Here is a 118,205-nt window from a genome sequence, read left to right as displayed (position 1 = left end):
CCAGGCAGTTTTGACTACTGTGGCTGTATAGTAGGTTTTGAGATCCGGCAATGTGAGACCTCCTACTTTGTTTTTCTTCTTCAGTAGAGGGGCACTTTTTTATTTTGCAAACTTTCAGAAATAAAATTTGGATTTTTGTTGTTGTTGATTACAATAAAATACAGGCTCACTGGAAAAATAGATAAGCAAAAGAAAATAAAATGTATCCAAACCTTCCCCTATCTCTACCCCCGTGCCTCCCTTGTATTCAGAAAGCACAGCCGACACCTTGATGGCATTCAAATTCAGGTCCTTTCTTTGCACATGCAGGGTCTCTACAAGTCGAGATAGCCTCCATGGCAATGGGTTTGACTTTTGGTTTGGTAACCTGTAGACCCAGCGAGGAGATGCTTCGCGTTAGGGCTCGCACCACGTTGTTTCTCTGGCGGGGAAGGCGTTGCATCATGCTCTCATTGGGCTTCGGTTTCATCACACAGATCTGACCTATGACCTGTGTATGCCCTTGGCTCCCTAAGCTTCTCGAGAGTAATCTTATTCGTCCTTAGGGACTACATCGCCAGGCATACAATAGGTGCTCAAAACAAATGTTTCTAACCCCATTGCCACTCGCCTCAGCCGCCGCTGCCCCACAGCAAAAAGAAAGCTGAAAGTGACCCAGGAGAGGAAGCGCCTCGCTGTCTCCAAGGCAACCGAAATCAGCAGCTGGGAGTGCCCACGCATGCGCACACTTGCCCTTCCTTCCCGTAACCTCAAGAAAAATGCAACCGGTAAAAAGACTGCCAAAAGCTGAGGGCGCATGTGTGGTTACACCAATCACTTCGGCCGCCTCCGCTTTCTGTCAATCCGTCCTCCCAGCAATCTCTATAAACACGGTCCGGAAATAGTACCCATTTCTGGAAAGGATACATAGTTAACCAATTGTCGTTAGAGGGGCGGGATGACGGGGAAGGGCCTTGACTTGTATCGAGGCTATCTCATTGGTTATCTTTGAAAGTAGGTGGGGCCAAGGGTCGAGAGGAGGCCAGAGAAAGCAGGCGCGAAGAGACGCAAAGTTGCAGCCTCCGGGGGAGGCGTGGTCCCGCGGGCGGCCGGGAAGGCGGTGATGGGGCGGGGCCCGCGGCTGGGGCCGGGCGTCCGTGGGGCGGGGCGACCGTGGGCTGGGTGCTCAGCGGTCGGTGATCGGCGGCGGGAGATCGTGGGAGAAGGGAGCACGACACTCGCTGGCTGGGGAGATCGGCGCTCGGCCGGTAGGTGACGGGGCGGGATCCTGGGGCCCGGCTTGAGGCGCTGAGGGAGCGGCGGGGACTGGTCGCCCCTCAGTCCCTAGTCTGGCCATGGCCTGGCCCGTCGCCGCCCGGAGATGATGGAGGTCGGCCGACCGGCCCCGCGTAGTCCGGCACTCCCAGTCGGACCCACCCGCGCGTGGGCTCTTGGCACTCAAGGCCGACCGCCGGCGCGCCCTCACACGCGTTTGCCCGGCCCAAAGTCGCACACCGTGCTCGCCCCAGGCCTCCAGACCGCGCACTCGCACAGGCCCCACGCTGGCTCCAGTCGCGCGCAGGGGCGCCCTGCTTCCCCTTCTCCAACACCCCTCTGCCACAGCGCTTAGATGCCTCCGCTGCCAGGCCGCGCCTCCCTCTCGCTCTGCACCCTGGGTGTCCCCAGGATTGGGGCTTGCCTCGGCACGGGGCGCAAGGTGTCGTATGCAGAAGTGCGCCTGGCCCGTGCGCCTTCCCACCTGCCCTGGCCAGTGAAACTCTCCTGCTGGTCCCCAGGAAGTTCGCGGGTCACACCCCGAGGCGGGGAGAAGTAGCAGGGCCTGCCCTTGGCACCTAGCGCGGCAGTGCTGGCCACTGGAGCATCCTCCCTCCTTCCTTTGGCTCCAGACCTGCTTGAAATTCCTCTGTCCTCTCCACTCAGGACATTCTTATCTGCTGGCTCAGTTATAATATTCCCGTCTTGGAAGCCCATCATGATCCTGGCAAGTTGCAGCCACAGGGCACCAGGCAGAAAGAGGGCACTTGTACAGTGCAGAAATTTCCACCTGCCCAGTAGTCTCCATGCTCCATAACTTCAGAAAAGTGTTTCCTTCTGAGTTGAGTTGAACATGTTGCTCTCGGCTCTCAGAAAGGACAAAAAGTACAGAAATCAGCAGTGAGAATGGAAAAATTATTTTTAACTGGAGATAAAGAACACTAGTGACTTGATTAATGAAATTAGACAATGAGATGGGACCATGACACAGATTAGCAGTCTGAAGTTTATTCCAGGAAGATGGTTGAAAACCCCTTGACTAGAAACATGGTCTTTCTGAAACATTAGAGGGAGATTAGTATCTTAACATTCGTGATGTGTTTTTCACTTTACTAAGTATCTTCATACCTGTAACCTCTTTCTTCCTTCAGACAGCTTTGTGGTAAGATAGGTTCTGTTGTCCTGTTTTATAGGTGAGACACCTGAGAGAGGTGGTGGTGGGGATTACATTTATTGCCTGATTCCTTTGACATAGGACTGGGTTTCTGGAGTCTTCTCCTCACTCCTGTCCCTAGACCCACATTGTGGGACTTAGATAGAGGAAGGAGGGAGCAGTGTTTGGTGTGGTATTTGACATTAAACAATGAGATGGGTGTTTCAAAGGTGCTTGTCTTTCTTAGGATGTGTTTGGATTTACTCTTGGTGTTATCTAAGTGATGGTCAAAGTCAGTACCTTTGGTTCAGTGATACTAGACTTCTAAGTTTATCACACATCTTTAGGACATCCTCATTTATTTGGAAGGGTGTGGTGAACTTCTCAGAAAGTCTCAAAGTAAAAGTCATAATCTCTGATTTTAATTTTGGAAATAAGCACCCAAGTATATATATGTTTCAGCACTTTTGTGAAATCAGACAGCAGTAAGCTGCAAGCTTTGGGTCAACTGTTTTCAGTTGATAAGGAGGAGTTCTGAAGGGGTTTTTTGCCCCTGGTATTGTCTGTTAGAGTTTGTGAGAGTGACACCACAGAGACCCTGCCAGATGAGCCTTCATCTATTAAACAAAAATGTCTGGCTGGGCCGTTTCGCCTGAGCAGATGGAGATTTGGTTCCTCATTTTGATTCTCCTGTTGAACACTGACTCCTTTGTGATCTGCTTGGAGTGTTTGTGTATCATTTAATGCTGAGAAGTGGGCTTGCCCTGATTGGTTGTTCAACCCTCGGCAACTGTTACGATTTTTTAGGTGAGTGATACCAGTTCATCCCTGGCCAGAGTCTGGTGAGAGAGGTGTAGAAATGTACGGGAGGTAAAGTTTCATCCAGGGCTGTTTTCTTCCTTGTTGGCAGCCCCTTAAGAGTGTTCTATCAGTTTAGCCTGTGAAGTCACTTTGAATTTCCTATATTTTTCCTGTTTCAATGGACACCACATGGGCTTTCCTAACAGGCCTACCCACCTTGATGAAGAGCTGAAAGATTCACATTGGTTTGCTAGACAAATGTTCCTTCTGGGGGGAAATATTCAAAACTCTTAAAATCTAATTCATTACTAAATAAAAAGTATAAGCTTCACATGCAGTCAGGCAGCATATTTCTACCAGGCTTCCATCATCTCAGAGCTCTTTTCTTTTTTTTTTTTTTCCTGGCAAAAGGTTAAAATGCAACTAAAATTCTGCTTTCATGATTAATAAGTCACTACCGCAGTTGTGTCTGATGCTTCCTGTTTGCCCCATTTTAGTGTTTCAGTTAAACTGGAAACATAAGAGCCTGATAGGCACTTTTGATGGAACCAGTGTGAAATTGACGAGGAGGGAAAAAAATCTCTGTCAGTGGATTTTGGGAATTATAAGGAGAAGTTGCCCCACTGGCCTCTGAACACCAAGATCCTTAGGAAGGGGAGGGAGGAAGACTAAGCACCTTCAAGGGGTAGCGTAAGCATTTAAAATGATGCCCTAGTGAAGGCTTGGCAGGTTCTTGGCGCTGCTGACTGAAACGCCAAAAGTGGTAGATGAGAAATGGAAGGCCAGACATAGGACAAGTTGGGTGGGAGAGCATTTCAGTTGAATTGGAGAGACATTGAAGTCTGTGAGACTCGTCTTATCACCTGGGTGACAGTGCTGAGAAAAGTAATTTTTCTTTTGTGGCCTGTCCTTTCTTCTTTGTATTCAAATTTCAAGGGTCCCCTTCCTTCTGGCTGTTTGACATCTTTTGGTTAATTATTCTCTTGATATAAATCCCTTGAAATGATATAGCATCAAGACTAATAGTACTTTGCAACTAGTTTTTGTATTTTCTCACACTACTCATACGAAGAAAGGCAAAGGTTGGAAAAAGTGAAGCCTAAAAAAAATAAAGTGGACCAGATTAAACAGAAAATCAGTGTCTTGCACAGAGTTTGAACCTACTTTTCTTGATATCTGCTGCTATTGTTGTTTGGCACTGAGTCAACTCCAACTCCTGGTGACCTTACTATAATGAAGCGTTGCCTGATCTGTGCGAATGAAGCGTTGCCTGATCTGTGCGTCTTCATGGTCGTTGGCGTGTTTGGGTCCATTGTTGTGGCTGGTGTGTCAGTCTGCCTCTCAGAAGGGGTTATCTCGTTTTCTCCTGCCTTCTGCTTTACGTGATGACTTTTTCTAGTCTTGACATCTTGTTCCCTGCTTTTTCTACTACTTACCCATGAAAGGATAGGGCTTTTTTTTTTTTTGCCCCAAACATGTCAATGTTGAACTTAACTAAATCAAGGTAGCCTTTATTAGGGACTAGGGAAGAAAGATGAATAGCATATCTCACGGTATTTTCGATGTAAGCAGAATGGGCAGGTCTCCCTATCTCCATTGGACAGATGCAGAAACTAAGGCAGAGGGACCCAGTGCTTTGGCCTGAACAGTAGCGTAAGGCCATCGGGTCCCCATTTCGAATGTGCCTGTTTAGGCTGTCAGGGTAGACAGACGCAGGTCAAGTCCAGGTTCTGCCACTGTCTGGCTTTATGACCTCAGGCACCTCATTTCACTCTCTAAGCATTGGTGCCTTATCTGTAAATGGGGTCAGAAATACTTCATAGGATTATTTTGAATAGAAAATGAGAGAATATATGTAAAGTGCTGAGCTCGGTGTCTGGCACAGGATAAGCCTCAGAACACGATGGCTGTTATTGCTGGTGGTGGTATTGTTAGCAGTGATAATAGCAGTAGTGTACTTGCCAGTTATCACATTGCGTAGACCCCTGTTTTCTGCGAGATGATGTCAGGAAGACTTGGACAGCCTGGTAGGTCAATGAGTTATTTTTTGAGGAGAACATTTCTCCAGTCTAGAGGTCTTGGCATTGAGTGCTGTTTATCTTGACCACAGTTGGATACTGCCCTCGTTACACTTCAAATGAGCCTAAAAGGGCCCAGGCTCCGTCTGGTCAGAGTTGTGATCCTAAACTGTGGGCACCACCCAGGGCCTCTCAAAATCTGAGCCAGAGGTCAAGGTAGGCCTTTCTAAGGACTGCATTGTGCCCCCATGTGGTGAAGTAGGTCCCACTCTGTGTAGAATACAAGTCTGCAAGAACCTGTTCTTCCTTGGGAGATTAGGGAAGAAAGTTTAGTTCTTTGGGGAAGGTTCCCACCATCACATAGCACCTCCAACTCAGACCTTTTCTCTCTTATAAATACGTCTTTCTCAACTTCTCTCTAGTACGGTGTTTGAGGGCTCTGGATCTGTGCTCAGGGACTTGCAGATTTCTCTTTAAATTGTACAAGAAAGAAAAAGTTTCACATTAGGTTTTAGATTCTTTTTTCCTCTTCTTAATACAAAACCAAAATATAGGGTCCCACCAGGCTGACGTTCCCTTTAAATAACATTTTGTTTTCTCCTGGGGAAGCTGTCTTGATGGGTGAGGAGTCATTTCTAAAGTGAACCTAGTTTTTAGAAAAAATAGATCACCGGATGTCAAGCCTCCTGTGGAGCTCTCGGTTCAGATGAAAATGAAACCTGGCAGCTTCGGTGGTAGCTCGCCCTTGACTTCAGGCAGGAGGTGACAGGCAGAGTGTGTCTGGACTCTGGCTTAGTAACTAGTCGGTCCCCCAGACTGCATTTGATAAGTGGCCAGACTGCATTTGATAGGTGGCTTAGTCTTGACGGCAATAAGTTTGGTTTGGTTTAGTCATTTTCCAGGCAGCTTTGCTTAGGTGAGCAGAGCATTTTCCCTGGAAGGTGAGTCACCCATGCAGGGGTGTAGGTGACAGGCAGATTTAGTCCCTAGCACAGTTGCAGAGGAAGTTCTGAGCAGGCCATGTTGAAAAGCCCTCTGTCAAGGATCACTGTCACATTCTAGCCCAGGGGCTTGGGAAATAGGAATAAGGAGACCAATGGAAGTCCCCCAGGGCTTGCTCACTGACCAAGAGATGGCCCACCAGGTGGGGGTAATGTGGACAGGGCACAGAGCCCAGATCAGCAGTCACTGCACTCCTGAGTCCAACCACCTAGACCATGGAAAACAGCCCGCTTCCAGTGACAGTCAGCAAGGAAGCAGAAGGGGAGCTTTGGCCTCCGAGAGCTGGGAAATCCCTTGGCAGAGAGCAGGGAGATAGAAACTATACTTTGCTGTGAAAGATCTGTTGGGGAACCCTTTTCAACCTGCCTTCTCTTTGCCCACCTAAGTTGTAGCCTCCTAAGGCTAGATTAAATCTGAAGGCTAGATTAGACCCTGGATTTCAGGAAGCTCTGGAAGTCCAAGCCTGCTACCACCTCAGTTGTCCACACTTCTGGGCTTGAAATGGATTCAGAAGGAAGCAGCAGGGGGAACTCCTGGGCCATCTCTTCTCTTGATTCTGGTTGTTAAGGCCATCTGCTGACCCCCTGACCACTAAACTGCATCAGATGTCCTTTAAGGCAGGGATTTTGTTGAGAGATTGCTCTAGACCAGTGTAGTTTGGGTTGGGCTTGAAGGCTAATAGGCAGGGACACCTATAAGGAATGAATGCCTTGGATCACCCCAAGGTGGGCTTGACTTTATTGAAGCTTCAGGGGAAGAACTGTTATGACCTTGCAAGTGATCTTGTTTCCTGCAGCCACAAACTCCCTCCACCCTGGATACCCACCCACTGTGGACTAGCCATCAGTGGCTTTGGTCTGTCATGGCTAAAGGACTTTAGGCCTGAACTGCTTTGTCAAGAAAGAACTATTAGAACTACAGGTTGGAAATAATCATTAGCATTTGTGCACTGCCTAATTTTGCAAAAGAGAAAATGGTGAGCTTAGAGCTGAGTGAGTTGCCCTAGCCCACACAGCTGGTTAATGCAGAGCCTAAACTAAAACCCAGGCTTCTTTCACTGTGCTCTGCTGCCACTGAACAAAGGAACTACTCCTGGAGTAGAAATTTTTATTTCTTAATTAGCTCCTCCCTTTACTCCCGCACCCTGACCCCTTACTCTCAGCCTTTCTCCAAGCTCTGCCCAGTTTAGGAAGGGTGGAGTCCAAGCAGCAGCTGCTCTGGGTCTAAGAAAAAGTTAACAGAAAGCTTTTTGTTTGATGCTGTCTTGTATCATGAAGTTCATGTAAGCAAAAGGAGGCCAAGGTTGATAAGAAAATACAATTCTGGGCAGGGTTACCTGGAAGTCTCAAAGGTTGCTTGTACCTTTAGGGCACTTTCCTACCTCACCAAGGAGTATCTTATCCGAAGTGTGCGCTCAGTAAATATTAATGACTGATTGTGATGGTACCAACCCACTAGGCACCAAGAAGCTTCTGTATCTTCTGTGAAGAAGAGTCATGTGATGTTGTCCATGGCATGCAGGTGCCCAAAAGAGCTAGACTAGTCAGGCATCATCCCACCTGGATCAGTCCTGTATGTCTCAGTGAAGAGGACCTTCATTGTGGGCTAAGTGTGAAGTCATATCTGGATGGCAGCCCCCTGTAAGGGCAAAGAGCTATATTGTTCCTGAGGTTCTCCACCCACCTTCTAGCTGGCATTCACGTTTCCTTTTATTGGGTCAGAATTAGTCTTCTGGTTGATACTAGGGATGGCTGGCAGGCTTGGATGAAAACAGGGACCTAGCCAGCCTCAATTGTGGATTTTGTTATTACCAATGAAGATTAGAAGTGGAGTCCTTTGGCCCAGAGAGTTAAATGGATGAATTGGGCTCCTTGAACTCGTGCCCAGCAGTCTCCACTGGTAGATGCTATACTTTGAGAGGAAGGAATAGCTTTACCAAGATAATGTAAGAATGGATTCATGTACCACCTCCCATCTAGCACACAAATGCAACTCTGAGCCCAGGTGGATATGGTCCAGTTCGGAAGGATCATCTTCTCAAGAATTGGAAATTATTGGGTCTCTAGGTCAACATTATTGACACAGTAGCTGTTCTGGTTACCTAGTGCTGCTCTGACAAGAATATACTACAAATGGGATAGCCTTAACAAACAGGAGTTTATTCTCTTACAGTTTGGAGGCTTTAATTCCAAGTTCAAAGTGCCAGGCTCTAGGGGCTGGGTGAAAGCCCCTCAGCCTTGGGCTTCAGCTCTGCCTCCAGCTCCCGGCACACTGAAGCTAGAGGCTTTTCTTCACTCAGACAGCTGCTGGCTGCTGAGGTTGCCAAGCCCAGGGTTGACAAGTAAAAAGGCACAGTCCCGATGTTACCAAATCACACGGCAGGCCATTGATTCAGGTCTATTGTAAGTCCCCAGGTCGACAGAGCATGGCAGGCTGCTGAACATTGACACGGCTACATGCAGGGTTCAAGGTGCCATAAGCTCGAGACCATTCTCCAAAGCTTCTGCTTATATACAGGAAGCAGACCACATTCCCTAAGGCAGCTATTCAGCTGCTACCGGTAGATTCCACCATAGAGCTTATTTCCAGTCTCCTCATGGGGAATCATCCAGCTGCCCAGCCAGTCAACCAGGCCCAGCCAAGTTGACACACAAACTGAACTACCACAGTAGCCACAACAATTGACTCAGACATACCAGTGATCATGGTTGGCACAGGCAGTTTTGTTCTGTTATACATAAGGTCACCATGAGTCGGAGCCAACTTGATGACAGCTAACATCAGATCAGCCTTTAGGAAAGGGGATCACAGGAGTGGCTCACCAGCCAGCTTACATGAGACCTTCTTGCTGGGGTATAGTCAGTTAACCAGCCACCATGCTGTTACAGCTCCCTCTCTGGCTTGCCAGGTAATTGGACAGTCTAGACATTCATGTCCCAGGCCAGCCAGGCTCTCAGAGTCTGGGACACTCATTTATTCCTCAAGAGTGTGTCAGTCATTTTTTTTCCCCTCGGTGAACACTTACCGAGCATGCCAAATGTGCAGCCTCTGCTTGGTGCTAGAATACAAAATGCAGGTGATAGAGTTGCTGCCCTAGAGTAGTGCATAGTGGCAGGAGAAAGATGGGCATGGAAGCAGGTGAATAACAGGTCACCCCAGATGCTGAATTTTGAACCATATGTGTGGATGCTGAAGAGGAGCAAGGAGGGCACCACTGCCCAGTGGCCCTCCTTTTCCATCTTGATCTAGTCCTAATGTCACATTCCAAGCTGCTCAGGCCCTCAGAGGGGAGAATCTTCACCTCCCCATTCTGCAGGTATGTGGTTGGGAACAGCTTTGGCATTCCTCTCATCTTGGGACCTTGTACCACTCTTCAGTTTGAAATAGGAACTTTATACCAAAAACCAAAACCACTGCCATCAAGTCGATTCCAACTCATAGCAACCCCCACTGGGTTTCCAAGACAATAAATCTTCACAGCAGTAGATTGCTTCATCTTCCTCCCGCAGAGCAGCTGATAGGTTTGAACCACCAACCTTGTTAGCAGCCAAATGCCTTACCCACTATGTCACCAGAGCTCTTTAGAAGCTTTATAGCAACCTAGAAACTTCAGCACTCAGGAAAGGAGCTCCGTGACGGCAAGGATCTTGTCTGTCTTGGTCACCATTATACTCCCACTGGCTAGCACAGTGCCAGGAACATGGTAGCCCTGGATAAATATTTATTGTTGAGTGAAAGTACATGATTAGAATCCAAACTCCTCCTTCTCTGCCCTGTTGGCCTTAGACAGGCTGTTTTGTGAGTCACCCATTCTTCACCAGGGAATCAGCCTGATATCCTCTGAGAATACTACCCACCTCCACACCACACGTCCCAGGGCAGGGCAGGACTATGAACCCCTCATTGTAAAGGCGCATATCAAATGTACCCCCACTGCTCATGTCTCCAGATGCTCACTTGGATCAGTTTATCAAAGAACATACAAGACAACATCTGAAACAAGGCCATGGTCAAGGTTCCACTGTCGAAGGACAGAGCCAAACTGGCCATGTGGTTCTTCCATTTACCCTCATGTGTTGGAAGTCGTCTGTGGAAAGCCACGTTGTTTGGGTTTCTTGTTTATTCTGAAGTTCCTCAAACTAGTTCCTCAATTTCTGAACCAGTCACCAGTGACTACAATTAACTTGAAGCCTGCCTTACAGGGAGGCTAAGCCTATCTTTCGTCTTCTTCTCTTGCTACACGTAGACCCTGCTAGAAGCCAGTCCCACCTGTGAAAACCGAGATGGGAGGGTACTTGTATCTCAGGGGGATTGCATGTAGCTAGGAAATTGCTCTTTGCTCAGAATCCAATCTGAATGATTAACCAAGGAGAGTTATTTTTTCACAACCAAAATGTTGCTTGTAATGATGACCCCAAGGCTTGGCAACATCCAGGAGTGCATACTGATTTATCAGAGAAAGCAGGTTGTGTACAGCATGGCTGTAGTCTTGAGGGTAGTTGAAGGCACTGCGGTCTTTGGCAGTTGGTCACTACTGAATGGTATATACACTGTACCTCCCACATGGAGAATACTCAGTTAAGCCAAATATCCCACCCTGCAGGTTTCACAGTATAATGCTTGCAACTTTTTTAAAGTAACATACATTTTACAAATCCCTTGCTGCTGATTATAGAAAATGAAGTACACGTATGGTTGATTTTTTTCCCCCATGTCTCCCATATCAATTCCCTGTTGGTCTCTGTGGACCAGTGATGCCTCTTGTGGTATCTTTTCTCTTTGCTGTTGGCTTTCCTTGTGCAAAAACTTGAAAGTGAAATTGAAAATACATCCTAATACTTTTCTTTTAAAGCTTATAAAATGCCCCCCTATCAGAGTCTGGGGACAAAGTCCTGACCATATTTATGAGGGTAGTAGCTGATGCTCAAGGCTTGATTATGAAAGAGCCGTAAAATAGGCTCAAGAAGCCAGGCTTTAAAAAATGAATGGCAAATTGGAACTTTGTCATGGAATTGGTCCCTGGGCTGTGCCCAGCTTTAAAAAATGAATGGCAAATTGGAACTTTGTCATGGAATTGGTCCCTGGGCTGTGCCCAGCTGTGCTGGACACGGGAGGGCTAAGCAACACAGGTATCCCACAGTCTTTGCTCCCCATTGCCATGTTGAAATTTTTTCCAGAATATAGTCTGGCTGTGTTCATGCTTCCTAATTGAAGTGCTTCCTCCTCGGTCAGCTCCTGGGTTTCTAACAAACCTTTGGCTTCTGGCAGCTTCTGCGTTTGAGGTCCCAGTTTTTAAAGTTTGAAAGTGCAGGCAGTGCAGTGGTTAAGAGTATGCGTTCTGACAAAAGATCAGAATACAAATCCTGTTGCTGCTACTTACCTGCAGGGAGGCCTTGGGCAAGTTACTGAAGTTACTGAGTTTCTTCCTCCGCACAAAGGGATATCAGTGCCCTGCTCACAGGACTGTTGTGAGGATTACAGAAATAATGCTTGCACCACCTAATATACGTTGTTGTTGTTGTTAGGTGCTGTCGAGTCAGCTCCAACTCATAGCAACCCCACGTACAGCAAAACAAAACACTGCCCGGTCCTGTGCCAGCCTCACAATCCTTGCTGTACCTGAGCCCATCATGGGAGCCACTGTGTCAATCCATCTCGTTGAGGGCGTTCCCTTTACTCCCTTACTAATACATAGTAAACAATAAATGATAGCTGCCAGTGTTCTTATTACTGACATCCATCATGTAATTCTGTGTATTCACAAAGCAGCAGGTTGTTGAAAACACCCAAAGATGTCCACAGAATGACTAACCTCACTAAGCTCTGGCTGCCAAGGAGTTCTGGGTCCTGATCCGTTGAGCACCAGCGGTTCATTCTTTGGCCTTCAGAGCTGAGCCACTGCTGCAGAGGGACCCTGGGTGGGCTGTGAAGAATGCTCAGGGAAGAGCATCCTCCCTCTCAGGCCTGCTGACCACCCCTGACCTTCTGCATTCGGGTTCTCCCCCTCCTCCTTTCACAGTGTCTCTGTCCTAGACCTTTGGTTTGACGCTAGGACTCCTGGCTAGAAGCTGCAGGACATGGGTTTCAGCTCTGCACAGGCAAGGATTTGCAGACCACTTGTACCAATCACAGAAAGGACTGTTCATCTTGTAACAGTATCCATATCTGTTATGGTGCCATTGACATTTATGGAGTACCCACTGTGAGCGAGGCACACAGTAGAGGTTTAAACAATTCATCATCCTACAACATCCTGTTACGTGAGGTTGAGAATTCCCACTTTACAGATGAGACAGCAGAGTCTCACTCAGATTAAGTGACTTGCCCGTGATCACACACCAGAGAACTGAGAGACTGCGATTTGAACTCAGATCTTTTGATGCCAAGGCCATCCTGGTATGGAGCTAGACGGCTGTTCTGGAGCATTAAGTGATATGTTGGGATAAATGACCTCTAAGGGCCCTTCTGGGAGCTCTGGTGGCCTAGTGCCTAAGGCACTTTACTGCTAACCAGAAGGCTGGCAGTTCAAACCCACCAGACACTCCATGGAAGGAGGACTGGGCTATCTACTTCTGTAGATATACCACCTCAGAAACCCAAGGAGGGGTCACTATGAGTTGAATCGACTCAATGGCAGTGAGTTGGTTTGGTTTTGGTTTTCTGATCCTAAGATGAGTTTGTGATTCCTTTGTCATTTATTTATCCATCTGCCATTCTCCCCAGTTGGATTATAAGTACCATGATTAATATGTTTAGGGACCCTCTGTCCTTGAGTGATATATAGGATATTGCCTAATTCCCTGACATAAATAAAAAGAAGAAGAGAGAGAGCCCACCAAGAAAAGGGTCACTGAGACATTCCAATTCCGGGCATTTACCCTCTAGGAGTACTAGTACAACTACACAAAGATGTGAATAAGGGTGTTTTCCACAGTATTACTTGTAAGAGTGAAAAATTAGAAGCAATCTGAAAGTCCATTAATAGAGGACTCAAAAAAACGAACTCATTGCCATCGAGTTGATTCCAACTCATAGCGACCCCCATTGAGTTTCCAAGACAGTAAATCTTTATGGGAATGAATTGACCTGTCTTCCTTTTGTGGAGCAGCTGGTAGGTTTGAACCACCAACCTTCTGGTTAGCAGTCAAATGCCTCATACTGTGCCACCAGAGCTCCTTTCGTAGAGGAATAGGTGAGGAAATGATGGTACCATGGAAACTTACACAGCCGTTAAAAAGTATGTGATAGAGCTACAGACACTGAAATGGAGCAGTATCTGTAACACACTGTTAAGTGAAAGAATATTGTGTATGTATAACCTAACATTTATTTATTTATTTTATTGTGATTTGGGTGAAAGTTTACAGAGCAAATTCACTTTCCATGCAAGCAGTTCACATACACTTTGTCTCATGACATTGACTACAATTTACCCCAATGCAACAGCTCTCCTCCCACTTCCTCCCGATAGTTACCTCTTCCCTGTGTCCATCCCTCCGTGCACTCCTGCCCCTTGAGCTATCTCCCTGTGCATAAGCAGCCCTTTTTTCTCCCATGATTGTTCTCTCCAAGGAGTGTATCTACCTCAGGTACATGTTCAATTCATATGCTTGTCTTTTGTTTGGCTGGAAGCCACAGGTATGGGTTCAATTCCAGACCTGAAGGGCAGCTAGGGACCATAGTCTCAGCAGTTCCACCAGGCTCTATCAGACCAGTAAACCTGGTCCCCCTTTCTTTTTTTTTTCCAAATGCTTTTGAGTTTTGTTCCACATTGTTCTCCCTCTCTATCCAGGATCTTCTACATAGATCCTCCTCTGAGTGGTTGACAGCGGTAGCCGGGCACCATTTTGTTCTTCTGGTTTCATAGTCGTATAGCCTGCGGATCACATGGTGTACCAGTCGCTAGGACTAATTCTTTCCATGAATCTTTGGTTTTCTTCATTCTTCTTTGCTCTGGACAAGGAGAGACCCATTGTTGCATCTAGATGGCTGCTTGCAAGCTTTTAAGATCCCAGTTGCTACTCGCCAAAGTAGGATGTGGAACAATGTTTTGTGTATTATGTTATGCCAGTTGAGCTTGATGTCCCCTGCAACTATGGTCCCGAGCCCACAGGTTCAACTGCTCGGTCCCTCTGGGTAGCTGGCTATGACCAAGAAGTGACTACAACCTTGTCCCTTGTCAGCTCTACTACACCCCTGGAAATTCTTACAGAACATACAAATACACTTGTAGAAACATTGTCTGCCAACCCTATACATGGTCTTGGGTATACTCCCCGCTTCATAGACTTCCTAATAGTTCAGGCTGTCCACCCATATATCCACCCATATACCCATGTTTGCCTTCACTGACAATGCAGTACTGTATGTGTAAAAGGGTTCATCTTTGTTGTCTGTACCTCCCATGTACCTCTCTCTGTCTTCCTCTTCGTCAGTGCCACCATGTTGATCACTCACATTTAGTACATTGCCCTTCTCTTCACCCAAATCAATACTTACCTCTACCTATCTAACAGTGTTCCCTCCCCTCCCTTTCCCCCACCCACATAACCAACAAAGAAAGTTTCCTTCTGTATATAAACCTTTCCTTGACCATAACCTCACATTAGTTTTTTAAAGAGTCCCAAAATATATGTTTGTGTATGTATATAATAGAGTTAGAAGAATTTATACCAAACTTTTGTTTCTTATGTTGCAGGGAGGGGGAAATAGTGAAGATTTTCTTTTTTTTTTTTTCCCCCCCGCAATGGATAGGTTGTACTTTTTTGTACTTGAAAACAAATAAAGATTTACAAAAAAAAAAAAAAAAAAAATTGGGGTCAGAGATTATGTAGCCAAAAACCCTTGCCTTCCCAGGTTTCCAGGGTTGGGACCAGCCCTCAGCTCTCACCCCTTCACACCTTCACATAAGCAGGGCAGGAGGGGCCGGCTGTTGCTCTCAGGCTCCTCTCAGTCCTGCTCTTCATGGGCCCCCTCCGGCCTGCAAGTTTTCCTGACGTCCAGCACTAACACGGGCCTGTAACCACTGCATGTTTGCCATCAGATGCTTATAAATAAAGTGGGGAAGCAGTGGCCACAGAAGTTGAGGACGGCTGACAGAGCCACCTCGGAGCACCTTCCTGCTTCTCTGTGCATGAGTCACGACTGGTAAAGCTCACAGTCCCCAGGGGAGAACAAGAAAGAGTGAAATGAAAACCAAAACCTGGAGGAGTGAGTCCTGTTGCACGGCCTTCTGGGTTAGTGGCCCTGCTGCCAGGTCACTGACCAGCCGCAGAGCTTCTGGTGAGAAGCTTTTCTGTGTGGGACTTGGGGAATACAGCTCATCAAGGGCTCATTAAGCCTCATTCACAAATGTGGGCTGGATGCCTCCTAAATTCTCATCCCTTTGTTAGTGATGGAGTCTTCTCATTATCAAAGTCATACTCTACAGAGAACAGCTCTGGAGGGATGGCCAAGAAATTAGTCAGGGGATCCCCTGGGGGCGGGGAGTTACACTTTGTACCATACTATATATCCACCAGCCACTCCTCGGAAGGAAGGTTGGGCAATCCTACTTCCGTAGTGATACTGCCTCGGAAACCCAAGAAGGGGTCGCTATGAGTCGGGGCCGACTCGACGGCACATAACAACAACAACAACATATATCTTTTCTGTGTTTTTTACCATTTGGAAATATTATATATTAAACCTAAGAAAAGTAATATATGCTCACTGAAAAAAAAGTATGGAAAAATTAGAAAAGTACCAAGAATATTAAAACATCTATAAGCTAACTTACCTAAAGAGAACCATTGCTGTTTGTTTCTGTGCTGGGTGTCTATGTGTTTACAAATGTTGGTACAGTAAACCCTGTGAAAGCCAGGATGTGTTTAAGGCAGAAACCTGTCAGAGAAGAAAAACTCAAATATTTTCCACTAAAACAGTGATAGAAAAGTGGTAAGAGTGCCCCCATCAAAGGTGGAAAGCTTGTGAGATCTGGAAAAAACAAGGTAGCCATGTCACGTTCTGGCTCTCACAGGTTTCAGGGTAGATGGACACATGCCATAGAAACACATATTATAGATAGGGTTCTGTCGCTTTTCTTTTAGCATTGTATTCCATAAGCATTTCTCCATATTGTTAAAAATTATTTATAAGGATTTTAATAGATGTAGCATGATTTATTTAAATTATCCTATCCCTGTAATTAGACAGTCTTGTTCCACATTTTTACTATTATAAAAATACTCTGAACATCTCTGATTATACATCTTTTTCTGTATTACCATACTTATTGCAGTTTTAGGAGTTGTACACACAAAACATGGCTCTCTTTATGTAATGTTTTACCATTTCCAGAGTTCCTTCACAATACTGCATTTCATGAGTGCAAGACAAGTGAGTGTGGTCAAGTGCCAGGGTAATGGTGAAGAGTGAGGAGATCAAGTGCTAAAGGCAGTCAGAAAAGGAAGCCATGGGGCAGTGGGGGGGTTTCATGGACATGGAAGCCCGAGTTTCGCCAGTGAAGGACAGGCAAGTTGTGCGTGTGGCCACAAAAGGACATGGCACATTGGAGACCTGTAGGGTTGAGTGTGGGTTTGTAGAGAGATCAGACTGGCCAGAGCCAAAACCCTGTGTTTAGGGAAATGGTGGTCAGACAGATTATGGACCGCAAAATTGGTACTGGGCCCACAAGCAGTGGAGAGCCATCAGTTGTCTTTGAGCTTGAGGTTGTCACAAGGAAGTGATGTTTTAAGATTAGCTCAGCATCACTGTGGGATGGGAGGGGGCCAGGGAGAAGCTGGAGGTGGGTAAGACCTGTGCCTTATTTCTGCATGCCTAGGGCTGGCCAACATTAACTGGGGTGTACTGAGAATTGGAGGACAGTCCAAATTTTGTTTACCCTGCAGTTTGACCTATGGAATTGGTGGTGAGACTTGAGTTTTTGTGGGCACGTCAAAGTTTCTTCTTCATAATTGATCTGTAAGATTTTAATGATTAATGTACATTCACATTTCATAGCCTCCTTAATGGAAATGCTTATACAGAAATTGCTCTCCTGGGAAGCAGGCTTCAAGCTGGTGAGTTAGGCAGGTTTTGAGGTTTCTTCCAGCTGAGTTTTCACTCGGAGTGCCTGAGTTTGGACCTTAGCGATGCCCATACCACCTTCCTTACACAGCTGTTTCTAGGTCCTGATGATCACATGCCCCTCTGTCTCTCTGAGAGTATTAAGCAAGCCTTCTGGACGCCTGTAACTTGCAACATTGGCAGCCTAAGGCCAGGGAGTGTCTGTACCAATGGCCGAGTTTTCACATTATGCCCAGTGTCCACCATCTGACCCCATCCTGTCCATTTCTCTATCTCTAACTCTGCCCACAAGAGTTTGAGGGAATGTAGAATGATAATCCTAACCCTCTCACTCTTCTGAGCATTTAAATCCTAGGGGGGTGTCTGGTACGTAAACTTGCTCTCCAGCTTCATCTCCTCATCTTCTGTGACTTTCTGACCGAAGCTTTATCCACCAGCAACTGGAAGCAGTTCATAATTCCAACATAGACTCACCTCTGAACCTTAATTGTTGATGCTCCCTCTACCTAGAATACCATCTCCTTTCTCTTGGGCAATTCTTACCCTTTGAGACTCAGACCAGCATCATCTCTCTTTCAGGAAGCCTTTCCTGACACTCTTGGGCTACACTAAGTGGCTCCCCATGTCACCTCTCATGCTGGACTAAATGCCTCCCTGTGACTATGGACTTAGGTACCTCTCCGTGACAACCCCCAGGCTAGACCAGGTGTCTCTCTATGATACTCCCCAGACTGAACTAACTCCTAGGCTTGACTAAGTGGCTCCCTTTGTCACCTCCCACACTAGAGTAGGTGTTTCTCTATGATACTTCCCAGCCCCGCTGAACAGGTGCTTCTCTGAAACCCACCCCCTGGACTAAGTGCCTGTCCATGACAATTTCTCCTCCCCCTATTGGACTAGGTACCTCTCTGTGATGTCCCCTATGCTAGACTAGATGCCTCCCTATATCACCCCCAATGCTACACTAGATGTCTTTCTCTGACATTCCCCAGGCTGGTCTAGGTACCTGTCTCTGATACCCATTCCCCTACACACACACACACACACACAGCTGGACTAGGTGCCTCTGTGTGACACCCATTCCCCTCACACACACACACACACACAGCTGGACTGGCTTCCTCTCTCTGACACCTCTTCACACACACACACAGAGCTGGACTAGGTGGCTCTCTATGTGCTCCTATGATATCTGCATTTCTCTCTCTGCCGTTACATTACTCTACTGTATTTTGGTTGCCTGACTACTTATCTCCTGCAGTAGATTGTTAGCTCCTCAGGGGACTTTGTCTTCTTCCCCAGTGTATTCCCAGCGCTCAGCACCAGGGCCAACACCCAGCAGACCGAAAATACATTCATGGAATGCTGTGTTCTAAGATCCTCCAGTTCTCTGCAGTTTGATAGACACTCTAAAGCCAAGACCCAGCCCCTCCTCATAGCCTCCACTTAGCACCAGTCATGTTGTCGTTGTTTGGTGCCATCAAGTCAGCTCTGACTCATAGTAACCCGGTGTACAACAGAATGAAACGCTTCCCAGTCCTGCACCAGCCTCAGAATCCTTGCTATGCCTCAGCCCATCATTGCAGCCCTTGTATCAATCCATCTCATTGAGGTCCTTCCCCTTTTTTTGCTGATCCTCCACTTTACCAAGCATGATGTCCTTCTCCAGGGAATGGTCCTTTCTGACAGCATGACCAAAGGAGGTGAGAGGAAGTCTGGCCATTCTCCCTTCCAAGGAACATTCCACCTACACTTCTTCCAGGATGGATTTATTCGTTCTTTTGGCAGTCCATGGTTCTTTCAGCATTCTTCTCCAACACCACAACTCAAAAGCATCAACTCTTCTTCAGTCTTCCTTATTCATTGTCCAGCTTTCATATGCATATGAGTCTGTTGAAAAGACCTTGGCTTGAGTTAGGTGCACCTTAGTCTTCAAAGAGGTATCTTTGTTCTTCAGCACTTTAGAGAGGTTTTTTTTTTTTTTTTTTTTTAATTGTGATTTGGGTGAAGGTTTACAGAGCAAATTCACTTTCCATACAGCAGTTCACATATACTTTGTCACGTCATTGACCACAGTTTACCACAATGCAACAGCTCCCCTCCCACTTCCTCCCCATAGTTACCTCTTCCCAGTGTCCATCCCTCCATATACTCCTGCCCCCTGAGCTGTCTCCCTGTGCATAAGCAGCCCTTCTTTCTCCTATGATTGTTCTCTCCAAGGAGTGTATCTACTTGAGGTAAATGTTTAACTCATATGCCTGTATTTTGTTTGGCTGGAATCCACAGGTGTGGGTTCAATTCCAGACCTGAAGGGCAGCTAGGGGCCATAGTCCCAGTGGTTCCACCAGCCTCTATCGGACCAGCAAACCTGGTCCCCACTTAAAGAGGTATTTTGCAGCAGATTTGCCCAGTGCAATATGCCATCTGATTTCTTGATTGCTTCTTCCATTGGTGCTGATTGTGGAACCAAGTAATATGAAATATTTGACAACTTCAATCTTTTCTCCATTTATCGTGATGCTGTTTCTTGGTCCAGTTGTGAGGATTCTCGTTTTCTTTATGTTGAGGTATAATCCATACTGCAGACTATAGTTTTTAATCTTCATCGGTAAGTGCTTCAAGTCATCTTCACTTTCAGCAAGCAAGGTTGTGTTGTCTGCATATCGCAGGTTGTTAATGAGTCTTACTCCAATCCTGATGCCACATTCTTCTTCATACAGTCCAGTTTCTTGGATTGTTTGTTCAGCATACAGACTGAATATGTGTAGTGAAAGGATACAGCCCTGACACACTCCCTTCCTGATTTTAAACCATGCCACCAGTCATAACTAACTAACTAACTCACTGCTGTCAAGTCGGATCCGACTCATAGTAACCCCTCCTTGGGTTTCCAAGGTGATATTACTACGGAAGTAGATTGCCCTGTCTTCCTTCTGAGGAGTGGCTGGTGGGTTTGAACCACCAGCCTTCTGGTTAGCAGTCAAATGCCTTAGGCACTGTGCCACCAGAGCTCCCGCCACCAGTCATAGGAGGCTGTTATTGTGGGCATATAAGTGATTGTTGTATCTTTTTGTCTTAAGTATTTTGTCCAATATTTATATTACTTGGTTTTTGTTTGTTTGTTTTGGTGGCATAGTGCCTAAGGCATTAGACTGCTAACCAGAAGGCTGGTGGTTCAAACCCACCAGCAACTCTTCGGAAGGAAAGTTGGGCAATCTACTTCCGTAGTGATACTGCCTCAGAAACCCAAAGAGGGGTTATTATGAGTCGGATCCGACTCAGTGGCAGAGGGTTTGGTTTAGTATTAGCCCAGCAATCTCTTTCCATCACTTTATGCTCAACCTTTATGTATAATTTTATTTGTTCACTATAAGTCAGCATCTGGAAAAATCTTTTTAAATCCAGTCTACTTGTCTGTTGGCTTAATCCATTTGTGTGTTATGATTAATGATATATTTTTACGTATTTCTTCTACCTTTAGCTTATGTTTTCATTTTATATTTATTATCCTTTTTCTTTGCTTTTTAATTTTTTTCCTTCTTGCCTTCTGTTAGAGATACAAAGTTTGCTATTTTTCCTTCCTTATCCTTTGGCTTGGAAACAGTGAATTATATTTCTAGTTTTATAGTAGTTACCCTTAAATTTTAACATACGTAACTGTACTTTTTTTCTAAGGAAGTTTAAAAAACATCTTCATATGTAAATTCCCCAAGAAGCCAATGATCTTATCACACTTTACTCATTAAACACGCCACCCCACCTTCTTCCTTTTTATTGTTGTCTACAATTTAATGTTTTAAAATGGTTATAATTATTATTTTGCATTTCATTACTAATTAAGTTGATCAATATGTCATACCAATTCTGGTGCCTACCATTATTTCTTGCACCCTATTTTTTCCTCTCTGATTTACTTTTCTTCTTGCCAAAGCACATCCTTCAGTGGTTCTTTCAGTGAAGGTAGCATCATCCGGCCTGGACTCTAGTTTGTGTATTTCTATATTGTGTGTAGATTGGTTTGATTGTTTCTAGAAAATGAAATTACTTGTTAAAACTAATCAAATTAAAAATTTTAATACTCCAGGAGTATGTACTCATATAACTCAACTAGAAGTCTGACAAAGTTAAGCTGATTCAGCCCTTACTGATGAGACTCTCAGTTTTAGTTCTTAGACTAATTGTTACTAATAGTGGGCAGATCCTAGGAGTAAAATAGGGGTGATAATATCCACCTGGGTAACAATACTTCTCAGTTCCTGAATGTTCCAGGTATCTCTGCCAGCAAGCCTTTATTCTAGAAAGGATCTGAAGATCCTTGGGTCCTAGGTCAAAGGACCACAAGTATCTTGAGTTTAGTCCTAAATCCATGTTGGATGCCCTATTAAGCATCAAGTATAAAATGAGCCTTTTTTTTTTTTTCCCCCTACAGGTAACTTAACTCTCTGAGCCTTGGTTTCTTCATCTGTAATATGGGAAATTATCAACTTTGCAGGGTTACTGTGAAGTTCAGTGATAGAGATAAAGCATCTAGCTTGGTGCCCAGCCCACAGAAGGCATTTAATGAATGTAATGGTTATTAAGGGAGCCCCTAGCACTTAACAGACACTCATTGAACACTTGGCTGAATCAATGAAGAAGCCTATCATAAAAGGCTTCACTGAGGAGATAGATCTTGACTAGGTGAGATCTGGGCAGACGTTAATAAAGGAAGAAAGCATTCCCTATGAGAGGAACAGTGTGAGTAAAAAAAAAGGAATCGGGGCTGCCCATTGCAGCCCTGCTCTGGCAAGTGGAGGGAACAGTCTGGTTGGAACAGAAGCTGAGGGCAGGGGCTCAGGGAGGACAGGCAGGGCAGAAGGGGAGCCAGGCTGAGTGTGGAGAGGGACTTCTGTGTCTGCTTGGCCAGATGGTTGTTTTGCTGGGCCCACTCACTCTGCCTACTGCCTGCCTCTGGTTCCCCTTCCTGGGTATAGCCCCTTGTTCTAGATTGGCAGAGGCTGGCCTTTCCCAGTGTGGCCTGGTAGCTGGGCAAGCTGAAGGCTTAAAAGAGGAAGCATCAAGACGAGATTGGTTTTCAACCAACATCTTAGTAAGGAAGTTGAGTCATTACACTTCTGCAATTTTTCCCTCTGGGTATTCAGAGAAGGACAAGTTTCTACTTCCAAATGAAATAATCCTGAGAGGCATTTGCCCTGGTCTGCTCTGGCTCCTCAGTGAACATTCTCAGGAGGAGAAATAGTCACTGTGGCACTATAAGTCAGAGATTTGTATTTCCCTTTTATATGTGGGAGAGCCAAGGCTCAAGATGTTGAATGCCTTAGGTAAGGCTCAAGGCACCTTGACTATATGTGAAGCTGCAACAGAGAAGTCCCATTGTCTCTGATGGCATTTACTAGCCTGGTAAGGACAAGGGAATGAGCATTCATTTCGCATCTTCTATTGGCCAGGCAAACCAATTGGCATTTCAGGTATATTACCTCATTCATTCCTCAGAACAACTCTGAAGAACCAGAAAAAGAAACTCTGAGAAGTTAAGTTACCTACTTTGGTTTAGGCTGCAGGATCAGGAGGCAGCAGCCTAGTTCATCGCCCTCTCCACAACTTGTAACTGGAACTTTTTTTGACAGCCTACTTAACTTCTCTAAGCCTCAGCTTTCATGTCTGGAAATGAGATTAATAACAGTAGGTGTTTAATAAATAGTGACAGTTACCATTTCAAATTGCAGTCGTCTGGCCCTAAAATGATCCTGACAAATCTTTACGTTCTTGGAACTATAAGGAACCTCAAAAGATCTGCTAGGCCACTGGTTTTCAAATGGTTTTCCTCAGAGACAGGACTCCACAGAGGTCTTTGGTGGACAAAGGGAAGCTGGGCACGTGGGTTCTTCCCTCCCTCTCACACCCAGAGCAGCTGTTTCTAATGTGAGTTGCATACCAGTTGCATACTTCTAGGTCTTTTATATATTGGGGATTGAGGTATGATTTCATTTCACAAAAATGGTCCCACTGCTTTAAAAAGTAAAAGTCTGGTGATTTCATCACACTGTGTTTACTAAAGCAGGAAACTAAAATAGGATACATCTTAGAAAGGTTATCATCATTGAAGATCAAAATCTAGAACATAATGTTTCCCTTCCAGTTAATAAAAATTTCATTCAGCCTAAATCCCACCTCTGTCCCATAATCATAGGAATAGAAGTGTCGCTATCAGAGAAAACACTTGCTTTCACCTTAGAGCAGTGCTGTCCAATAGAACTTTCTACAATGATAAAAATGTTCTCTATCTTCATTGTCCAATGTGATAGCTAGTGTAACTGAGGAACTGATTTTGTATTTAATTTAAATAGCCAAATGTGGCTAGTGGCTACCGTATTGGACAGTACAGCCTCAGAGCGTAAAGCAGGATCACATGGTAGTCCTGGTGCTTCTGTGTCAGAATCATCTAGAAAACTTGTCAGAAGTGCACATCTGAGCCTAATGCCCAGTGGCTCTGATTCAGTGGTCTAGAGTGAGTGATTTTAAGAACTCATCTGGTTTTCTAACTTGTAGTCAGGTTGGAAACCAGTGAGTTACAGACCTCTTCCTTGGATTGGAAGGGTGGAGCCAGAATCAGGCATTTAGCTCTGGATTGGATCTTCTGGGCAGACTGGAGGAGCCTTGGGGAATACAGACCCCCTGAGAATGTGATGAAAGCTATGGACCACTTCCTAGGAAAAATACAAATTCCACTTTGTTTCTGGGGACTCTCAGATCAACCTGAAGCCATGCTTGAACCCAGATGAAGAATTCAACTTGGACAAAAGACCTATACTAGCTGGTGGGGAGCCAAGTTGAGTGTCTGGGCCCAGGAGCATTGCCCACGGCAGACACATCACACAGATATATTTGAGAGTTGATTCTGGTACCATCCCAGTCATTACTACCCCTGAAACTTCTCCACAAGGTCGTCGAGGATCCACGGAAGAGAGGACAGGCATTGTGCATGTATGAGGTCCTAAAATAATACTGATTGAATTCTACTTCTCGTTTCCTTTCCCCTTTTGTTTTCATGAGCTTGTGGGTGGGCTGAATGGGTTTGGCTGTTGCTGTGTCCAACAGCTCTGACGCAGAGGACAGCAGGGTCAAATGCATTTGAGGCCTGAGTGGAGTGGAGAGAGTGTCCAGGCTGAGTAATGGATCAGGATTTTGACTTGCCTTCAAAAGCAGAAACAGGGCTAGCTCCCTACCTCCCCTGTAAGCAGCAGAAGAGCTGAGGGATAGAAATGTGGGGCTGTGATCTGGGGCAACTAGCCAGGAGCTGAAGCCCAGGGCTGGGAAGCCGCCTGGCCAGTAGTCCCAGACATACTGCAGAATTTTTTTTTCCCCCCGTAGGCCAGAACCCATACAGAAGTGGGGGAGGAGGGGGCGAGTGAGCATGTGTGTGTAGGAGTGCTGCTGTCAGGCTAATGTTTCCTGAGAATAGTCTCTTGAACTTGGAGTCCGTTGGTGAGGGTCTGAGTCATGGTCATGTGGCATAGGAAACCAGCCACAAGAGAAGCTTTATAGCTTCCTGGGCTATGATTTCGTGCCCCTGGGAGGTGCAGGTCTGTTTCCCTGTGCCCCATCACAGGTTCAGCTGCCATCTGCTGGGTCAGCTTCTCACAGCCTCTTTGTTACTCTCTTGGCCTGCCAGGCTGTTGGATGAGTCATCCTGCCCACTGCTGTCAAGTCAATTCCAACTCATATCAACCCGATGGGACAGTAAAACTGCACCATACGGTTTCCAATTTAATGTAATCTTAATAGCAGCAGACTGCCACTTCTTTCTTCTATGGAGCCAGCTGGTGGGCTCAAACCACTGACCCTTCAGTTAGCAGCCGAGTGCTTAACCACTTTGCCACTAGGGTACTGCAAAAGAGGCTCAGAGCTCAGCTGCCTCAGCCTCAGCCTCGGCATCTTCTCTAGGGATGGAGGAGCCTAGCCTTGCTCTTGGAGGGAGGAAGAGGGTCCTTGGCCAGCTGCCTACCTAACCACCAAAATGAAAGGAACAGCTCCTGGGCATGAGGGGGTGTCCCACAGCCTCTCTGGAGGAGCTCCAGCTCAGGATGAGCAATCCAAGACACCCCCGGCAGCCACGTCAGACAGAGCCAGGCTCTCTGAGCCTGAGGGCTGCTAGGTCTGTGGACTGCTGGATACTCGCAGAACAAGCCAGGCACCACTCAGTCTCATTTTTCTCATCAGTCATGTGGGACTCTGTTCATTCCTGGTGTTCAGGGTCATCTTCTCTCTGACAGTCATGGAGAAACACTCTTTATCCTTTGATGTCACCATTCAGCCAATATCAGTTGTCTGATCTGTACCCTGCTCTGCTATATACTGGCCACTTTCTAACCAGAGAGAACCAAGAGTTCCCTTCTTAGTGTTTCCTGAAACCCAGGAGACTTCAGGAAAGGGCAGCATAACCTCAAGAGACTTGCTGTGCCACACATCGGCTAGGTGACCTTGGGCAAGTCTCCACTTAATTAGGCCTCAGTTTTTTCAAGTGAAAATGAACTAATGTCAAGATCCCTATAAAATCAAAACAACAATGAGATACCATCTTGCTCCAGCACTAGTATCAAAGTTCAACAAGACAGAAAATAACAAATGCTGGCTAGGTTGTGGAGAGATTGGGACTCTCATACACTGCTGGTGGGACTGTAAAATGGTACAACCATTGTGGAAAGTATGGCGATTCCTTCAAAAGTTGGAAATACAAATACCATTTGACCCAGCCATCCCATTACTAGGTATATACCCTAAAGAAGTGAGAGCCATAACAAGAACAGATATATGCACGCCGATGTTCATCTCAGCACTATTTACAATAGCCAAAACTTGGAAACAACCTAGATGTTCAACAACTGAGGAATGGATAACCAAACTTTGGTACATTCACGCAATGGAATACTATGCAACGCTAAAGAATAATGTAGAATCTGCAAAACACCGCATAACGTGGATGAACTTGGAGGACATTATGCTGAGTGAAATAAGTCAGTCACAAAAGGACAAATATTGTATTAGTCCGTTATTGTAAAAGTTAAGGAAAGGTTTATCTATTGGAGGACATTTTCTTTGTTGGTTACCAGGGGTGGGAGGGGAGGGGAGGGAATGCTGTTAGATAGATAGAGATAAATATTGATTTGGGTGAAGAGAAGGGCAATGTACCAAATGTGAGTGACCAATATGGCAGCATTGAGGATGAGAAAGACAGAGAGAGTTACGTGGGCAGTACAGACAACAAATATGAACCCTTTTGCATATACAGTACTGAGTTGTCAGTGAAAGCAAACATGGGTATAGGGACGGATAGATAGGTGAACAAGCTAAACAATTAGGTATGTCTAAATGGAGAGTGTATTCAAGATCATATATAGGGTTGGCAGACAATGGGCCTATAAGTTCATGTGAATGATCAGAATTCCCAGGTGTATAGTGGAGCTGACAAGGGGCAAGGTTATGGTCATTGCTTGGTCACAGCCAGCTACCCAGAGGGACCGAGTAGTTGATCCTGCGGGCTTGGGACCATAGTCGCAGGGGACATCAAGCTCAATTGGCATAACATACTATACAAAACATTGTTCCACCTACTACTTTGGCGAGTAGCGACTGGGACCTTAAAAGCTAGGAAGCTGCCATCTAGATGCAACAACAGGTCTCTCCTCGTCAAGAAGAAAGAAGAAAACCAAAATTAATGGAAACAATCAGTCCTAGCGACTGGTACACCATCCGATCTGCAACCTATACAACTATGAGACCAGAAGAACTAGATGGTGCCCAGCTACCACTGCCATCCACTTGGAAGGGATGTAGGATGCATAAAGAAGGAGAACAATGTGGAACAAAACTCAAAATCATTTGGAGGCAAAAAAAAAAAGAAGGTGGGGACCAGGTTTGCTGGTCCAATAGAGCCTGGTGTAACCACTGAGACTATGGCCCCTAGCTGCCCTTCAGGTCTGGAATTGAACCCACAACTGTGGTTTCCAGCCAAACAAAGTACAGGCATGTGAGTTAAACATTTACCTCAAGTAGACACACGCCCTGGAGAGAACAATCATGGGAGAAGGAAGGGCTGCTTATGCACAGGGAGATAGCTCAGGGTGCAGAAGAGTATGAAGGGATGGACACTGGGAGGAGGTAACTATGGGGAGGAAGTGGGAGGGGAGCTGTTGTATTGTAAATTTTGGTCAATGGCATGAGATAAAGTATATGTGAACTGCTGTATGAAAAGTGAATTTACTCTGTAAATCTTCACCCAAATCCTAATAAAAAAAAAAAAAAAAAAGATCCCTATAAACACATCTCTAATACTGTTAGGCTTGGAGGGTTTTTCATTTGTATTTTAAGATCTCGTTTCCCCTGGTAATAAGGCTGAGAAAGGTAGGATCAACTCTAGGCCCTAGATTGTTTCTTTTTGAAGGGGGCAGCAGGTTGGGGAGGTGTAGGGTGAGATGAAAGTATGGTTAAAAGAAAAATACCCTGCCTTGGAGGGCTTTCCCTAATTTAGAAGTCAGGTTACCCCTTAGACTTCAGAAGGTCCTTACATAACCATGAGGCTGCCTGGGCTGCTTCTCAGCATCTGGCCTTCAGGACGGAATCCAGGTGCCCACGCTGGAAGCTGGGAGCTGCTTGGAGTTCAGAAGGTTAGGAGGCCCTCGAAGGCAGATCTGTAAGGATCAAACCCTGTCCCCACCCTCACCCCCCCGGCTCATCCTTTGGTAGCCCTCGTGGTGGGAAAGATGAGTGAGGGAGATTCAATAGGAAGAAGGCTGTAGCCAAGTGTTTCCCAGCTTCCTACATTCTCATGGCCCAAGGGCCACAGATATTAGAGCTTTGGCTTCACGTGGTTGGCCTTTGTGTCCCAAGAGCAAACGGAAGGAGTGATCCAGGTTTAATGGAATTACAGCAGGGAAAACAACAAACCAAAACCAAACTCACTGCCGTTGAGTCGTTTCCTACTCATAGCGAGCCCTCCTTGGGTTTCCAGGGTGGTAGCTCTATGGAAGTAGATTGCTCAGTCTTCCGAGGAGTGGCTGGTGGGTTTGAACCACCAGCCTTCTGGTTAGCAGTGAAATGCCTTAGGCACTACACCACCAGAGCTTCCAGCAGCTATTAAAAACCTGACTGCATTTGGTTCCTTCCCAGGCTTTGTCTGAATCAATCACACCTCAGAGGGGCATTGCCCTTTGGGAGTCCATAGTCACAGTCATTAAAAAGGTTTCAGACCAGTGCTGTTCTCTTTCATGACAGTTCTGATCTTCATGCTATTCACATAGAGTGTCGCTTCCTTAGTAATGGACAGGGTTGGCCAAGATAGTACCCAGGTAAAGGTGAATTCTTGTGTCTTGTTTTCATGTGTTTAGAGATATATGTTGGTGTTGGGATTCTAATGCAAATCCCACTAGTGATGTTGCCCAAAAGAAAAATGATACCTCAGAGAAGTTTTCCATAAATAAGTTTGGACATTATAGAAAGAAGTGTGTCAGTGTCTGCTGGAGAGCCACAAAAGAAGCATCTCAGAAAAGAAGTCAAGTACTGAGCTGTGCTGTTTGCATGCTGATTCGCAGACTTTGTAAGACATACACATAAATACATGTATGTATATATTACACACACACACATACATTCACACACACATATATACATATATCTCCTGCTGGGGGAGAAAAACAAAACCTTGATTCTCTCCACTGGGGAAAAAGTCCTCTCAGAAGGCAAGGCCTGTGTGGGGTCAAGGAGGTGATGATGGTTTTGGAGCATAGGCTCCACCACCCCTTCCTGGGGCAGCTTTCATTTGGCATAAAACAAACAACAAAAAAAGATCCAGCCATTATAAAAGCAAAGATGAGCCAGTCTAGATGTTTGTTGTCACTGTCCTAGAGGAAGTAAGCTGGAGTCTTCCTTGCTGGACAGAGTAGAGGAGTTCCCTTATGCTGGGGAAGTGGAAGGGGCTGGGCTTACACAACATGGAGCATGGGTAGCTTCTGAGAGGTTGACTCCTTTACCACGTGGGATATTGGGAGATAAATACATGTGGCATAAAGAGGCAAAGGCCGTTCCTGCCCCCCAACTTTTCTCCAACCCAAGCCTGATCTGGGCCCCTCAGGGTCTGGGATTTTGGTGACCTGCTCTGTGTGATCTCTCTTAGGGTGAGCGTGAGCCTGGGAGATGGCCGTGATGGAAATGGTCTGTCCAGGCACTCCTGGCTCAGCAGTTGGGCAGCAGAAGGAGCTCGCCAAAGCCAAGGAGAAGGCACAGACGTTGGGGAAGAATCAAAGCTCCGTGTGCAAGCTTGAGGCCTCAGAGAAGAGCCCCGTGTTCTGTGGAAAGTGGGAGATCCTGAACGACGTGATTACCAAAGGCACAGCCAAGGAAGGCTCTGAGGGAGGGCTGGCTGCCATCTCCATCATTGCCCAGGCTGAATGTAAGAGCCACCGGGTCAGGGCTGTTCACCGAAAGGGCAGGTGGGTGGGCCTGCAGCTCAGCACAGTTCTTTGTGCAAGGGGGGGATTGGCACAGATGAGGCTGGACTTAGGGTCCCCTATGAAGAGAAAGGTCAGGGTGACTACTGTATAAGATTCTCATAAGGCACCATGAGGGGTTAAGCCAAGAATCGGTGTGAAGTGGGAGCTATGGAAGCCCTGGGGAATGGAGCACAAGAAGGGAGAAGTGGCAGACGGAGGCTTTGCCCATCAGGACCAGAACCAGGAAGAAGAGCTAGGAGGCAGGAATGCTTGGGCTTCCTGGGCACTCTTCCCCATCGTGGGCACTCTGTAGACTCCATGAGCAGGACATCCGCCTTCTGCTGTGATCATGGGCAACTGAGCGTCTCTGGAGAGGCCCCAGACAGGAAAGGTCAGGCCTCTTGGAAAGCCCCTCTGGGGCCTGCAGGCTTTTTACCACCTTCCATCTAGAGATGGCCCCACCCAAAGAGTGAAACCTGCTCTGGGCCTGTTGGGCCAGTCTAGAGCAGGATGAGGGCTGGCCTGGCCCCTCCTGCAACCACTTATACCCAAAACCAAACCCACTGCCATTGAGTCAATTTTGACTCATAGTGACCCCTATAAGGTTTCCAGGGCTGTAAATCTTTATGGAAGCAGACTGCCTCATCTTTCTCCCTTGGAGTGGCTGGTAGGTTCGAACTGCTGACCTTTGGGTTAGCAGTCATATACCTTAATTATGGTGCCACCAGAGGTCCACTCAAGATACCACAAAATGACTAGTAACGGTAGCTGCCCCCAGGAGACAGGGAAACTCTCAGGAGGCCTGGGTAGGACCATGTGTCTTCCTCTTTCTTCATCACACTACCCTCCAACCCATGCAGTTTCTTGATGGAGCCTGGCAAGACCAAGAATTTGTGAAGGCCTATCCCCACATACACACATCCTTCCCCTCATCTTTCATTTCCTTCTAGTTTGTTTTTTTTTTTTTTTTAGAAGAGATGAGAGATTAATAATCTGAAAAAGAATGAATGAGCTAATAATGGTATAAATATGTTGTTGTTAACTGCTGTAGAGTCGATTCTGACTCATGACAGCCTAATGTGTGCAGAGTAGAACTGCTCCATAGGGTTTCCAAGGCTGTGATCTTTCAGAAGCAGGCTGGCTCCTGAGGCTCTGAATAGCAAGGGGTTGGGGAGGTTAGTAGTCTAGTGCTTAACCACTTGTGTTACCCAGGGAGTCCAAAAAAATGCATAGATAGATAGATAAATACAATAGCTGTATGCCAGATACTGTGTTGAGTGTTTTATGTAGATTAACTTTCTTAAGTGTCACAACTGAAGTGAGGTGGGCCCCCTTATGGTCTCCATATTATAGGTACACGTTCTGCTGTTGACCTCTGGGCTGGGGGCTGAGGTGAGACAGTTCATGAGAGAAGGAGGTGACGGTAGGAAGGTGAGCCAGCAGGTAGAAGTCATCTGGACAGTAGGGGGAAGAATGGCCCAAGAAAGCTGTGAAATGTATCTCTTCCAACTGCTCAATTTCTGTTCTTTTCTCTTCTTCCCTCTCATTTATCCAACCCTTTCCCCCCTATTTAAAAGGTGAGAATAGCCAGGAATTCAGTCCCACCTTTTCAGAACGAATTTTCATCGCTGGGTCAAAACAGTACAGGTAAGCAGGCAAGCTTGACGGGGAAGACAGAGAATTGAGGGCAGCGTCCTCCCTCCCCAGCTGCTTGTCCAGGCTGCTCCCAAGTGACCCCTGGCTGCCTCCTCAGCACCTGTGGTTCAGCTCTTGAAACCAGCCCAGGCTTTCCTGGCTGAGCTGGTCTCTTAGCCAAATAAGCTTTTCAAAGGCTTCTCATAGCCTGTGGCTGCTGGGAGACTGCCTCTGGGTCACATCAACTTGACGTTTTATTTTTATTCTCCTCAGAGTCCTTGATGCACCCCTCGCTTCCCATCAGTAGGGAGGGTGCTGGGAACAGCAGTTGCTTTCCCAGTGGGCTGTGACCGTGAGTGAAGGCCCCAGAGGTGCCACTTTAACTGGCCCCTGTGAAAGAGGCCTGCTGGAGTCTTCTCCTGGGAGGCGTGCTCAAGTAGGGATGAGAGTGGTGGAAATGTAAAATTTGAGCAGCTCAGAAGCCCTGCAGAGAAGAAGCCAGAGGCAAAGCTCATCTGTTCCCAGGCTTCCCATTCCCCCAAAGACGAGTTTTGGCCACTTAAGAGCTGAACCTAGAACAAGTCCATCTTCTACCACCAGGTGGACTTTTTTTTTAATCATTGGAATTAGGAAACTGCTGTTGAGGAAAAGGTGGTGATGAGGGCTGCTTCCTTGAACCAAGAAATGTTCGGCCTTTGGTAGAATTCCTAAAGCTGCCTCAGATGCCTTTTGGCCCAGGGTAGGGGGTTTCTGATGGACCCACTTCTTTCAGTGGCCTGTAGACCCCTAGCTGCTCCCCAGGCCTGGGCTCAGTCCACTGCCTTGGAGCTTCCTGTCAGGGCCGGGAGCTGAGGCCATGGAGGGAGGCCTCCAGCACCACCCTCTCTGGAGAAGTGCTAAATGTATACGTCATCACGATAGCATCCACTGCTTATGGGGGCCAGGCACCGAGGTAGGCCTTGTAAATGAGCTGTTTCATTTAAACCTCATCTCCATCTTGCCTGGCAGAAAATGCTCTGCTCGTTTTATAAATGAAACAACTGAAGTCCATTGTGGGTTTAGGAACTTTTCCCTGTTCACAAGTAATAACAGAACTGGGGATCTAATCACAGGTCTCTATGGCTCTGATGCTGCTGTCTGAACTATCAAGTCTTCCTGCCTCCTCATATTTAAAGTTAGTATCTTTCCCTGTTTTGACAGCCAGTCTGATAGTCTTGATCAAATCCCCAACAATGTGGCCCATGCAACCGAGGGCAAAATGGCCCCTGTATGTTGGAAGGGAAAGCGTCGCAGCAAAGCCCGGAAGAAACGGAAGAAGAAGAACTGCAAGGCCCTAGCTCAGGCAGGAGTGGCCTTGCCCAAACCCCTCCCCAGGACCCCTGAGCAGGAGAGCTGCACAGTCCCGGTGCAGGTGAGATCCACCACCCAACCCCCAGACCCCAGGCTCAAGGGCCTCCAGAATGGCTCCTTTGAGGAGCAGCCTGTGCCCTTGGCCCTGGCCCTATTCCTAACACTGTGTTTTCCCCACAGGAAGATGAGTCTCCGCTAGGCTCCTCCTATGTTAGAAACACCCCTCAGTTCATCAAGCCTCTGAAGGAGCCAAGCCTTGGCCAGCTACGTTTTAAGAAACTCAGGGAAGGCCTACGGCCAGCACTTCCTCGATCAGAACTTCACAAGCTGATCAGCCCCCTGCAGTGCCTGAACCATGTGTGGAAACTCCACCACCCCCAGGATATGGGCCCCCTGCCCCAACATGCTCACCCTTTCCCCTACAGCAGACTGCCCCATCCCTTTCCATTCCACCCTTTCCAGCCCTGGAAACCTCACCCCCTAGAGTCCTTCCTGAGCAAACTAGCATGTGTAGATAGCCAGCATCCCCTGCCTGACCCACACCTGGGCAAACTGGCATATGCAGACAGTCAGAAGCCCCTGCCTGGCCCACACCTGGCACCCAGCTGCCCACCACGTGGCACCTGTGAGAAGTTTTCTGTGGAGGAATACCTGGTGCATGCTCTGCAGGGCAGTGTGAGCTCAGGCCAGGCCCACAGCCTGGCCAGCCTGGCCAAGACCTGGTCAGCAAGGAGCCCCAGGCTGCGAGGGCCCAGCCCTGAAACTGAGGAAAGTGAGGGCGTCCTACTTAATGAGGTAACTACTCCCCCAATCTGTCTCTCTCTCTCACTTTCACTCACTGTCTCTCTCCCTCTCCCTCTCTCTCTCTCTCTCCCTCTCCCTCCCTCTTTCTTTGTCTCTCTCTCTCTTACACACACACACACACACACACAATATCACCAACTCTGGGCCAGGGCAGCAGCTGGGAGTCAGGATGGGACCTATTATGGGAGAAGAGCCTTCACTCCAAAAACCTGCCAGACTCACTCCCAAGATCCCACCCTTTGGGAGCTGCTTTGCTCTCTTTATCAAACTCACTCATGTGCATGGTAACCCAGTCACGTAGGAGAAAATGGCCCTGATGAGAAGCACTAGTCTCCTACTCTGCCTCCAGGCTCACTTGTCTGTCAGTCAGTCTTTTTAGCTATTTCTACTTCTTGTTATTCTGGTCGGTTACTTCATTGTTGCTAAAGTGTGTGTGTGTGTTATATGAATAATACTGATGCTAAGGAACAGAGGCATAAGCATATATCCATCCACTTCCGATACGATCTAATGACTCCCTGATATAAAAGTTGAGGACTCTGCTCATCTTTACTGCTCGCCTCCTTCCACTTTTCCTCTTGTTCTCTTCCTGGCTCACTTTGTGACTTTAAATGATTTTACCGAGCTTGTATTTCTGGGTTTTATTCCATCCGCTTTTAACATTATCCCTGGATCCCTGCCCCTCTTCACCATTCTTCCCTTTCTTACTCCCAAGTTACACCTTCACACCATCAAAGCTGCTTACTATTCTGTTACTGTCCCACAACCTCTGATGTTGGGGAAAGCTCCCTGCCTTCACCCCGGCCCTGCAAGCCCACCTCTGGTTTTGCTTTTCAAAGCCTTGCCTCAGACCCACTGGTGTCTTTGGTTGTAGTGCCTTCCTTGCCGTAGCCCTTCGTCCTTCTGCTGCCCTGGCCACTGACATGGGCCTCTCTCTCCCGCCAACCCCAGAAACTCAAGCCGGTGGATTATGAGTACCGAGAGGGGGTCCACTGGGCCACACACCTGCCCCACCTGGGCAGAGGCTCCTTTGGAGAAGTGCACAGGATGGAGGACAAGCAGACTGGCTTCCAGTGTGCTGTGAAAAAGGTATGTGTCCCCTCCCCCCTGAAAAGAAAAGTACACCAGGGGCTGGCTGCTACGTCCCCTCAGCCTTTCTCAAGCACAGCAGCAGGACAGCGTGGGTCTGTCGGAGCTTGGGAGCTTGGCAGTCGCTAGCTGCCCTGGGTCAGCTGGAGCTGGGAGGGACGGTCTCAGTCACGTGTCCTGGCCTGAGAGCTGCACTTGGTATGTGTGTACGTGAGAGGGCGTCTGAGAGGTTGCCATCTGCAGCTCTGGGTGTCTGAGTACAGTCTGGGCCACTCTAAATGCCAGAGCCTCGGGCAAATCAAAACCTGGAAGATGGTTGGATTGTCACAGAATTCATGTTGAGCTTCATGGGAGGTCAGAAGGGCAGCATCTGCACCGGGAGAAAGGCAGGGAGGCAAGAGTACATCAGCAAGAAGGACACAGGGAAAGGGACACAGGGAGGAATGGGAGGAGAACTGTTACAGTGTGGAGAATGGAACCAGTGTCATAAAGCTAAATGAGTATAAACTATTGAATAGAAAACAAATCTTTGTAAAAATTGACTTAAATCACAATAAAAAGTTTAAAAAAGAAATTCATGTTGAGCTAACACCTCTAAACCACGGAGCAGGGCCAGTAGCTTCCACCTTCAGGTGTCTCCCGGGAGGAGGCCCCACACTCTGGGAGTCAGAGCAATCTGGTTTGAGTTGGGCTGTGAGCTGCTAGGCAGGCATGTGTGTTTCCTCGTCTGTGGAGACAGCAGTCCTGAGCAGCAGGGCTCATAAGAGGACTGGAAGAGAGAGTGTGAGATGTCACCTGCTCGTGCAGTACCCGGGACCTTAGTAAGCACTTCACTGATTTTAGCTACAAATTATTAGACACTGTGTGCCAGGACAATGCAAACATCAACTCCTCTGCTCCTCACCACAGTCCTGTGAGATGGCTGTTGGGAGGAAATTAGAGTTAGCATGAGATGAAGCAACTGGCCTAGTGGCCAAACCAGGATTCAAGCCCAGGTTTGTCTGACTCAAGAATCTGGGCTTTGAACCACTTTTCAGGAAGCATGGGGAGAGAGGCAGACTCATCGTCCAGAATTTTGATTAGTGGCAGGAGGAATGAATCCCCTCTTCCACCCCCACATCTCAGTGCTTAGAACTGGGGACTGGCGAGGTAGTGGGACTCATCTAAGACCACACTGGGGGCCTGGAGCTGAGGTCTCCTGCCTCTGTCAAATCAGACCAGCCAGACCTGGCTAGAATCAGCAGCAGAGGCAGCACATCCATAGAGCCCCAAGGATGTCAGCCTCGCACCCCCTCGACTGTCTTTTCTCCTTCCCCTGACACTCAACTCACCTTGACTGGAAACCACCTTTTCCCTAGCCTAGACTCAGCCTCAGAGCTATCACCCAGGACTTCAGAAGTCAGGAACAATTTCAGAGGCCATTTCCTTGACTCATTGGGCAGGGTGAAATAAACTAAAACATGGACCTTGTTTGAAGTTGCTATTCCTTCAGTAGACAGACCAGGCAGGTCCAGTCTGCTGAGCTCTGTGCAATGTGGACACCACCACCACCACTGCAGTGACTGCCTGTGGCTTTAAGTGGTGATGCTACAGACTGATGTGAATAAACGTGGCTTCCCTGGTGATAGGATGAGAAAGGGGATTACCCACAAGTATTGCCCTAAACTTTAGATATTCTGTGTCAAATAAGCAGGCTCTACCCCTCACCAGCCCCCACTGACAGAAACATGTGCTGAGTTCTTGCCATCATGGGTCATCATCTCCCACTTGGATGCCAAGGCCACGTGCCTGACCTCCTCAGCTGCAGTTCCCCTCCCTAGGCTACCGGAGAAGGCTCAGCTGTCCCCTCCTAAAGGCGATGGGAGGAGGCGTGAGAGTGTGAAGTGTCCTGGAGATGAACACCCAATGCTAGGGAGCTTAGTCACTGTGCCTCCCAGCTGTTCCCCTGCTGAGGCCGAGTCCCAGGCAACAAGGTAAACAACCCTAATATAGTCGAAGGGGACAAATACTACATTTCTCACCTCCCAAGGCAGTCGGAAAAGCTCCAACCACAACACACACACTTCCCAGCACCAGAGCTGCTGCTCTAGGGACCAGAGCTGGCCCCTCTCAGAACTTTCCCCCCTCCCTGTCCAAGGGCACTCGGTGGGGGTAGCTTATTGGCAACCCACACAGTCTCTCCTTTCTCTTGAGGCGGGTGTAGGGCAGACAGTGCTGTAGGATTTTCAGCTACAAGACCGGATGAGAAACAGTCCTCCGCCAAGGGGCTCGGAGGTGGTCAGGAACCAGAGGTGAGGCTGCTGAGGGTCAGAGCAAGCTGGAATCGTTAAAAGAACTTAACAGAATAGCTGTTGTCTCCCTTTTTACAGAGGAAATTAAAAGGTTAAGAATACTGAAGAAAACGAAGGGAGAGTTTTAAGGCGGCAGTTGAGCGGAAGGAAGCTGCTTTGAGCAGGGCAGCTGGAGTTGATGCTGACCACACTCCTGCTTGGGTGTGCTGACTCCTGCAGGGCTCAGGTGGAAAACGACACCCAGAAAGGCCTTCAGGAAGGCAGGGTGGCTGGTGGCTCTAGAGTCAGGCTTCCCTGGCCAAAACCCAGCCCTAATACTTCTACCCAATAACTTTGGACAAGTTACTTGTCCACATTTCAGCTTCTTCATCCATAAAGGAGCTCTGGTGGCACAGTGTCTAAGGCATATGACTGCTAAGCAGAAGGCTGGTGGTTCAAACCCACCAGCCACTCCTCAGAAGGAAGGTTGGACAATCTATTTCCATAGTGATACCACCTTGGAAACCCATGGAGGGGTCGCTATGAGTCGGATCCGACTCAGTGGCAGTGAGTTTTTTTTTTGTTTTGTTTTGTTTTTTCATCCATAAGATGGGGATAATGATGTACCACCTCCTTGGCTATTGTAAGATGTAAGTAACTAATGCTTATAAGGGAGCTCTAGTAGCATAGTGCCTAAGGCACATGACTGCTAGCCAGAAGGCTGGCGGTTCAAACCCACCAGCCACTACTCATAAGGAAGGTTGGGCAATCTACTTCCATAGTGATACTGCCTCGGAAACCCAAGGAGGGGTCACTATGAGTTGGGTCCGACTCGATGGCACATAACAACAACGCTTATAAAGTGCTTAGAACAGTTAGACTGCTCAGTGTTAAGTGGGCATTGACATGTTAGTTCTCATTAACATCCTCAACACAGCCCAGCCCCTCACAGGTGAGGACACTGAAACCCAGAGGGGAGGGAGGCCAGACAGGCAGCTGGACCTGGACTAAGGCCAGGCACTTTCTCTCCACGTGACGCCCTTTCAGCCTGCTCTCTCTGGGGCTGGCCCAGACTTCAAGAAGCACCTTGTATTTTGAAGTATTCCCTGGCACCACCTCACTTTTGTTCAAGGTGATTGGAGACATTTTTAACAGTACTAGTATGCAGTTTGGTTCTCTAGTGCCGCTCTAACAGAAAAATACCCCAGGTAGATGGTTTTAACAAACAGAGGTTTATTCTCTTACAGTTTAGGAGGATAAAGGTCCAAGTTCAAAGTGCCACCTCTAGGGGCTGGGTGAAGTCCCCTTGACTTTGGGCTTCAGCTCTGCCTCTTGCTCCTGGCCCACCTTTCTGGGTGTCATTTTCCATGGAGGCTTCTCTTAACTCAGGCAGCTGCTGTCTGTTAAGGCTGACAAATCCAAGGTCCACAAGTAAAATGGCACAGAGCAAAGATTATCAAGCAACACAGCAGGCCGTTAGCGCAAGTCTGGAAACAGTCCCAAGATCAGCAAACAGCATGGCAGGCTACTGAGATTAAGACTTGGCCAAATGCAGAGTCCAGATGTGCCAAAAAGCTCAGAGACCTTTCTCAAAGCTTCTTCTATGCTGGAAGCAGATGCCATCACTAAGGCAGCTACTCACCTGTTCACAGCAGATTCCACCATGGAGCTGATTACCAGTCTCATCATGGGGAATCACTACATCCAGCGGCCCAGCCACTCAAAACCAAGTCCAACCAGGTTGACCCATAGCCTTAACTACCACATACACTATGGTGGTGTAGTGGTTAAGGCGTTTGACTGCTAACCAAAATGTTGGTCGTTTGAGCCCACCAGACGTTCCACTAGAAAGATGAGGCAATCTGCTTCCATAAAGATTTACAGCCTTGGAAACCCAGTGGGGGTCGCTGTGAGTCAGAATTGACTCAGTAGCAGTGAGTTTAGTTTGGGTTTGGAGTACACTATGGAAGACTTACAGGTTTCTTTAAAGGTTAAAGCAGAGGCTTCCAAACTTGTTTGGTTCACAGCCCTCAATGTCTCAGCAATTTTCATGATGCTTTACCAAAACCAAACTCATTGCCCTCGAGTCCAATCCGACGCATAGTGACCCCTCCTTGGGTTTCTGAGGCAGTATCACTATGTAAGTAGATTACCCAATCTTACGAGGAGTGGCTGATGGGTAACATCACCTTTCTGGTTAACAGTCAAATGCCTGAGGCACTATGCCACCAGAAATAGCTAACAGCTCCATTTATCAAGTCGTTAGGTCAAATAATGTAATAAGTATTTGTCCTAACAACCTCTTAGCCATTTGAAAAATACACAGAGACTGTAAGAAAACACTACTATTCCACTCTTAACCATAATTACTTACCAATGGGTTGTAGACCTTGTTGGGTACTGCCCAGCCTTTCAAGCCTTGACATCAGATTGGACACCACCACCTCCATTTCTTGTTCCACAGTTTTCTCCTGAAGCACTTGCTTTTTATCAAAATAAAGTCTAAAAGCCCAGCTTCACAAATACATCATCTGAAGGATCTGAGTGTGATCTAATGGTGGCACCGTGAGCTCACAAATACGTCATCCAAAGGATCTGAGTGCGATCTAACGTTGACCCTGTGACACCATGACACCGTGAGCTCACTTGAGCTGGTTGTTCACACAGTGCCCACTGATGCTGAGCTTCATGTTTGCCTCAGACGTAAAACATCCTGGGAGCCCTAGTTCTCTGTGGTGCCCTGGGGGCTTCAGCTCACAGTTTGGGAACTGTGAAGTTAAAACACTTACATATTTATTGATACAAGTCCTATTGGTGAATTAATTCCAACTCAGATTCAGAGACCCTTTAAAGAGCTAGAAACACTGACAATGAAGAGTCGAAGTTCATGTGAGTTGATTAACCAAACCAAATATTCTTCAAGTAACTGGAGGAGAGACAGTTTCCACTGACAGAAGTCCCAAAGTGCCACATCAACAGAGCTCCTGTTTGGCAAACCAGCAGATGTACAAACAACTCTGACCAAGACCCAGATTTCTCCCAGACTGGTTTTGGTAACTTCAGCACCCCCTGTTGATGCTGCTTAAAGTTTATATAAGAATCAGCCCCAGCAGCCTGGAAAGAGGACCTGTCCCTATTAAGAAGTCTAAGTGCTTAACAAGCTGCTCTTACTCAAGCTCTAAGGAGCAGGTGAGGAAGGAGCGTTTCCTGAGTACCTGCTGTTTCCCAGGCATGGTGCTGGCTGTCATCTCTCCAAATCTTCACTCTACCCAGGAACAGATACCACCATCCCCCCACTGACATACAGAAACACAACTGAGCGGAAGTGTGCCTTTGGATATGGCCAAGCCAGGACCTCAGCCCAGGATTGTTCACATCCAAAGCCTGGTTTTTCCTACCATGCCAAGTGGCCACTCCCTCCAGAAAAGAGTGGATGGCCTTTTCAGGCATACATTCCACAGCCAGCACATCCCATGATGCCGCCTATGTGTCCAGATAATGGGGAAACAGCTGCAAATAGAGTAAACATCAACAGGACCCCGCCTGCATGAAGCTTTGAGTCCTCTGAAAAAGACAGTTATAAATGAGTGGAGAACTATGCTGAGAAAGGTGCTGAGGATTCTGCACAGGATGCCTGAGATGAGATCTTAGCAGCATCCGCTCTAGCTTCAGTTAAGTCAGACTTGGATGTTGATAAAAGGGTAAAAATGTCCTCTGTTTGGCTGACCAGAGGGTGGGCAGCCTGCCAGGAGCCTAGACAAATGACTGGTTTTTGTGTAAGCGTTTTCACACGTGGTCAGCACTCCAGAACTTTAAGAAAGTACAAGAAGTTGCTTCTGACACCAAGAGCACATGGTGCATAATTTAGTCTCTGAAGGTTCTGCAGGCCCACCAGGGCCCTACCTGGCCTCCAGATTGTCACTGGAAACAACAGCAATCTGTGTGTGGAGCCTAGATATGACCAGGCAGGAGTTCACCAGATTCTGTCCAGAAAGGATGCTAAAGAAACCAGCCCTGGTCTCCTTTATCATTGACTCAACCACCTCTGGGTCCTTACAGGTACGGATCGAAGTGTTTCGGGCAGAGGAGTTGGTGGCCTGCGCAGGATTGACCTCACCCAGAATTGTCCCTTTGTATGGTGCTGTGAAGGAAGGTCCTTGGGTCAGCGTCTTCATGGAACTGCTAGAAGGTAAGGCACCAAGTCCCACTCCTTTCTCCCTCAAAATTTAGAGCAAGGAGTTTCCCAAAAATCTTGTCCAGTGTGATCTTGACCCTTAATCCATTTTTAACCTCTTGACCCTGTGACTTCTGCAGGAAAGGCCTACCTTTCCACCACCTCCCCTTTGCCCTTGCCCTTGGTTTGCTTGGAGGCCTGGGAAAACCCCATGAAAAGACTGGCTATTGATCTCCTAGGTGGCTCACTAGGCCAGCTCATCAAGCAGAAGGGATGTCTGCCAGAGGACCGGGCCCTGTACTACCTAGGCCAGGCCTTGGAGGGACTGGAATACCTGCACACACGAAGGATTCTGCACGGAGATGTTAAAGGTAAGGCCCAGGCCCCCGTGGCCTTGGTGCCCAGTGAGCTCCTCCCTCCCCCATCCTGCCTGGTGACTTCTTCCCCATTCTAAGCCTATCTGACCATCTCCACTGGTGCAGTGTAGTAAATTACATAGTATGGCTTTTCTAGCCACAGTCTTTGTAAATTCTATGGTGGAATTTGCCATGAGCAACTAAGTAACTCCTGATTGTTAAAGTTATTCACCTGGGGTATTTCTGTTGCCAACAGCAGGAAGCAATTTTCTGGGAAGTTCTCTCTCTCTCAGGTGTGTGGAATTCCTGGTGTTGGGATTGGTTGGGTTTGCCACTCTGCTGGGCTTAAAGTGAGCCCTCCTAGAGGCAGAGAGGAGGAACATCTTTCACTGCTGGCTGAGAGAGCTGCATGGCTGAGGGTCCGACCTATGGCTGAGAGACTGACCCATTACTGAAAGATGCCAGGCTGAGAGACAGCAGCAGTGGAACCAAGAGGCATGAGACAGAGCGGCAGACTAACCTGGCCCACAGAGGCAGAGACCAGGCTGAAAGGCCAAGGGCCACAGAGGCATGTCTAAGGGCACTGCAGAGGAGAGACCGTCCTGACCGAGGAACTGAATCCTGAGCACATTCCTGAATCTGAGTTGTAGCCTGTTGCTTCCCTAATAAACCTCATAATCTGTGAGTGGTGTCTGTGAGTGCTGCTTGGCCACTGCAATGAATCCCACCGCTTCTGACACCAACTGCTAAAGGAGCAAGGAGGTGGCATCTTCTGACCTCCTCTAACTACACAAGAGGAGGACAGAATCAGCATCAGCAGCCCAATGCCTGCTCCTATGAAGTCAGACATGCTGCCACCCTCCAGCACTCACTAGCCTTGACACCAGCCGTTCCTCCTGCAGCACTCACTGCCTCTCTGCTGGGCTTGACAATTCATTGCAGTGGCCACGCAGAACTCACAAGCACCACTCACAGATTATGGAGTTTATTAGGGAAGCAACAGGCTACAACTCAAATTCAGGAATGCACTCAGGAGTAAGTTCCTCAGTAAGGGTAGTTTCCCCTCTGGAGTGCCCTTAGACATACCTCTGTGGCCCTTGGCCTTTGCCTCTGTGGGCCAGGTAAGTCTGTCGCTCTGTCTCATGCCTGTTGGTTCCACTGCTGCCGTCTCTCAGCCAGGCATCTCTCTCAGTAACAGGTCAGACTCTCAGCCAGCAGTGAGAGATAGATGTTCCTCCTCTCGCCTCTAGGAGGGCTCACTTTAAGCCCAGCAGGGTGGCAAAACTAACCAATCCCATCACCAAGTGGCAAGGCCTGAATCAGGCTGACAGGTGTAAGAGGGGGAAGGCTGTTCTCCAGGCCTTCAGTCAGGTGCTGTAGTTCCAAGTGGGTGGTGCTCTCAGAACTGAAGACTAAGCTCCTATACACTGGTGACTACTGGGAGAGGGTGAGGGCAGCAGAACTGGGTGGCAGTACCCCCAGGAGTAAACCCTGCTCCTGTCCCCTCACCTTCAGAGATCCAGCCTGCTGCTTGCTGCTAGCCTGAGTTGATACTCTCCTCCTGTCTCCCATAACTAATGAAACTGAGCAGAAGCAGCAGCTGCTCTGTAGGGTCAGCCAGAAAATGACCTCACTAGACGTCCAGGCCAAGCCGTGGCAGGGTGGTTTGGGACACGATGTGACTCACCTGTTCCTCTTCCTCCTCGGGGCGGCCTGGCAGCTGACAATCTGCTCCTGTCCAGTGATGGGAGCCGTGCAGCCCTCTGCGACTTTGGCCATGCTGTGTGCCTTCAACCTGATGGCCTGGGGAAGACATTGCTAACAGGTAAAGCCTCCAGACTGCCCCTCCTCACAATGCAAACAGCAGTAGCCCTTACAGAGCATGCTCCATGGGCTTTCTCCTGGCTTTCTGTAATGGGAATAACAGATGTGAGCACTTTACATCCACCACTGTCTACAGAAGTCCCACAGCAACCCTGGGTCATTATAAGGCTTTTGTTGTTATCCTTAAATAATGAATGTCAGGCACTCATTTCTGATGTTCCCATTACACAGATGAGGGAATGGAAAGGCCAGGGGGCCTTGCCCAAGGTCCCAGGTCTTCTTCCTCAGAACCCCCATGACTCCATCACTCTTGTCTGGTCTGTTTGGTGGAGCTGTGTTCCTGGCTGAGACCCCAGCTCTTTGTACCTCTGAGAGCACAGTTGACTAGAAGCATGGGGGGGCTGACCAAGGGGCCTGGGCTCTGTAGCTGGAGAAATACCTACTTTCAACTTACATTTTTCTGATAATTAGAATAATCTATGCCCAAACATTTAGCAAGTACAGAGTTAAGTGATATAAAAGAGGAGGGGTGAAAAAGAATCCTCACCATTTTTTTTTTTTTAAGTCTAATTTTTTTTTTTCTTTTGAGTTTTATCCCAGGCCTGAAGTGTATTCCAGGGCCATGGGGGTCCCAACAGACTCCATCCAACCAGTAATTCTGGTCATTATGTGTTTTTGAATGTTGTTCCATGTTTTTCCTCCCACTCTATCCAGGATCTCCAGGAATTCTCACCATTTTTCTTGCCCAGATAATCATGAATATCTCAGCTAATTCCTTCCAGGTTTTATTTATTTTTTCATTTCCCTTTTGTGTATAGTTAAGACCACTGGAACACAGTTGTATGCCCTCCTCTTTTCATTTATAGCATTCAAATGATTTCATTTTGACCAAAGGAAAAAGTGGGGTGTATGTAATTTTTTGTCATTAAAGGACTATGTGGGTAGTTCTGAAGCTGTATACTGACCATGGACACCTCACTTCCACATTCCAATAAATTCAAGTGGAGTTTTTTCCTTACTACAAAAAATAATAGCTTTTCAAAAAATAATAATAATAATAATAGCTTTTCACTGCAGAAAGTAGAGCTAACTGAAAATAAAAAATCCAAATCACCAGACAGAAATCACTGTTCATATCCAGCATTGATCTCTCCAGACTTTTATGCGTATAAGTATTCTACAATTGGTTTTCTCTCACTTCTTGTATCTCAGGGATATGCCATTAATTAGTCTCCTACCTGATTTCCATTGTCCAGCCCCCTCCTCGTTTTTCAGAGGCACTTGAAGGGTTTGGTCCATGCTGTAGATGTGCTTTGTCTGGTCCAGCAGAACCCCTGACTTAGCTCGCCCCAGTAAGTTTGGCTGGAGGCTTTGTCTCTCTAGCTGGAGTGCTTTCACGGGGACAGTCACCATCCCAGGAATTGACTGATGTAGCCCTTGCCCAGGCTCTTGCCTGAGTTGACAGTTGACTTTTCTGTCCCACCTTCACCTTCTCAGGGGACTACATCCCTGGCACAGAGACCCACATGGCTCCAGAGGTGGTGCTGGGCAAGCCCTGTGACACTAAGGTAGACATCTGGAGCAGCTGCTGCATGATGCTGCACATGCTCAATGGCTGCCACCCTTGGACTCAGTACTTCCTGGGGCCACTCTTTCTCAAGGTCAGTGACAGCGCCAGGGGTGGTCACGGGGCCTGGGCTGCAGGTGCAGGGTGGCCTCCCATTTTGGCTGCTCTTCAGGTGTGAGCAGGGAGAGGGGGAAAACCTCAGCATAAATGTGGGTCCTGACTGAAATGCTGGCCACCCAGATTGGAGGGCGTAAGGAGAGATCCCAGGTGAGGGTCTCACTGAGTTCATGGTGGGTCAGAAATCTCAGTCCACACCTTGGGCCACTGTCACCTGCCTCTTAACAGGCTGGGCCTAGAGGACATAGGGCTCATTCCTGCACCCTGGCCTGCCTGGCCTACCCCTTTTTCCCTTTTCTAGGAAAAGTCTCAGCCTTCGCTCCACCCTGGGCCTATCCATTCCTAGTAACAAGCCTGTCCAGCACAGCATGGGGCGAGAACCGAAAGACTGGGTGCTGGGAAACAAGGGTTGCAGGCCTCACCGTGGTGTCTTTTGATCCGCAGATTGCCAGTGAGCCCCCGCCTGTGAGGGAGATCCCACCTTCCTGCGCCCCTCTCACGACCCAGGCCATCCAAGAGGGGCTGAGGAAAGAGCCCCTCCACAGAGCGTCTGCAATGGAGCTCGGAGGCAAGGTCAGCCTGGCCCTGCAGCAAGGTAAAAGCCCATGCCGCTGCGGTCCCCCTCCCCCCACCCCAGGGCTGAGAGCCCTGGGCTAAGCCAGGAGGCAGGGAGTGTTGTGGGCAAACGCAAGACAGTCACGTGGGAGCCTGAGTTACCTGTCTAGAATGTAGGCATATACTAGCCTCAGAGATGTTAGGGAGATCGAGATGATGGGAGTAAAACCACTTAGTGCTGTGCCTTGTAAAAGGGAAGATGCAAAAGAGATGGGGGGAGAAAGGGTCACCACATGTAAAAAGGGCCTCAATCTCCTCAGTAACCAGAATGTAAAATAAAACCAGGTGTCCCTTTACAGCCTTCTGACTGGGAAAAAGCAGAAAGATGAGAGCCACGTGTTGGTGGGAAATGGGACCCTGAGCCCTGCCGAGGCATGTGGATGAGGCTGCAGCCTCTCTGGAGGGCGTCTGGCAACGCTCAAGCAGACATCTGCAGACCTCCACTCCTGGGTGCACTTCCCAGGGGACACGCCAGAGGGTCTGCACTGCCCCATCCGTGGGAGGAAAGTTGGGTATAGTCCCACCCTCACCGGGAGAGTGGAAAGGTAAAAGGAATGCGCCAGGGAGCGCCAGGCAGCAGTCAGAGCTACAGTTAGGTGTCCACAGAGCATGACCGGGTAAGCTGAGTGCTGCATGAAAAGAAACCCACAGTGAGGCAGAGAACACATTGATAAATAAAAACTATACCCATTCTGCAAGAACATGATCAAACAAAAAGTGACACATCAAATAGAATGTCACCTGGGGAACCGGCAGGGAAAGAGAGGCTGTGGAAATTCAGTGGAAAGAAATACAACAGGAAGGGGGCCTTGCACAGCCTCCTACCCCCAAACTGGATGTAGTTGTAATTATGTATTTATGAGGGTGGTCCCAGAGCAATGGTGCCTTCAGGAAGCGCTGACCTTGGTCGGGGGCACTCAGGGAGGGCACTTTACCAGGGAACCCTTGGTGGTGTTGCCTCAGAGCTGTTTTTCAATCTTCCTTTGCTATAACAAAACCCTTCTGTGAAGCCAGTTCTGTGGTTTTTCAATTCGTTCCCATTACCAGAAGGGAAATGTGATAAAAGACCAATACGGTCCCGTTCCCATTTTGTGAGGCCATCTTGCCTAAAAGGCCCTCTTCGGAGACCCTTGCTGTCTCCTGAGTGGTCTCCCCGATGAGGCTCAGCCAGAGTCCTCCCACGTGGCTCAGGTGTAGCCCTCTTCTGTTCAAGAAGGATACTCCTGATGTGACCCAAGCGGCGTCTGTATGCTGACAGGATTCCAACTCTCTGCCGTGCTGTTTTGCAGTGGGAGGTCTGACGAGTCCTTGGAGAGGAGAATATAAGGAACCAAGACATTTGCCACCAACCCAAACAAACTGTCACCAGACCCTACGCACCCAGCCAAGGGAACTCATTCCAGGGGCCCTGGGGCCCCAGCCAGCGAAGGACACAGTGGGCGGAGCTCCGGAGCTCCAGCCTCCTCTACCACCAGATCCCCCAGAGCGGAACAAGTCTCCAGGACTGAACTTGAGCAAGGAGGAGTCTGGGACATGGGAACCCTTGCCTCTGTCCTCCCTGGAACCAGCCCCTCCCAAAAGCCCCAGCTCACCAGAGCGCAGAGTGACCTTCCCTGAGCAGGAGCTGCAGCAGCTGGAAATAGGTATGAGCAGTCCTGGCTGCGGCCATGGCCCTGGGGCCCCTGGGGCCCTGAGCACTGGCCCTGGGCCTCCCACCAAGGCTGGTGCTTCTTCTTCTATATCCAGCGTGGTTTTCTTCCAAGAGGAACCCTGACCACAAAGCCAGGTCCTTCCCAGGCTTCATAGCTGTCTCCTACTTTCTCTGCAGAATTACTTCTCAACAGCCTATCCCAGCCATTCTCTCTGGAGGAGCAAGAGCAGATCCTGTCCTGCCTCAGTGTCGACAGCCTTTCCCTGTCGGATGACAGCGAGAAGGTGAGTTGGCTGTGGGACAGATGTCACTCCAGGGGCATGGCTCTCCTGGCTCTGGCACAGAGCAAGTGGTTTTGTGTCCAGCTGGTGAATGGACAGTGTGCAAGAAATGGGTAAAGGGAAGGTGAAGGGGCTTCTTTCTGGGAGAGGTCCTGCTGAGGGGGGTCATAGTTTCTCAGGGTAAGATAACCCATTTTCAACATTGAGGGATTAGGGAATGGGTTTTGGCTACTGGGGATAGCATGGAGGTAGACTGTGGTCCGCCTCGAAATACTCCTTATCTGCCTCCAGCCCAGGGGCCCCTCATGAGCTCAGTCCCTGCTTAGCCTTCACAGTGCCCTATAGAGCTGTGCTCCAGCCTAGGATGGGAGCGCCTGTCCTCAGGGAGTGCTCCTTTGGCCTAAATGAGACCATGGCCAAAGGTGGTTCCCTGGGCCCGGGGGCCTGAGTCTGTGTCCACCTTTGTTGTTTCAGAACCCATCAAAGGCCTCCCAGAGCTCGCGGGATACCCTGAGCTCCGGCGTGCACTCATGGGGCAGCCAGGCCGAGGCTCGCAGCTCCAGCTGGAACACGGTGCTGGCCCGGGGGCGGCCCACAGACACCCCGAGCCATTTCAACGGTATAGCCCCCACTCACCTGCCCAGCATCCCCCACAACAGCTCATCTGTCCCCCTTCCTCTGACATAGTAGGGAAGTGCAAGGAAGGCACCTGGCACCCAGGCCTTCAGGTGCCTGGCTAGTCAGTTGGGTTTAGAGCAAAGGCCATCATTCCCCGGGAGCCTTTGCTAGTGAGGCAGTGGAGAACTAGTGTCCCCTCACTGGTTGGCTGCTGCTGGAGTCCCAGAGTCCCCCCTAACTGAGGGAGGAGAGAAGTCTCTCCTGGCCTGAAGTCAAGAAGCTGATCAGCTAGCATCTTCTAAAGGGAAAAGAACAGGAGGACTGAGTATTTTCATCAAGAACTTAGCTACAAGTTTGTTGGTGCCATCGGTTACACACCCTGGAATCCTGCTCTGAGATTTGAGGTCAGAAAATGAGAAAAGCAATGTCTAATTTCTTGGTTTCAAGCTTGGCTGCACAGGTCATGTTATGACCTTGAGAGGAGGAGGCTCGGTTTGCTGGCTCGCCCCACAGCCAGTATGACTCATGACATGAAGCCCCCATGGCCTGGCCAGAGCTGCTGCAGAATCTAATTTCAGAATCTTTGTTTTCAGTTCCTTTTTACTGTGTCCAGTTTGGAATATGACTTCCCCATAAGAGCCAACCTCAACTCTTTGCCCCACGTAGGCCACATTCTAGGGATTGCCAGAAAACTGCCAGGAAGAACTAGCAGGTGTGTAATGTCAGGGCCACTATAGGCTTGCTGGCATTTCTGCAGCTTTGTCCCAGCCAGACCTGCTTCCCTCTACATAGGACAGAGTGACTTTTTAACAGAAGGTCCCGCCAACCCCTCCCAGGACCCTGTTCCTCAGGGAGGCAGCCTCCTGACTGTCACCTTGCCTTCTAGGTGTGAAAGTCCAGATACAGTCCCTCAATGGCGAACATCTGCACATCCGGGATTTCCACCGGGTCAAGGTGGGAGACATCGCAACCGGCATCAGCAGCCAGGTAAGAGGACAGGTACCTGCTTAGGGTTAAAGTCCTTGAAGTCAGTGTGCTTGGCCCAGCTCTCTGGGAGGAAAGTTTTTGAAAGTAGAAATGGCACTCTATGGAAGAGCTGGATGTGACCTCAAATGTGCCCCAGGGCTGGGGACTCAGAGCAAGACTGGCAGTGGGGCGAAGCAGATTATCTAAGGGCTCCAGAATGAAAGGCAGATAAGGCCCTCAGGGCTACCTGCTTGGCTGGAGGACGATGTGCTTTCCCAACATGGTGGGGACCATCAGCCTTACACTTCTGGGTGGCTTCTGAGCTCCACGCCAGCTTTCTCAGGCACACTGGTTTGTTCTGCCCCTAGATTCCAGCCTCAGCCTTCAGCTTGGTGACCAAGGATGGCCAGCCCGTGCGCTATGACATGGAGGTGCCAGACTCAGGCATTGACCTACAGTGCACCCTGGCCCCTGATGGCAGCTTCGCCTGGAGCTGGAGGGTCAAGCATGGCCAGCTGGAGAACAGGCCCTAGCCCTGCCTTCCACTGCTCTGCTCTGCCGAAACCACCTGCCTTCTCAGCAGCTAGATGCTGCCCATGAGACACAGGCTAAGCCTGCTCCCCTGGCTCATCAGTGGGACCAGGGTCTGGCAGCAGCAAAGTGGGACTAACAAACCCCACCCAGGATTTCCTGCCTGCGTCCCGCCAGACCCCACCAAGAGAACACTGCCCACGAGAGGAGGAGGAGAAGGAAAGCATGCAAGCTCTTCCAGCCAGGAATGAAGAGCGTCTTCTCTGCTCTCAGCCTAACAAGCAGGCCTGTTCCGTTTGGATCAGCGAGCCCTTGCTGGCAGTCGGGTGGGTGAGCCCCCTGGCTCCTTGGCCTTTGGGTCATGTCTAAGTCAGTGTCTGAGAGCCCACACTCCGGTCTGGTACAAAACAAGGCAGCAAGTGTGCCTGCCTTGGGTTAATGGAGGGCCCGTGCCCCCTCCTCTGGCCTTTGCTGGCCATCTAACTCCCTTTTAGATCTAGAACTGTTGGGATGAAGTCGGGGAGGAGGGAATCCCTGACATTGGGCAGTCTGCCTGGGAACTACCACCCTGCTTTTCAGGTTGTTACCACATAGATCCTGAGTTGAACTTGGCTTCAACCAAGAACCAAAGAAGGTGTTTAAGTGGAATGGTTCTCAGTCCCCAAGCATGCACCCTTTGCTGCTAGCTGGCACCTTCCCTGGAGCAGCAAGCCGTCCTGGCAGCCAGAACCCCCACTGCAGGCCAGCACTGCCTGAGTTCCCTCATCCGTAAAAGTAAAGGGTAGACACGAGACCCACTTGACCAGAGTGGTCCAAGGACGGGACGTGATAGATGCAGAGGAATGCAGCACACAGCCACCATGATTGCCGGCCCCCATCTTTGACACCAGCATGCTTCTTCCCCAAGGTCACATCCTGGACCTCACACCCACACTGACCCCACTCTGCCCCTGCCTGCAGCCACTGCCAGCTGCACTTTGTACTCTGATGACCTCAAAGCACTTTCATAGCTGTCCTCCAGGAGGGCAGGTCCACAGCTCTGCATGAGCACAAGTACTGACATCAGGAGACAGGGTGAAGGCACCCAAGTCTTGACCTGTCTACACTCACTTGACCCCTCAAACCTCCCCCTCCCCACTGTCCTAGCCCAGGGGGGCCTATCAGGACAGATGTAGCATTAAATCAACTGTGAATTTTTGGGGGTGAGGGACCCACCAGCCCCAGCCTCCTGGGATTGTGGGGGGTCCCCTGAAAAACCTCCTTGGGGAACAGCACCTTACCAGGTTTCAGGAAGATTGTTCCCACATTTTGCCAAGGTGATGTCTGTCCAGCCATTCATGTTGAGCCGTACTGTTACCCAGGAGAGCCCCCTGGCCCCCAACACGTGAAGACCAGCAGCCTTGGTGCCACAGAGTCGAGGTGGAGAGAACCATAATCAGTAAAGTTAATCAGGTTAAACTTTCACCCAAATCACAATAAAAATGTGAAAAGTAAACGAAGTTTGGGGTGACAAGTGTCTTCTAGGCCATGGGTGTTCCCACTCTTGCCTACTGCTTGTTAAACACCTGGTCCTAACCACTGCCTTCTCCCACCTTCTTAGAGAAGGGTTCTTTTCAAAGTGGCCTCTTGTTTTGGGCAAAGACTTTTCAGTCCTTGAGTGTGTGTTCCAACCCACTCTGGACTCTCCATTTAGACCAGTTGGGTAAGATGCCCCACCCAGTGGCAGCAGGGAAGTCCCTGACCATATGCTGGCAGCCCACGGGGGAGGAGGAGGGTGCCAAGGCCTGCACACGTATTGGGCAGCCTGGTGATACCAGAAAGAAGTAAGGGATGGGCACTGGGCTTTGACCTGGCTTGGAGAGGTGGGATGCAGACCACATACCCAGAACAGATCTGCTCCTGTCCCTGTCTGAGGCTGGACTCCCCTCCCGCCAGTTGCCTCCTGAGCCACAAGCAACCAGCGATGACTTTCAGGAGTGGGTGCCTTGGCCAACCGCTGGGCCTGTCCGAGGTTGAATGCCACAGGCTGCAACAGTGCCCATGCAGTCTGGCTCCATGCCCCTGAAGCTGCATACAGATGTGGGTGCACTCCGGCACACCTACACTGCCGGGGTTCTTGGAAAGGTCTTTGACCCATGGAGGGGGAGTGGCCTGTGCCCAGTGTGCCCTGGCCAGGTGAAGAGTGCCATCCCGGCTTTCAGCTGCTGTGCACCTCAGTCAGACCTGCTGCCAATGTGCCTAAGGTCTAGGGCGGGAAGAAGGAAAGGGCTCTGGTTGCTGGTGTGGGCAGGGCAGCCTACCTCCAAGAAGAGGCCCCACAGTGGCCACCCTCCTGCCCTGCCAGGAACCTGCTCCGTTTGCCTCGGCCACCACGCCTCCTTCTGCAGCCCCTACCCCGCGCCACTAGCGGCCCCGGGAATCCTAGATGCTGTCCCCTGCCCGCGGGGTCGCGTCCGGGACGTCACAGACGCGGAGACGTCACAGGCGCCAGCACCCCCAGCATAGCCCCCGCCTCCCAACCCCCGCCCCCAGGCAAAGAGCGCACTGGAGGCGGAGAGGCAGCATCTACCAGCCGGCTCCCCGCCTCCCCGACAAATCCACGATCAGCATGTGGTTGACAGGTGGGAGTGGGCGAGCGCGCGGGCCCGGCGGGGCGGACGCTGAGGGACAGCCGGCTCGGGCGCGCCGAGGGCTCGAGAAGGGGGCGGGGCAGGGAAAGTGAAGGTGAGGGCGGGGCGCGGAGGGGGAGACCAGGACTCCACCCCGGGCGGCTCCGCAGGCTCCCAAAGTGCCGTGCGCGGAAGAGGAAATGACCTAGCCAAGCCCCTGCCATCCGCGGGGTAAAAGGATAGCTGATGTCCGGACCTCCACACCCAGCCTTCGCCCCAGTGCCGTGCACAGATATGTGTGCGCACACGGGCGCACATGCACATCCCGGAGTAAAGGCAGGCACTCACAGTGCTGCTCTTGGGGGGGCCCTGGGCCCACGAAAGGGGCAGTGGTTTGTGCCCAGCAAACAGCTGCGAATTACCATATAACTACAGATCATCGAAAACATTACGTCGTTGTCCTAGATTGATGCTTGGTGCTTTTACCACAGGGAGGAGCAGTGTTCTTCAACAGATAATTCTTGACCTCTTTGGTGTCTTGCTTAGATCACCAATGAACAAGTGTTTGCCTCTCAAGCCTCATGGACTCCCCTTCCCATTTGGGGCTCAAATCCCCATTGAAATGAGGGTTTCGTCTTGGGACCATCACTCTCAGGAGTACATGGGCTAGCATTAAAAATATGCCAAAGACGTACAGTACTGCTTTGTCAGTGAAGGCAAACACGAGTATACGGGTGAAAAGATGGGTGGACAGGCTGAACTATTAGGTATGTCTATGCAGCACGGGGGAGCTCTGGTAGCGTAGTGCCTAAGGCACTTGACTGCTAACCAGAAGGTTGGCGGTTCAAACCCACCAGCCACTCCTCTGAAGGAAGATGGGGCAATCTACTTCCGTAGTGATACTGCCTCGGAAACCCAAGGAGGGGTCGCTATGAGTCGGTCCAACTCGACGACATTTAACAACAACATGCAGCAGGGAGTGTACCCAAGACCATGTATAGGGCTGGCAGACAATGGTTCTACAAGTGTATTTGTATGTTCTGTAAGAATTCCCAGGGGTATAGTAGAGCTGACAAGGGACAAGGTTGTAGTCACTTCTTGGTCACAGCCAGCTACCCAGAGGGAGCGAGTAGTTGAACCTGTGGGCTCAGGACCATAGTCACAGGGGACATCAAGCTCAACTGGCATAACATACTGCACCAAACATTGTTCCACCTCCTCCTTTGCCTAGTAGCAACTGGGATCTTAAAAGCTTGCAAGCAGCCATCTAGATGTAGCGATGGGTCTCTCCTCGTCCAGAGCAAAGAAGAAAGAAGAAAACCAAAGATTCATGGAAAGAATTAGTCCTCGCGACTGGTATACCATACAACTATGAGACGATAACTAGATGGTGCCCGGCTACCACTGTCAATCACTCAGAGGGGGATCTCTGTAGGAGATCCTGGATAGAGAGGGAGAACAATGTGGAACAAAACTCAAAATCATTTGGGAAAAATAAAAGGGGTGAGGAGACCAGGTTTGCTGGTCTGATAAAGACTGGTGGAACCACTGAGGCTATGGCCCCTCGTTGCCCTTCAGGTGGAATTGAACCCATACCTGTGGCTTCCAGCCAAAAATAGACAGGCATATGAATTGAACATGTACCTGACATAGATACACTCCTTGAAGAGAACAAGCATGGGAGAAAGAAGGGCTGCTTATGACAGGGAGACAGTTCAGGGGGCAGGAATGCATGGAGGGATGGACACAGGGAAGAGGTAACTAGCAGGGGAAGTGGGAGGGGAGCTGTTGCATTGGATTAAATTGTAGTCAATGTCATGAGACAAAGTGTATGTGAACTTCTGTATGGAAAGTGAATTTGCTCTGTAAACTTTCACCCAAATCACAATAAAAAAAGAAAAAGCAACAGCAAAGGAGAAACATCAGGGTTGGCAGGTTCAGAGAGATGACAAATTCATTTCTTTGCACAGACATTTGCTACGCACCCACCTTGGGCCAGGCTCTGTGCTAAGTATCAACCCACATACCCTGCACACCTCTAATTGAGGGTCAGCAAGGGGCCTTGTGCCCAGATAGTGGTCTGTGGGGTCAGGGCAAGGGCTTCTGGCAGTGAAGCCTTTAACCAAAGGCCATGGATTGGAGTCTGGAAGGTCTCCAGGAGGAGGTTAGCCCTGAGCAGCATCACCAATAAGTGACAAGGAGCATTCCAGAGAGAGGAGACAGCTCCTGTTCCAGCAAGGATGCATGGTATTAGACCAGGAATTTGAGATCCCTCGGTGTGCAATCAGTGACAGTGACTGGTGTTTGGGTCCGGAGGTCAGGAGACAGTAAGAGTAAGAAAAAGAGATTAAAGATTCTCCTGTGGTCATACTTGACAGATATGATGAGAATAATAAGGGAATATTAGGAACAATGTACACCAATAAATGTGACAATTTAGATGAAATAAATTCCTCAAAAGATACATACTCCAAAAGATTACTCAAGAAATAGTCTAAATAGTCCTGTATCTATTTTTAAAAGTTGAATTTGTAAGTACACTTCTTCCCACAAAGAAACTCCAGGCCCACAAGATGATAGAAAAACCATATGGTCATCTCAATAGATGCAGGAAAAAAATATAAATAAATAAACATTAGACAAAACCCAACATCCATTCCTAATGAAAAACTCTATGCAAACTAAGAATAGAAGGGAATTTCCTCAACCTGATAAAATGCATCTCTGGAAAACACTACATCTAACAGCATACTTAATGGTGAAAGGTTGAATTCTGTCTCTCTAAACACAAGAAAAAAATAAGAATATCCACTCTCACCACTTCTATTCAACATTGTACTGGAGATAGGAGAGGAAAATGTCAAGCTATCTTGATTCACACAATCATCTATGGAGAAAATCCTATGAAACCTACAAAAAAAAGCTAACTAGAACTAATGTTAGCATGATTGCAAGATATAAGGATCAATATAGTTCTGTGTACTAGCAACAAACAGCTAGAAATGGCAATTATTTCAACATCACTGGAATCCCTAACAGAATTTTTCCAATTCAAGTACAGCGGTCCCAAGCTGAGGAAACCTCAGATGCTTTCCTCCAATCCTCAGTTCATGTCACGATAACTTCTCCTCCTGCCTACACCCAGGTGCTGGTTATGGAAGGGCTGAGGCTGAGTGTTGATTAAATTACCTAGGGAAACTTTCTAAAGCAGGCAAAGGAAGGCTCTGAGTTCAGGAGCCTGAGGAATAGCAGCACTTATGGTAGATGAAGAAGAAGCCAAGGGTGGTCAAGGAAGTAGAAGGTGTGAAGAGATCACAGAGCTGGCCCTTAGGGGCCTTTGGGTGGTGGCGCAGCCCTAGCCCAGCCACCCAACAGATCCAAGACCCTCAAGGCCCTGATCTGGCATATTGGATACTGAAGCATGTTGTTGTCGTTAGATGCCATCGAGTCAGCTCTGACTCATAGCAACCCCTAAACAATAGAATGAAACGCTGCCCAGTCCCGTGCTATCTTCACAGCCATTACTATGTTTGAGCCCATCGTTGCAGCCACTGTGTCAGTCCATCTTGTTGAGGGCCTTCCTCTTTTTTGCTGACCCTCTACTTTAGCAAGTGTGATGTCCTTCTCCGGGTATGATGTCCCTCCTGCTAATACGTCCAAAGTACATGAGACAAAGTCTCACTGTCCTCACTCCTAAGGAGCAATCTGGCTATATGTCTTTCAAGACAGATGAGTTCATTCTTCTAGCAGTCCATGGTACATTTAATATTCTTTGCCAGCACAGTAATTCAGATGCTTCAGTTCTTCTTCGGTCTTCCTTATTGTTCAGGTTTCACATGCCATCTTTGCATTTTAACACTTTCAAAAGGTCTTTTGCTGCAGATTTGCCTAGTGTGCAATATGTAGTTTTATTTTTTTTAAGAACTGAAATATATTCATTTTTTTGTTGTTAATTAACTTCTTATTAAATAGAATTCACAATACATCAGAAAACAACGTTTTCCACTAACTAGTATTATTCAATTTATTCTGCTGAAATTCTGAACATAATAGACATGCTTCCTACATCTTTAAGTTCTACCATCCTCTGGTTTTCAATTCTGCCATTTTAAGTTTCCTTTAAGGAGACATTAGGTTTTTGCTTTGAATTGCAAAAGAATTGGTTGTTATTAGAGGCAACTGCCTCTTGCCTTGAAACCTAATAAACAACAACAAAATTTTCTGGTAAAGTAAAGATTTACAACCATGAGATATCACCTCACCCCAGCTTTAATAGCAAAGTTGTACAAGACAGAAAATAACAAATGTTGATGAGTTACCCTCACCCAAGCCTGATCCCATGTTTGACACAGAGCCAGGGTGGAAGGTCACCAACGTGAAGTTCTGTGACAAAGGCCTTGAGCAGCAGAGAGACAGTGTAAGTCCCTTCTACTCCTACAGTTTGGGACTCTCATACACTGCTGGTGGGACTATAAAAGATATAGCCACTGTGGAAATCAGTATGGTGATTCCTTCAAAAGTTGGAAATAGGAATACCATTTGATCCAGCAATCCCATTACTAGGTATATGTCCTAAAGAAGGGAGAGGCAGGACACAAACAGACATATGCACACCCATGTTCACTGCAGCATTCACAATAGCAAAGAAATGCAAACAACCTGAATGTCCAACAACTGAAGAATGGATAACCAAACTGTGGTACATACATACAATGGAATACTATGCAACGCTAAAGAATAATGTAGAATCTGCAAAATACCACATAATGTGGATGAACTTGGAGGACATTATGCTGAGTGAAATAAGTCAATCATAGGACAAATATTATATTAGTCCATTATCGTTAAAAAGTCAAGGAAAGGTTTATACATAGAAGGAAATTTTCTTTGTTGGTTACCAGGGATGGGAGGGAAAGGAAGGCTAAATTCTTAGACAGGTTGGGGAAAAATAAATAAATAGAGAGATAGAGAAAAAAAATAAAAAAACAAAGATTATTAGTTTACCGGGGAAACGGGGGGAGGGGAACATTTTGTTTGGGAGGCATTGCGTTTTTGTGTTCAATTAGTGAGACAAAGCACAAAGTGCTCCGCGCAGTGCCTGACCCATAGTAAGCATTTGAAAATTGGGACCTAATACTGCTAACCTTAGCCCTATGGAGGACAGTGGTAGAGTACAAAGAGCTGGAAGAAAGGCAAAGGTGATGAGTGAGGGGCGTAGACATGGAGGACAGGATAGTGTCACTGGCCCTTAGTGACACTGGCAAGGGAGAGAGGATAGGAGGGACAGGATGGGAGAGAGGGTGGCAAATGGGCTGAATGAAGGGTCAGGGAAGGAGGGAGGGGAAGCGTGGGATGGAGGACCCAACCCTGGCTCCAGAGTCCCTCAGACTGTCCCCTGCCCCGCAGCTCACCCACCCTCACCTTCTTCTCCCTGCCAGGTGCCAGTGGATTTCCCTGCTGTTGCAAGGGATCAGTGGACGTTCTGGATTCACTGTGAGAACTACCCCCCATCACTGTAGGAATGCTTCCCCCTACTCTCCAGGACCCCCAGCCGTACCCCTGCTTGTTGTTGTTAAGGGCCGTCAGTGGGTCCATTCATGCGATCCCATATACAACAGAATGAAGCACCGCCCCATCCTGCACCACCCTCACAAGCATTGTTAGGCTTGAGTCCATTGTTGCAGCCAGTGCTTAATCATTTCATTGAGGGTCTTTTTGACCCTCTGCTTTTCCAGGCATGATGTCCTACTCCCTGCTACCACTGTCAAACTCATGTACTCACTTCCTGAGCATTGGTTCTCAAAGTGAACTGAGAGAACCCCTTGGATTTTATGCTCGATAAAAATGAAGATTCCTGGGCCTCACCTCCTCCAACTAACTGAATCCCTTTTTGGGGAAGAGGGATGAGTTGACACCCTCTCTAGGAGCTCCTTAAACTCAATGAAGTTTGGAAATACCACTCTAGAATTCTTGGGGTGGGGAGGGAGCAGCTAGGGGCAGATAAGGTGGGGGCATCTTGCCAGCCTCTATAACAAGGCAGGGGTTCTTGAGGGGACAGAGGTCCCCTTCCCACTGAAGCCACCCTACCTACCCCATAGAGCCCTGCCACCCACTCTGTCTCCTTCTATCATAGGAGTTACGTACCCCAAAAACAGTTGGAGCCCCAAGAGGAAGATGAGATGGAGGTAACAGTGGACAGGGTCACCTGTTATGGGGAGGCAGTAGTCAGAGACAGTGTTTGTTGAGATTCATCTTCCCTAAATCCTGACCAGCCCTGCCCTTGACAATTCTGGCACCCTGGCATCAGGCCAATGTGGACATGCTTACACTACCACACCCCACCCTCATCACCTGCCCACACTGCCTCCCTATCCCCAGGTCGATCTTTGCTGAAGAGGTAAGTGTGAGGGAGGAAGTGAGCAGAATCCAGTGGAGGGGAGAGGACTTCAGGGGCAGGGTTCTCTGGCTCTTGCTTGCTTCTCAGCTTTCAGATGTACCCAGATGTACTCATCTTCCTCTTGGGGCCTCAACTGGTATTGGGGTATGAAAGTCCCATGATAGAAAGAGACAGAGTGGGTGACAGGGCTCTGTGGGGTAGGTAGGGTGGCTTCAGTGGGAAGGGGGCCTCTGTCCCCTCAAGAAGCCCTGCCTTGCATCCTTGCAGCTAGAAGCAGAACTACTAGAACAAGAGCTATCACCCGATGTAGACCCAGACCTTGACTCGGATCTGGAGACAGACCTAGAGATCAAACCAGAGCTCAAGTTACCCTCATCCAAGTCTGAGCCCATGTTTGACACAGAGCCAGAGTGGCAGGTCTCCAACGTGAAGTTCTGTGACAAAGCCCTTGAGCAGCAGAGGGACAGTGTAAGTCCCTTCTCCTCCTACAAGGAGCAGAACCTCAGCCTGGGCAGCCTAAAATCAAACCATAGTTGCCTGAACTCCGTGGAGGAGGAACAGCTGTCCATCGGCCATCATTCCGTCTCTGTGCAGACCTACAGGCACCTCTTCTGGGCAGAGAAGCATATTCAGGCCTCAGAACACAGCATAGAAAGGGCAACACTCGTGGAGCCCAGCAAGAACATCACAGACATGAAGACCTCTAGATGCACGGACCAGGAATCAGTCCCCAACATCACCGTCCCCAACAACACTGTCCCCAACAACACCGTCCCCAACAACACCCTGTCCTCCAAGAAGCAGCTCCTGTCCTCCAAGAAGCAGCTCCGGACCAAGGTAGCCAGAAGTTCCCAGACACTGTCCAGCCCCTGCCTGTCCTCTTCCAGTCTTCCATCAGCCATTGGCCTGGCCGACTTAGTCAACTTAGCATCTTCCCTGGTCATGGCCTCTAGCACCAAGGACCTGCCCAACTTGGAGCACTTAATCAAAGCTCCATCCCAGAAGACCATGGACCCCACCAAGGAACCTGCTGCCCAGCCCATCAGAGAAGAGCTGAAGCTGGAAAAGCCCACTGATGTGCCACCAGAAAATCCATCAGAGAAACCACTCAAAGCTGATGAGCCACAGGAGGTTCAGAAGGGGGAAGATACAAACTCACCTGGTGCTTGCCTGGGTTTCAACAAGCCAGGGATTAAGAGGGCCACCATTGAAGGGAAAGTCAATTTTCTCCAGCCACTGGCCTTGGCCTTATCACCTCAAGGAGATAGGAAAGAGTAAGTGAGGGCCTGCCTAGCAGTAGCTCTGAAGAGGGGGCTGTGCTAGCATGTGTAGGTACAGCCCAGTCCTCACATACGGGTGATGGTGGTGAACAGTGGAATTAGGGGCCAGGCAGGGCATGAAGAAGGCTGTGAAGTCTCCACCTCAGTGATCTCATAAAGGCTGCTGGAAACAAGGTTCCAGTGCACTGAGGTGCAGCACCAAGGCCAGGGCTGGAGGAGGGCTGGGGACCATGGAGGGTGAGCATTCCAGGGCCAGGGCAGGGAGCTGGAGCCAAAGTGGCCTCCCACCCAGGGGTTAAATGGCCTTGCCCACAACAAAAATGCCTGCACTAGAGTCTGCCCTGGGGACAGTCTGATGCCCCCAGTCCGGGGACCCAGGCTACTTCCATGGAGAGGAGAGTGAGGCAACGGGCTTCCTAGCGCACTTACTTCCTGGCAATGAATGGACACAGTAGAAAGCCAGCTTGCTGCTCATCAGCGTGCAACAGGAGGCCTTCTGACTCCTAATGCCCCCATCAAGAGGCCTCCAGGCTCTCCCTTCTCCCCCTGCCCTCCCACAGGGGCCCAAGTGACACTCTCTCTTTTGCATTGCAGCTCTGTGCCGGGAACTGAGAAACGGAGTCCATTATTGCTAAAAATCGATTTTAAGCTGGCATCCTACTCTTCCCCAAAGAAATGAGCAGAAAAAACCAGTAAAGCCTCCAGTGCTGGCCTCTGCTCAGATTTTTGTGTAAACACTCCTGGACCAAGCAAACCCATCCAACTGCAGTGCCGTGGTCCTAGATTGTTCAGGGATACCACCCCAGTTTTGAGCTACCCCAGCCCCACCAGCCCTGCCTGTCCCCTGAGGGCTCTGCCACTCTTGCTCCTTGCCATCTGTCTCTCTCCTGCTTGCTCCCATGGGGAGCTCCCCTTCACCCCCACCTGCCCAGTCCTCTAGGCCAGGAGGAAAGACTTATGACCAGCCAATGGGGAGGGCTCTGTGCCCTTTCTGAGGCCTCAGTTCCTTAGCCAATGAAATGGGGGCTTCTGCTTGGCCTGAAGCCAGGGATATGTCAGTCATCTGAGGAGGGACCCTTCTGGGGGTGGGACAGGATGGCTGAGAAGGCAAATGTGCAAATCCCTCCTGCTTCTCTCCACAGGGAAGGCCTGGGCCTGGGGAAGGGGTGGTGACCAGGGGCTTAAGGGAGCTAGGGAATGAGGCTGTGGTACTAGTCCTCCAAGGGGCCACAGCCTTGATCAGCAGGTACCCCGAAATGTATGACAGCACCTATGTGTAATGGTGCACATCCATGTGCAACCCAGACACACACACATACACGTACACATATGTGCACACACATACATACACACATGTGTATGTGGCCAGCACATCACACACCCAGGCACTTACATAAACACACACACACACAAGAACCATGCACACAGTACACATAAACACACATGCCTGTGAGCCAGACTTGCGTACAAAACAAGCACACAAATGTACCAGGTTCTGCCTCAGAGACCTCAAGGATGGAAAATGTGGGGAAACTTCCAGCAGGGGAGAGATGGGAGCATGGGGTTGGACACAGGCACGGAGCGGGAAATTTGGGAGAAAGAGAAGGCAGAGGCAATGCAATGGCTTGTCGACCCACCACCCACTCTGGGCCTCCTGTCAAGTGGAAGCCCAGCCTTGCAGAACTTTAAGAGCCTGCCCAGCCTTGGGAGGGGCTGAGGAGGGTGGAGTGCAGGGCCTGAAGTAGAGGGATTAGGGAGGGGCAAGCAGTTACAGATAGGTGGAGCAGAAGGAAGAGTGCAGGAGGAGGTCAGACCACAAGGAGGCCAGGAAGAGCTGCAGAGATGAGTGTCTGGGGAGGGTCTGGACCAGAAACACCCTCAGGCTGCTGGGATCCTTCTAGGGTATTTAAAAAATATGGTTTGTGGGTTTGTGTTGTTTGGGGGAGGGGACACTTCCTTCCTAGGGGAGCTGGGGTAAGGGACCCTATACCTGACTGCAGTGGGCTGGACCCGCCCTCCTGCCCACTGGCTGTGGGACTCAAGGGTGTTCTCAGGACTTCCAGCCATCCTGTCTTAGTATCAGGAGTCAAGGGTGCCTTAAGGGAGGAAGAAAGGCAAAGGCAGGACGCAGCAGGTGTCCCCAGCAGGGAGGGGAGGCCTGGGAAGAATGAGAGAGTTCACCTCCAGCCAAAAAACAAGTACTAAATCCCACAACACAGTCAGCCTGGGGCTGTGGCCCCCGGGGCCTTGGAGCAGCCTCAGAGCCTGGGACTCTGCCTTTCAGGCAGCAGTGGGCAGAAGATCAAGAGAGTCCCATCGGAACAGAGAAAGCGCAGGTGACATGGCTGGGGAGGGTCCCTACCCCTCATCCTGGGGGGGGCACTCCACCAGCCCTGCCCCCAGAGTCCCCTGGGGTTGAGGACTGTGGGCTCAGCTGGAGTCCGGGATCCTGCATACCCTCAAGAGTCTGAGCAGGGAGAGTGGGCTGAGTCCCTCTGCCCTGTCTTCTCCCCAAGGTCTCCACAGAAGCCTCAAAGACTGCTCTCGCGAGATCCAGAGGAAGCGCAAGTGGACAGGGTGCAGAAGGGGAGGCTGCAGCTGCACACTGCCCTGTTGACCCCAGTGGAGCCGGCCACAAGGGCCGTGGCCATAGGGGCTAAGCAGCCCACATGGGGGACAAGGAAGTTCAAGGGCCTTATGGCTACCTATCCAGTACAGCCACAAAGAAGCAGGAGATCTCAGAGGTGAAAGCAGGTCCTAGAGGCCAGGCCTGGAGCGCTGGGTTGGGGATGAGACCTGCCCAACCCTGGCAAAGGCCTTTCCAACCTCTTCTCCCCTGGGCAGTTCAACAGATGAGAACCTCTTGCCCCTGACAGCCAGGCAGCTGGCAGGTAAGGGCCCAAGGGCTAGAAATATAGGGGGTGCTCAGGGCAGCATTATAAGGGCTTACCTGGCTGGTGTCACTGCAGGAAACAGATGATCATTCTACTGGATTCTAACCTTCCCTCCATGCCAGTCATCTATGACCCCAGAGCCTAGTACTGTGCATGGGCCTAAGGATGTATGTGTGTGTGTGTGCTGGATGGATTGGTGAATGAGTGAATGGAGATTTTGGATGAATGGATGAAATGAGGAAGAAAAGAAGGGATAGGAAGGACTGATGTTGGCAGGGGTGGCTTGAATCAGAAGGATCATCAACAATTGTCAGTGCTGGCTATATGCAGAGCACTGTAACTATGGAGCAATACTGCACGGTACAAATCCCTGCGTTGCACCTTACAGGTTGTGCAACCTTGGACATGATTTAAATGAGGATTGAATGGGCTATTGACAAGCACCAACACACAGCAGCCACTGTTGTTCTTTGTATTAAAAATAGAGCACGAGTGGTGGGTGACCCAAGACCTGGATCCTACAGTGAGCTAGAGTAGGCAGATCTCAGGACTCCTGATGTGAGGTTCACTTTGCTGCCTGCCCCCCTCCCTGCCCTTAGCCTTCCAAGATGTCTTCAAACTGCTCAGCTCCAGCCCTGCAGGCACTGTGGACATGCGCAGCATAAGAGTTACCCTGAGCAACGTGGGCATCCTGCTGAGCCCACAGGAGATTTGTGAGGCTCTTCGCCAGGCAGATTTGGACGGTGGGTGCCCCATCCCCATCCTCTTGCTGTGTCCCACCTCCAGCCCTGAAGAATGCCTCACTTACCCACAAAATCCTAACCTGACCCCATTTTAAAGTTATCTCTTCCAGGAAGCCCACCCAGATTAACACACCTATACCATGACTCCTAAACACAGTGTTTGTTTATCCTCATCCTGACTTGAGACTCTTCCAGGGCAAAGGCTGGCTCTTCCCCACTCAAATTTGGGTCTCTCCTTGGCTGGAGGCAGCACCTGATTGTGGAACTCTAGCATCTTGCCAGCAAGCCCCTAAAGCATATGCAGGGGAGCTGCCACAGCACTCTCTCTCCCCAGGTGATGGCACCGTGAGCTTCAAGGATTTCCTGGGTGTCCTCACTGACAACTACCGCTTCGCACAGTGCCTAGGTGAGGAACAAGGCTGGTGGGGCAGTGGGGGTGGGGTCTGGTCTGCTGGAGGTCCCTCCTCACCGCCCCCTCCATGCTCTCTGTCCCCAGGCTGGGTGAAGAACAGCCACATCTATGACCCCCAGGGCCTGCAGACCCTGTTTTTTGAGATATTGCTCAAGCTGCTGAGCCAGGGCTCTGTGCCCTCCCAGTCGGTCCAGGAGTTGATGAGGTGGGCAGACTATGCCCACATTCAGGGATACGGACGAGGCGAACAAACCCTGCCCCAGAGACGGAAGTCCTGGGTCCCAACTCGCCCCAGGCCAGTGGCAGGTGGCTTCTGGTCTTGCTTCGGCTTTGCGGGGGCCCCCCACACCTCCCGTGAATGAAAGGGGGGGCGGTGTCTGAAGCGGCGACACCTCCTTCCTCCTTCAAGCTACTATTCCAAGAAGCAGCGGGCTCTGAGGCAGAACCCAGGCTGGAAGGAGCAGTCCCGCGGCCACAGCCGAGCCCCGCATTCCCACAGGGGCCTCGCCTTCTTCTGCCAGGCTGCGCGCATCAGCGGCCTCTCCAACGCCCAGCTCGCCCGCTCGCTGCACAGACTGCACAAAGCGGGTGCGCCCTCTGCAAGGCGCAGGGAGGGCGGGAAGCGTGGGGCGGGCCCTGCATGAAGGGGACCCTCCCAATCACTTCCAATCCTCCACTCCCGCTTCGGGCTCCTCTCTGGTGCTACTCCAGCTTCGCGAAGCCCCTACTCGCGGATACCGAACCTGGACCTGCAGACGCGACCAGAACGCTGGACAAAGAGCCAAGCGCCCGGCCCGGAGGTCCGACTACCCAAGCTCTACCAGCCCAGCCGCCCTAAGTGCCGAGCCAACCAGGGGCCGCTCAGCCTAAGTGAGCGCGGGCAGTAGGCGGGGCCAGCGAGATAGGCGGGTCATGCAGATGAGGGGTGGGCAAGCGAGAAGCCCGAGCGCCAGGGGAACCCAGGCGAGGCCGGCGGAGTAGAGGCTAGGCAAGAGGTAAGCCATACAGACCTCGCAGAACTAAGAGAGCACCGGACAGGCAGGTGTCGAGACGGGACGGACAGATGGGGTATGACAGGTGATAGGTAGGGAGAGGAGGGACAGGTGAGGAGTGGCAACAAAACCCGAAGAAATGGGGACAGGGACAGGTGAGAAGCTAGCTGAGGCTGAGGGATGACTGGAGGATGGAGGACAGGGCACTGGGAACGGGCGAGGTAGGCAGGCAGCAGGCGGGAGTGCGGGGAGGCGGGGCCCAGAAAGATGGACTTGGATGGTGCTTATCTAAGGCCCCCTGAACCTCCGCGCGTTCCCTTCTCCCTCCCGCAGAGTTCGCAGACGAGGTCCTGGAGCGTATGCGCCCCTTGAAGTTGCCTCCCTCTCCACCAACTCTAGTGCAGAATCAGCCCTCCTCACCTCTGCCGGCCTGTGTGCAGAAACCTGCCGTGAAGAGCTTGTTCAAATAAAGCGTTTACTGAGCGAAACCAGGCTGAGCCGTGGTGGTTGGGCATGGGGCGCACGCGCATCTTTTGCAAATATCTTTATTAATCTTGTATAAAAATAAGGTCCACGGAGAGTTCCCGGGGATGGGGAGTTTGAAGGGTGGGGGGAGGTTGCACTTTATAAGTTATAGGCCAGGCTCCCTCTAGGGCTAAGTATGGCTTTTGGGGAGAGGGTGTGCTGCAAACAGCATTTGCGGGGGTAGGCCGGCGATGCTGCCCCCTGTGCCAAGAGAGCAGAGTCCCGGCCCATGGTGGGGACAGCGGAGGAGGGGGATGCCCGGCCCAGCCGAGCTGAGGACCACCTTCCTGGAGCCCCGGCCTACTACCCAAGGCCCCACTCCCCTGCAGAGTCCATCTGAAGAAATAGTGGCTACAGCGAAAGGTCGGAGGTGACCTGCAGCGGGGGGCCTGGAGGGCGCTTGCGAGCACTGCGGCGGCCTGTGTCTGCACGGATATAGGGCTGGTTCCGCAAATCTGGCATTGGAGAGAGACATATATACACTTCAGGAGTCTTCCCAGGGCTAGGAACCCCACACTGGAGCACAGGCCTCACCTTTCTAGGGACCCATGTGGGAAGGGGCACTGTTGATGTTTGCCAAAGCCCCTTAAACATCCCAGTCATGCATGGCCCCAGTCTTTGCAAAGGTCCCAGGGTTGGGGGCAGCTATTGGAGTCAGAGGCTAGGCCCTTTGGGTACCTGGGGGGGCTAGAGGGGGATCTCCTCTCCCAGGCTGGCCTCACAGAGGAGCCGGGATGTCCGCTTGCCAGTGCGGGCCGTGAAGGGCACTGTCTTCAGCACTGAGGGTTGGGGGAAGGTGGGGAGGGGGTAGAGAGAAGGAAAAAGAAAAAAGACAGGAAAAGTAGCAAGAGGCAGTGAGGCAGCCAGACATACCCCCCCGGGGGATGGTGGATGGAAGACAGCATAGAAGGACAGACTGAGGACAGGACAGAGGCCCAGCAGAGGCTTTACCCGTGATGATGTCTTCGATGGCGCCGTCACGATCACTCTCATAGATGAGTGGCTCCTTCTGCTGCTTCCGTTTCAGCTCTGAGATGAGGTCCATCTGCTGCCGCCGAGCCTTGGGTGGAGACTGGGGGTACACAGCTCCAGCTCAGGGTCCTCCCTGCCCCACCCTAAGTCCTAGAACATCTGCCCAGTCCCCCATAGCAAAGGCAGCTGGCCCGAGCAGAACATCATTTCCACTCCAGGCTCCTGGGCACCACCCTTGCCCTGGGCAGGAGCTGTCCATACAGTGACAACTCAGAGGGGCTAGAGAATGACGAGGATACCAAGCACTCCTGCATCTCAGAACAGGCTCAGGGGTTGCTGCCTACCTTGGGTGCCAAGGGCTCCCCTCTGCTGAGGGCATCGGTGCCTGCCTCCTGGGCAACTGCTTCTTTCTTCCACCGTTCCACCTCCTGCTCAGCTTTCTGAGGGGACGAGGAGGGTTTCCATGAAAGGAGCCCATCCTATTTCCCCATCTCACTCTCAAGACAGAACAAGCGTCCACCCTTTCCACACCTATGTGGAGAGGCTTAAATGTCCCATGGGGGTTGCAGCCTGCCTACCAGACACACATACCTTGTACGCCTTGATAAAGCGGCTAAAGAGGGAAAAAAACATGGAGGGGGACGTGGTCTTGGGATTCTCCCCAAAGTACTCCACCACAGATTCGTAGGCCTCCTGTAGACACAGATCATCAGCCCCCTCAGAGTTTGACCACTGGTGGCTACCCTTACCATAAGACACTGGCAACCCCATCTCTGCTCCCCCGGACCAGGGGGAGTTTAATGCCCTCCAGGGAGCCCCAGCTGGGGCCATGCCACTGCAGGGCAGAGCTACACACACCCCCAGACCCCAGTACCTCTGCATACCCCATCCCAGCCTCCCCACCCCCCGACCTGAGCTGTCTTGCTGTCTGCCAGCAGTTTGTCCATGGTGGGTGTGTTGGCCCTCAGGAACTCCTTAAGCACCATGCAGTCGTCCTGCCTCATAAACTCCCGCTGTGTCAACTCCAGACCTTGCTGCAGGGAGCGCACGTCCCCAAGGACGCTGTCCAAGGATACTGGGTGGGGTGGAGTGGTCCAGGGGCAAGGAATCAGAGAGGCAGCACTCCCACCCAATTACAGATCTTGTGGTCCCCTTGCCATTGCCCACCCCATTCCAGCCCAGTGGCCCCAGACCTGAGTGTCTCCCCTCACCCAGGGACCTGAAGGGCCCATACCTGCCCCTGCCTTGTCCAGGAAGTGCAGGTCACTGTGGAAGCCTGTGAGCTGGGGGTACTTCTCGGTGATGACCTTCACCAGGTAGTGCAGCAGTGTCTGTTTACGATCAGTGGACTTCATCTCCAACAGCTGCACAAGGGTCTGTCATAAGCTATTGGCCACCAACCAGCCCCATCACCCGGGCTGGGGGTCCCTCCTCTCCCCTCTCACCGCATCCAGACTCTGGAGCCGGAAGCCATAGGCTGCTCCTCGCTTGCTGCTGTTCATGTAGTTGCCAAAGGCCAGGACAATCTGGAAGGGCGGGAGGACTCAGGGGGTGCTAGGGCTGAGGAAACCCCTTTAAGTGTAAACAGCACAAGAAGAAAAGTGGTGGAAGCCAGCCCTACCCTCAGCGCCCCCTGTACTCCTGCATGGATCCCTCAGGTCCATGACACATACACATATGTACACACATCTGACACACGTGCACGGTTGGCAGAGTGGTCCTCTGCCACTCCTCCCTGACACTATGAGTGCTGACACCCACTCCTAGGCTATAAGGTCACCCCTCTGCCAGCCATTTCGAATGGTTCCTTGACTTTCCACAGGGCAGGTGTGATTGGGGCTCCCTCATCACAGAGCTACTCCCCAAGGAGGCTAAGTGCTCACGCAGGGTCTTCAAAGTGCTATTAGAGACAAGGCAGGCACTGTAGCCACCAAGTTCCCACCCCCATCTGCCCTTCTGAGGTGCCATCAGGGGAATATATGTGAAAGGTGGAAACCCCATGTTTGTTGCATCCTAAGGGTAAAAGGAAAGGCCTGGTCTCTCTCTCACATCACCCACAGCAAGCAGGGAGTCATGGGTGGGCCCCACCTCCAGGACCCTAGGCCTGGCCTCTCACCTCCAGGATCTGGCGGAGTTTGTCCGAGGACTTGATGGACATTGAGGCTGCAATGATGGCATTCAGTTGCTGGGTGTGGAGAAGGGAGGCAAGGTGAGTTGCGGGGGACAACCCCATCAAGAGGCTCGTGCACTCCCAGACTCCCCCTCGGAGCCAAGGCTGGGGCTACTTTCTCCTCACCCCCACCCTAGGCCACACTGTACCCTGCCCGCACCGGCATGAGCATGTGGGCAGTGTCGGGGAAGTTGCCCAGGAAGGTGAGCGTGGCCATGCGCTCGGGCAAGCGTGGGATTCGACTGAAGCGCAGCATGAAGCGGTCCTCATCTGACAACTCCTCCATGGGCCGCTGCTCCCGCTCAAAGTGGGCAATGAGGCTACGTTCGTACTCCGTGGGCAGGAAGCGAGTCAGGAGCTCCAGGAAGTCCAGGCCAAGGGCCTGCAGGTCATACCTGTATGTGTAGTGGGGGTGTCACTCCACACCCACCTGTCCCTGAGAGCAGGACAGCCTCCCTCCTTGGCTGAATAAATGAACTTCAATATCTGCCATTTGCTGACAGCTTCAAGGAAGAAGGGAAGAACAAGAGCTGGGAAGCCTGAAGTCCCTTATACCAGCATGGCATGTGTCCAGGTGTTTACAGCTGAGTGTCCATAGCTAGGCAAGGAGGCAGAGAGGGAGTGGAGACATCCCAGCCTGAGATGTATAGCCTCAGTTTTTTAAATGGGGGATACACAGTTCCCTGACCTCTTCCTTGACCAGGACTGATGTAAAGCTTGATGGACTCTGTACAAATGTTGGGGCTCTAGTGAGACCTGCCTGACAACCCTGGCCTGGCAGAGGGCTTGGCTGCCCACCAGCCTAGCATGAGGATACTCACATCTCAATGGCTTGGCAGATGCGGTCAGCCCCCAAGTTGCCCTTGCGCAGGGTGATGGCCAAGTTCTTGGCCCGGTTGGCCTCAATGAGTGTTGCCTTGGTAGGGGGCTTCTGGGATGCCTTGCCCTTGAGGGCACTGATGTCCAGGCTGGGACCCTGGGACTTGGTCTTGAAGTGCTCCTCAAAGTCACTCATGTCTAGCTCCTGAGAGACCGGGGAGAGGAGGTGGTGCTGGGTGGGGTCAAGGTCTGGTGCATTTCTGGCTGAAGACTGTGCTCAGTGCTAGAACCATCTACCTGGCACTGACCAGGCTACCAGGCAAGAAATCGACCAGTAAGCCTGCTTGGCCACAGGCCATGACTGGGGTTATGGGGTACCTTGAGGAGTAAGAGGAACACCCAACCCAGGAGACCCAGACCCCAGTCCACTAAAGCTGAAGGAAGAGCTGGAATTTGCCAGGGGTAAAAAGTAGAAAGGAAAAGTGTAGAGGATTTGGCCCCACCTCCTGCCCAGCAGGACTGGTGAATGCCCATCCCTTCTAGTACCCACACTGGAGCAAGATAGGGCCATACACACCTGGAGCACCTTTTCATCATTGAGCTCTGTGAAGACAGTGCCCGTGATCTGGCTGGGCTTCAGGGCCACCCAGTTTAAGAGCGGCATTCGGAACTTAGTCTGGATGGGTTTCTTGGCTTTCACTCCTGGAGGCAGGGAAGTAGTGTTGATCACAGAGGGGTTGGGGGTGGGTTCTGGAGGAACCTGGGCCCAGCGAGGCCGGGCCAGGCAGGAGGCATTAGGAGGCTTCCAGACAGAGGGTCCTGGAGGATACTGAGACCAGATCCCTCCCTCCATTCCCCCCAAGCCCTGGGCTCCAACGGTTCACTCACCTGGGCCCATCTCTGGACTGGGCCCCCCAAGGGAATCAGAGAGGCCTCCCGGAGGTGGTGGGGGCGGCGGTGGCACAGGCCCACCAGTGCCCAGGAGCGGCGGTGGGGGCGGAGGTGGGGGCAGCAGGTCTCCTGGAACTGGTGGCGCTGGCGGGGGATCAGGACTGCCTGGGAGGGGCGGGGCCATTGGGGGCGCCGGGGGCGGGGCTTCTTGTTGCGAGGCGGGGCCTGGAGGTGGGGGTGGGGGCGGAGGCGGCAGTGGTGGTGGGGGCGCTGCTCCGGGAGCTGGTTCTGATGCAGGTAGGAGATCTGAGCCCAGCAGGGAGGATAGAGGGGGCGCGTCAATTTCTTACCTTTGTGGTCTCCTCGCTGACTCCCTGCCCCACGCATGCGCATTGGGCCCATTCCATCCCCCCACACATTTGAGCTGCAGTGCCCCCAATCCAAGCTTCCCTCTCCAACCCTCAGTGCCGAAGATGCTTCAGGCTGTCCACACCTGGCCTGACCCCCAAGTCTGAAGCTTTTGTGCACCTGGGCTTGGGGAGCCAGCGGGCACCTCCGGAGACGGAGCATCACTATCACTGCCTCTTGGAGTTACCACAGAGACCGGAAGGATCTCAATGGAGACAGCATCTCCCGGCCCCCGCAGGATGCGGATTAACCCCTTCTCCTCCAGCTCCTCCACCTTCAGCTCTAGGGCCGAGGGCCGCACCAAGCAGGGGGGAGGCACTTTTTCAGGTTCTGGGAGCCGCCTGGAGGCACTCATGGAAGTCGACTCGCTGTAGCGCTCCTGTAAGTCCCGGGGGAAGGGTCACTGCTCACCTGCAAGCCCCCTGGCCCAGATCCCCATCCTCCGCCCGGGGTAGCGGGGGTATCAGCTTAGCAGTCCCAGCGGGTCTGCTCTTGGAAGCCCACCTGACCCAGCTCACCCCCTCAGCCTTACCCGCAGGGTCTCCAGCTCCTTGCGGGCCTGGCTGAGCTGCTTTTCCAGCTCGGCGATCTTAGCCATTGATTCGTTTTCCGCGTCCCGAAGCCTCTCTGTCAGCTGTGGTACCGGCACATTTGGTGAACTCCCACCCGCGGCCGGGCACTGTCGCCACCAGTGAGGGGGCGGCACCAGGCATGCCTGCCTGGAGGGCTGGGGGAGGCTCCCGGATGTGGATGCACTCAGCCCAGAGGACTGTGGGTGTCCCAAGCCTGGCACTTGAACCCCAGCAGGTAAGGCATTGAGATGACTAAGGTGCTCTCAGGAGTGAGAACCAAAGCATCACTGATGAGGGAGGTGGGTGGAGAGGAGGAGACTGAGCTGGCAGGGGAACCAAGCACCTAGTTCCACCCAAGCCAGGGCCTGGAGTCTGCACATGTCTTCCTCATAGGTTCAGCCCAGTGTCAAAGTCCAAGGAACATTCATTGAGAACAATACCCAAAGGCTTCAGGATTTGGATTCTGGTCAAACTCAGGGGCCAGGCCGACAGCCACCAAAATTCACACCTAGAGCCACTGCCTGAGCCAGGTGTGGGGTCCTATAGGCCAACTATGTGCTAGTGGGCGCAGGCTGCTCTCACCGTGGCCACCTGCTCCTGCAACTCCTCCATGTGCTCCAGCACCGCATTCTTGGTCTCGGTGTCCTCCAGCAGCGAGCCCACATCAAAAACATTGTCCAGGTACGCCTGGATCTGCACCTGGAGCTTGTCACTCTCCGTGAGTCGCAGCCTCTGTCCCCAGATAGAACAAGTAGGGTGAGGGCTGGTGCGAGAAGGGGGTGGTCCTTCCAGTGCCCCCAGGGGAAGGGGCCTGAGTCCTTGCTTTTTATTTTTTACCAAGATATACTTCACATATTGTGATAGTCACCATTTTAAATGTACAATTTAATGGCTTTTAGTAGATTCACAGGGAGCTCTGGTGGCATAGTGCTTAAGGCATGTGACTGCTAACCAGAAGGATGGCGGTTCAAACCCACCAGCCACTCCTGAGAAGGAAGGTTGAGCAATTTACATTCGTAGTGATACTGCCTCAGAAACCCAAGGAGGGGTCGCTATGAGTCCGATCCTACTCGACGGCAGTGAGTTTGGTTTGGTTTTTTTAGTAGATTCACAAGGTTATACTGCCATGACCACGATCTAATAGCAGATCATTTTATCACCCCAAATAGAAACCCCATCCCCATTCCTCTCTCTCTCCCAACCCCTGGTGACCACTAATCTACTTTCTGTCTCCATGGCCTTGCCTACTCAGGACATTTCACATAAATGGAATCTGACAGTATGTGGCCTTTTGCGTCTGGCTTCTTTCACTTAGGATAATGTTTTCAAGCTTCCACCATGCTGGACCATCTATTAGTACTTTATTCCTTTTTATGGCTCAATAATATCCCATTCTATGTAGTCTGCTTTTGTTCATCCTGCCTTTCAAAAATCTAATCCCAAAGGCCCTAGTCTTCTAGGGCACCTCCCAAAAGAATCAGGGAAGAAGCCGCTCAGGCTGGGCCTGGAAGCACCAAGCTCAAGCTCTTCTGTGCACCTTTCCCAGAACAAAGCTTTCCTCTGAGACCTGGACCCAGGTGGATCTGGCTCCCACTTCGGCCCAGTGTCTCTGTGCTCCCTGTTTTGAGCTGGCATCAGAGCACCTACTGCAGGCCGGTGTTCCTAGACTCAGACCCAAGACCTCCTAGAGCCTGACCCAGTGCCTGCAAAAACAACTTCATGGAACAATTAGTCCAAGGGACTGGTACACCATGCAATCCTCAGCCTATTTGACTATAAGACCAGAAGAACTAGATGGTGGCCGGCTACCACTGTCAAACACTCAGAGGGGGATCTATGTAGGAGATCCTGGATAGAGTGGGAGAACAATGTGGAACAAAACTCAAAATCATTTAAAAAAAGGGGGGGGGGGACCAGGTTTGCTGGTCTGATAGAGCCTGGTGGAACGACTGAGACTATGTCCCCTAGCTGCCCTTCAGTTCTGGAACTGAGCCCATTCCTGTGGCTTCCAGCAAAACAAAAGACAGGCATATGAGCTGAACATTTACATTACGTAGATACACTCCTTGGAGAGACCAATCATGGGAGAATATAAGGGCTGTGTATGCACAGAAAAGGCGCTCTGGTGGCATAGTGCCTAAGGCACTTGACTGCTAACCAGAAGGCTGGCGGTTCAAACCCACCAGCCACTCCTCGGAAGGAAGGTTGGGCAATCCTACTTCCGTAGTGATACTGCCTCGGCAACCCAAGGAGGGGTCGCTATGAGTCGGGGCCGACTCGACGGCACATAACAACAACAACAACAATGCACAGGGAAGGAGCTCTGGTAGCATAGTGCCTAAGGCACTTGACTGCTAACCAGAAGGCTGGCAGTTCAAACCCACCAGCCACTCCTCAGAAGGAAGGTTGGGCAATCCTACTTCCGTAGTGACACTGCCTCGGAAACCCAAGGAGGGGTTGCTATGAGTCGGGGCCGACTTGATGGCAAATAACAACAACAAAATGCACAGGGAGATAGCTCAGGGGGCAGAAGTGCACAGAGGGAAGAGCACAGGGAAGAGGTGGCTATGGGGAGGAAGTGGGAAGAGAGCTGTTGCATTGTGGGATATTGTAGTCAATGTCATTAGACAAAGTGTATGTGAACTGCTGTATGGAAAATGAATTTGCACTGTAAACTTTCACCCAAATCATGATAAAAATTAAAAACAAACAAACCCACCCCATGGACTAGACACCCACTCTGTGCCCAGACTGTTCTACACATGGACAGTCATTCCCACCTCTGTGATTCTCCTGTTTTTACAGATGAGAACACTTAGTTGCAGGGCAAAGAAGTCTATCCAAGGTCACATGGCTAAGAAGTAGCAGAGCCAGGATTTGAACCAAAGTCTGCCTGACCCCAGCGTCCATGCTGCTAACTACTTAGCCATATGCTGCTGTGGGCAAGTGGTTAAGGCTCGGGGTGTATGGGGCTCACCTCCAAGTACAGGTCCAGACCCAGGTGGGTGAACTCATATTGCAAGAAGACACGGAAGTTCATATTCTCCACTGAGTGTACCACAATGTTGATGAATTGCATGCAGGCCACCTGCAGGGAAGGGCACGTGAGCAGGTAGGGGTGCTCAGTGCCCTCCATCCCACTCCCCAACTTACTCCCAAGTCTCTTTCTCTCCATCTCTCACTCCAGTGACCAGCCTACCCCCCTCTCTACCATCTCTCCCTTCCCCCTGCTGACCACTCAGTCCTCACACTTTGCAGGGACAAGGCCCAGGCCCCAGATCCCTAGGCCCCAAGCTGCTTCCTGCTTCCAAGAGTGGCCCTGCCCAGCCCTAAGCCTGCTGAGCTCCTGAGCTCACCATGAAGTCAATGTTGCTGTCCTCATTCCGGAAATACTCCATCAGCTTCTCAAAGCGATGCTGCTCCCCACATACCTGGGTGGAGGGGAATGGCTGTCACTGAGGTCCTGGGTGCCCTAGTCTCAGAGGCAAACCTGGCCTCCTCACCCCACTTGGCATTCTCACAGGGCAGGATCTAGGGGGAGCTCGTGCATTCACCAATAGCCTGCGACCACCTGGTGTCCCCTTTGCCTGAGACTATTCCTGTATTAGAGATAAGTCTAGGAAAGTGGTCTCTGTGTCACCACCCAGGAGGAGGTCTAGATCTGGATCATTCCTTTGGTCCTTAAGTGGAGGTGAGAGTTTTCATGCACAAACATGAAAATTTGTGCAAATTGCATGCAAATGGATCCCACATCCTATCCAACAACTGCAGGTACAGTTCTCTCCTGCCGGCAGGCTGCCGTCACCAGCCCCAGGAGCTCAGAGGACCCTGTTTCTAACACTGTCCAAAGCTGGCCAGCTGCCAGGTTGGGCTCTGCTTGCACAAATACTGATGCCAAACCCAAGTGTTCCACCGGCCATGCGACCCAAGGGCCAAGGCTAGTCAGCCCTACAGAACCCAATCACAGAGGCCAGCCTTCCATCTCCTCTCCTCCTGTTGCCCTCACTCACTGCACTCCAGCCTCACTGGCATCCTGGCACGTACCCACCACAAGGCCTTTGCATGCATTCTTCCACCTGCCTGGAGCGCTCTTACACCTGAGAGCTACTGCAGCCAGTGCCTTTCCAGCTCTGTTCAAACCTCCCTTTGATGCAGCCTGCCCCGACCACCCTGCAAACAGTTCTCTCCCACAGTGTCTCTGAGCTCACCCTGCACGATTTTCTCTCCCACAGGATGGATTTTCTAACTTACGGTGTCATTTACATAAGTAAATGTTATACTGTTTATTATTAGCCTATTGCCCAGAGTCTCCCTCTGCTTTGCTTCTCTGTTCCTCTGGTTCACTGGTGTATCCCAAGTGCCTGCTCCTGTGTCTGACACACAGTAAATATCCATTAAATGAGTGAATGCAGGTATCCTGCTGTATACATCCTGTCATGCCTTTACTTCTCGTGAGCCTGTAACCCAGAGTCAGCTACTCCGATGTATGTGTGGATCAAGTCCACTTTGGCTCCGGCAAAGCTGAGGGTCAGAGGTTCAGCAGATCCTGCAGTTATCCCTGTGGCCCCAGGCAGTAAACCCACCTGATCTTACACCTTTCCTCCAAAACATCTCTGTCCCAGATTATCCCCACCCTGTGCTCCCCAAATGCCTACCCAGTGTCCCCAGCTGTCCCCAACAGAGGCAACAATTGTTGGCAGTGAGACTCCACACCCACTACAGGGGCAAGTACATGTGTGGACATGGGGGCAGGGGGTTCCAGTACCTCCTTGAAGTTGTCAAAGGCCGCAAGGATGATGTCGTGTCCCCCCCGCACCAGGCACACAGCTGCCAGCAGCTCCAGCACCAGAGCCTTGGTTCTAGGGAGAGAAGGGGTGGGTTGTCCCTTGAGAACAGGCAGGCATTGCAGCAAGGGCAGACACAGGGCTGGCGAGGACAGAGGAGCTGATGGTGGGCTCCTCAGCAAGAGGCGGGGTCCCAGGCTTGAGGAAGAACAGAGGAGCTAGTGCTGGGGGTGGCATGAGCCTGGACAGCAGTCCTGAGAATTGGGAGAGAGAGTGGGCAAGAGAGTCTGGATGTGGGGAAAGTTGGGGTGTGGACTTCACCTGGGGTTCTTGTTGTTCAGACTCAGAGCAATCTCGTTGACACAGGCGGGGTGGTTCATGATGAGACTGAAGCCAGACTGGAGAGAGAGGAAGGTCGGCTCCTCCAGGCAGACCCCCAGAACTGCCAGGACCTTCTGCCCAGCACCCTCAGCACAGCCTGTGCCATGCCATTCTGGTCTTTAACTGCTCTCAAGCTTTTTTTTTTTTTTTTTTTTTTCCTGCCAACCACAACCTCTTCTGCTATAGCAAGTGCCTGACTGTCCCTCTTTGTAAATCCCTTTGTCTTTTCTAAGGCATCTTGCACACAGGGAGTCCTCAAAGGCCAGCTAAGTGAGGGAGGGCCCACTTTACCAACCATTCCTCCAAATACCCACAGGCTGCTGTCTGCTACGGCCTCGCTATCCAGCCCTTCTTGGTATGCATGTCAAAGTCCCTAAGTGAGGCACATCCATACCCCTGGCCATAAGCAGAGGTGCTCAAGGAGGCAGCAGAAATCTAAGCCTCTCCTAAGACTTGTCAACCTCAAGACACTGAGCCAACAACCCAGACCCTAGGGCTCTCCAGTATGTGTTTGGTCCTAGAACCTCAGCAACTGGGCAGCCCCTAGTAAGTATAGGCCTAGCTCCTGGGCCCCTAGTTCCCATACCCACCAGTCTACCTGGTAGTTCATGATGGCACGCAAGCACATAATGCAGACATGGACGTCATCCTTCTGGCTGACGATACGAGAATTCCGCAGAGCCTTCCTACTGTGAGCCGGGGTCAGCCTGGGTGGGGTGGAGGGGAGGCAGCAGGGGTCAGAGTCCTGAGGCCCCACTTCCCACTCCCTCAATCAATCAGATGGCCTCTGAAACTTTAGGCCACTACCTCTTGTCCACGCAACAAAACAGGCCAGCTGAGGGCAGGTAGGGTTTCTTAGTCCCTAGGGCGTGGGGAGGAGAGGAGAGGAGGGGGCTCAGGGAAGCAAAGACCCTTAACAGTAATATGGCATTAAAAACGGTTGCTCTGTTGTTGGGCTGGAGAGCCTATGGAAAAAGATAGCCATAGCTTGGAAACAGCCATGGAAGCACTCTCCACAAGGTGGCGCTGGCGGCCACTTGAGTTTATCTTCCATCTTGACAGGCAGATTCTGATTCAGAGTTGGTTGGTTCAAATCTCAGTTCCACCACTTATTAGGCACGTTTCTTCATCTTCCTGGGCCTCAGTTTCCTCATTTGTAAAACAGAAATAGCAATAACCATCCCTTCCTGATAGGGTTTTGTTGTAAAATGAGTGAATATGTTAAATACTTAGAATGGTGCCTGGCACATAGCAGGTACTATCCAAGTGTGTGCAATTGTTTTTTGCCAAACAATGTCTGATGTTTTCACTGTAGCAGTAAAGCCAATTGTGACTTTCACAGGTCAGGTCCTTCTGACAGTTCTGCCATGTTTCCAACAATGCTGGGAGGCCCTGCCACCACCCAATCAAGTCTCCCATCTTTCTGGCACATTCCAAGTCTTTGTCCATGTCATTCCTTCTGCTTCAAATGCCCTTCCCTCCCCCATCACTGCCTGTAAAGTCTCTATTCATTTGTAAGACACAGTTCCAGTGGCACCTCTTCTGATAAGCCTTCCTGATGACCCAGGCAATGGCCATCTCCTTTCTCAGGGCTCCCAGTCATACCTCCATGCTAGCCTGTCACACGGAACTGCCCTCCACTATACTGTGGGCCCCCATCACAAGTTAATCTGTCTTCTGAGCACCTGCCCCAGTGCCTGATACATTTAAAAAAAAAAAAAATCTCACTGCTGTCGAGTTGATCCCGACTCATAGAGACCCCTCCTTGGGTTTCTGAGGAGGTATCACTACAGAAGTAGATTGCCCAGTCTTCCTTCTGAGGAGTGGCTCGTGGGTTTGAACTGCCAGCCTTCTGGTGAGCAGTCAAATGCTTTAGGCACTACGCCACCAGAGTTCCTGCCTGATACACAGTAAGTGCTAAAGATGTTTGTTGGATGAATGAATGGACATATCGTGAGAGTTTGGAGCTTAACGTGAAAGTGGTCCCCTAGATCCAAGTGGGAAGGGAGGAAACTGGCAGTCCACAAGCTGACCCAGGGCCATCTCCTGTGTGGAATTGAGTAGGGCAGCCTTTCCACAGCAGCTGAAACTGGGCATCACCTCACCCAACCCCCCACCATCCTGGGGAGCTAGCCAGGCATGCACCTGCCCCTAGGCAACTACGTACCGGGGAGAAGGGGGGCATCTGTAGGCGATATGGGAGAAAACAGGGGGTTAGATGGGTACAGATGGGTCTCATCGACCCAGAAACACCATCCCAATCCCAGAACCACCCAGACCCCAGGTCCTAGATGCCCACCCCTATGGCTTCTTAACACATCTTCGACCCAAGCCCTGTGTGTGGCCCTAACTCTGCTCCCAATGCTTGGCTACCCTTCCCACCACCCCAGGCTCTGGATAGGCTAGCTGGATGCCAAGGTGTGTGGGGGGAAATTCTTCATTCTCCTGCCACCTTGCCATGGGCCACACATACTTGACGGTCAGGTGGCGACTCCTGGGGTGTGGTGTACAGGATGAGGGGGGACCCTTGCTGAGATCCTCTACTGACTGCTCCAGCGGCTTGCTTCTCTCTGTGTTGGGGGCTCCATTGTCTGTGCTTTCCATGTCATACCTGCAGGGGACAATGCAGTGGGACTGGAGGCCAACACTGCAGGGGCACTTAAGACAGGGCTAAGAATTAAGGGAAGAGAAATAGGCCTGAGAAGAGGCTGGGGTGGGGAACAGGCTGTGTTCTTGGCAGTGGGCTGGACATAATGGGGGAGAGAGGATGGTGGAACAGAAGAGTGTACCCTTGGGATGTCTGCTAGGTGCCAGGAGGTCCCCAGGCTACGTCCTTCCCTGTCCAGGGCAGGCCTTCAGGAAGGGGAACACTGAGGGCCAGGCACAGGGTTTCAGAACGAGCTGGGGTTGTGCTGCCTAGAGCTGGCAGGCAGGGCGCAGGGAAGCCTGAGCTGTGAGGAGCGGCTGGGGGGCAGTGTAGGGGTGGGGAACACAGGAGAGCTTACGTGACGGAGCACTGAGCAAAGGCCAAGTACTCAAGCAGCACATCCAGGCCGCGGTTCTCCTCGCTGAGGAACTCTCGCACCCACCTATGGGACACAGGGCATCCTGAGTCCCAGCCAGAGTAAGCAGGTGATGGGTGCATGAGGGCCTGTATGCTCCTCCCCCAGGGAGACACCATAACCAGGTCCAGAAGGCCCAGGATGCTGCCAGATGTTACCAGGTAGCTGAGGTGAGGGCCAGAGAAGGGACAAGAGGGGAGGCAGGGAAGCCGTCCAGATACCCACCCCACAAGAGGTCCACAGGCATAGCCCTGTGCCAGGAGAGGAGGAAGGGGAAGCCTAGGGGGGCTGCCTGTAAGGGGAGCTCTCCTGGGCCCCTCACTCACCCAATGTGGTTTGTTCTCAGGGAGATCTCCAGCTCCCGCAGCACCTGTGTGGACTCCTGAACACGCCTCTTAAACTGCAGGCCAAGAACAAGGCAGCCTGGTGGGGCAAGCCCAGGCCTCCAAACGCCCACCAAGCCCAGGCAGCAGCCAGCAGCAGCCACCTACACACACTCACACTGGCATACGTAGCCTTTCATGCACAGCCTCCTCCACCACCTCCACACACCCTCCTAGTGGAATAAACACTCACAGGCTACACCGCCCCCTCCATGCAGAGGCACACGAGGTACACACCACTCATCCATGCTTCAACACAGAGGGCACACACATCCACGTCCGTCCTTAGACAGGGTATACACACACAGACACACTCATACTTGGACACACTGGGCATGCACACACACACCCATACTCGGATACACAAGGTATGCATACACACACACATATCCATACTCAGACACACGGGGCCCATACACATACACATCTCCATAAAAGCACACATAGGGTACACACACACCCATACATGGAAACGCTGAGCACACAAACACAAATATGCATTCATATAGGAGCACCCAAGATATATACACATATATACACACATACACATACAGCACTATTCACAATAGCAAAGAGATGGAAACAACATAAGTGCCTATCAGCGGAGGAATGGATAACCAAATGTGGTACATACACACAATGGAATACTATGCAACACTAAAGAATAATTTAGAATCTGTAAAACACCACATGACATGGATAAACTTGGAGGACATTATGCTGAGGGAAATAAGTCAATCACAGAAGGATAAATATTGTACTAGTTCACTATTGTAAAAAGTCAATGAAAGGTTTATATATGGAAGGAAACTTTCTTTGTTGGTTACTAGGGATGGGAGGGAAGAGGAGGGAAAATCCCTAGATAGGTTGAAAATATACGGAGAGAGAGAAAGAGAGAGAGAAACCAAAGGAGTTCTGGTGGCGTAGTGCCTAAGGCATTTGACTGCTAACCAGGAAGCTAGCAGTAAAACTCACCAGCCACTCCGTGAAAGGAAGACTGGGAAATCTATTTCCACAAAGATTCACTGCCTCAGAAACCCAAAAGAGGTTGCAATGAGTTAAAATTGACCCAAAGGCAGTGAGTTTGGTTTTTGGTGTTTAGAAACCAAAGATTATTAGTGGTGACCAGGGATAGGAGGGAGGGGGAAAGGGAAAGCTTTTGTTTGTGGGGCATTGAGCCCCACAGTCGTGGTGGAATACTTTGGAAAAGGATAGTGATAATGGTAGCACAACATGAAAAATGTCATCAATGTCCCTGAGCTGTAAATGTGGAAGTTGTTATGTTGGTGAATGTCTTGGTGTGTATGTTTTCACCACAATAAATGTACAAAAAAAAAAAAAGATATACATACCTAGAATACCCACACATCCATGTACAGGATATACACATCTATGCATCTGTACAGGATAAGCTGGGTACATGCACACATCTATGCACAGACATGACACACGGGGTACACACATCCAGAACACACACCTATCATACACATGCCTATATATGCATACAATGATACATACAAACACACGTTCACATCCATACACAAACACAAAAGTACATACACAGTACAGAAACAAATCCATACATGAATACACAAGGTCACACATACACACACAAGTACAAGAAGTGTACCCACGTATGCACATACAGGATGCTCGATGCTCAAAGGAGCCTGTAAAAGTGCACAACCAAGGCACTCTCCTCCGCTGTAAATACACACACACTCATACACGTCCCCACACAAGCCCACAGGAAAGTGTGTTAGTTTTTACACAGTCACCCCAGCTTCCCAGAGATTAGGAGGGTACAGGGGAAAAGGGACAGAGAAAAAAGGGCAGACGTACCCCCAAGTTGGGCATCCAATCAGCTGCCACCTTCCGGCTGACCCCACCAGTATCCAGGTAGCTCTTCAGCTTCTGGATGTAGGCTGCAGGGGGGTTCTTGACTTGGAACCTCTCCTGGGAAGAGGGAATGAGGTGTCAAGGGAACCAGCAGAGCTCCGCCAGCCCTCATCCCAGGGCTGATTCTCAGCTTTGACCTGGGTCCCAGGCTGTCTTAAGACCCCTCTGAACTACCAAAGGCATAAACCCAAGCAGTCCACCAGGCCACTTAAATTCCCCTGCTCTGGGCCCAGCCATCCCTCCCCACTTTGGCTTCACAGGCCACAACCTAGCACAGCTCTGGGGTGGGGCATGGAAGGATCAGTCCTGCCAGGGACCCCCTGGGGGAAGGCACTCAGACTGGCCACTAGGTGGCATCCTTCTAGCCTCCTGCCCTCCCTTGACCATACCTCAGCCCAGACTTTGGGGGACAGGAAGGAAAAATGCCCTGGAGGGGTCTGGAGGAAGGGGTCACTGAAGGCCAGCCCCCACCAACACTCCCAGCCCAGCTCCTTGGCAGGCTGAGGGCTCCTTCCTCAGGATTCTATCCCAGCTGTCCTGTTCACGTGTTCTTATATTAGTAGGTACCTGTGTGTATGTTCATTTGTGTTCAACATAGCCCCACCATCTTCTAACCTCCCACTTCTCCCAAGCCTTTGAGCCTCCAAGCTCTGAGATATTGGACCCCTTTCTACAGCCCCAAGGCCTGGAGTCAGCTCCCCACTCTCTTCCCACGCCCAGCCCTTACCCCTAGACTCCTGCAGGCCAGCTCATCCCTCCCATCCATTACAGGCAAGGTCCAGCCCTGGCTCCCAGGGGAGGCTCCTGCTCCCTAACTCTCCACCCCCACTCCACAACCACAGACTTAAAGGCCACTCCCCACCTCCCTCCCTCCATCTTCCCTCCATCTTGGAATCACTGTGGTAGCCAGGCCCCACCCACCTAGCAGTGGGAAAGGGGTCCTCCCAGTGTCACTGATGCAGCCCTAGAGCTAGCTAGAGGGGCAGGAACAGTGACTGAGCCATGAAGGTGGCGGCCCAGAAGCCCAGGCTGAGTCCCAGAAGATGGGGGAGTTCTGGCCCCTGCTCTATTACTTGGGAAATGGTTGACCTTGGGGAGCCTACAGCTCCTCTGGGCCCCAGGTAAAAGGAGAACAAGGGTTCCTTCCCTTCCCCCTACCCCCCACAGGGCCAAATAGACATCCAACTGGAGAAGAGGATCATGGAAGGCTGTTCCAGGAAACTCCGGAGGATGGTGGCATGGCCCCAGCTGCACTGGCCAGTGCCCTGGGCCAGCCCTGCCCGCTTTTGACTCACAAGCTCTTTGGGGAGGCCTGTGTTCAAGAGTGGGGGATCCCAGAGTCCCTGCAGACACCTCAGCACCCTCCCCAGATGCAGTGCTGGCCTCTGGACAGGGTCTTTGCCCCATAAGCAGCATGGCGGTGTCCCATCTCCAGCCAGCCCCAGCCCAGCCAGGGCAGAGCAAGACTCCCAAGGGTGGAAGGAAGGGGCACAGGGCCATGCTGGCACCCACCTGGTCACAGATGAGTTCCCATTTCTTCTCGTTGTCATACTGGCTCAGCAGCTGCACCTTGTCCGGGGGCAAGTTCATGCAGTTCTGGGGAGGGGAGGACAAAGTAAAGACCCCTGAGCCTGGGGCCCCAGTGTGGGGGGAGGGGAGAATAGGCATTCTGGGAACCATCAATGGCCCAGCTCCCTGGGAGGTGTTTCACACACGTGATTCTGCATCGTTCTCTCCCCACTGGAGTACGTTTAGGTGGCATTATCCAGATCTGGCCTTTGTCCCTCAGACATAGCCTCCTGGCACTCAGGGTGTAGAGGCAGGAATAAGAGTTCTCAGCCCAGCCTGTCAGGACCCCAGACACCTCTGGGCCCCAGCTGCTGCTCCCTCTGTGATATTTGGGTCTCATCTCAACCCCCATTTGGTTGAGAAGTTAACAGAGGAGCCACTCCTAGGCAGGCCCAAGTATGGCCAGGTGTGGACAAGGCCCCACTCTCATGTGCCACAAGACCCCAGGTCCACACACTCAGCCCAGGGCACATAAATACCAGAAAACCTATGGTGTGGAGAGCAGGGGCCCCCTCCCACTTTGGGACAGGAGTGAGGTCAGAGAGTCAGGCAAACCAGGGATTCCAGGAAGGTGCATCATGGCTGCAGGGGGAGGGGGATTTCAGAGGAGAAGGTCACCCAGCCACAGGATCTCCCCAGCCAGTATGCTGGGTCTGGGGTGCTGTGGCCCAGGCTGGGACTTCCCTGAGTAGCTAAGAAAGGTCAACAGTCGCCTGCCTGGTCCTTCTTGCTCAGCCACAGATGACAAACGTAGAGTCTCAATCAAATTTCCCCCCACAGTGCAGGCAGAGGGCCTAGCCGGGGCTGCAGGATCACCCAGGTATCACCAGCACTAGGGGCTCCCTGGACCCCCAAGACGAAGCCAATTTGCCCCAGTCCAGTAAACCCCACTTTATTGAGGGCCTAAAATGAAGGAGCTCTGAGTTAAGCCAAGGTCTCCACTGAGGTGTGGGAGCCCCACCCAGAGCCGGGGAAGCTGCTGTCAGCTCTGGCAACTTGGACGGCACACTTTCAGTCACGTGGCCATAAGAAGACGCCACGGCCAGAGCAGAAAGGGGCCGCACCCACAGGAGGCTCCTCAGCCAGCTTCCTCTCTGGGTTGCTGGGTTTAATACTGGGGCTCCAGCCAGGACTCACCCCAAAAATCACTGCCTCTGGTCACCCCAGATCACAGGAAGCTGGGTGCTCTCAGCCCCTATTGCTTAAGCTTTCCAGCTGACGGCCCCACTTGAGAGGTGAAACTGCTCATCCACTGGGCACGCCCCCCCCCCCAGGCCGTCTGGTGTTGGGGGTACGTCATCTCTCTCCCCCATTGCGAAATTGAGCCCAGATTGAAGAAACCACTGCTGTCTCATCGGCCCCCTCCCTCACTCAACCCACCAACGGCCAGGACAGCTCTTGCTACTATACACAACACACACATGGGAGGGGCTGCCCGGGAAGGAGTCTGAGAGCTCTGGAGAGGGTCCCGCTCTGGCAAGGAGCCCTCCCTGGGATCATCCTCTGTCTCTCTATCCCTGGTCTTCTCTGATACATCATCAGCCCCCAGAGACATGGGTGGAGGCGGGCCCAAGGTGGGAGGCATGGCTGAGGGGGAAGGAGGAAGGCAGGAGAGAAGGTAGACAGTGCTGGGGACCTGAAGGGGAAACAGGGCCTTGGGGCCAGCACAGGGGAAGAAGACGGCCATGGGGAAAGAGGGCAGGGAGTGAGGGGATGGCCGGAGAGGGTGACTGCTCCCAGCAAGTGTCATTCTGGACCCTCACCCACCCCCAGCAACCTGAGTGGCTCATAGGGTGGCTCCTGCCCCAGAAAGCATTTCCTCCATAACCATTATGACCACAACGATCACAGGAGCTGACTGCCTCAATGGGCATCGCTGCTCTAAGCCCCTCGCACCAGTGACCTCACTCCCCCACACAACCATTACCAGACACCACCATTATTCTCACTCTACAGGTGTGGGAAGGAGCCTGGGTGGCGCCAGGAGTGTGTGATCAACTGCTAACCTGAAGATTGGTGGTTTGCACCCACCCATGAGCACCGCAGGAGAAAGACTTACCAAACTGTGTCCTAAAGACCATTGTTGTTGGGTGCTGTCAAGTCAGTTCTGACTCACAGTGACCCCATGGGACACAGCAGAACTGCCCCATAGAGTTCTCTAGGCAGCAATCTTTACAAGAGCAGATAGCCAGGTCTTTCTCCTGCAGCACCACTGGGTAGGTTCAAACCACCAGCCTTTCAGTTAGCAGCCAAGCACCACCAGGGCTCCTTCCGTCACGATTGTAGCCAAGAAAATTCTATGGAGCAGTACTACACTGTAACACACGGGGTCACCGTGAATCAGAATCAACTGTGACAACTGGTTTGGTTTGGGTACAGGTGTGTAAGCACAAATTGGGTTAGTGACCTGCCCAAGGTCACACAGCTGTAACAGAAGAGCCAGGCTTTGAGCCCAGAGTTGACTCTGAGCACCACCCTGCCTCCCAACCCAGGAGAGGCCTACAGTTATTACTGGGATGGGGGGCTTGGGTCCCTCAATTACAAAGCTGGAGCACCTGTCCAGCCCTCAGATAGCTCCTAGGAGTTGCAGAGGGCCGGGCTCCCTTTGCCCCTTCCCCACCTGGCCTCCTCAGGCCCCGGGGCCCACACCCCAGCCTGCCAGACAGGCTAAATTTAGGCTCAGAAATCAGAAATAGCTCTGACAGCCCTGAGTGCTAATTAGCAGCTGCTCCTTGGCTGTGCCCACCAAGGATACAGGCACCCCAGGGAGCAAGGGGGAGACTACTGACTACCGGCTAAAGGCTAGAGGCTAGAGGCTAGCAGTTGGCGCTCACTTGGGATGAGTGCGGCCACTCTGGGAAGCAAAAACAGCCCCCCAGAGCCAGATCCTCAGCAAGGAGACAGTAGCACGGGGTGGGGGCTAGGATGGGCAAGTAGGAGGTTGGCTGACAGTGCTCAGATGGGACTGGGAGGGGCAGGCAGTGCAGGTGGGGGAGATACCTGCCTCCGGGGAAGCCAGGGGCAGGAGGGGCAGCTGTGATATGGAAGAACCAGGACAGGGTTCAGAAGATCCAAGTGCTGGTCCCCAGCTCTTGACCCCCTAGCCCTAGAGCTTCTTGGCCTCCAGCCTCAGCTTCCTCTGGCACGAAACAGGCACACTCTCTTTGCCTCCCAGCCTCACAGAGCTGCTGGGAAATGGTGAGAAGCTGTGTTTTGATGGAATTATATTCTTCAGTAATATAGCACTATCCAAAAGTCATTCCACGGACAGGAGGGGGTTCAGGGAAGTCCCAAGGCGGGGCGAGGCTGCAGTGAGCAGAGATTTGTGATAACAGCCAATAAAACCTACCTATCCCCAGGAGCTCTGGTAGCATAGTGGCTAAGACACTTGCCTGCTAACCAGACGGCTGGCGGTTCAAACCCACCAGCCACTCCTCGGAAGGAAGGTTGGGCAATCCTACTTCCGTAGTGATACTGCCTCGGAAACCCAAGGAGGGGTCGCTATGAGTCGGGGCCGACTCGACGGCACATAACAACAACAACAACAACATCCCCAAGACTTGGCCAAAAATGTAACTGACCCCTCGATCCCCTTCCCTGTCACTCTAAGTGCTTTGGATCAGACACAGAGGAGACAAGATTCATCTTTTGGGGTATGGCCAAGAGAAGGAGCCGATTCCCCACATCTTTCTAGAATGTGGCCCATTCTCCGCCCTCCCTGCCCCTACCTCTCTGGGTACCAAAGGGGGCCCCCACATTCCATTCACCCAAGACCATCCCCTTGCAGTTTCCTACCACCCCCACACCAGTGCTGCCATCTGGAGCAGGGTCACAGGAGACTGAAGGGCTCCATCTGCAGCTGGACACAGCCACACCCACCAGCTTCACTTTCAGCCCGAGCTGAGTCTGCATCCCAGCCCACCTGCCTACCCTCTCCTCATGAGGCCTGGCCTGAAAGTCCCAGGATGCCCCTGAACCTGGCACCAACCCATGTGTCCTACCGACCTTGCAGGGGTTCTTCACTCTGGCCTCTGGCCCCTACTGCCCTCCACCCCCCACCGCTGTATGGTCTCTACTTTGATTCTAGAGTTCTCAGTGCATCTCTAAAAACAATCTCTTTTATCCACTTAAAAAAATTCTGGTATATAGATTTTCTGGTGCTCTTATAAACCATCCCAGACTTAGAGGAGGGTTGTGGGGTGACAGCCCTAGAATAGGGTGCTGGGATCCATAAAAACCTAACAGCTTCTCCGTTTGGGGTTCCGGGGTCCCCACAACAGGGACAAGGGCCAGCAGGTAGAAGCCAGAGCAGCAGGCAATGTCCATATAATGCAGGCTGGCAGAAGGAGGAAGTGGAAGAGGACGGTAACAGCAGCACCTCCATAGCACTTGCCCTGTGCTAAGTACCATTCTGGAGCTCTGGTGGCACAGTGCCTAAGGCATATGACTGCTACCCAGAAGGCTGGCAGTTCAAACCCACCAGCCACTCCGTGGAAGGAAGACAGGGCAATCTACTTCGGTAAAGATTTACAGCATCAGAAACCCAAAGGGGGTCCCTATGAGTCAGACTCGACTCAATGGCAGTGAGTTTGGGTGTTTTTGAGGTACCATTCTAAATGTTTGACATCTGATACCTCCTTTAAGCCTCATCAACATGCCTACTATTAAATCTCCATTTTACAGATGGGAAACTGAGGCGCGGATCAATTAAGCCGCTTGCCCGAGGTGACTTCGCTAATAAGCTGATTAGAAGAAGGAACACTGAGGGAAATGGAACCGCTTGAAGTGTGGGTCTTGGCTCCCCAGGGGTCTTCTGCAGACAGCTGAGCCCAGCCCTCCTCCCCTTTCTGAGGAACCAGGAACAGCCAGCCCCACTTCCTGTCACCCAGCACCCTACACTTCCTGTTGTTGCCCACACGGAACTCTTACTCACTGGGGAACCCCCCCCCCAACACACCCTCTCTCAGGGGGAAGTGGAGGCCTCTGCACTCCCTCCTCATGAGCACTCTGCTACCGTTAGTACCACCGCTGCCCCACCCTCCAGGAGAAGTGGGCCCTCCGTCGTGGTTTCCAGCCACTCAAAGCTTTCTACCAAGGCTTCATTGTTACTGGCCTGTGTGATGGCAGGTTGGCCTGCGATGGGGTCTCCTCAGGGGTACACAGCAACCTCAGGTGGTTTTGGTAATGGAGTTACGGAAAGGGAGAGGTGGGGTCTGGGCTCCTTCTCCTCACAGGGGCCCCGGATGCAGAGGCCTTCGTTAGCTGCAAAGTCACCATCCCCCTTCCTCACAGGGGAGAGTATCTACTGGGCCTCTGCCAGGCACTGTGCTAACCACTCTGTATCCATACCTTCATGTAATCCCCTCAACAATCCCAGAAGGCCAGCATATATCATTACTGTTCTCTTCTTACATGTGAGGAAAACTGAAGCTCAGAGAGGTTAAGTAACTAACCCAAGCTCACACAGGTAACAAGTGGCAAAGATGAAACTCAAACGTCACAACCCCAAAGCCCAGGAAGCTACTCTGCCTTTCCCTTGAGTAGCCCCTGCCCAGCTTAGAGGCAGGGAGGCCCAAGCCACCTTCCAAGGTTCCCTGTTCCCAGCAAAAAAATGCAGAAGCTGCCCAAGAGCAGTCCCACCTGCTCCTACCCATCTCAGCCAGCTCTTTGCCAAGCCGGGATGTCCCTGAGTCATGCCTACCACATCCCTGAGTGTCCAGGGTCAACATGTGCTAGCCCTGCCTGCTAAAAATGCCACCCCCCAGCCTCTGCCCAGCCTAGCATCTGACCACAGGGCCACAGCCCCTTTGGGCTCCTCATGTGAGACACCCCCAGGGCAGGATCACAGAGACTGAACAACACAGGCCTCATAGCTACGGCTCCCAAACCAATTCTGCTCCAACTGGAATTTCAAAAGCCCTAGGACCCCGACTTTCTGGGTCCACAGAGGTTGGACGAACCCCTGAAACTACTGCCCTGAGCTAATCTTTCAACCTCAAACCAAAAACATCCCCTGTCTTGAAACCAAACTACAGTTTAGCCAAACTAGTAAAGCATGTCTGCCTTGAGTTTTATGCTCTTTCAAGATCTACCTATATGGGAAAAAAAAAAAAAAAAGATCTACATATATGGAATAAGAGTGACCATAACAACTCAAAAGATGAGACAGGATCCTTAGGGGAGAGTGAATTTATGTTCATGGGGGAGGAACTACCCCGAGAAGGAGAGTGAGGATGGTAGCACAACTCAAAGAACGTCATCAATGTTGGTGAATTGTACATGTTGACTGTTGGATTGGTGTAGGCTTTGCTGTGTATATTTGCAACAAGAGCAACAAAACAAAATAAATGATTTAAATAAATAAAGTAAAACCCTACTGTCCCCTATCACAGAGAAGGGAGTTCAGTCTCAGCTGGACCAAACTGACATCTGCTCCTGCCTCCAACACCAGTCCCAGACTGGAGGGGCCAGCCAGAGGCAGGACTGCCAGGGCCACATCCTGCTTAGGGTTTTCCTGACCTCCCCACTGGGCCTGGGCACAGGCATATGCTGCTTAGTACCCCAGGATGCTGGCCGCCATCAGGCAAATTCCTCTCCAGATGGTTCACCCCCCAGTAGGACATCAGCATCACCTGAGGACCCCTGCACACCGTTCCTAGCACCTCCCCTCAATCCCTCTGCCCTGGCACATGGCTTTAAAACCTCTCCTGAAGGTCACAGGCTCCTCCCTGGCCAGACAGATTAGGGGAATTGCATACCTGGCTAACTGGCAAACTTGGAAAGGGTGCCTTACCATCTCAATCCCTGGCCCTGTCTGCCCCTCGGGGCGGGCTGAGGACTGGAAGCCACTCAGCCGCCTCAGGCATGGGCGTAGGAGAGGCAAGAGCAGAGTGGGACTGGCTGGCTTCCCCACCGTCGCAGCAGGCCGTGTGGCTGGGCAGCCGTTGTTCCTCCGCCGTTGCTAAGGCAACAGCCGAAACCCTGGCTCAACCTGCTCTTCTTCCCCACCCCCATTTTAAGTAAGGCCCCCCCACACACACACCCTCCAGGTTGCCCCCACCCCTGCACAGGAGAAAGGCTGGCCAGGAAAGGAAGAGCAGGCTCCCTGCATCGCCTGTATGGCTGTGGGCATGATGGGAGCACCCCTACTCACAGGAGGGGGCCCACAGCCAGGAGTGGAGGGGTGGTTTTGGGTGTCTGGATCTCATAAGCCCCCAGGGGTGAAAGGGCTGAACTGGAGAGAATGGAAGGGGTTCACTATGGCCATCTGACTAGATCCTCAAAGTAGGGTTGTACTTCTCCTACCAAGACTGGGGGTGCTGAGGGTGCTGGCCCAACCCCCTCAGCAAGCTAAGGTTCTCCTCTTAGGCACTCCCTAAGGACAGGACTGGACTCAGTCACTGGGGCTGGGCTGGGGTGGGGAAGCGTGCAGTGTCAGGTGGAGGTCCACCTTGCAATGGCCATCGCCAGGCATATGTTTAGCCAGCTCTTTAGATGTGGGCATCCTCAGGCAAAGATCATGGCTGTCACCCTAAGGGTCAAGGCAAATACCGCTACTGGTGGGAAATGAGAGGAGTCAGGTTCTTAGCCAAGTGACCTTGGATAGATCCTGCCCACAACAGTGCAAAGGACAGGCTGAACCCTCCCCAGGAAGCCGATGAAGTGTGAACACTGGGGTTCCTGGGAGCTGGTGCCACTGCACTAGGTTTCTACCCAGCCACCACCCTTTAGCCACAAGGGCATCCTCTAAGACCCATCTCTGGGCCTCTGCTCTCCACTCTCTGGCACTTAGAGACTCCCAAAGGCATTTAGTGTTAGACCCAGCCCATCAGAGTTATGGCAGCTAATCCAAGCAGGGCAATAAAGTCCTACTACACAGGCAGGTGGCAAAAACCTCACTGTTTGACTTTTAGATTGCCCACCCATCTGAATTATTCACACAGCTCTTCCCCATTGGTGTTCTTAACAGAGAGTGGATTGGCGCGTGGGCCTTACCCTGGGACTCACCTACAACCTTAGACATGCACTTGAAGAGAAAGACAGACCTATGCCCCCCATCAGGCTGGTGCAGTCCAGGGACCCACACCAGCTCAGGCTCCCCAAATGGCCCCCTCATCCTCCCACCTCTACCGGGACACCCATCAGCTCAGCTCAGCATGGCCAGGCCCCAGATGTGGAGAGGTGGGAGAGGGGGCAGGTGAAGAAATGGGGACATCTGGGGCTAGCCTGCCGGAAGGCATCCCCCAGAGGCCCTTCCCTCCCCCTAAGCAAGCCAGTTGCCCCACTTCACCCTGGCCAGTTTCTCCAAATTGCTCTTAATCTTTTTCGAGGAGGGAACAGTAGCCAAGACTTTCAAGAACCATTAGAAGGTGCCCTGTGGGGCCATGCAGGAGGTCTGATGTGTAGCCCAGTGACTGCCCAGGGGAGGGGAATGATGTCCAGGAGGTAGAGGGAATGAAGGACTAAGCTGTACTGCTGCCAGGACTCCCTCAGTCCCCACCCTAAGCCCTGCAGCACCAGCCTGCTCAGACTGGGAAGGGACTCTGGGTAAAAGCATGTCCTTATTCTCCTATTGCCCAGTGTCCAGCAAGGGAAGGTGGACAGCAGACAGGCCACTTAGAGAAGGAGCTGGGGAATGGCTGAGGTAGGGAGGGGGAAGTGAGAACGAGTCTTCTTCCCCTCCCCACTACTCTCTCCTACCCTCTTTATGGGACTCCCTGATTCTGCTCTGGTGCCCCCATCCCGTTAAACCCAGCCCACTGCTCCAGGCCCCACCTGAGCTGGTGGAGCCCTCCCCAGTGGCCTAGTCCCCAGGATCCATGCCCAACCCTCCTATCAAGCAAGGGGTGCTTCCGACTGTTGCTCCAGTCCAAGTACAGTGACCAGCTCTTCTGACCCCGCCCTTCCTGACCTAAGCCCTTCAGTGGATGGACCAGTGCCCAAGACAAAGACCTACAGATACTTCTCTGTGATAAATTGGGGGGTGAGAAATACTGACACCCGGGCGGAACGACCTAACTACCCAACTCCCAGCAGCCCAGGCACTGAACAAACCCGCACAGAAACACCTAGGCTCCATCTCCTCCTTCCAGGAGGTGAAAATGTAACCCCTTCCGGCTGGGCAGCGAAGACAACGAGTGGCGGATGCCTCAGCCCTGCGCACGGTGGCTGGGCCAGCATGTAGCAGGGAGGGCAGCCCCAGGACCCTCTGACCGGCTCAGCTTCCCACTTCCTCACTAGAGTTTTATTAAAGACCTTTAGACCCCAGAACCCTCTGAAGGGCTCAGCTTCACACTTCCTCACTAAATAGTTTTGTTTAAGACCTTTAGACCCCAGAGAGCTGAGAAGGCGTCTTTGGAAAGGAGACCAGGTTGCAGAAGAAAGTTTTAGGTGGGAGAGTGCTAAGTCACTCTGAAGGCAGCCACTGTCACTCCCACCCCCTGGAGGGGGCAGCCACTGAGCCGGGGATCTCTAAGCGGCACCTGAGTCCCCGGAGATGGGGTCGCGTGCCAAGCCCCTGAGGCCCCTCGTCCGCGCCCTGCGCGCAGCTGGGGTCATACTCACCAAGACCCGGTTGAATCGCTCCTCCAGCTCTCCCGCCGCGGGCATCGGCTGCTTGGGAGCCGCAGGCTGCTTAGGGGGCGACGCGGTGGGGCCCGCGGGCTGCTCGGCGCTGCCGGCCGCGTTGCCCATAGTGGTCCCCACCCAGTCGGCCAGGCGCCTCCAGCCTCGGAAATCCAGCTTTCCGGGGGGCGGGGGAAGCGGCTCCGGGCTCGGGGGTGACCGAGGCAGCGGCTTGCAGCGGCGAGGAGCTCTGCTCAGCGGCGCGCAGGGGCCGGGGCGCGGCGTCCCATCCCGGCGGCCCCGTCTGAGGGTGCCGGGCGGCGAGCTTCAGGGCGCGGGGAGGAAGTCAGACTGCAGGCCGACGGGCCCCGAGGGCTGGGCCGGGGGCAGGAAGCTGCGGCGCTGGCTCCCCCCTCGGCGATTTTCGAACTTCTGCTGCTGCTCCCGGTGCGCGCAGACCGCATTTCGCCGCCGCCGTCGCCACTGCGCACCCAGCCCCAGGGGGGCGGGCTGGAGGGAGGGGGCGGGCGCCTGCAGGCCGGGGGTCCCCGGCAGCCATGGCGCGGCAGGAGCGGTGGCTAGGCGGGTCACCTGCCGCCGCAGAGGGGGCGGCCCGCACCGCTTCACCTGCACGAGCCAGAGGCTGCGAAGGCGAAGCCAGAGGCGGAGGCGCGCTCGGCGGCGCCTCCGGGTCCTAGAACCACATCTTTCGCCGCCTCCAGCCGGAGCAGTGGCGGGGTCTGGGGAAGGGGGTCACGGCCGTGGGGACAGAGGGGACAGACCTCGAATCGAGGATTCTCAGCAAGCTCCAACGCGGCTGGGAGAACCATGGTGGTGCTGCGTTGGGGCGCAGGGACTGCGTCCCCCTCTAGAGCGCCCTTCCATGCCCCCCCACCCCTTCTTTCTCTCCTTGTCTGTTTAGCCCAGAGATGAGCTGAAGACCAGAGGAAGCCATCTGCAAATGACAAGGCCCGAACGGGGCGGGGGGCGCAAACCCTGGTCCTTGTAGACCCCGCCACCTGTCCCACCCTCAACAAGCTCTGCGCCTGCGTCGGCACCGCCAGCAGTCTTGGTATGGGGCGCCCATGAAAAAGGGCTGGCTGCGAGAAGCTGAGGACCACCGAGGTGGTTCCAAGGAAAACTACCAGGGTTGAGTAAGGTAGGATTAAAGCTAACCGCGGGGCTGGGAAAGAAGCAGGCACTGTTGGGAGAAAAAAAATCCTGACGCTATCACTTCCAGGGACCTAAGGTGGCCTCTCACTTGAGCGAGTAACAATCTCTGGTGTCTGCTAGCTACAGAAGCTCTTCCAGGACCTATCATTCATCTGGACAATGACTATGAGAGGTGGGATTATCTCCTCATTTCACAAATGGGGGAACTGAGGTTCAGAGCCGGTAGGTGACTTGTCCAAAAGCGCACATCTCATAAAGGGCCAGCAGAAGTCTCCTGTCTGTCTGCCTCCAAATCCAGGACACTGTCTATACCACCTTGGAGCTGCCATCCTGCCCCCCTCCCAGCCTGGATGAACCGGAGGGTGAGGAAGTATGGGGAAGGATTAGAACCACTGCTGAGGACCCAATAAGCAAGGTAAGCACAGGCTTACCTGTGCTTACATATTAATCGATAGTGAACAATTTCACATATTTCACCATATCAGAGATGCAGCTTCTAGGTATGGCTGATATCTGTCTCTCTCCCAACTCAGGTGACCCCACAGCATCTTCCTAGAGTCAGGGCCTCTTTTCAAATTTCTAGCCCCTGACAGGGACAGAGTACCCAGCAAGTAAGGTAAGGGTGGGCTTAATGAAACCCATGTGAAACTGTTCACTGTAGATTAGTAACTGATAAGAAGTAAGCCCATGCTGCCTTGCTTAGTGGGTAATCTGCCCCTGGTTAGGACCCACAGTTTCTAGCTGTGGCTGAAGCCTTTCTCCTTGACTGTCTCCTCTCATCCCAGTTTCACTTGTAGGACCCCACTTGGCCCCTGCCTGCACTGCTGGGGCATCGAGAACTCACTGAATGAGTCCCAGATGTTCTCTAGGCCAGCCCAGAGGTCCTAAGTGTCCCCTCCTCTTGTAGCCTCAGCCGCCTTCCACCCTCACTCTCCAATTGTCCAGCACCACTGGCAGAAGTTTTAGCAGGAGCTGGAAGATTATCAAATCCTGAAGAAGGCCCTGGGATGAGCCACCCCCCACTCCCACTCCACTGACCCTATTTAAGCCTCTCATCAGCCAAGGTCATCAACACCTCAGGTGGGTAAGAAATGGGTTCACTTGTGTCTTGTTTTGGCCAGAGACCTCCAAGGTGAGCAAAAGCAGCTTGCTTTCTCCTTGGGCGTGTGCAAAGCCAACCCATTCCCTGGCCACTGCCCTCACCTCCAGCCCAGGGCAGACCAGAGATGGGGTCTTGCCCTTGGGGTCAGGTGAGGCCTCTTTTTTTGTTGCTGCTGTTATTGTTTTAACCAGCCTCTGATCCTCTTGATATCTGTCTCTTTCAATTCAACAACAAACCTTTCCTTTGCACCAGCTGTGTGCCAACTACTATGCTTGGTCCTGAGGATTCTGTGGCAGACAGAAAAGTCCCTGTCCTCGGGGTACCCACAGCTGAGCAAGGGACAGACCAAACACATCTGGGAGAGTGGCTCCTACAAGTCAGCCGGTGGTGACAGGTGTTCATGTTTCCTCTCGTCCAGAACCACTTTTTTGAGAGGGAAGGAGAAGGATGGGCATGGTGTCAAAACCTCCCAAAAGGGTAACTGTGCCCCCAGCTGAAAACCCGAGCAGAGAGCCTCCAGTCCAATAGTTGCCAGCAGGCACCGTCAATCCCTGGGAGTCCTCAGGTCATTGCCAATGACCAAAAATCAAAAAACCAAGCCCACTGCCATCTACTAAAATAGGACAGTGTAGAACTGTCCCATAGGGTTTCCAAGGCTGTCAATCTTCACAGAAGCAGACTGTCCCACCTTTCTCCCACGAGTGGCTGGACCTTTTGGTTAGCTGCCAAATGCATTAGCCACTATACAACCATAGCTCCTTAACCCTACCCAAAGCCTGGTGGAAATAAGGCTAGGCTAGCTAGGACCTCTTGTGTGCAAACTTACCAGTTCAGCAAGCCTATGCTAGCTGTATCTCAAATGGCTATTAGAACTGTGAGTTACCAAAAAAAAAAAAAAAAAGAGGGGGTAATTTAATCAATCATTACCTAATGAATTTGGTTGGCTTGGCAGGAATGTTTCTCCAATCATGGATCTGCAGAGGAAGAAATCCTAGAAAGGATCCTAGTGGTGAAGCTTGGGGACCAAAGCTTTTGTGAGTCTGTGCTTCCCCCTGCTGGGCACAGGAGGTATGACAGCTAAGATAGGGCGAGGTCTCCCAGTGTGATAACAGACATAAACACAGCATGGGTTACATTTCTCGACTGTTGCCTTGTCACCTATGATGGAGGGATTGTGCAGCCACACAGTGCTCAGGTGACTAATCTGGTTTTCCCAAGAATCCCCTTCTCCTATCTGCTGGTGATAACTCAGTTGGTGTTTCTTAAAAAAAAAAAAAAAAAAAAACTCAAAAACATGTACAATGAAAACCAAGTCTTTCTATACAACCAACCTGCCTCCCTGTCCTCCTTCTCCTCCTCATAGGAAGTCACTCTCAAGAGTTTAATCTGTAAATCTCCAGATATATTATCTGGAGATACTTTAGGCATGTTGTTGTTGTTGTTATGTGCCGTCGAGTCAAACCCGACTCATAGCGACCCCTCCTTGGGTTTCCAAGGCAGTATCACAACGGAAGTAGGATTGCCCAGCCTTTCTTCCGAGGAGCAGCTGGTGGGTTTGAACCGCCAGCTGTCTGGTTAGCAGGCAAGTGTCTTAGCCACTATGCTACCAGAGCTCCCACTTTAGGCATATACCAGCCATTTAGCAGTTTGCGTGTATGTGGAGTGTGTGAGAGTGTATTTTTTTACACAGATGCTATAGCACACTCCACACTGTTCAGTACCTTGCTATTTCACTTAATAATATACCTGCCTTTGTATATAAGTGTGTCATAATTTATTTCACTATTACCCTCCTAGTAGGAATTTAGGTGGTTCTAGCCTGGCATAGTGCCTAAGGCATTTGACTGCTAACCAGAAGGTTGGAGGTTCAAACCCACCAGCCACTCCTCAGAAGGAAGATTGAGCAATCTACTTCCGTAGATTGGAAACCCAAGGAAGGTCACTTTGAGTCGAATTGACTCAATGACAGTGAGTTTGGTTTTGGTTTTTAGAGCCTTTTGTTACGACAATCAATGCTCCTGCAGGGAGTGTCTTGGTATATATGTTTGTTTGCACTTAAGTCTATAGCTGCAAGATAAATTTATAAATGTAACACTGCCGAGTCAAAGCTTTTTAAATTTTTGATAAATTTTCACCAAACTGTCCTCTAAAAAATTTGTACAGATTTGCATACACACACATACAATTTGCAACACCACCAACAACAATGGACAAGATTGCCTGTCTCCCCACATCCTCACTAACATAGAGTATTATCAGACCTTCTGATCTTCAGTGAGTCCACTTAGAAAGTCCTTGTCCAAGAGGAGGTGATGATGATCTGTCTCTTTCTTTGGACTGTGAGTTTCTCCAAAGCAGGGACTGTATTTTTCTGTTTCTGTGTCCCCAGAGCAGGTCTCAGCACCATGTATTTGCTTAAGAAGTGTTTACAAAATATTGGATGCAAGGAAACATTGTCATTTTGGCAAGCCTGGAAGGAAGGTGTGGAGGCTTGGGGCTGAGCAGGTGACCTGACCATAAGGACTTAAAGACCACTTTCTCTTTCAGGCCCTGGTCAAGCTTCTGCTCAAACCCCAAAGCCCCTCCTCTTGCAGAAGCCTCACAGACCTCAATCTCTGAGGTTGAAGACCCAGAATTTCCAAGGCAGCTCCCAGCTAGTTCTTCTGCATGCCAGGGATGGGCCTCATCCTCACTGAAATACCTATAGACTGGAAACAAATCAAGTGTCCAGATAGAGGGGATGGGCTGAATCAGTGTGTCCTTTAGAGCTCTCTGTGATGATGGAATTTTTCACCATCTGCGTGTCCAGTCTGCTAGCCATGGACCACATTTATCTACTGAGCACTCAAAATGTGGCTGATGTGACTGAGGAAGTGAATTTTACATTTTAATTTTTAATTTCAATTTAACTAGCCACATGTGGCTAGTGGCTACCATATTGAACAGTGGAGAACTAAATAAATTCTGGTATATCCTCCCCCTGGAAAACTACACAGCTTCCAAAAAAAAACAGCGATCCCAAGTAGATGGGAACATCTTCAGGGATCTTTTTAAGCAAAGATAAGATGCAGAGCAGCACATGTAGTGTGTGCCCACTTGGAAGAAAGGAGGTGGAAGTAAGACAAAATGTTTGCATTTGCTTGAATTTGCATACAAAGAATAATGAAAGTGGTGACCTTTAGTGCTGGAAAAACAAGAGGGACAAGGACAGGCTGGGAGCAAGATGTCACGATGAATTTCCTTCTCTATCATTTTTATTTTTGAACCATATGCAAAGAAATTTTTAACCTATTCACAAAGTTACGCTCAAACTTAAGGCATTTGACTGCTAACCAGAAAGCTGGCAGTTCAAACCCACCAGCCACTCCTTGGAAGGAAGGTTGGGCAATCTACTTCCATAGAGATACCACCTTGGAAACCCAAGGGGGAGGGGGTTGCTGTGAGTGGGAACCGACTCGACAGCGGTGAGTTTGGTTTTTTTTTTTTATCTATCTTGACAACTTGAAGTAGATGAGGAGTGAAACCTCACTACACTGTCTTTTCTATGTGACCCACCAAAGGACATCTCCAGGAGGTTGGGACACAGAACACCTCATGAGCCACATCCCCAGATGCTGCAGGTACCCCAATCTGGCCAAATGTCAGAACTGGAATCTTAGGGGATGGGACCAGGAACCTGTGCCTTTCAAGTTCTACCAGGTAACTCTCAGAGCAGATGCTGAACTGCCCTTCACCAATCAATACCTTAACAATCAATACCTCCTAGTGCAAAGAGGACAGACCCTTGCACCTGGCACTTGTCTCTTCCCTGTAGATAGCAATGGTCACTGATACCTTCTGAGCACTGACAGTGTACTGGGCGTGGAGGCCCTGTCCCTGGGTCATCCTAATCCAGGCAGCAGCCCCGCAGCACAGGCCTCATGATCCCTAAGCTGAGTGTCCTCTTGAATGACTACTCAAGGTCACAGCTGGTAAAGGTCAGAGCTACAATCTGAACCCCATCATTAACTTCCTGAGCCTCAGTTTTCTCCTCTGAAAAGATGAAGATAGGATTTCATAGAATTGTTTTGAATATTAAATGACATTTCATATAAAGGGCTTAGCAGAGACTTCTATTTCTGGACTCGAAACTCAGAGAAATACTTCTGGTACCCAATCCAGAAACCCACTGCCGTGAAGAAAACTCCAACTCAAAGTAACCCTATAGGGTGGAGTAGACCTGCTCCATAGGGCTTTCAAGGCTGTAATCTTTACGGAAGCAAACTGCCATATCTTTCTCCTACAGAGCAGCTGGTGGTTCAAATTGCTAACCTGTCAGTTAGCAGCCAAGCACTTAACCACTGCACCACCAGGGCTCCTTCCTTCTGGTTAAAAATGTCTGAAAATGTTAATTAAGATACAATATTTGTGTGTGTGTGTGTGTGTGTGTGTGTGTATTATTTTCAATGCAAGGCTGAATTGGCAAGAAAAGAAAACCCCCCCAAAGGCCAGAAACAATGAAAAGCCCCTGACCAGAAAAGCAACAAGACAAAGCCTGGAGCCTTATGAGGCAGGAGGTTGGATCAGAGACAATCTCCCCATCATAAGAGTCCAGGATGCACAAATGGTGACATCCTTGAGTAAACTTGAAAAAAAAGTACACCCTGCAGTGGCAGGTGGTGGAGATACTTGCCTACCTCAATTTATCAGGAAAATATAATCATTCTACCCTTGTATGTACCTAATAGCATAGCCTTGAAAATCATAAAGCAGAAATTGTGAGGAAAAATGGACAAATCCTCCAATGAAATGGGATATTTATGATGGGAAAAGCTGCCTCCTCAAAGGAGAATTGACCTTAATGACATGAATTTCATGGCATTTGTTGATGTGGCATGACTCAAAATGAGAAGAAACAGCTGAAAATATCCAATAATAATCAGAACATGGAACAAAGTATGAATCTAGGAAAATTGGAAGTCATCAAAAAATGAAATAAAAACACATAAAGATCAACATCCTAGGCCATTAGTGAGCTGAAATGGACTACACTAGCCATTTTGAACCAGATAATCATGTGGTCTACTATCCTGGGAATGACAAATTGAAGATAAATGGCATCACATTCATAATCAAAAAGGACATTTCAAGATCTATCCTGAAGTACCATGCTGTCAGTGATAGGATAGTACTCCTAGGTCTACAAGGAAGACTACAGTTACTGCTACTGTTATTCAGATTTGCACACCAACCACTAATGCCAAAGATTAAAAAATAAAAGATTTTTAAATCAATTTCTGGAGTCTGAAATTGATCAAACATGCCATCAAGATGCATTGGTAATTACTGGTGACTGGAATGCAAAAATTGGAAACAAAGAAGGATCAGTAGTTGGAAAATATGGCCTTGGTGATAGATATGACACCAGAGATAACATGATACAATTTTGCAAGACCAACGATTCACTCACTGCAAATTCTTTTTTCAATAATATAAATAGTAACTACAGATGTGGACCTTGCAGGATGGAATACACAAGAATCAAATCAACTACATTTGTGGAAAGAGATAATGGAGAGGTTCAACATCATCAGTGAGAACAAAGCTAGGGGCCTACTGCATAACAGACCATTAATTACTCACATGCAAGTTCAAGTTAAAGCTGAAGAAATTAAATCCACAAGAGCCAAAGTATGACCTTGAGTATATCCCACTTGAATTTGGAGACCATCTCAAGAATAGATTTAACACATTGAACACTAATGACCCAAGATAAAGAGACTTATGGGATGACATACATGAAGAAAGCAAAAGGTTATTAAAAAGAAAAAAAAAAAAGACAAAAATGGATGTCAGAAGAAACTCTGAAACTTACTTTTGAACAAATAGCTCAAATGAATGGAAAAAATGATGAAGTGAAAGAGCTGAACAGAAGATGTCAGAGGACAGCTTGAGAAGATAAAGTATTATAACAACATGTGCAAAGACCTGGAGTTAGAAAATAAAAGGGAAGAACATGCTCAACATTTCTTAAGGTGAAAGAACTGAAGAAACTTCCGTTTCTTAGCCTCAAGTTGCAATATTGAAGGATTCTGTGGGCAGAATATTTAATAATGTAGGAAGCATCAAAAGAAGATGGAAGGAATACACAGTCACTGTACCAAAAAGACCTGGTCTGTGTTCAGCCATTTCAGGAGGTGGCATATGATCAAGAACCAACAGGACTGAAGGATGTAGTCCAAGCTGCACTGAAGTCATGGATGAAAAACAGGACTCTAGGAATTGAGGAATATCAATTGAGGTGTTTCAACAAATGGTTGCAATGCTGGAAGCACTTACTTGGCTATGGCAAGAAATTTAGAAGAGAGCTACCTGGCCAACCACCTGGAAGAGATCCGTATGTGTGCCCATTCCAAAGAAAGGTGATCCCACAGAATGTGGAAATGACTGAGCGACATCATTAATACCACATACAAGTAAAGTTTTGCTGAAGATAATTCAACAATGGTTGCAGCAGTATATTGACAGGGAACTTCCAGAAATTCAAGCCAGATTCAGAAGAGGACATGGAAGGAGAGATATCATTGCTGATGTCAGATGGATCTTGATTGAAAACAGAGAATACCAGAAAGAAATTGACCTGTGTTTTATTGACTATGCGAAGGCATTTGACTGTGTGGCTCTAACAAAGCATGGGTAACACTGAGAAGAACAGTAATTCCAAAACACTTAATTATGCTCATGAGGAACCTATGCATAGACCAAGAAGCAGTTGTTTGAACAGAACAAGAGTACACTATATGGTTTAAAATTTAAAAAGTGTGTGTCAGTGTTGTATGCTTTTATCATTTTTATTCAATCTGCATGCTGAGCAAATAACCTGAGAAGCTGGACTATATGAAGAAGCATGTGGCATCAGGATTGGAGGAAGACTCATTATCAACCTGTGATATTAGATGATGCAACCTTACTTGCTGAAAGTGAACAGAACTCAAAATACTTGCTGATGAAGATCAAAGAGTACAGCCTTCAATATGGATTACACCTCAACATAAAGAAAACAAAAATCCTCACAACTGGACCAATAAACAACATCATCATAAATGGAGGAAAGATTGAAGTTGTCAAGGATTTCATTTCACTTGGATCCACAATCAGTACCTATGGAAGCACCAGTCAAGAAATGAAATTACAGTATGGAAGTAGATTGCCCAACCTTCCTTCTGAGGAGTGGCTGGTAGGTTTGAACCGCCAGCCTTCTGGTTAGCAGTCAAATGCCTTAGGCACTACACCACCAGAGTGCCTACAAGGACATTATGCTGAGTGAAATAAGTCAATCACAGAAGGATAAATATTTTATTAGTTCACTATTGTAAAAAGTCAAGGAAAGGTTTATATATGGAAGGAAATGTTCTTTGTCAGTTACCAGGGATGGGAGAAGAGGGGTGGGAAAATTGCTAGATAGGTAAGAAACAAGTATGGATTTGGGTGAAGGGAAAGGCAATATACCAAAAGAGAGTGACCAACACAATAATACTAAGGAAAAGAATGACACAGAGAGATACGTAAGAGGGTAAAAGAAAAAGAAAAGAAATCAAACTACGTATTGCATTGGGCAAATGTGCTGTAAAAGACCTCTTGAAAGTGTTAGAAAGCAAGATGTCACTTTGAGGACTAAGGTGCTCTTGACTGAAGCCATAGTGTTTTCAATCACTTCATATGCATGCAAAAGCTGGACAATGAATGAGGAAGACCAAAGAAAAATTGACACATTTGAATTGTGGTGTTGGAGAAGAATATTGAATATACTATGGACTGCCAGAAGAATGAACAAATCTCTCTTGGAGGAAGTACAGCCAGGGTGCTTCTTAGAAGTGAGGGCGGAGAGATTTGGTCTCACATACTTAGGATACGTTATCAGGAGGGACCAGTCCCTGGAGAACATCATGCTTGGTAAAGAAGAGGGTCAATGAAAAAGAGGAAGACCGTCAATGAGATGGATTGATACAGCTCCAAGAATGGGCTCAAACATGACAGCATTTATGAAGAGGGCACAGGACCAGGCAGCAGTTTGTTCTGTTGTCCATTGGGCTGCTATGAGTCAGAGCCCACTCAATAGCACCTACCAACCAAAACAATGGGAAACTTACATCCCCTTCCTCCGGAACTGGTCATTTTTTGACAAACAGACAAACAATTCAGGAAGGATATAGAAAATATGAACAATGAAATTGATTAACTTAATCTAATAGAAAAATCTGAATACCCCAGCCAACAACCAGAGAATACACTTTTGCTTTCAGCCACACATTGTGTCTCAATGTCACACATGAGACATTGAGAAAAGTGACCACTTATCAGACCATAAAGTAAGTCTTGACTGTTGTTGTTGTTATGTGCCGTCGAGTCGGCCCCAACTCATAGTGACCCCTCCTTGGGTTTCCGAGGCAGTATCACTACGGAAGTAGGATTGCCCAACCTTCCTTCTGAGGAGTGGCTGGTGGGTTTGAACCGCCAGCCATCTGGTTAGCAGGCAAGTGTCTTAGCCACTATGCTACCAGAGCTCCCAACTAGTTCAAAAATTATACAGACCACATTCTCTGAAAGCAATAGAATTAAATTAGAAATCAATAATAAAATAGATAGCAAAAAAAAAAGTTTTTTCATGCATTTGAAAATGTCAAAATATACTTCATGGATTAAGGAAGAATTCATAACAGGAATTGGAAGATCTCTAGAACAAAATATGAAAAATGCTCTCTATGAAGCCCTTCACCACCAGCTGCTGCTATCCAGTCAACTCTGACTAAAGACAGCCCCGTGTGTGAGAGAGCGGAACTGTGCTCCATAGGGTTTTCAGTGGCTGATTTTTTGGAAATAACAAAGTTATCACTTTGAAGATTAAGGTGTGCCTGACCCAAGCTATGGTATTTTCAATAGCTTCATGTGTATGTAAGAGCTGGACAATGAATAAGGAAGACCACAGAAGAATCAATGCATTTGAATTGTGGTTTTGGCAAAGAATGTTGAATGCACTATGGACTGCTAGAATGAACAAACTTGTCTTGGAGGAAGTACAGCTGGAATGTTCCTTAGAAGTGAGAATGGCCAGACTTCATTCATGACTTTGGTCATGTTGTCAGAAGAGACCAATCCTGGAGAAGGATATAATGCTTGGTAAAGTAGAGGGTCAGCAAAAAGGGAGAAGACCCTCATGAGATGAATTGATACAGTGGCTGCAAAGATGAGCTCAAGCATAGCAACTATTGTGAGGATGGCGCAGAACCAGGCAATGTTTCATCCTGTTGTACAAAGGGTTCCTATGAGTTGAAACCAACTCAATGGCACCTAACAACAACATTTTCTGGAAATAGATCACCAGGCCTTTCTTCCAAGGCACCTCTGGATGAACTCGATCTTCCAACTTTATGGTTAGCACCAAGTGGAGCATGTTAACTATTTACACCACCCAGGGATTTCCAATAACACATAAAACCAAAAAAAGAAAACAAACCCAAACCTGTTTCTGTGGAGTCGATTCCCACTCATGGAGACCCCATGTATTCCAGGGTAGAACAGAGCTCCAAAGGGTTTTCTTGGCTGTAATATTTACAGAAGCAGAGCACCCTGCTTTTATTCTGTGGCGCCATTGGCTAGTTTCGAACCTCTAACCTTTCAGTTAGTAGCTAAGTGCAAGCCATTTGTGCCACACTAGGGCATCATTAGCACAAACCAAAAACAAGACAAAACCCACTGCTATTTAGTCGATTCTGACTCATAACGATCCTTTAGGATTGAGTAGAACTGCCCTATAGGATTTCCAAGGCTATAAATCTTTACAGAAGCCACATTGGTTTTGAACCACTGACCTTGAGGTTAGCAGTCAAGTATTTAACCACTGTTCCCCCAGGGCTCCTTCTATTAGCACACATTGCCCTGAAAGTGGAAGTGAGGGTGATGATGACAACTTGGCAGCGATAGTTTGTATGTATGGGAGGAGGCATCTGTAGGACAAATTTGTTAGTTGTTCTGAGGTCAAAGGAGGACAGGTAAAGGCTAAAGGATTGAGATTGGGGGTAACCACTAAATCTGGGCCCAAAGGATGAGATGCAAACAACAGTCTTGTGAGTTGGGGATTATTCTAGTTCCATTTTACTAATGAGCTCACTGAGGCTGCCGGTGGTGAAGTAACTCAAGCCACAAGTTAGAAAGTGGCAGAGACAGGACTCACACACAGGTTGGCCTCTGGCTTTTCATGCTGACTCTCATTGCAGTTCTAGTCTAACAGGTACTTCCTCCTTGAGGAAAGATCCAAGGGGTGTGGGGACGAGCTCTGGTTAACATCTTGTGTCTTAATCTCAGAAATAGTCTGCTAAGGAGGAATTTGGTCCCCTGTCAGGTTCTGGTGTGTCTGGCTGACCTGAGAGGCCACAAACCACAGCCATCACCTTCATCAGTCTGTCTATCTATAGCAACCAATCCTGCTAGCCCAGCCAAAAGAGGAAAAGCTGGTATTTCCTTTCAGGGGCCTGTTGTTGTTGTTGTTGTCATCATCATTAGGTGCCATCAAGTTGGCTCCAACTCATAGCAACACCATGTACAACAGAACGAAACCTGCGCGGTCCTGGGCCATCCTCACAATTCCTGCTATGCTTCAGCCCATTGTTGCAACCACTGTGTCAGTCCGTCGCATTGAAAGTCTTCCTCTTTTCACTGACCCCCTACCCTAGCAAGCATGATGTCCTTCTCCGGGGACTAGTCCCTCTTGATAACATGTCCAAAGTATGTAAGACAAAGTCTTGCCATCCTCACTTCTAAAGAACACCTTGGCTGTACTTCCTCTAAGACAAATCTTTCCATGGCACACTCAGTATTCTTCTCCAACATCAACATTCAAACACAACAATTCTTTTTCAGTCTTCTTTATTCATGATCCAGCTTTTGCATGCATACGAAGTGACTGAAAACACCATGGCTTGGGTCAGGTGCACCTTAGTCCCCGAAGTAACATCTTTGCTTCTTTTTTTTTAATATTTTAAAAACACATTTTTATTCATTTCACTATTTTTTTTTCTTTTTTAAACTTATATTTGATTTGGGCTGGAAGCCATAGGAGTGGGTTCAATTCCAGACCTGAAGGGCAGCTAGGGGCCATAGTCTCAGAGGTTCCAGCAGGCTCTATCAGACCACCAAACCTGGACCATTTTTTGTTTTTGTTTTTTTACGATTTTGAGTTTTGTTCCACATCATTCTCCCACTCTATCCAGGATCTTCTTGGGAACTCTGGTGGTACAGTGCCTAAGGCATTTGACTGCTAACCAGAAGGCTGGTAGTTCAAACCCACTAGCCACTCCTCAGAAGGAAATCTGGGCAATCTAGTGATACTGCCTCAGAAACCCAAAGGAGTCGCTATGAGTTGGATCTGACTCGATGGCAGTGAGTTTGTTTTTTTGGTTTATCCAGGATCTTCTACATTGATCCCCCTCTGAGTGGTTGACAGTGGTAGCCGGGCACCATTTATAGTTCTGGTCTCATAGTCGTATAGGCTGAGGATCGCATGGTGTACCAGTCCCTTGGACTACATCTTTGCTTCTTATAAGAGGTCTTCTGCAGCAGATTTGCCCAATGCAGTACGTCGTTTGATTTCTTGACTGCTGCTTCCATGGGTGTTGATTGTGGATCCAAGTAAAATGAAATCCTTGACAACTTCAATCTTTTCTGTTTTTCATGATTTGCTTATTGGTCCAGTTGTGAGCATTTTTTGTTTGCTTTATGTTAAGTTGTAATCCATACTGAAGGCCGTACGTAGTCTTTGATCTTCATCAGTAAGTGTTTCAACTCTTTCAGCAAGCAAGGTTGTGTCATCTACATATCACAGGTTATTAATGAGTCTTTCTCCAATCCTGATGCCATGTGTTTCTTCATATAGTATAGCTTCTTGGATTATTTGCTTAGTATACAGATTGAATAAGCATGGGTGAGAGGATATAACCCTGACACACCTTTCCCAATTTTAAACCATGCAGTATCCCCTTGTTCTGCCTGAATGACTGCCACTTGGTCTGTGTATAGTTTTACATAAGCACAATTAAATGTTCTGGAATTCCCATGTTTCACAATGTTATCCATAATTTGCTGTGATCCACACAGCTGAGTGCCTTTGCATAACCAGCAAAACACAGGTGATCATTTTTCTCATATTCTCTGCTTTCAGTCAAGATCCACCTGACATCAGCAATGATATCTCTCGTTTCATGTCCTCTTCTGAACCCGACTTGAATTTCTGGCAGTTCCCTGTTGATTTACTGCTGCAACCATTGTTACAAAACTTTACTTGTGTGTGATATTAATGTTATTGTTCGATCATTTCCACATTCTGTGGGATCACCTTTCTTTGGAATGGGCAGAAGTATGGATCTCTTCCAGTTGGTTAGCCAGGTAGTTGTCTTCCAAATTTCTTGTCATAGACAAGTGAGTGCTTCCAAAGTTGCATCCATTTGCTGAAACATCTCAATGGGTATTCTGTCGATTCCTGGAGCCTTGTTTTGCCAGTTCCTTCAGTGCAGCTTGGACTTCTTCCTTCAATACCATCAGTTCTTGATCACATGCTACCTCCTGAAACGGTCAGACATCGACCGATTCTTTTTGGTGCATTGACTCCGTGCATCCCTCCACCTTCTTCTGATGCTTCTTGTGTCATTAAATATTTTGCCCATAAAATCCTTCAATATTGCAACTTGGAGCTAAAGTTTTTTCTTCAATTCTTTCAGCTTAAGAAATGCCAAGTGTGTTCTTCCCTTTTGATTTTTTCTAATTCTAGGTTTTTGCACATTTCATTATAACACTTTACTCTTCTTGAGCCACCCCTTGAAATCTTCTGTTTAACTCTTTTACCTACTTTTTCCATTCACTTTAGCTAGTCTATGTTCAAAAGAAAGTTTCAAAGTTTCTTCTGTCATCCATTTTGGTCCTTTCTTTCTTTCCTGACTTTTTAGTGAACTTCTGCTCTCACAACTAGGTCCAATCCAAGCAGGGGCCAAATAGAATGGGAAGAACAGATGCCCAGAGAAAAGACAGGCACACCCTCAGGACCAGGGGCTCACCGATGGTTGGGAACAAAGCCTTAAGCCTGGTGCACAGTAACTGTTTAATGAATGCTGAGTGAGGAAACATTTAGGGATGACTTGCCTGACACCAAGCATCGTGCCTATGAAATGATCTTGTTTAGTTTGAGCCCCACAGTAACAGACTGAAATCGGAATTTTCAGCCCATTTTCTACAAATGAGGAAACTGAGGCTCAGAGAGGTTAAGTCAACTTGTCCAAGGTCAAGACGATGACAGAGCAAATACAAGAGCCCAAGTCTCCAGCCCCAGCTCCCCCTACCAATTCCCCTGCATCAGAGGCAGCCAGATTTCAAAGGTCTTCCTCCCGGACAGCCAACTGAGCCAGAGGCCACGGTGATGAAATCCAAGATCAAGGCAAGGTCCTGTGGTCTTGGGCAAGCAGCAGAACCTCTCTACTCATTGCTTAATAAATATTTATGGTGGGCCAACTGTGTGCCAGGCACTGGGGTGGACATGGGGGGAGAAGAAATAGAGCCAGGCCTGCCCAGTCAGAGCTTACAGCCTAGAGAGGGGAAAGTGAGTAAAGGTAAGGTTCTGTGTACCACAGGGGTCCCTGAGAAGAAACACTGACCCCAGACTTACCCTGACATTAGTAGGTCCAGGGCAAAAAGTCAATTGAAACCCACTTATAATTCATCTAAATATTTAAAAGATATGAATCAAGCCAATATAGATAAGTAACATAGGTTCTAACCTCTTACCCTGGAAAACATGCCTTCATAAAGAGCTGGAAAGCCAGGTTCAAGTGAAAAGTTCCAGACTGTAGCTCTGCACTGGAACAGGACAGTGCCAGGAGAGCACCCTCTTCTCTTCCCACCCCCAGCTCTGTCCTGCACTAAGAGGGATGTCACACATAAATGCGTGACCATCCTAGCCCCTGCATCCAGGCCCTATCTACAGACAGCACCTCTGGCCACCCATCGGCCTAGGACTGCACACACCAACTGTATGGTCTGCCCTTAGAAGGGTAGACCTAGGATGAAGCCTGTGCAGACCATGGAAGCAGACTTGGAGGCCTTGGGGCAGGGAATCCCACAGGCCCAGATAGCTAGGGAAGGGTCTAGACCTGCATGTTCAAGATGATAGCCAGTAGTCACATGTAGCTATTTGAATTTCAATTTGAATTAATTAAAATATAATAAAGCTAAAAGTTCCATTCCTCAGTCACACATTTCAAGGCCTCACTAGCCACCTGTGACTAGTGACTACCAAATTGCATAGTGCAGATAGAGAGCATCCCCGTGATCACAGAAGGTTCTACAGGACAGCACTAATCTAGGTGAGGCAGGGCTCCTAGCGGGAGGGACGCAGCTAGAGGACACCAGAGCAGGACCCCTCTTGCCCAGGTGTTAAGGGCAGAACTGGAGAACTGCCTGAAGAGGTCAGGAAGGCTTTACCACAGAGATGGGGTCATTTGAGTATTTAAGGAATTAGTTGGAGGAAGGAAGAAAGAAAGGAGGCTGGCTGGTTCAAACACAACAGTGTGTGCAAAGCACAGCGGCCATGACCTGGTGGGGGACACGCAACTATTTTGGTATGACGAGGGGTGCAGGAGTGGGGAGGGGGGAATCTGGAAGGATCCAAAAGCCTGATCTTCAAGGTCCTGCTTGGCTGACTAAGGAGATGAGACCTGAGCCTAGTGGTTGATGGGGTCAGGTGTGGCAGGAGAAACAGTCAGCTGGGCATATCAGAAAATGAAGGAAGAATTGAAGACCAGATAGGGAATGTATTTAGTTTAACAGCAGACCAGGAGAGAGAAGTGACAGGGAGAGAAGAGAGAGAGCTTTCAGAGGGAAGACATGGCTTTGATGTAAGGGGAGAAGGAAGGGTGAAACAAGCATAGCTCAGGTTTGGAGAACAGGTGATAGAGAGATGGTGGGGTCACAATGGGGACAAGGACAAAGGAGGAGGTAGATTTGGAGAGAAATAAACCGTTCTGTTTTGGATTCATGGGGTCTGAGGGGCATCCCACACCCAAGCAGGAGGTTGCAGATTCAGGCTGCCCTGGTTGGATGTTGAAGAAGAGAGGGAAGGCCCAGCCCAGGGTGTGTCAAGAGACCAATCTGAATATTGGAACCAGGAGAAAGTCACCACTTCAGGTGTGGGGGGTGCACAAGAAAGGGCCTGTGGCATTGCCCCAGATGAACCACCTCCTCAGGAGGTGCCCTCAGGAGGGTAGACTCCACACCTGATTTCTCTCTCCACTCCCCAAAGCAGCCAGCACGCACCAGGCAGCATTCGCCATTGGCTGAATGAAGAAATGGATTGTGTGAAGGGGCAGCAGGAAGATGGGTGGAGACTGCGGGAGCACGCCCTGAGAGGCTTCAAGACAAAGGGTGGGTTAGCTGTGTCCAAAGTCCCTGGGAGGAGGTCAGACAGGTAAGGATTAAGAAGAACACTGAGTTAGGCAATTAGCATGTCTCCAAAGCCCCTCAAAAGAACGCTGTCAACAGAAGAAGCTTAATTTCAAGGGCAAACTTGGTGATGGGAAGGGGGGTAGGGGCAGAATCAGAGGGGCACAGCCTAAGCTGGCCATCAGAAGAGAGAACACATGAATAATTAATGGTGCAGTCCTTAACCTGTTTTGAAAATCTGATAGGCTTTTTGACAACAACTCAGGTTAATCCTTAGAGGTTCAGAAGTCCAGGGTTCCAAGTACCCATTAGGGTGAAGAATCTCACACCAAGAATGTCACATTGCTTATGTAGTATTCCCACCTGGGATGCGTAACCTGAATCTAAACCTAAAGGAGTAACAAATCCAAAATGAGGAACAGTCAATTAAAAGAGAGAAGGAGGTCTCTACTCCGGAATGCATTTGAATTGTGGTGTTGGTGCTTCGTGGACTGCCAGAAGAACGAACGACTGAGTCTTAGAAGAAATACAACCAGAATGCCCCTTAGAAGCAAGGATGGCCAGATTTTGGCACTCATACTTCGGACACATCATCACAACATTGTGATGGACTGTGAGGATGGCACAGAACCGGGCAGCATTTCATTCCGTTGTGCATAGGGTCTCTGTGAGTCAAAACCAACTCGGTGGCATCTAACAAGAACATAGGACAGAACAGAACTGCCCCATAGGGTTTCCAAGGCTGTAATCTTTGCAGCAGACTGCCCCACCTTTGTCCCCCTTTTGGTTAGCAGCTGAGTTCTTAACCACTGGGCAACCTGGGCTCCTTTACTCTCAAATACTTAAGGAAAAAAATTTAAAAAATATATACATATACATATGCATATATATGGATGGATGGAGTGAGTGAACCTGCACAGGAAAATGGGGCAAAATGTTAACAACTAGGAAAGGAGTATGATGCTTGCACCTTTTCTATAAACTTGAAATTACTTCCAACTAAAAAAAAGAAAAGAAAAGAAACCTCCCAAAACCAGGAGCCCCCACCTAAAGTTAGGGACCTTAATCCTGGTCTTTTTCTCACAGCTTGGCCCGGGATGGACCCTCCAGTCGTTGTCTGGTGTGAACTGGATAGAATTAGGGACACAGGTGGCAGCCGGAAGGACAGAGGCCCGCCGCCTCGGGCCATTCCTTGGCCCCCGACATTTTCTGAGCTGACAGCTGGGGAGGCCAGGCAAACCAAGGCCGGGAGTGACTCACCCACGGGGTTCCCAGGGCGGTGGGAGAGGCGGAGCCTCGACCAGCAGGTGCCGCTGTTGAGTCAGCTCTGGCCGAACCTAGCCTAAGACAACACTGGACCTGAAGATGGTTAGCTCAGGGGTTTTTTCCAAGACCCTTCCCACCCGGATCTGTTAACAGCCTTGCTCATTCTAGCCCCCACCTGGCTTTCTGCTCCCAGGCCCTCAGCTTCCCGTACTCCTCCTCTACCATGGATGCCTCAAGTCAACCTCCTGGGACGATCCCAGGTGGAGGAGGGGAGAAAGGTGGCAGGAAGAAGCTTCAGTCTTAGGCCTTTGAGTCTGAGCAGCACATTCACCCCACCCCTTTCCTCCGCCTATTTCCTTGTCTCCCTCCGCCTTCTCCCCCTCCTCCTCCTCCTCCTGAGCCGCGTGACCCGGGCCAGCTGGTTTCAAAACAAACACACACCTCCTCAACCCATCCACACTAGTCCTGGGCCTTTCTCCAGGAGATGTGAGTTCTCAGACTCCATTCCCCTGATGAAAGAAGGGTGAAGACGGGGAGAGGGGGACGGCGTACTGGCGGAAGAAAAGATGCCCTGTGATGTTATTGCCTCCCATAGAAAGGAGTTGCTGTCAGGCTCCTCTGATAGAATGGACTAGGTCCAGGGAAGGGTCCTCCCTACCTAGGATGGTGACCCTGGCCCTTTACTGCCGCCCTCCCCTGACCTACTAGAGACTCAGGCCTGAGGGTCATTTTGACCACACCTTTCTGCCTCCAGGAAGGACCTTAAGTGTGTAAAGTTATTCCATTTCTACTAAAAAAAAAAAAAAAAAAAAAAAAAACCCTGTTGTCTAGGAGGCCATTCCAACTCATGGAGACCTCATGTGTTACAGAGTAGAACTGCTTCTCAGGGTTTTCCTGGCTGTGATCTTGGTGGAAGCAGATCAGGCCGTTCTTCTGCGGCACCACTGGGTATGTTTGAACCACCACCTTTAGGTTAGTAGCTGATTACACCACCTAGCCTGGGGACTCCTGAGACTATCAAAAAAAAAAAATTATATATATATATATTGTCATCGAGTCATAGCAACCCTGTAGGACAGAGTAGACCTGCCCCATTGGGTTTCCAAGGCTATAAATCTTTACGGAAGCAGACTGCCTCATCTTTCTCCTGCGGAGCACCTTGTGGGTTCAAATCGCCAACCTTCTGGTTAGCAGTCGAGCTAACCACTGCACCACCAGAGCTCCTTCCTGATCTCTAACCTTCACTAATCCCTTCAACAACCCTTCATTGAGCACCAGCTCCAGGAGAGGTACCAGGAGCTTTGTTGGTGCTATTGTTGTTAGTTGCCAAGGAGTAGATCCCAACTCATGTCAGCCCATTGCAGTCATGTTAAATCCTTACCAGCACAAGCAGCAGTGGGTGTTTTACTCTAAGCTGACTTGTCCAAAGACCCAGTTCAACCTAGTACTTCTCTGTGACTCTTGCTAATCCACCTGGTGGGGTTGATTGAATTCTGCCTTGGGGTCAACAAAGCACCTTACATAATATCTCAATGACTGCACTTGCCTCAAAGTCCTCCAATGATTAGTCATCATGAAACTCCCACCTTACCCAACTAAGCTCCAGAAAACAGCAACCAGGGGCCATGAAGCTTGCAGCCCTGCTCCACGCCCCCTTATTCTGTGGCCTTGATAAAGTTCCTTAACTCTTCAAGTTCTGTTTTTTCATCTGTAAAATTGAATTGATAGCAGTACCTTCTTCATGGGATTGATGTGATGGTTAAAAGAGGAAATACACATAAAGTACTTAGTACATTAGGAGCTCTGGTAGCATAGTCCCTAAGTCACTTGACTGCTAACCAGAAGGCCGGTGGTTCAAACCCACCAGCCACTCCTCGGAAGGAAGGTTGGGCAATCTACTTCCATAGTGATACCACCTCAGAAACCCAAGGAGGGGTCGCTATGAGTTGGCGGCCAACTAGACAGCACATAACAACAACAACAACAGCTTAGTACATCAAATTTAACTTTGAAAAGAGAAAAGTCCATCCCTACTACCCAAAAACCATATCCACTGCCACTGAGTCAATTCCGACTCATAGCAATCCTATAGGACAGAGAACTGCCCCATAAGGTTTCCAAGGCTGTAGATCTTTATGGAAGCAAACTGCCTCATCTTTCTCTCATGGCGCAGCTGGTGGGTTTGAACCGCTGACCTTTTGGTTGGCAGCTGAATGCTTTAGCCACTGCACCACCAGAGCTCTTTATACTCAGCTGATGGGGGTGTAAATTGTATAACCACTTTGGAAAACCATTTGGCAGTTTCTGTCAAGGCTGGATATATGTGTACTGCATGATCAGCAATTACACTCCTAGGAATTTCAAGAGGAATGTGTACATGTGCACCAAAGACACAATAATGTTCATAGCAGCACTAATCATTATAGCCCAAAACTAAAAACACCCAAATGTCCATCAGCAGTAGAACAGACGGATATATTTTGGTATATCTATACAATGGAGTATTATACAGCAACAAAAAGGAATGGACTATTGCTACTTGCAACAACACAAGTGAATCTCACAAACATAGTATTGAGGGCAGGGACCAAGCATAAAAAGGTACTTACAGCATGTTTACACTCACAGAAAGTTCCAAAACAGCCAGCTAATCTGTTACAGATTAGGGTAGCTATTACCCTTAAGGAGCAGTAATTGAAAGGGGCATGGAGGGCTTTGGGGTACCAGGACTGTTCTGTTTCTTTATGTGACTCTGGTTACACAACAGTGTTCATTTGTGAAAATTCATTAAGCTGTACAGTTATGCTTCATGCATCTTTTTGTATAAATGTTAAACTTTAGTTCAAAGTTGATATTAATATAAAAAAAGCTAAGTGAATTGAGCTATGGGTATAATAAAGATAAATCTTAAAACATTTGGAGTGAAGAACAAATTGATAAAAGATAATTGTAGTATGAATCACATAATTTTTAAAAGAGCCTTATACTACATATTGTTAAATATACAAACATATGTAGTACAAATAAAAGACATGCCACAAAAGCCCAACTCACTGCAGTTGAGTTGGTACAAACCCTCCTTGGGTTTCCAAGGCAATATCTTTACTGCAGTAGATTGCCCAGTACCTTCCAAGGATTGTCTGGTGTCTTTGAACCACCAGCCTTCTGGTTAGCAGTTAAATGCCTTAGGCACTATGCCACCAGAGCTCCTAAAAGACATGCAGGGGGATGATAAACACCAAATTCAGAACAGAAGTGAGCCTTCAGCGGGAGAGAAGGGACTGAAATATACACAGGGAGGTGCGGTCTTAGGCTTGTATTTCTTAAGTTGGTTGATTCCTAACAGGGTGTTCATTTTATTATTCTGTATACTTTTCTGATTAAAAAAAAAAACTCTCTGCCGTCCAGTCAAATCGGACTCATAGCGACCCCTCCTTGGGTTTCCGAGGCAGTATCACTATGGAAGTAGATGCCCCAACCTTCCTTCTGAGGAGTGGCTGGTGAGTTTGAACCACCAGCCTTCTGGTTAGCAGTCAAATGCCTTAGGCACTATGCCACCAGAGCTCCCACTTTTATGATTATCTGACATATTTCATAATTCAAAGAGCCTCAGTATTAGAAATGAGGGAAGCAGGAAGAATATCTCATTTACCTTTGTCTTTGCAGCATCAACCCAGTGCCTGACACTCAAAATGTTTGGTGAATGAAGGCTTATTTGGCCAGTATTAGAGAGAGGTTTCAATGCCAGTCTTCTCACACTAAATTTCAAGTTCAGGGCACTTCCGGACACTACTAAAACTGGGGGTCAGAGGCAGTTGTGGGGTGCCTTGGAGTTGATTTTTGACTCATACATGACCCCATGTGACAGAGTAGAACTGACCCAAAGCGTTTTCCAGGCTGTAATCTTTATGGGGGCAGATTGCCAGGTCTTTCTTCCGCATAGCTGTTGGGTGGGTTCAAACTGCCAATCTTTCAGTTAGCAGCTGATTGTATAACCATTGCATTAGCAGGGCTCCTGGTGGCAAGGGAGACAGCAATAATGAAGGTGCCAGCCCTGACTCAGCACCCCCTGTGTCTGAATTTAATCACAGAACAAAGGACATGGAGAAGGAAAAAAATGACTTCCTCATCAGAATTCTGCAAATTCAGAAGCCAGTGGCCCAAATTTCTACAAATCATACCAACCTCATTTTAAAATAATTTGCTCTTTCATGGAAATGTTTTAAGTTTGATATTTATAACAGACATAGCTCAATTCGTCTGTCTTTTTTCATATTAGTGCATTTGTCTTCTCCATGGGATAGATAGAAGAGAGGGCTATATAAGCCAAGGTCTGGTCGAAACAGAATTGGGGAGCACATCTGACTAGCGCAAGAGAACAAACAGCCTCCGACACATTAATTCCTTCCGCACAAGGAGATGCAGCTAATTACAGGCATGTTTTATCTGTGGTAGGCCCTGTGGAAGTAGCCTCCGAGAAAAGCACTTCTCACCACTCAAAACCCACCGAAGCATTATTAAAAAGCCTGAGAGGGGCTTCTAGGAATGCAAACGAGGAGCCGCCCCCGCAGCAGTAAGCAAGGATAACCGCATGAGCACACTGACGGGGATTCATAGAGGCTTGGGCTATGAAGGGTGGTTTTACAGGAGACTAGGTCCTGCTGCTGCAGAAGGCTGATTAGGCCATTAACTTCAATAAAAGCTAATAGTTTGAAGGGTTAGGGGTGATGCTGGTGGTGACTGAATCTTCAAGAAGCTCACCTGGTCATCACACACCTGTCTGGAGAGCAGGTTTCTCATCCTTCCCGATATATGCTAAAGCAAGGTCTCTACATGGCTTTACAGCCCAGGGTGATGAAGGTAGTGATGTTACTGTACTTCCGGTAATAAAACGACGACTCTCTTCACTAACAATCTCAATCCAGACTTTCCATTCAGACTGCCACCACCAGCCAAACAACAAATAAACAAACAGAAAACCAAGCCCACTGCCATCAACTTGATTCCAATGCACAGTGACCCTATAGAACACAGTAGAACTGCCCTATAGGGTTTCTAAAGCTGTACATCTTTATGGAAGCAGACTGCTTCATCTTTCTCCCACAGAGCAGCTGATGGGTTTAAACCTCTGCCCTTTCAGTTAGCAGCTGAGTGTTTTTAACCACTGTACCACCAGGGCTCCTTCATCACCAGCAGCACCACCCCAAAAAAACTCAGTTGCCATCAAGTTGATTCCAACCAGCTTCGAACTGGTTCATTCCACTAGACCCCCTGTTGAGAAGCCACATTCCCACCCCAGATAGACTGACCCAGAATCCACACTTTCACAAGATCCCCAGGGGGTTGTTAGAGATCCCCAGGTCACACGAGGAGATCTGGTGAAAATGTAGATTCTGAGTCAGTGTATCTGGGGTGGGAAGCCACGTTCCCAGCATGGGGGCAGGGTGCATCAGTTCAAAACCCTGATGCCAGGGCCAGGGCTCCACATGTGTCAGAACTGTATCCCACAGGTTTCCTTTCTCTCTTGTTTTGAAGAAGAATCGATGCTTTTTTATTGTAAGAAATCTATATAACACAATAGTAGCCAAGTCAACATTTTTCAGGTGTATGATTTATTGAGATCAATTATATGAATCTTGTTATGCAACCATCACTCAATCCACAGGGTTTTCAGCAGCTGACTTTCAGGAAGATCACCAGGCCTTTCTTCTGAGGTGCCTCTGTGTGAACTTGAACCTTTCAGATTGCAACCAAATGCATTAACTGTTTCTACCACCCAGGGACTCTCACCCTGCCCCCACGGGCGGACTGAAATCGATGAAATAGCTATGTATTCCCTCATTTATCAATTATTTAATAAAACGCATTTGTGTCAACCACTGTATTAGAGGCTGCGGTGACAAAAATGACAAAGAGGACCTCTGCTCTCAGGATCCGGGAGTCAAATTAATAGTTAATTACGATTCTGTGGGATGAGGGCAATGGTCAAGGGAAACACAGAAGTGAGCTCCCAGAGGAGCCTGCAGCTGGCAGCTTATCTATCCCCACAAAAAAAACTCACTGCCACCCTCCCCACTGGGTACCCAGTTTGCCAGCCACGCCCAAGGCCTGCCATTCCCAAACTCATTCCTGGAGTCTGCCTCTGCTGTTCCCTCTGGTAGTGCCTCCCTTCCCACCCCCACCTGACTACAAACCCCTGCTCCTGCCCAGAGATTCTGCTCAGAATAATAACCCCAGATTCAGCAGGGTGG

The 118,205-nt window shown here is 49.8% G+C and overlaps 4 protein-coding genes across 4 annotated transcripts; 3 read left to right on the top strand and 1 right to left on the bottom strand.

The window, feature by feature from the left end:
* Positions 1–29,484: 29,484 nt before the first annotated feature.
* Positions 29,485–49,630, top strand: MAP3K14 (mitogen-activated protein kinase kinase kinase 14). Its single transcript, XM_007955259.2, has 15 exons — positions 29,485–29,740; positions 31,358–31,427; positions 32,616–32,826; positions 32,946–33,560; positions 34,521–34,658; positions 40,988–41,117; positions 41,342–41,473; positions 43,179–43,283; positions 44,780–44,943; positions 45,411–45,561; positions 46,871–47,224; positions 47,410–47,516; positions 47,988–48,132; positions 49,018–49,118; positions 49,466–49,630. Exons 1-15 carry the CDS (start codon positions 29,485–29,487, stop codon positions 49,628–49,630), a joined length of 2,844 nt encoding a protein of 947 aa, XP_007953450.1.
* A 6,946-nt stretch (positions 49,631–56,576) lies between these two features.
* On the top strand, positions 56,577–60,593 carry SPATA32 (spermatogenesis associated 32). The gene is made up of 4 exons (XM_007955275.1): positions 56,577–56,654; positions 58,545–58,634; positions 58,902–59,908; positions 60,509–60,593. Exons 1-4 carry the CDS (start codon positions 56,577–56,579, stop codon positions 60,591–60,593), a joined length of 1,260 nt encoding a protein of 419 aa, XP_007953466.1.
* Positions 60,594–61,170: 577 nt separating this feature from the next.
* Positions 61,171–65,425, top strand: LOC103209429 (EF-hand calcium-binding domain-containing protein 3-like). Its single transcript, XM_042782874.1, is given in 9 exon segments — positions 61,171–61,190; positions 62,431–62,664; positions 62,759–62,805; positions 63,408–63,551; positions 63,886–63,957; positions 64,048–64,168; positions 64,373–64,551; positions 64,675–64,833; positions 65,289–65,425. Coding segments are annotated over 9 exon segments (1,113 nt in total).
* Positions 65,426–66,167: 742 nt separating this feature from the next.
* FMNL1 (formin like 1) lies at positions 66,168–93,083 on the bottom strand. Its single transcript, XM_007955257.1, has 26 exons — positions 92,955–93,083; positions 83,334–83,417; positions 81,765–81,878; positions 79,866–79,939; positions 79,483–79,566; positions 78,951–79,088; positions 77,076–77,184; positions 76,418–76,494; positions 76,078–76,171; positions 74,669–74,743; positions 74,290–74,400; positions 71,895–72,044; positions 71,273–71,374; positions 70,861–71,119; positions 70,330–70,638; positions 70,019–70,143; positions 69,444–69,646; positions 68,783–69,017; positions 68,569–68,637; positions 67,898–67,978; positions 67,687–67,816; positions 67,364–67,527; positions 67,044–67,145; positions 66,797–66,892; positions 66,432–66,552; positions 66,168–66,259 (listed from the first exon to the last, which is right to left on the bottom strand). The coding sequence occupies exons 1-26, from the start codon at positions 93,081–93,083 to the stop codon at positions 66,168–66,170; spliced, it is 3,327 nt and encodes a 1,108-aa protein (XP_007953448.1).
* Positions 93,084–118,205: the final 25,122 nt, after the last annotated feature.

This window comes from Orycteropus afer, unplaced genomic scaffold, assembly GCF_000298275.1.
Source record: "Orycteropus afer afer isolate SDZICR_OR568_19922 unplaced genomic scaffold, OryAfe1.0 scaffold00495, whole genome shotgun sequence".
In the NCBI taxonomy this organism is placed as follows: Eukaryota; Metazoa; Chordata; class Mammalia; order Tubulidentata; family Orycteropodidae; genus Orycteropus; species Orycteropus afer.
The sequence above is the reverse complement of the archived record's forward strand: the minus strand, read 5'-3'. Positions and strand labels throughout refer to the sequence as shown.

Excerpts from the sequence above, each read along its gene's own strand:
- MAP3K14 (XM_007955259.2), top strand. The coding sequence starts at position 29,485 with ATGGCCGTGATGGAAATGGTCTGTCCAGGCACTCCTGGCTCAGCAGTT. Across the intron at positions 32,827-32,945 it reads GCTGCACAGTCCCGGTGCAG|GAAGATGAGTCTCCGCTAGG; the intron begins GTGAGATCCACC and ends TTTTCCCCACAG. Across the intron at positions 45,562-46,870 it reads CAGCCTGGCCCTGCAGCAAG|TGGGAGGTCTGACGAGTCCT; the intron begins GTAAAAGCCCAT and ends GCTGTTTTGCAG.
- SPATA32 (XM_007955275.1), top strand. The coding sequence starts at position 56,577 with ATGTTTGACACAGAGCCAGGGTGGAAGGTCACCAACGTGAAGTTCTGT. Across the intron at positions 56,655-58,544 it reads TTGAGCAGCAGAGAGACAGT|GCCAATGTGGACATGCTTAC; the intron begins GTAAGTCCCTTC and ends CCCTGGCATCAG. Across the intron at positions 59,909-60,508 it reads CCTCAAGGAGATAGGAAAGA|CTCTGTGCCGGGAACTGAGA; the intron begins GTAAGTGAGGGC and ends TTTGCATTGCAG.
- FMNL1 (XM_007955257.1), bottom strand. The coding sequence starts at position 93,083 with ATGGGCAACGCGGCCGGCAGCGCCGAGCAGCCCGCGGGCCCCACCGCG. Across the intron at positions 77,185-78,950 it reads AGTCGCCACCTGACCGTCAA|GCTGACCCCGGCTCACAGTA; the intron begins GTATGTGTGGCC and ends CACCCCACCCAG. Across the intron at positions 67,817-67,897 it reads GGCTCCAGAGTCTGGATGCG|CTGTTGGAGATGAAGTCCAC; the intron begins GTGAGAGGGGAG and ends ACCCTTGTGCAG.